This window comes from Diprion similis, chromosome 12 (assembly GCF_021155765.1).
Source record: "Diprion similis isolate iyDipSimi1 chromosome 12, iyDipSimi1.1, whole genome shotgun sequence".
Classification (NCBI taxonomy): domain Eukaryota; kingdom Metazoa; phylum Arthropoda; class Insecta; order Hymenoptera; family Diprionidae; genus Diprion; species Diprion similis.
In genome coordinates, this window is record NC_060116.1 from 9,807,855 (window position 1) to 9,947,686 (window position 139,832).

The following is a 139,832-nucleotide window of genomic DNA, read 5'->3' on the forward strand; positions in this document are numbered from 1 at the left end:
AACAAACAAACAAAGCAAACTTTATATCCGTTTCCCTGTATCTATATTTCGGAATGTTTATTTTGGTTCATTTTGAAAATTTTCATTGCCAAGATCAATTGAAAATCATTTATATTCAAACAGTGCTTTTCCTTGAGTCTTGTACAGTCTGCAAACTCCCATAAAGTTTTCAACATATGGGTGACACACTGCAATGGGGTCTATCTGTGTTAGTATAAAACTATCATCAGTGTGAACGTTGGACCACGACACTTTGGACGTGGACCGAAAGAGTATTAGCACTCTAGGACTTCCAAAAATGTATGTCGGTTTTGTGAGAATCAGTATTGGATCGGAAACAATTAATTGTATTGGTTGACAGGCTTCTATTGTACATTCCTATAATGTGAATATGGACAGCTTTTTCTTTAATTTAATATTTAAAGTGACACGCAACCTACAAATAAAACGTACATATTTTATGCATGACAGTAAGCTCCAGCCACATATATTGATATTTCTCGGTCATTAAGTCATGATAAACAATATTTAATTATCAATTTTCGCTTTGTAAAAAGTTGTGTCTGTTTTGTTCTTCATCTGCTTACTTCAAAAATTAGTTTCTACTGTGCACAATATTTGATCATTATTTTCATCTTTTTGAATCATTAAAAATTCCTTATCATAGTTAATTTTCTTAGTTTTTCTATGGATTATGGTATAAAGCTCTTCTTGTTACTTTCTATGCCTGGACAGATGGATCCATTTGCTGTGTGGCTGTAATTATATTGACGTATTTTAATTTAATGTTACTGACATATAGCACAACAGCTTAGACATTTCTTAAGCTTATGTTTTATGTTGAAACAAGTCTTATTGAATTTGGCAACATGATTTTGTTATTATTTGTGCTCATTTTTTCTACAAATACTTTTACTTCCTATTTTCGGGACTTTGGAATATAGTAATGATAGATAATACCCATGCCATTTCTGACGCACCAAGTCGGCAAGAAACTAGCTAGATCTTGGATACTTGTAATGAAAAGTTATATCCTAATCAAAGTAGTATAAAGAAGGTAGTAAATTTAGTTTTCAGATGTTAAAGGAAAGCGATTTATTTTTTAACAGTGAACATCATTTGAGTATACTTCTTATTGAAAATATCATATCCACAGTAACAAACTGAGACTCCTGGCATTATCAGGATTTCATTCGTTTCTATTCGTCATTATTCATGTACCTATTTTTAGTGCTTGAAGTATGGATTCTGAACATTCGCCCAGCTAAGTTGCAAAATTTAGCCTAGTTTCAATTACAAAATGCAATTTCCTAAAGTTGGCGTTACAATTACAAAAGAAACAGAATTCTAACAGCCAAGCAAAAAGTACACATCTGGCTAGAAAAGAAACGAGATGTCGAACTACTAGTGATCAGATTGTACTTTGACATTCATCAGATAAGGTAATTATATTTGTGGCAAAAATAATATTTTCAAGTTTCCATTTATTGTCCAATTTATATATGCGCAAATGATGATTTGAATAGTTGACGTGTGCAAAATTCCTTAATTTTCATTGGATAGTTATACAGGAAAGTATCATTTGTTGAGTAAACTGGGAATCTGGTCTTTCCTGTATAACTGTGTGTCAATGCGTGATCACCCTCTAGATATAGAAATAGGCTTCGTATGCCGTGTTATGTGTATGATATGATATTAATTCTTGTATTATTCTATGACCCAAGTAAATATGAAAAAGAGTGCTGGCTGCCCTGCGTGCGGTAGGATATAATCTGTGGAAAAAAATCCAATTTTTTTTTTTTATATGGATGCTGTTGTGTTTTTGTTGTTATTATTATTATTAATATTATTACTATCGTCATTATTATTACTATTATCGCGATCATTTTCATTATGTCTCAACAACATTCTGTCATCTTTACATATATTATAATTACTACAAAGTTTTAGGTCCATGTGCTTTCGAAATATCACTGTAGTAACAGGTTGATCAACATTAAAGCCAATCTTGGTCATTTTATTGTATAGCTGTTTGTTACAAAAATTTAGGTATAAAACAATTATGAATAACTGAATTGGTTTATCTTTATCATCCCTGCCCAGCACTCTAGTTAGCACTCTTCGTAATAGATTATGTTAATTATTATTTAGAAGAACGCTATAAAAAATAAAGATTTTAATAAAACATGTTATTTCTGCTCTTTCATCACTAAAATTTTTATCGCAATGACACAATTAATAGTTGGAACATATTGTACATACGAAAGTTTATGCCTAATACGTGAACTTGTTCTTTCTTTTGGGGCAAGTGCTAATCTGCCAGTGTTTGTGTAGAGTTGCCTAAAGGTAAGCTCTTTTTCATTTCGCTACTCGGTTTCAGGCGCGCAGCCGCCAGTGCCAAGGGTGCTTATTCGAAACCAAGGGTCGCAAAATAAAATATATGTATGCAATAATATCAAGTTAGTGGTATTTTAAATATGACAAGCTTTGAACAAGCTCAACGAAATTCAAAAATACGTGGTATCTTTCGCCCATGTACGATACTTTTACGCCATTGGTACGATTGGTATGTATGTATGTATGTATGTATGTATGTATGTATGTATGTATGTATGTATGTATGTATGTACATACACAATCGTCAATCTTATGAGTTGGGAACACTCGATACACATATAGTTACACGGTCACACAGTTTGCGCGATGGTCGTGCACGTTACTATTAATTGTTTTTTGTGATTACTAGTATATGATAGTAATTGTTATTTCTTTATTGAAGCAAGGTAAGTGTCTAACAATTAATTACTATACACACTTTTTTTACCATACATAATGTAGTCCCAATTCTCGTTCAAACCTTAACATAACATAACCTACTCGTATTCAGTCTAGTATTAATGTTATTGATACCAATAAGCATTAACTACATTCTTTAGCAATCGTGAATAGAAATGTTATACAACATAAGTTTTCCGTGACATTCACTTTTGGTGCTTGATATCTATTACAGTCATTTATGATCTGGTCACTTGGCATGATATTTAAAAAATTCAATCATTACAGAATGACTGAGCATAATTTTCCGCCTCTACAAAACGACCGGCTGCTCAAAGCTGCTCGAGGAGAACCGGTCGACAAGGTTCCTGTTTGGATTATGCGACAAGCTGGAAGACATTTACCCGAATTCAGGGAAATTCGTTTGAAACATGATTTTTTTACCATCTGTCGAACACCTGAGCTTGCATGTGAAGTCACTCTGCAACCCATAAGAAGATTTGACTATGACGCTAGTATAATATTTTCTGACATCTTAGTTATCCCACAGGCTATGGGAATGGAAGTGCAAATGAAAACTGGAGTTGTAAGTCATCACATTTTAAATAGTAAAACGATGTTGTCTGTTGAAAAATTAGATCAGTAAGTTCATTATTATGTGCATGATAATATATGCATATAAATTATTATGTGGATCTTATAGGGTCCAGTTTTACCAGAACCCCTGACAGACCCGTCTCATTTATCAAGATTGATAACACCCGATGTCGAGAAAACTTTGGGTTACGTTGGCGATGCTATAACGCTAACACGACAACGTTTACAAGGAAAAGTACCCCTCATAGGTTTCACTGGGGCACCGGTCAGTATGTTACTCAGTCAAAAATACCTTTTCCTTGGTTCAATAACTATATCCAATCCTTTACTTCTTGTTTATGTTTTACTCTAACATTTTACATCAGAAGTACAGAGGTCATTGTGCCATTAAACATTATGTTCAAATTGTAGTGGACATTAATGGGCTACATGGTACAAGGCGGTGGTAGTTCAACAATGGCCCAAGCCAGGTCTTGGCTTTATCATTATCCGGAAGCTTCGCATCAGCTGCTACAACAGATTACTAATGTTGTCATTGATTACTTGGTGATGCAAGTAAAATCTGGTGCTCAGCTCCTACAAGTATTTGAGAGTTCGGGTGACTTTTTAAACGACGAATTATTTCAAAAATTTTCTCTGAAATATCTTAAGCAAATCAACGAAGGAGTGAGAAAAAAACTGGATGAGCTTAACATTCCCCAAGTTCCAATGGTATTGAGATTGTCTTGTTCACAATTTTTCGTCATTACAAGATTTGTAAATAATTAAGACTTATTTATTGGATAATGCAATTGATATGTTACAGACTGCGTTTCCTAAGGGTGCTACCTTAAATTCTCTTGAAATGCTCTCCAAGGAAAGTGGATATGATGTGATTGGATTGGATTGGACGGTAGATCCTGCAGAAGCAAGGGCTCGATTAGGACCAAATGTTACTCTGCAAGGGAATATGGATCCTTGTGCACTATATGCATCAGAGGTACTTTGTTTAGCTGACACTATTGAACTTTGAGTATAAATATCGCGAAATACTAATTTCTTGTATGATATTATTTCCGTATTTGCATTTAGGCTGAAGTATTCCAACGTGCTGCAAATATGGTCGAAAAATTCGGCAAGGAGCGATACATTGCAAATTTGGGTCATGGTATTTTACCGGATGCACCGATTGCGTCTGTTCAGGCTTTTGTCACGGGCGTTCACTCGGTTTGATAGATACAATATCACACGAAATCACTGTGATAGTGAAGTCTGCAGCATTGAATGTTTCTTACAGATATAAATCTGCATTTTCGCAGTATCAATGACTTGACAATTCACAACTATTTTTTTATACAGTTATTTGAATTATTAATCACAAGTTTTATTGATATCAATAGGACTGGAAATACAACACTGAGAAACTTAATGTGAATTACTAGGCCTGCTTTATTCTTCAATAATTCAGCCTGCCAACTGGAATGTCTAGATTCATTTTGTTACTTGCAATTTACAATGTCATATACTATTGGATGCTATATACAATGAATTAGATTTTTTTCTTTTTATACATTATGAGCTTAATCATCGTTGTTGAAAATAAAAAAGTTAAACAAAATTACTGTATCTACTACGAATAACTTGAGAAATAGGAATCTGTCAGTATTTAATGTTGACAAAATTGAGGCATCAGAAATGGAAATGTGTGTATATTGAATAATTTATGGTGGCCAACTAGTCAGACAAAACCGCGAAGTCAGAGAACAATCAAGGAATTTTGTGGCGGTATGGAGAGCGAAAAGAAGCTTTCCTCTTCAGAAAGCAAAAATTTTAGAGCAATTTTCTCCGTGTGCTCGGTTAGTATCCCAGTTAAATAGGTCATAAACGAATATTTGAATATCGATTGATTCAGAGCTCCATTTATTAGATACTGAAATTGGCACTTAAATTTGGATTTCAGTAGGCATCACTAATTTAGCAATTTGTCGAAAACCTTTACTTCGAAGTTTTTTTTTAAATTTTATTAGTTGAGAACAACGTTGAGAACCATCGGTGGGCCCGTGTATAAGTATTGGCCTACCCCTCTCACAGACTGCCTTAGAGAAGCGCTCACCAACCTCATTAAGTTTGAATCTACTCACTACTTAAAATTTCTTTAGTATGTTCAGACATTTGAACCATGTTTACATAATCAGGGTGGCGAAACACCAAGGAAACCGGGAATAGTCAGAGAATTTCGTCTATCGGGGAAAAGTCAGGGAATTATGATGAACTACAGAGAAAAACGTATTTTCTTTAAATTATTTTCAAACTGCAGCTATGCTTCGTAAAGTCAGGTAAGCTAACTTGCGAAAATGGTATTGTTCAATTTCTAATTATTTCTGTGAAACGAAGCAATACTATGGGTTTTGGGATCCAAATTTGTATATTGAAGGTGCACAATTTCGGGAACTCTTGGTCATAAAAGCTGCCTGACGTTATAGGGAATTCTGAAGTTTTTTACGGGAAAAGTCGCAGATTTTTATTGGCGCAAAATTGTCGCCATCCTGATAATGATGATTATTGTAACGTTCTCAAAACATAAGGAATTGATCAACACAGTCTTTTTTAGCGAATGGTCTATTTGATATCTGTATAGCTGCATCAAAACATGTAAAAACTTAATGATTGAGGTTAGTACAGAAACATTTACAAGAATATTACAAAATAGTACTCTTATTTTGATTTCTTCAGTGTTCATCTTAAATATTATTATTCGATTGGCCTGGATAACGTAACATCTATTAATGCGCAAAGCTTATCAGTGAAATTGAACAAATGTCTAGCTTTGGAATATTATGTAGAGATTCACTTTCACATCACGCTCGGTTTTCGAATATATCGAGTTTTCTATTCTTGTGCAAAGTTGTAGACGGGATACCTTGGCGCAAATTGATTTCTCGCACCTAGTACATGTTCAGATTCGCCACGCTCACGAATACTACGTGCTCCGTAACGCGATTCTGCGTATGATGGTGGGGCTGTTGAACAAATGGAATGCAAAACAATTAAAAAATCTTATAAAATCAATTCTGGTTAAAGCATCATTCGGTAAGAATTCACTCACGAAGATTGGGGTACATGTCCATCGCTGGTGGCAACGGCGGTGGTACTACTGGCATCGTGAATCCAGGTTGATCTGGCACCATAAAACCAGGTGCAGTTGCTGCTGGTGCAGTAGCAGATGGATTAAAGGCTGGATAGCCGCTCGGATATCCGCCGTATGTTGGATCTGCCGGCTTAGCAGAATATTCATCAGGCTTGAGGCCGTTACCAGGTGGTAGAGCGATTGGAGGCTGGTAACTCGTGAGAGGAACCGTACCCACGTATACCGGGATATTTTTCTTCAGATTGCGATGGTACCTAGAAACGCTCGTGGGAATTTACGAACTGCAAGCAAACGATACGCTTATAGCAGGAATACTTTCCAACTTACCATCCCGAAACGCAGGCCTCTACTTTGATGCAATACTCAAGTTTGATGATACCGCAATTCGCGAGGTTTGATGGCGGAAGTGGAGGAACGGTGAGCCTTTCCTCCCAATGTACGGTAGCGTTGGCTTCCACGGGTCCTTTTCCGATTTCCGAAACTACGATCTTCACCTTCTTCGTTGCATGAGACGGTAAGCTTGCCGTGAAAGTTACTACCTACAACCAAACACGATGTATTACGATTTACAATTGCCGTAAATATAAATACGACCAAGATTGGACAGAGTTCATTGTCACCGTACTTTTCTCAGCACGAACTTGACTGTGTCGACTGTTACATTACTGAGATTCTCAACGTTGACCCTAATCGGAATAACTTGACCCGGGACGTAGCCTCGAACTGGTAGAATCACGTTTACGTTCAGAGGTGCGGACCCACAGCACAGGCAGCAAAAGGTCTTGGTTAATTCCTCATTGACAGGTTCCTGAAACGAGTATTACCGAAAAATGATTTTTTTTTTAATTTTCGCACCTTCCACATCTCATTCAATTGCATCAGGGAAAGAAAATTATTACCGCGGCTCCTCGTTCCTGGTTAAGATCGAGCGGCGATATGACCGTAAATGCTGTTTTCACTTCTTGATCAAACTTCCACGGTCGATCCAAGGTTGCCTTTACAGTGTACCGAACGTGACCTAGGTCCGATTCAAAACTACTCGGCAAATTCGGCGGCAGGACACAGCTGAAGGGATAAGTGTGTTCGCCGGGAGGTAGCTGAATCTCAACACCTATTCACGTATATTTATATATTTGTGTTTACACATGTACTGTATGGGTACTAGAATCTACAGGCAAGAAAACGTGACATTCCTACGTTACTTGTAAATATGCCTCGATACCTTGACTGTTACGTCATCTACTAATGAGTGACCATCGCGCGAAATGTTTCAGATTTTATTCAAGGTCTCTTGATCTATGCTCTGTGCTTTTCTACAGACCCTACAATCACTACAACATTACCACGTACGATTGTTGTCTTCCTACACTATCATGGGAAGTGTTTAACAATGGGGCTCAGATGAACAAGCTTTAAATAAGTTTTTTTGATAGCACATCAAGTATTTTAGAGTTTGAATGGTGGGTAACTCGCTATTGATATATCGATTAACTTATGGTTAGGACAATTTGTGATCCAGGTGAATAATTTTTCGGTTGATTATCATCTTTAACCCAACTGTGATGCATATATTCGAAACTGTACGACGTTTATATAAGTAACTACACGTAAAGCGCATAGAATATGTCAGTTGACAAACATTATCGATATAGTTTGAAAGAATTGATTAATCTTCGCAGTAAATACTCAGACTCACATTATGAATCTTACCTGAAGCTCCACCAAGGAGATAGTACTGTATATTGAAATATTGTTCATGGCCGGTAACCATTTGGTTTTCGTCGTTGTATTTTCCATCGTTGTTCAGCTCGGATTTACTCTCTGTCCAGGCAGTATTCGCCTCGCCTTTTATCCTTATATTTATACCTGAGAAGGTAATAAGATACGGATAAAAATATCTATATAATGCGGTATTCTAAACTTCGTTCTGAATTATTATTTCATAAGTATCCGAATGTACTAAAATAGAAATGATTTGACAGCTCCGCCAGCTCCCCGTGAGTTGTATCTAGACTTTTGACAATCTCCTTTCCGCATTTTCGAATCTGCCTATTAGCCGTATTCTTCCGTTACCTGGTATTCTTGATACCCGTTCGACCGTTTCACGCTATAATTATACGTTCAAAAATGTGGCTGAACGCCCCCATGCAGCATCGTGATTCGAATAAATAGTAGCCATAATATGTTAAGAGACCTCTGTTCTCATTCTCGTGATAATACCAACCCAACCCACTTGGACTGCCCGTTTTCCCACTATTTTCTATTTTTATGTTATTGCAGAGTATATACAACTATGTTTTTCACCGTTCTGATCTAATTAACGGAATGTGGCACATCTTATACGTATCGTGCGTAAAGTGATGAATCTTGTTCGAATGTTTCTATATAGGTTTTCGTTTTTACTGTACCTTATTGTAATTAATCACTTTGCTGAAATTGCATTGAGAATTATAGCGAGAAAGAAGGATGTAGTACTTCTAAATCGTCGGTACTGCTCGTAATTCGATATAGAAAAAGGTGCGGTCGCCAATCTCCCGCTTCGGTTAAAAAACTCTAATTGTAAGGCGTGGACATCGGCCAAGCCACGACTATCTTACCGCGAATCTTCTTCGTCGAGTCAATGACGACGAGAACCCGTCCAGTCACTGTCTGTCCCCCATAGAAAGTATTCCACGGATTGTCAAACAGTATCTGAAAGTTCCTGAGTACCATTTCAACTTATTGTGCGCCGCAACTCCTGCGCCTCTGACAATAAAATAGTATTTATACTGTGTATCACACAGCTGATTCGTCTTTTCTATATGGAAATTTTACAATTTCGGTATGCGACGTATGCACGAATGATTTCCGTCGCCAACAATCTCTAGTCGATCCTCAACGACTAAAGCGCGAGAGCACACTGCTTTGCGAATACACCGCCGTTTATTTTATCTCTCCTGTACGAAAGGATCGCGTGCTATATTGAGCCCGCAGAGGCTACGTGTCGTCGCGGCGGCCTGTCGCGCCGATTATGACGTCATCGACAGCACCGAGTGTGATGTCACTTGGAACGCGGATTTGAACCATACATCGTATAATGTACAGCCACGGAATAGTAGGATGTAGATTTGACATGACTGCACCACAGACTGCACCATCTGGAAGTGCTCTTATTAATTGGAACAATAATGTCAGATTCTTAAAATTTTGAAATTTTCGTTTTAAATTCAATCATAGTTTTACTTATTTTTCGTGGTAGATTATTTCGTAAGGTGTCTATTGTGATCTGTTACTAATCACTGTACTATAATAATGAGAGTCTTGCAAGGGACCTTGTTACTTACAATTAGCAAGAGATACAAATTTAGAAACCTGCCCTCGCGCTTACGGTAGAGACGGGTCTGAGAGGATGACTCCTGAGATAGCTTCCCAGGTAGCATTTCCTGTCGCATCTGATCATGCAAGGCCGTATTGTAATGCTTTACAAGAAAAACCCCAATATTTTGTCTTGTATTTTCAACTTGAACCTTGAATAACTTTTACAAGAGTCAAGTTATAGAAAAATTATAACAGACCTTTTTTGTAAAGCATTAAATTCCTTACAAAGATATGGATTGGAAATTTATTTACATTTCCTCATTACTGAGCTACAAAGTTAAAAAATAACTTAAATTATTTTCACTGTTAATTAAATGTAAAATGGCAGATTGCGTTCAGGAACCACAAATATTAACATTAAAGGATCAAATTATAACAGGCGTCTTATTTTCTATTCTTACAACTATCAAACATGTGACTTCAAAAAAGGCGTTTTTTTTTGGACCAGTCTGTCACACATAGTGTTATACACATGCATTACTGATAATATTATTTCAGCAGTTTCAATCGTGTGTGCATACATTGAGAAGAGAAAAGATTAGCTATTTTTTTCCTCGTTATTCATCTATTTTTACGCGTATTCTGTTTGACCGAAAGTCGTTAAAGAATTCAAATTCACGCCTGACGCCGCGTACTGCGGAAAACCTCTACACATCTGATCGTGTTGCGCGCAGCTCACCCGGCGATTCCAACCGGTCAAGACTCTCTTCCGAGCGGTGCGCAACTTCAGTCGCTTTTGCGCAGCTGTAGCGAAAGCGTCCGCACCACCAGTCTATAATTGAGTACGCGTTGTTCGAGCTGTGTCAGTTTATGCGATCAGTCTCTTCCCACCAAACTTATGTGTAAATAATGTACAAACCGCAGCGTGTAATCGAAGTTTAAACCCGAGAAAAAACGATTTACTGAAATAAAAATGGCCCGCGAATATTGAAGGTAAGTTTCGTGTCACTAGTTTTATTTGGTTTCTGAAAATTCAGCTTTTAACTATCAGACGAGGACTAGTCTGTATCCGCTTCGGGTGATGTTTTCATTATTATTTTTTTCTGATTTTCCGTAAATGCGTTGTTTCATTGTTAACTAGTTTATTAATAGTCGGTTCACGCAGCCAGTTATACTACAAAAAGCAAGAGTGAGCGTGGAATCCAGTGTTATTACGGTGGAGGCTCTCGGATTAGGTATAGCTTTGTAAAATTTTCTAGATGGATTATTATCGACAGATTGGGATTGCTCTTGGGCAGACCTTTCACAATAGTTAGAAGCGTTTTGTGACAAAATACTGCCTCAATAATCTGCTGTTGTGGTTTTCTTTCTTATGTTCTGATAAAAAGGACCTTACGAAACGTGAGCTTTGTTTGAGTTCGTATCTCGGATTCAGATCACGGATCGCGTCTCTCAACTGAACACACGTTTGTAAAATACAATTGCAACATATTTATTATTGCTGGTTCGTTTTGGCGTTGTTCCTTATACATGAAAAGCGACTTACAAGAACATTGGCTAAATGGAAGAGTCGGTCGTTCTCAAGAGTGCATTTTGCTTACATGTAGTTGCGTTACTACGATGCATGGCGTGGCGAGGCGCGCAACGTAACATATTTTCAAAACAATACCAAGTCTTGGTTTGTTTATCAGTGCGAAAATTTATTAAAATTTAAATCCACGATTTCATATTATTCAGAGTTTCTTTCTGGGGATCCATATTGGGTAATCGTTTATTGCCATGTTACAAAAATTAATGCATTAAACATCGTTACTAATTCTTTTAAAATTTTGAGTAAATGTAAAACTTTAATCGTTGTTTATTTCTCATACCTATTATGCTTTTGAATAACTATGGTAAACTTTGCATACCGTTTGAATCGATTTCGAAGTTATACTACCAACAAATTATGATTTATCTTACCTGATTACAGGAACAAACTGCACCAACGTTGTCTGGCGGTAGTGATTATCTGGATTGGAACATCCTGTCAATAAACCTTGAGAGAAACCATTCGCTTGCGGAACTAATAAATATATTGCAGAATAGTAACAGGTATGGAACAATCTAACTCATTTCTCACTTCGTTACATAATTGATAACATTTTTCAAGGCTTGGTATAATACTTACCACACTAAAATTTTAAACCATCAATCAAATGTAGTCGTCTTCTACCAACTGATTACAGAATTAAAGTGCAGCAATATTAATCTCGGTTAGTGAACATCTAAGTTAAGTGGCTTTTTTAGCAATAGATGTTGGGAAATAAAATGTAAACGCTAAACAGGTCACAATGGACCGCATTTAGGAATGATCAGAATGAAGTAACTTGATCAATTGATTACTGGATACAAAATGAAAACTAAATCAACCACCACAGTGAATAATATTTTTTCCATTTTTATTTTATTTTTATTTTTACTTTTTGGCAACTGATTTTATCAGTCAGACCATCTCGACTGATATTGAATGCTAGGTACTGATTTTATTGCTTTATTCAATACTTATACTCATTATGTTGATTTTCTATTGTTCATTTCTGCAGTTTATTTTACATTACATCAAAAACCACTGCAATATTATGGGAAACAAATTATTTTGACAGAGACAGTCTGTAGGGACATGAAATGTGATCTAAGTATGTTGTGTGATTACAATTCCGCTATATTCTTATTGCAGTGTGAAAAGAGCGTCGCTTCACCATGCAATCTAAGGTGCTACGAGAACTACACTACATATAAAGTGCAAAGTAATATGGAGGAGGTAAGAAATAGTAATTTTAGTAATCGTTTCATTATAATTCAAGGTAGTGCATTGGTGTAACAAGTGGTGGATATACATGGATGTAGGCACAGTAATAATTGATTTGAAAACAAAATCCAGTTTGCTAAATTAATTCAACTTTTATTTTTTGTTTTCTCCAGAGTTAAGCAGAGACACCCGAGCTACTTCTCCATTACTTGGCAACGTTGGTGAGTTTGCATGTGTTCAGGTTACGGGTACTTTCCTAGGATTACTCTGTAATTACGTGGCATGGCGGTAACAATTGTTACATAAATCCTTGATTTCTTAGATTACTGTGCCTTCGGTTCCGCAGTCAATTTTTTTTTAAGAATAATCAAGTTTGGCCACGCCTTTTGCGCGTCGACTTGATACTTTTCGGTTCTGAGAGAAAGCGCGACATTGCAAGGCAGCGCTCAACGCGCGGGACAAATATCATGAGTTTATAGTGATAGTGAAGAATCTTTGCATAAGTATTGCTGAAACATATCAAAGTTGTTCAAAAGTATTTGTTTTACTGATCATATTATTTTCTCCTTCTGGGCAACGAACCAATTTTTTTTACACGTACACTTAGAAAAAAAAATATTTACTCCTATAATTCTTGGTAGAAAATTGATATTGATACCAAAAATATAAAACTATTTTTTGAATAATAAAAATAATCAAGTTAAAGAGCGAATGTCGTGTTTGGCTCGACGTAGTTTTCATCAGTGTACGCATTTTTGTCATCGTGCTAATCGAACCTTCGCCTGTTTCAGCTGGTCAAATTTTTTATCTGTTTCAGCTAATCTGTTTTTCCATTTATTTTGATAATTGTAGTTTTTTCGTCTCCAAGCTAATTACTTTTCGACCGTTTTGACACTGTCACTTATTCATATATTCTCATCGGTTGCGGATTAATAAGTTTCATTGGCTTCATTGAAAAGTCAACATTTCCCTATTTATAAGGTTCAGGTCAGAAGTCGTTTATTAGGTCAGGTTTCTTGTTTCCATCATTGCATAGATTTAGCGATGAAGTTCACAATCATCATTATTACATTGTGTATTTATTCAGCCGTATTTTTTTATGGTATTGTTTTTTTCAACCCTGTTGATGGCGAAGTTTCTTCTCGAGTTCCCGATGGTCTGTTATATGAATATTCTTTTAATTTCACTCTTCGTTCAGGTATTTTGAAGTATTCGGCAAGTTCTCTTTTCTGGTGATTAGCTTATGCCTTGTAAAACCTGCGCACGAACATTCCAAGAGAACAGCTGTTCGCCTGTGAAAATAACAATCATCTTTCACCCATCATTGAAACAATCACACTACATCTATAATAAACACGAAAAATCGCGAACAAACAACGTATACACAGGAGTGGAAATGAGTTGGTCAAAATTATTCACCAGATTTCATTGGTCGGATCTAACAGACTAAGCCAATGGAATCACTTACATTGGTGTCGTGTTGTGTCAGGAAATTGACGTGAAAGGATAGCGGCTATTATCTGAAACGCTATCTTGCAGAGCATTAAAGAATCGGACAGCAAGTTGCATACGATTAGGCGCCTAGCTGCTGATTTGAAACGTTAAACGTTATGTAGTCTCAAACGTAAATGCAAATAAATGTATTGTTGTAGGTATGTGAGTTTCACTCCGTAATCAGATATTGAAGACATAAATAATATTCATTCAAAATATAATTATTTCTACCTTCTGATGACCTGTCTGTGCCAAACGTAGTTTTGCGGATTGCAGTTGATCTTGAATTTAACCTACCGCAGGCGGGAAAACTAAAAACTGAAGCATGTATTGCAGCCTGATTATCAAATTGTGCTAAAAATGGGTCTAGAATACACTCGAGTATGAATGCTTGCGAACACCGCTCTTCAAACTCCTTTAGGTACCGTTATGACCAATTAAGTGAGAATCGAATTGTTTAGAAACGTTTTCATTGATTGCATCTTACTTGCCACCTTTCGGAAACGAAAAGTTTGAAAAAAGCTACCGATTGGCTGATTTTTTAATATTGATCAATCCAATTGCGTCTTTCAGCTCTTTCATTTTCGAAAGGTGGTAAATAAAACATATTACATAGCAAGTAGTCGACTTTGAAAGAGATCAACGCATCCTGATTTACGATTATCACTAATCAATAGAAAAGTACCCAGATGAGAGACAAAGATTTAATTTGTTGCTCAGTCATTTACGATAATAACTCATGGGAAATCTGATACTGTCTGGGATATATTATAACCCACTACTTCGTGATGACCTGCAGCATCAATTGAAAACTCTAGCATACACTAATGACGATTTTACGTTTCACTGCTTTTCTTATATGCATCGCGCGACATTTCAAACGGAATACACTTTACAATGAAGTCTCTTCGCATTGTTCTTTGACGGTATTTCGACGCTCGACGAGAAGTAACGGAGCGACGGGATAAGGTATGGTGGGCTATAGCTCCGTCCTGTAGCGAATCGCCATCCCCTGGAGATGGTCGGATTTGGGATCCTTTCGCGTCACTCGGCTCGGGTCGAAATTATTCTCGCGCACGCCCAGGTCTATTGATCGACGCACGATCGTGCCAGTCACAGAGTCGGGAGACCGCGACGTGGAAAATAGCAAGTGCACTGAGCATCAAAACGGGTTTTTGGATAAGCGTTTTTACTCTAAAGAACGACCAACATGGTCGGAGGAGTTCTCGAGGATGGTCCGCTGATACGGCCGGTTGATTCTGGTAAGTCTCCATTGACACGAGAAACCTGTAGAATCACAAAGGTATCTGACATCGTTTTGCTTTACCCTTTTACAAATTGGGAGTCGACCATAAACGCTGTACTTGTATATCTGTACATATAACTACACGTACAACCCTACCGCATCGATCTTTCCAAATGTGGGCATTTTATTCTAAAATTCATAAAATTTGGTTAAATCATTTACACCGCTGGTTTAATATTTCTGCTGTCAGTATTTTTGTGCAAAAAGCATAATACATTAGCGATTCCCTTGTTGTGTCTGTCAAATTTGCGTCAACAATATGGTGCACATTATATCATCCGATAATGAATGTTGTCCAGCCTTAATATTCAGAGTAAACGCAAAGAAATGTTAAACATAGCAGATATCCAATGAAAAATACACCACGAGGAATAGATTTTTGTTTTGAAAAACTTTCGACTGCAGTATTCAATCTACGCGTTGCGTAATATTTAAATCTAGCGATTAACTTCATGTATACGGGATGCGAAACTACGACGTACTGACATACATGTTGGCAGAGACGCGTTATCAATGCAAGGTTGTTTTTTCAAACAAATAGAATTTAACCCGCAATCTGGCAATTGCGTGGTGTTATTTGTCACGCAAAGAAGTGAGTCACCCCTACGGCCTACACAATCAACGCCCGTAATCAGATCTACAATTAAGCCGACGGTTTGCCCCCCTTGCGTTTCAGTTTCGACCGCCACCCTCGTAGCGTTATGCATTGGTGCAACTCTGCTTGTATGCGTGGCTGTCGCGACATGGTGGCTGTGCCGTCGACGCAGAGGTCACACCAAGCTGGGTCCAGACAAATCTTTGGCCTTTCGACCGCCCCACCGAAAGCCGACGGCGGTAAAGAGTCCCGGGAGCACCAGCCATTATCTTAAAAAAAGTCCGAGCCCAACTGGTCCGGCTAAAAGTCCTCCAGGTTCTGGAAGTCATACACCAAGTCCCATCGGGACACAGCCTACACAACAGGCAAACAACCAACCGACGCAGCCGCGATCGCCTCAGGGTGCTGGCACCCCCGTGCAAACACCATCCGGAGAAATAACTCTCACTATTGAAAACGAGAGAGACAAAGCTGAGCTTGAGAATAACGAGAAGACCGATAACGTAAACGTGAATCGGGATAGCAACAAAGATGGTCTGGGTCAGCTGGAGTTCAAATTACGATATCGGAGCGAGCAGAACGCGCTCGCTGTTACTGTGGTTAAATGCAAAGACCTTCCGGCTCGAGGGACAAATGCTACCAGCGATCCTTATGTCAAACTACAACTCCTACCCGACAAACAACACCGAGTGAAGACCAGGGTTCTTCGAAACACCAAAGATCCCGTGTACGACGAAGATTTCACCTTCTACGGTATATCCCAGAACCAACTACAGGTTCGTAGTCCGCAAAAGCGAGATGTAGACGTGTCATCAAGTAGTGAAACAATATTACAGGTTTAAATAGGAATTGTTTCGAAGACCCATGTAGCGCCCTTACGAAAAAATGCTATTATTGTCTTACCGAAGTGCGGGAGTAGGCAGTCTTCACTACTGGAAACCGGTGCTGCTCAATTACTGGATATTAACAGTCGGTTTTCGAAAGGGTCGGCTGTGTTAATTTGAGATTACTATCCCGTATCAAATTAAATAGCTATTGGACTTGCTTACTTATGAAATATAGACTCCGTCGAATAGATGAATAATGTCTAGTTTTCCTTTCAGTGCTTAGAATGAATCAATTGGATATTTATGAGAAATTTTCTCTTTGTAGAAAATGACACTTCACTTCGTGGTCCTCAGCTTCGACAGGTATTCACGCGACGACATGATCGGTGAGGTTGTCTGTGCATTGTCATCTGTCCCTGGTTTGGAGCAGGTTGACAATCAGCAATTGGCATTGTGTCGTGAAATTTGTCCTCGGAGTTTGAAGGTATCCCCGATACCCACTGCACGCAGTGCAGTGCAGTGCAGTCGCATGATGATATTTCGAGATGATCATATGAATTTCAAGATGAAATCAAATATTGGTTTCCAGATCCAATCGCAAGGAAGAGGCGAGCTTTTGGTCTCACTTTGTTGGCAACCTGGTGCCAGCCGCTTAACGGTAGTGGTTCTGAAAGCTCGCAACCTTCCAAAGATGGACGTGACTGGGCTGGCAGATCCCTACGTGAAGATGTACCTCCTCTATAATTCTCAACGCATTGCAAAGAAAAAGACACACGTCAAGAAGCGTACTCTTAGTCCTGTCTTTAATGAATCTTTCGTATTTGACATACCCAGCGGTGGTGACGGCCTCGGAAGTGTCAGCTTAGAATTTCTGCTACTTGATTGGGATCGCGTAACCAAAAACGAGGTGAGATCTAGATTGGGAATTGTATAGGGTAGAGTGGGGTGAAGTCAGGCAGAGCTCAAATTTTAACAATTACGGTAAGAAAATTTGATGAAAAATCCTGCTCCACTTTGACCCCTATCTTTGGTAAGTTTAACTTCCCGTCACTTTAATCGGAAATCTGTTTAAGGTGATCGGCCGGCTCGAGTTAGGGAGCGCGAAGAGTCAGGGGTCGGCTCTGAACCATTGGAACGAAGTGCGCAGTTCTCCGCGACGACAAATTGCTGATTGGCACAAACTGAGGGAGTAACCCGTCCTCGCAATCCCGATTTCAATCCCCATATTCCCTATTTCCCGTTTTTCTATCTTTTCTGAATCCCTTATTACCCTTCGCCGACAGCCCTACACTTTAGCGCATCCACTCTGTAAAGTTGTAAAATGTATGTTTTTTTTAACTATAACCTACTCAACATAACTTATAATATGGGCTTGAAGTGAATGTTTTATGGAAGAGCAGTCAGTGATTATGGTATTAGTATTATGAGAGAACATGGAAGAGAGTAAGTCGTACTATTCGCAGTTATGATAATAATAACATGGGGACCCATCGGATTAAGAGAACGAAATATTGAAATTCAATACTCAATAAAAGCAATGGGTGTATGGCAATCTACTATAAAAATTGAGAAAACTGAATTTTAATTCGACTGCAGCAGTGCTGCAATCGAACTTGAAAGCTCTTTCAAAGAAATTGTTATCATATAGAATATATGGTTGACCGACCTAATCCCCCGAATGTTTTATTGACCGATAATTAAGTCATTTCATATACGTTATACCTTATACGTTTGAGAGAATTGCTTTTGCACGTATTATTCACCTTCATTGTATAGGCCCGAAGATTTTTTAACTTAGAATATGATAACGTGATTCTTATAATTCAATTCCCGCATACACGTATTCTATAGTGTGTGTTTCACGTCTTATACAAACTGACGCCCTGTTTAAAAATATATAGAGAGTATTAAGAGCATAATATTCTCCAAATGCTTCCTGTGTAGAAGATCTGCACGAAACTTGGCATCAATCAAATTTAATGAAATGTTCAATTCTGTACTGCGCAAGGAGAAATATAATGGGTTAATGTTTTAGCTCATGCTAAGATGTACAAGTACAATATACTTGTGGTGATGAAAAATTTTATGTAAAAATTATGGAGCATGTTAAAAAATAGAGACTTATAATCGAGAATAAATACTAGAGAATTGATTGCAGACTTCGTTGGAAATAGAGGTAGAGAGAGAATTTTAATCTAGTACTTAAAATTCGAGGTACAGGATTGAGCGAATTTTCCATAAATTCTTTTGATGTTAGTTATCATTGTATTGTGACCAAACAAAATGAATGTATCGAAATTAAAATACAATTTAGGCATAATATTTAAGACGTCAGCCAGCAGTGATCATTAAGTTTGACGATAAATGCTCATGCATTTTGAGACAAGTGTGTGGAACCAGAGTCACCACTATTATAAAAACTTTGGTGACATATGCGATTTGAATTATTTAAAAGAAAAAGCTCAAGCAATTCTATAATACTTAACTGGCGATCGGATATTTCGTAAAGCCTAGATGACGATTGACGTCGTTCGTCTGATATTTTAGCTAGAAGCTTTCTGTTTTATTAACATATAGCTGTATATATTTAATATCAAAAGGATATAGAAACTATGTGCTGAATTTATAATTTATCATTTACAAATTCTGAATAACTTTGTTTGATTTGGATCAATAAAAACGAGTCAGGCATCGTATTTTATTTGACATGCATACGTACACATGTAATTCAAATGAACTATCGCACGCCCGCCCGCCCTGCGTGATATTTTACTTCTCAGCGAGAATTCACTATATGTGAAATTGTATACCATTTTTATCTTTTATCTTATGTTCATATAATATCCAGAAAAAGAAAAACTGTACATTCTATTTGTTCCACGCGTATGCAGGATATAAGCTGTTCCAGCATTTGATTGAATCATTGAATTTTCAAAGAGTTAACGATACAACAGTATAAATTACTAAATAAAAAAAAAAATAATAATAATAGTCTGCTAACGAAATTCGTAGAAAATAATCAAATCAGATAATCAGAATAATTACATTATTTGCACTATTGAAAATCAATGCTCGAATAATATGCAAATGATCGGCTAAAATTAGCTACACAAACCAACGATAAACTTGAAACCAAGAAAGTCAGAATATTTGCTTCACTAAAGTATGGGTGAAATGATAGTGACGGTTAAGTAGACTTACAATTAATAATTAGTTTTGTTTTTACGAAATTTGTCATTGGATGTTGTTTGATCAAAAATAGAAACAGTAATCGGAACTCACTCTATAAGTCCAGTGTTTCAAGCTTTCCAGCTATCAAGTCTGGTAAAAACAAAACCAACTAGCTGTAACATAATTGCCACAGTTTAATGCTCAAGATATTCGAGAGAAAATTGCATCACATTCAAGAAGATGCTTTTCCTTGATGTATTTTGACACTAAACTGGGCATATTTCACGATGAAAAATGTCAAATGACGTACTGTGCGGACAGATTTTAAGGGTGTGCCATCAATAAACCATTGAAAAACACTCGTGATATTATGTGTTCGGTTAATCCCTTCCAGAATAAACAGACTCACGGTCCAACTTTTAGAGAAAAGCATAGTTTGATTTTCGAAGAACGAAAGCCGGAAGAATTTCGTAAGTAATTAATATTGAAACCATCCCCATGAAAGATGACTTCAAGCAACAAAAAATCTTTGAATGACATTTTGATTTTCGATGGATTCTCGACAGGATAACTTCGTTGATGGAATAGAATCATACATGGTGTCACGTAGAAAAATATTTTATTTCTGTTATTCTGTAAAAAACGGTATATTATTACATATCAAGTAATTTAAAAAAAGAGCGTAATTCTGGAAATGCAAATGGGTATCTCAGAAATATAAAACACATTTCAATGCCTTAACGCAACATTCATCATAGTTATGGATTAAACATATTCACGACAGTGATAACCAAACGTAACAACACTTAGAATAATATTATATCTATAATTAGATACTGAATTGGATACTTGTGCATTGAAAAACCTGGCACAAATGTATAACTGTCATCCGTAACGATAAAAACTATAAATTTTTGGAATTCGGAATAATGGACAACTTCGAAATGACAAAAAAAAAAGATGACTGGCTAGATTTATATTATTTCATTCGACTAATCAGAATTAGTCGTTACTAGGTCAGACATGTCGAGTTTTTCTGTAGGAGATAATTTGATAAAATCATAAAGAAACTTTAATATTTACATACTTATGACTTTGCAATAATTTCCTATGTGCCAACAGCTTATTGGTATTAGATGTTAATTCAAAAATGAGGGAATTAATTACAAATAGTCTCGTATTTGTGAACATCCCTTCGCTAAGTGTTGATCGTACCTGGAAATTTGGAGTGTTCGAACGAAATACTAAATGATTGTCACAATTAAGTTCAAAATCATTCATAGCTGTTCTTAAACAATAAACGCGAGATAGGTCAGAATCGGCAATACCAAATTATCCACTTGATCTGTCCATGCTTCGACAAACGAAACTGCAATCACAGCCAGTGTGGCACGTAATAACAGCCAGAAATCACCAAAAAAACCTGAAATCAAAATTATTGCAACTTATTTAATAATCCACCAGACGAATAAGAACACACGTATTTACAGGTACTTTAAAGTATGTTAATCTGTATACTCAGAGCAAAAGAAATTACAAAAAAAATGTCCTGGGCATATGTCTGTATAAGTGAAATAACTTACCAAATGATGCAAGACTATACATGACAAAGAGTTGGCTACAAATACAAGCAATTGTTCCTTCCACGGATTTTAATGAACCTGACCATTTGTGTTTGCCATACTTGCTGCCAATAACACTGGCTGCTGTATCACCAATGCCTATACTCAATACTCCGCTCAGTAGAGACAGTAAAGTCAGATTGCTGGTTGGTGACCACAGAGGAAATGAAAGTCCTGCTAGCAAGTATAACGGTGTCAAAGATATGAGTGTATCTTTTTCATCTCCAAATACATAAAAGCCCCGTTGTAGAACTTCACTCAGCGGTGGTAGATTACAAAGTCTCATTAGCTGAAAGATGTGCTAGGTATAAATTGACCATCCACACAACACATGATCATTGAAACTAATGATCATTTTACACTTTTTTACACACCTCTAGCATTAGAAATAAGGCCATTATCAAACCACTGGCCACATAAAGTAGGGTTGGTTCGCTGATCAATCCAGGAATGTATACCATCACAGCTAACACGTGAAATGATTTTCTGGCTGAAGTTGTAGCTTTGGAATTGCACAAAATTTGATAGGATATCACTCCCATCCCCAGTACCAAACAGAGTAGCCAGTATAACACCATGAATACCTGAAAAATAATGGATAAAGAACCAGTTGCAGTTACCTGTTCTCCAAAAATGGGTTGAACACACTTCACTGGAGATATTGTAAAGCTAATTTTTTACCCTGTCAATTTTTTCGAAGATAAAACCCAACAACCACAAAAGTGGACTTTGATCAAGCAACAAGTGTAAAAGTGGAACAGCTCCCAGCAGGAGAATACCAAAACTTATTGCATAAAATGGTCCAGGTGAGCGTAACGACGGGAATGCCTTACATAAGATAGCAACTGTTGCTACAAACAAAACGGCTACCTATAATGTAGGAAATAGTTAGGGTTATATCACAAATGATGTAATGTGACTGAAATATTATTCTTGGTTCATGGAAAGAGATTGGGTACACACTTGTAATATGACAGTGGCGATATCTTGATTATGTATTGGAGGCAGATGATATCTCAGAGGTAGATTGGCAGCTGTGGAAAGTAGAAAGACAGTAGCAGCTTGCATCACTGCTGATGCTTCACCAATTGTGAAACAACCAGGAAAATGAGACATCAGTTGTAAGATTCCCCATGTGCCAAATGTTCCAACACCTAAGCCCCACGTCACACTCACAAGCAATCCTGCTCTTAAGTAATCAAAATAACAAATTTTAATAATGACATATTCACTAATTGCACTTTTACAAGTATCTTTCCGCCATACGAGTAGTAATTGTAGATTGCAAATAGTTTAACAGGATGTTCAGTGTGTTGCAACTCTCCAATTCCGAAAGATTGAGATAATTGATAGTGTGCATGAAAATGTACATTTACCTTTCTCTCCAAAGAGTAGAAATAATACAGATGTCAACATTGCTGGTAGGAAATATAAAACTTGAAAATCTTTAACAGCCGTTGTTTCTGTGGATAAACGTAGAATAAGGCAAAGGCAACTCATCACGAGGCCTATTCCAGTTATTCCTGTAAGTAAACATATCTCCGAATAGCTGCTGTCTTCCCTCAGAATTGTGATTGCGGCGCTGAGCCCAACCAATGGTGTAAGCCATAGTCCAAGTCCGCCGTTTTTTCTGTAATTATGACATCTTGGTAAATACGTTTCGAAAATCTGAAACTAAGACAAGAGTGCACTCTATTTAGAGGAGAAGACTATCTTTTTCGTGCTAAAACAGAAGTTTATTGATACCGGATGAATTAGATTCAAGCATGTACAGATCAGGATACATCCGGATCTACAAAGTGGATTAAATTCGCTTTCATGTGTTTTCATTGTCTATATCAAACATTTTAACAAGTAATACTGGCTTTGATTCCAGCACTCTTGATGTGCCATACATACTAATTGGAAGAATTGTTTATCATAAGTATAGTTGGCGTGAGGTCATGGCCTTGGGTTTGAGTCTTGTCTCGGTAGGGCCTTACTTCTTCCATTACATTGTTCATTATTGGGGGTCAACATGCAAACCTGCGATTCGATTTTGTTTACATGCCGCTTATACTAGACAATAATAGTATAAACAATACTTCTTTGTATCCGCATTTTGTACGTAACAATGTATGTTTGTCTAATGGACATAATTAATAGATTTCCATGAAAATTCCGAGAACGTAAAAACAATCTTCGTAAATTAAAGTACAACATTTAAAAAATGTGCATCATTAAGATATTTATTACTATATCTTAAACGAAAAACTATACTAGATTTATAACTCATGCTTCTTAAAATATAATTATTATCTTACAATTCCTCAAGGGAAAAGCGAATTGGGATATTTTAACCTTTACAACAACTGAGTAAAAAGCAACTATTATCATGCTAAATCGGGATTCTCGCAAACATGAAAGAGCCATTGTTAGATCTACTATTATTGTGGCTATTGTTTAGATGACACTGTAAATTTAGACAGACTGAAAATACATGAAAGAGATGCGGTTTTGGTACGTAGATATTCTTCATTTGTTCATTTAATACTAATTGCGTGCTATCGAAATAGTCTTTGATCATGAAAGAATTTTCTCACTTCAGCGCGTTATCAAGATATGATCAGGTCAAATTTTGTGTATAACAATGATGATGAGTAGATTTTGTGGCGGGTTAGGTTATGTTGTGTTATCTCTGAATTGTTAAAGTAAACAAGAAAGTACAATCAACTTACCTCTGCTGTATATTGTTATCGGTCAAGCTTCGAAACACCTTGTCATTGAAATTGTTGTAACTTTTGAGGAAAGCTTCCATTTTATATTCGTGAAGAGAAAATTACGAGATTCAGTTCAAACGGATGTAACACCACACCTCATAACTGATTAATAAACGAGCAGTATGTCAGGATTAGTTTTAAAGTATGTTCGCGTTTATCATAATTTTTCTCCCACTCCAATGATAGTGTGGATATCACATGGTATACGTCTTCCAAACAACAGCCCTATTCTACAAAATTCTATGCATAAGAGGATTCGTGCGTTTGTTCAAAATTAAGTAAACATTTCTGCGTAAAATATAACTAAATTCAATCGTGCTTGGCGAGAACTTTTCGTACGCGGAAATTCCAGACGCGGCGGAAGTATTTAACTACGCTTTACAACTACGCAGAAGCAATTATAATTTGAATTGAGAAAACAAAAAGAAGTAAAAAAAAAAGAAAGAAAAAAACAATCCGAGCTTACGAACCGTTGATAATTTTAGTTGCGAAATAAATCAATAAAATTTACGTAGGAAAATTAATGATGTAACGCGAATTGAACTTGAAATTACTACGTAGTATCCTGGCAAAAATAAAGATGAATCTTTTCTTATTAATGGTTCTCATTTTAACGCAAGTACGCCGGCAACAAATACTCTTTGACGTCACGGGCGTCAGAAAACAGCTACGCTTGTGGGCATTATCGGATTTAATAGAACTCTGATGATCGATATAAATTTAGTATGCCTAAGCGTTAGGAAAAATTTTCCAGATTATAAGTAGAAGGAAAAAGTAACTCTACTTATTAACGGGAATTAGTTATACCTACCCAAAACATGGAATCACGAGAAGTATCGGTTTCTCACCCTTTTGAATTCAAAGTAGTTTCCCTGCATAACTGTGTTTGCATGTTCTTCTGAATGACAATGTATTACATAAAATTTTAATGACTTCTATTCATCAACCCGTGGCCCAAGAGGTCAATTAATGCTCCAAGTTTCAATTTTATTTCGTTAATACACTTATATGACTTTTCTTATACAGTAAATTTCTTGTCAAGCATCACATATAAGAGTCTAGCAATACTGAAGCTTACTTAAAATAGAGTTCACACGACAACACTACCTTTCTAATGTATCTAAATATCTATACCCACCTCACACCTGACGCTCACCAAGAAATATCTATAGTATATTGTCTAATGATATTCTATTGAAGTGTGTTGACGACGTACAAGTTATGCTAATATGTACAAAATATTTGCTAGATGCCATTGAGAATGGAGTCACTATGTGTAGTAAATCATTGGTCATATCGATAACACATTGCAGAAAAGTGTATATACACATGTGAAGAAAGCGGTTAACAAGCGTACCAAAGCTGGCTTTAAGAGAAACTATTTAACTCAAATTAGAATGCAAATCACAGAATAACACTGTGCCAAGATCTTTCTTCGGTTTTACCTGATACTGCATTTGATATGAAAATGACAAGACTCTCTAAAAAATGTATGTATTTTACAAGTTTTTTTACTGCATGCGTACGCCTCAGCTGATTTTGTTTATCAATTAACCGAATAATATATTTGGGAATAAGCAATTTACTCTTTAATTAAACAACATAATGTATTTTATGCGGATACGACATCAAATGTATGCCGCCTCCCACCTGCCACTCATCTATTATTGCAAAATAAAGAAATAAAGTAATCATGGATGTGGCAGACATATTTTTTATATAGTATAGTATTTGTTAATAACTATACACATTTGTTCAAAATACAAGTTGGTTTTTATTCTTATTAATTATATTGTACTGACTTGATTTAGAATTGAATATTTTTTCCAAAGTCTGAACCAATCTATCAGTACGTATAGACTACTAGGTACTTCTTATTATCACTATTAGTGATATTCAATGTTTTTTGCATCCAGTTTTAGTTCGATTGATTTTTTCTTACAGATTATAGTATTGTATATATTACGTAAATACAAATCATAGATACATACGTATGTATTGATGGCTTAAAATATGCGCGTGAGTTGAAAGGCATTCTCCTCACGATAAAAATGTTCAACGATAACTTTGGTGTCCTGACATTAATTATAGCAGTTACTACATTATTCAAATGAAACGTTCTACTTAGTGTGAAATATAATTTCATATGACAAACATATAATACTTATTAACATACATCACACCATGTAATAGACATGGTAGTTTCAATTAAAAATATATGTGACTCAAAGTAATGTACATACCAGAATTAATAAAAGTCTGTTTGAAGACATCCTCTTTAGGGTAAAACCTGACTTTGTTTTTGTGCTTTCAAATTGAAAGTGATTAAGTTTCAAAATATTTTGAAGGTCTAATTTTTTGTAGAAGTCTCATATAGTAGAACCTCGATTATTGGACTCATTGTGGACCCGCCTCAAGTGAAAGTTTCATTGAACCCGGATAATGCGAATTAAAGATACGAATGCACATTTTTTAATTGAAATGTATATTAATGCATGTTAAGACAAAGTTGGAAGCGGACTTGAATAATCAAGGCTCTACTGTAATTAGATATAATAACAAAAAAAATATATAATGATATTAGTTCAGATGAAATTCAATTTAAGGTAAACATTTGTTCAAAGATGAATGGTACCTCAATAATTGGAACTTGAGATTTCTGTTCAATTTGGCTTAAACATATTTTATATATAAGTGTGTGTGTGTGTGTCTACCGGGGAAAAAAAGTGGGATAGAGTCTATAATAACACCAAACACGTCACTATATAATATTAGGATCACAGAACATAATTAGCAGTATTTCACTGAGCCAATTCCAACTGTCTTACATTTACAAAATAAAACTAACTGGATTGTGAAAATAAAGTAGATCACGAACAAAAAAAATTCAGAGCTGATCAAATACTCCTTCATTGATTGACTGTTCATTGTTGAACAAGATTTGCCTATAATAATTTCACTTTATTTGAACTCTTACTAGTTATGTTCTGTACCGCTTCATTCTTACAACGTATTCTTAAAGGTAAAAAATCCAACGAATAGTCCTCGTATGTAATGTGAAGCTACAATGATATATCTTGTTTTGCCATTTACTCATCGCACTGATGGTACGTTGCACTGCAAAGAAATGTTTGTCAATCGTTACCTGTAGATCACCCAACAGATGGGATTTATTAATCATTCACCACTTTCATTAACCAAGTATAACATTTCATCGTACGTGTTTTTATTCTTCTACTAGGTTGCTTACTTTTCAAGAGAATATTTCTGTAAATTCTAAAGAACAGTCGCAAATGTTCTATTTTCATTTTACTGATGTCATATAGGGTTAGTAATAACAGTGTGCTTGTGGATGTTCAATTATCCACAATTCTCAAAAATGATTTCATAAACAGTTATTAATCAATCACCATAACAATGTAATTTCAATAGGTTAAGAAGTTTTAATATGATTTATTAGTACAGAGGAAGTGTAGAGTCACAGCTTAGTTTTTTAATAATAATCTTGATCTACATTGCTATTGCAAATCACAGAAATATGCGCAAGCCCTTGTGCCACATATTTCCGCATAAAATGGGCACAGAAGGTATTATGCAATGTGGGCTCCAATAAAAGGAAACAAATCATGTAAATCATGTTATACACAATAGTTTGCTTACTTTTATAACACATACTCCTAATACCTTAAAATTAGAAAGAAAAAATCAAGTCTGAGCAATGTGTTAAAAGGGTTAAAGTAAAAACTATAAGTATCATGTGCATGAGCAATAGTGAAGTGATTAGTTTTGTGTAAGTCATTGGATGAGAAGCAATTGCTGTAACTCAGTTTTCTACACATTTACCACAACACAGCATGCATCAGCATATGAAAGTAATTTACATTTTACTCATTACATACAATAAGGAGCTAATTGTGTCATTCCTTAAAACTTCCCCAGAATTATGGATCCACTCAATATGTTGTTATACTTCAAATAGTGAATTACTTGTTAAAGGCATAGGGAAAGACTAATTAAGAATGAGTAAAGAAAAATTCAAAGCATTTTTCGAAACGCAAAAATTACCCTGTACAAGTGTAAAGTATAATTTCATTTTGGAAACACGAAGTTTAGAAGATCAAATATACAGAACAGATGTGCTAAAATACCGATTATGTAGGTAAAGTCAATAGTTACATTTCAGTTTAACTTGACTGTATCTAAGACTTTTAAGCTTATGAAAAAAATTGCATTGTCATGAATGTATTCGATGTTAATGTCGCAAGTATCTTTTCTTTCTTTCTGCTTAATTCTCCATCATCATTTTATTAAAGTGAAGATACTTGAACATAATCACACGTAAATATTATTTTGGGTAATTCATAGATAGCCAGGCAACATTAGTAGTGAGTGTAGAAACCAGAAATGTGATAGTTTTTCAGTGTTTGTATGTTGTATACACTTGGCGAAACATTTCAGTCAACAATAAAATAAAAATAGTGAAGATGTTCAGTACGGGTACGTTTGGTATGGTATACTTGTCAAATGTAGTAAAGCAGCAAAAACTGCATTATGATACCATCCATTACTGTAGGAGGTTTTCAATGATTTTTTAAATGGTCCAACTCACCGTTGTTTGTTGATATTGCGACGCGAGAGTCTTCGCCCAGGTTCAGTTGACATTAGAGTATACCGCTTTGTATGGGCTGGATTTGTTCGTAGTTCACGAATTTCAGTCTTTTTTGCGACTTCCACCTTGTCCATGAACCTTGATATTAGTTCTGGACAATTTAGATTCTCTTCAGGCTCCCAGGTGTCTTCAGCTGAACTGAATCCTTTCCATCGAATTAAAAATTCACGTGTATTATTTTTTTTGTGAAAGTATACTTCCAAAATTTTTTCAACTTCAAATTCTTTAGTATCTTCACTGGCTTTTGCACCATCTTCATTGCTAGTTTTGTTAGTATCTTCTCTGTGATTTTGTTCAGCTTCAGCATCTACGAGAAACACACTTTTTCAAACCTAAACCACATGAATTGTGATGTGGCATTTTGACACCATATTCTTACAGAATAGAATTTTTTTTAACAAACAATTTGGAAATATATAAGAATTCTGACTATTAATAAAGAAAACTTCTCACGGGTATTGGATTTCTTTTTGCCTCCAGATTTTACTGTTTTGGACTTAGCAGCATCTCTACTCTCTTTGGGTGTTCTGGGAGTTTTTTGGCTTTTCTCAACAATACTGTTATCTGCAACATCTGCAAGATATTCCTCAATCAGCTGTGGACAATTTAGATTCTTCTCCTGCTCCCACGAATCTTCATCATATCCTTTCCAACGTACCAGGAATTGACGGCGTCCCTTGATTGTACGTTGTCCAACTATTTTTAAAACCTGAATTTACAGAGAAAATTTTGTTGAATCATAACACACTGAAATTTCAACTCTTAGCATCATTTTATAAAATAATTCACAGTCTAATGAAAATTTGTTCATGACACACATGCGAGGAATTTGAACAGTAACAAGAAGTTTTTGATAGTTAGAAGGGAAAAAGTGTAAACATCTCAAAATGTACCATCATCAAATAATTCGGATTGAAGAAGTCTTTTGTGAAAGCTGAGTTTAAAAACCTATGATCTGATTCTGTTGTTACTTCAACTAATTACGGGAATAATTTAATTACAAATTTTGATAACCAAGTGTAATGATCCACTCTATTTTTCAACGAAAATACTGAATTTACTCAATGAAGCTCCAGCAAGTAGTAGTAGGGCAACAGAAAATAGTAGCGTAAAGTAACGAGGAGGTTGAAAAAAGTATGTAACCATTTACAAGCTGTTTAAGAGCCAGAAGTTTATTGGTATCTAACATGCTGTGATTTTCAAAAAATTACCTCATACTCTTCGTCGGTTAACTTGTTTACGGAGGTAGAAGCCTTGTCTTCGGATGTGGAGGCGGCGGAGACCTTCTGTGCGTCTTTTTTACGTCTTTTTACAGGAGACCCGTTCTCCTGTTCATCTGTCGGATTCTCCATACCTTCAGTCTGTTTATTAGATTCAGTTTGAGACCTACGACCCCTTTTTGGGGTTTTCTTAATTTTCGAAGCTTCATGTTCGGAGGATTCGTCGTCGCCGACAGCTCTGACGCCGGCGCCATTTTCTTCGGAATCACCCTCACTACACGTTCCAGATCTACCACGTTTACTTTTCATGCTCAATTTTCGCATAATAGTTTGCTGCCAAAAAATATTTATCCAGTAAACTGCGAAGGGTTAATGTCGATAATCGACCTCGTCGTGATGTATTTATAGCGGGAAAACCGCACGTAGATCTCACGGTCGAATCGTAAACAACGCGGAATTCAACGCCTCCAGTAAACCACCGAATATTTGGACGTACGATGATGTGTGTTCATGGAACACACCCATACGCACAAAAGCCTCGTATATGTGAACGATGTACGGGTACCCGTGGCAAGAAGCGCGGGAGCGGCAACGAGAGACGACACAACCCGCGGTGTAAGAAAAATAAGAGGTGGTCCGACTCACGCTGGATGCCTGATTATTTCACTAAGGTTCGCTAAGGTCGCAAGCGTCGAAAAGCCATCACCCACGGAAATTTGAAGCGTTTTTCAGAACAATTTGTATCCGCCCAAAAATCAACGTCCTCGTACAGTACAGTCCGTCAAGTCCACTTTCTGAATAAATTATGATCCTTGGGAGTGCTCAACTACGATACTTTCGAATACTGATACATTTCAATGATGGATACCTGTGCTGGCAGTCGGGTACACTGCACTACTTTCCAATTTTATCATATTGTAACAACGGGACAATTGAGAATTGCACCTGAACAAATAAACGGATTTGTGAGCAGAAATAATGTGATTAAACAGGTATGAAATAAAAATAGAGGAAAAATGCGTTTTCACAATTCAGCAAAACGACGCCATTATTATATATATTCTGGCTTATCGTCACGTGAGATACCTGGCGATGAGTCAGGGAACTTGAGTGAAATAATCACAGAGCTTTACATAGGGAGTGTAGGGGAGTTGGACCACCTCTTTTTCCTACACCGTGGCACAACCCGAAGTCAAACAAGGAACTGTTAAGTCCGGTGGCCACTGCACAAAAATAGTTGTCAGAGTTAATTGCGTTACTTGGAATCGTGATTCAACAGAATAAATATTTTCTTTCGTCTGACAACCGGAGATATCATACTGTTGTCGAAAATTAGTCAACAGCATTTTCAATTGGCTGCACAAGATTACATGTTATATTAGTATTATTTGTAAATGCATACAGACATGAAATGCTTGCACCGATAAGCGACGCATTGAGTATGCGTTCGTATGTATGTATATCAATTACCTTAATAATAAAAACTCAAATAGAGGGTATTTTTTGGGATTGCATAGTTACTTAAAAAATACTTAAAGGTCACCCTCTAAAGTTCGAGACAGGCAAGTCTGATCATTTAGTCAACGTCATTTACTTGTTAGTCATACCTTTCACAAACGTTCTCGGGTAATTTGAAAATTACAATATCATACGTACTGAAAACATTGAAAACACTCAATGAAAAGTACCACCGTGAATAAAGTGGTGCTACTTGTGTAACATCAATATGGCCAGTCAAATTAGAAATTTCAGAACAAAAAATAATGTGTTGTTAATGAACCAAGATCACAATCATGTTGTTGTTACGCTTGGATATAATTGAGCATTTTGCGAAAGCGAACCCATTATCATGAAACATGATCGAATCACGTGATTAATTCGTTAAGGAAGTGATTAATTCGTCATGTGTGGTGTGTGTGGTCAAGGCGCATATTGTAAAGGTAACACGCGACCATATTGCCGTGAGCACATTTCGCCGTGCGGCCTGTTGGGTACTTTAGTTTGGCGCTTTCATGAGCGGAGCGCTGCGGCGCAATTTTCGCGCATAAGATCAGCCGGTTGGGAGCGCTCGTGCTGCGCCTGCGTGGCGGCGAGTAAGCACGCGGCGCGCGGCTCGTTGGGCGGCGAGAAGCGAGCGGCGAGCAGTCTGCGACCAGCAGCCACAGCTGCGACCAGCTCCGAAAGAAAAAGAGAAACAAGGGATCACTGTCCTCCACTTAGGCCACACGAAAAATTTACAAAACGCAGTTTGTTAGACGTCACCTTTGTATTCATATCTTGAATTTCGGATCACGTATTGGGTTATCAAAAAATTTAAATGCAATGTATTTTTTCGCGTTGTTTACTGAAAGCGAACAAGTGTCAGTAGAATGAGCATTGCTACAAGTAACCAACGCATATTCGGCATTCGCGAGAACAAATTGTATTTAGCGACTAGTTATATTACAATTTTTGTCTAAATTTCTCATTATTGTCATTTACGCGTGAATTCAACTGAAGTTTAATTATATTCACGCACAAATATTCAACCGTCAGATTGGAAGGGTTGGAAAGTAGACCAAGCATGTTTGAAATACGTCGGATGCTCTACCGCTTGCAATGATGTGAGTGAACATATCGGCTACTGGCAAGGAGAAGAGTCTGTTTTAGAAAATACCAGAACAACCGTCCAACTTCCGAAATGCGTAACGAACGGGCTATCTCGCAAAACGTGTGGAAGATGATCTTTTTCGTCCGATACGTGAAGAACGCGCTATTTCACGCACATTGACTACAATAACTGTGATATTAATGATAGTAACCATGACATAACTGAAATAGTCTATTCTTCATGCATTTTGTGAGATAGACCGTTCTTAACGCATTTATCTGGATTGTCAAAGGCAGCAAAATGCTGCCGCAGTACTTTGCTACGTGATTCTTTTGGCCAATGGAAATGCCAATAAAACAGTTAATTCGTATGCAGCGTGCACCTTGATAACGTTTATCTAGTTTATTGGCATTCCTGTTGGTCAAGAACTCTGTAGTAAAATACTGTGGCAGCATTCGAACGTCCATGAAAATCCGCCATTCCACGAAAATAGACCGTTCGATCACTGATCTCTGTACAATAGAAATTGAATCGAACGCACTGATCTCTACTGTATAGAATAAAAATATTGTATAGAATAAAATACTGCGACAGGATTTGACTGCCCGTGAAACGGTCTGTTTTATTTTATACAATATTTTTATTCTACACAATTTTTACTCTATACAATTTTTATTTTATTTAATAGAGATCAGTACGTTCGATTTGAATTATTTGAAGTAACACCTTTTTGTGATCAGTAGACGATTAATGATCTACTTAATTTCAATAAATGAAATATTGTATACATTACGGCAGTGCAAAGTTCTTTCTAACTGTACGAGTCGGGTTTATTTTTCCAGTTGCTCTACGGCTGACGCATTACATGGAGCAAACATGCGGAGGTGTACGGAGGTATACAGATGCAGGAACCAATTTGATATGGATATACAGAATTGTGGTCATACATGGATCCGAACTACCTGGATATTCTGATATCTGAATTATCTGGATTCCTTATTTCCAAAACCTCGATTTTGGAATGATCGAGTATACAAATTAATAGTTGAGCCTCCCTCAGGTAATAATGATAAGGTTTCAGAACAGCTCAGAAAATCATCAACAGCCACGAATTATAAAAGTAGTTACATAAATGTATAATCCTGATTATTTTTTTTCAAATGCATATTAGACTCTTTAATCAATTCGGATGGTGCAGATAATTCGGATAGTTCGTATAGTCAAGATATTTTTTATTCGAGTCCTAAAAAGATCGTAATCCTGACTAGTGAGTTCAGTCACGCTTTCAAATTAGGCTAGTGGTCATAAAAGCCTCCAACTGACATGACATTTAGTATCATTTCATGGACAGCAATTAAAAAAAATTTAATTTTCAAATCTGGTTATCTGTTCGCGCCAATAGGAATTTCAAGATTTCGTTCGTTACTAGAGGCATAAAAAAGATTGAAAAAAAAAAGATCTACTCAAATTTGAATACGATGCAAAAGCTGGGCCATCTAACAATAAGGTACAATTTCATTAGTTGATTATCTTCAACAGGACTCCCCGTAACATATAGGTCGACACAATTCGATACTATCGTTAGTTCTGTTAGATCCCACATCGACTCAACCAATAGGAGGATCACTTTGTGCAGATTTCCATTGGAAAATAACTCTGACAGAAAGAACAGGCGTCATTGGCCATCATAACGACCACTAATGAAACTGTTGCCCGGAGCCAATGGTAGGCAGCGACGCCGCTGTTACAGGATTGCAGCTGTAATAGATTCAGGCGATTCAGGCTTGATGATTCACGAGCTTCACCACAAGGAAATAGCGGTACGCGCTTAGGTGGCGCATGCCTTTTTACTTCTCACTTTAGGGCAGTGCAGTGTACTGATTGACGCAGGGCTGACGTTTCACTGCGGTATTCGCATGGCCGATGCGTGTAGTATAAAATTTATTTTAATGTGGCATCCTCTGTTTTACCAGTTTCATCATTAGACGCATCAACAATTGACAAATATTTGAGTGAGTGTAACGTAACAAACTGGATAATACGTTGCTATGTCCGAGCACAATGCCATTCACATTTCAGTCTCCGACAAACCGGTATAATCTGGATTCGGGTAGTTTCGTCGATAAACAGGCTGGCCATTTGTTTTAGTCGGATAGAGAACTCTCATCAAATTTTCATCAACTCGTACCTGGCCGTAAAACGGCTATTTATTTTTTCTTCTACTGTCAGCAGACTCCCAGGCACTAATTTACAACCGAGGATAGTTACGAGATAACCGAGCACTAAAAAATTCCAACCATGTCGAACGAGGAAACTTCGGCCGATCGCAATGTAGAGATCTGGAAAATCAAGAAGCTGATTAAAAGTTTGGAAATGGCACGTGGGTGAGTTATATCAGAATTCAATTATTTTATCATTTTTTCCCTTCGCGTGCAATAAAATATATTGCGTCAAGCCCCAGCTGTAACCAAGTTTTCGAATACTACCATATGTAATCTCATGGTCTGATCTTGCCATGTGTTTCTCACACCATGCATCAATGCTTTTTTACTTTGGCTTCCACACTTTTTCTCATCAACGAATGATAGCCATACAATTTTAGTGCACTCAACCCTGAATTTTAGCTTCTCATTGCATCTGAACCTTCCGAATAGCAGTGCCGATCTATAATCGTGCATGAGTGCAGGTTGCGAAAACGGACAATGGTATCAAGCTCATGTTGAATTGTAAATTTTATTTTTAGAGAATCAAAGATAAAACTACTAACAGTCACTTTAAGAGCAATGTGGAAAAAATAATTGCTTTTGTCTTTCATGGTTGGTATCGCGAATGCAATTACGCCAACCCGTGACATTTTGTGTACTGTCCGTTTAAAGTTAAAGGTACTCGGTCATTAGTACCTACATGTAATAAGAGTATTTTGATGGATGTAGGATTAGTAAAAAATTACAACCGCCATTTATTTAATTTTTAAAGGTAGTAGATTGTGCCTCAAGTAGGCAAAGTAAGTCTTTTTACAACGATAATAGGTTTGTGTTTTGAATATAAACGTGTGTCCGAGCCGAAGATGAATATCGCAAATACGCCGAGTGCAAAGAGGCTCCACCTCCATGGTACATGCGATACTTTAACTAACAGAAGTATGGTTTACAAGGTTTCTCTTATCAGGAAGTACAAAAAAGACCACTTTTTAGTACTATGCAGTAAAATTGCTCTTTTTTATAGTCAACCAAGTATTTTTTGTATTGTAGCAAAATGATAACTTCAAGTATGGAGCATAGACAAAAAAAGATATGAAAACCATACTTGCATTATATAAATAGTATTTGAGATGGAATATATTAAATCCAATTATAAGTCCTATTAGACAATAAATTTTGAGCACTTTTTTTTACACAATAATCGTTGTTGTGTTTATGCAAATGATTCAGAATTTTCTCATTGAAACTTGTTGTTTCGAATCGATGGAAACAAGTTTTATTTTTCAGCTACCGTTCCCATATGTTATTGCTAATATTTCTGATTTATTATAAAAACACATTCAAAACAGCCTGGTGAATTGGAAGCTTGTGATACAAGTATGTTTTTATCTTTTGCAGAAATGGTACAAGTATGATTTCGTTAATTATACCACCAAAGGATCAAATATCCAGAGTAAGTAAGATGTTGGCTGATGAATTTGGTACAGCATCCAACATCAAATCGCGTGTGAATAGATTATCCGTACTGGGTGCAATTACGTCCGTTCAACACAGACTGAAGCTATATACTAAAGGTGAGAAATCACTATTTACTTTGCAATGTATTTTGTTTTATAACATTGACATTTAAATCTTTTTGCCTCTTACCTTTCTATAATAATAACCACTCGTTCTATTTTCTGCAAATAAGTACAGCGGTAGAAATGTAAGAAAATTACCTATCTCAAGAACAATATTCAATCGAAAATTCGTTCCAAAGAGTGATCAACTCGCGATTGCATTAGCTTGTTAACTTTAGTTTTCAAATCTACTTTAATCATAACATATTTACAAACGCCAGTTTAAAATTTGTTTTTTTACTTGTAGATGACATTTAGAACAAATTCTTTATTTAGCATAAATTCTGACACTGATAAAAAAAATTTCAATTTCAGTACCACCAAATGGATTAGTAATATACTGTGGTACTATTGTAACAGAGGAAGGCAAGGAAAAGAAAGTAAACATCGATTTTGAACCATTCAAGCCCATCAACACATCCCTTTATCTGTGCGATAATAAGGTAATTGGAATATTGGTTTATTCTCGTTTTAATTGTTACGTTCAATATTTTGTTCCTAAGCAGTAAACACTGACATTTAATACTATATTTCCTATAGCGTTATTCAATTTAATTTTGCAATATCGCAATGCTTAAATAACAGTTTGTTCATCAAATATTGCTTGTTTTGTCTACAGTTTCATACTGAGGCTTTAACAGCTCTCTTGGCCGATGATAACAAATTTGGATTTATAGTTATGGATGGTAATGGAGCGTTATTTGGTACACTGCAAGGGAACACGCGTGAAGTTCTCCACAAGTTTACTGTTGATTTACCGAAAAAGCATGGTAAGTGATAAGAATTGAAATGAAAAAGATTTTACAATAAAACTTAATAAGACATGATCAATGTCTATATATCAAAGTAATGTGTAAGACAATATTTTTGGTGATATCTGATCTGTTTTTGCAGCACATGCCTATATAATCAGTGAAATTGTTTATAATATGAATTGAAATTATAATCTCTACATGAAATGAATGATAATTCCAGGTAGAGGTGGACAGTCAGCCCTACGTTTTGCAAGATTGCGTATGGAGAAGCGACATAACTATGTCCGCAAAGTGGCTGAAGTTGCAACCCAACTTTACATTACTAATGACAAACCTAATATAGCTGGTCTGATTTTGGCTGGAAGTGCTGATTTCAAGACAGAACTGAGTCAGTCCGACATGTTTGATCCTGTTAGTAACTTTTTCTTGATTTGATTTAGATCAAATTTGGTATGTCATAAACGTTTATAGCACATGTGCTATATAACTCCCATAGGTGGTCTACAGTTCAAACAATTACAATGAGTGAACCCTTTTGCGAAATATGAGAAATACTGAGATCACTAGATCAAGGTTGTTTCTTTAGTTCAGTGCTCTTTTAGTTATATATTACATTTGGATTACTAATGCATAAAACTTGATCCCACATTTGTTTTATGACTGATTAGTTGTTAATATCTATGAAGACTTATTCTACAGTCGTTTAGAGTTGTTGTTAACAAAAAATGTTTATTTTTCAGAGATTACAAGCAAAAGTAATCAAACTAGTTGATGTGTCATATGGTGGTGAAAACGGATTCAATCAAGCAATTGAATTAGCTGCCGAATCTTTACAAAACGTGAAATTTATCCAGGAAAAAAAGCTCATAGGTAATATTAGTTAATCCTTAACTTATATTTCCTCACTTTCATGTAGGTTTGTTAAATAACTTAAACTCTGGTCCAGATTTATTTCTTTGGGGGTTAATAATGCAATAATTTCTAGGCCGATATTTTGACGAGATATCACAAGATACGGGGAAGTATTGCTTTGGTGTAGAAGATACATTGAGAGCATTGGAATTAGGAAGCGTTGAAACGTTGATATGTTGGGAAAATTTAGATATTCAGAGATACGTACTGAAAAATCATACTAATGCTGAAGAAAAAGTGTTGCACCTAACGCCAGAGCAAGAAAAGGACAAATCACACTTTACCGATAAAGAGGTAATGATAATTTTCAAAATATATACTAATTATTTTGATATTTGATCAACTTGTATTACATTTCACAAGTTCAATCTTTGCAATAATTATTTATTATTACAATAATTTTTCACGTACAGTAATCCTTTGTCGAATTTTTACTATACTAATATTCACTGTTTACAGAGCGGTGTGGAACTTGAATTAGTTGAGTGTCAGCCACTTTTGGAATGGCTTGCAAACAATTACAAGAGTTTTGGTGCTACTTTGGAAATTATCACAGACAAGTCGCAAGAAGGTTCCCAATTCGTTAGAGGGTTTGGTGGAATAGGAGGTAAGTTATCTGTTTCTTCTTCCTATACTTTCTTAGTGCAACTGATTGCAACAAATAGTTCTGTCATTAAGTATGGATTTTATTCCATTGTTGAATTGAGTCAATATGAAATGCAAATGTTCAATACGTGCGAATAAAAGTGCATAAATATACTAATCACTAATCAACGTATTGCGTATTGACTAATCGTACACAGGTCAGGGAATGGAAAGTATTTGGTAAAAATGGACTCATTAACATGTTAACATCAAAACACTGTCAACATTCAGAAGATACCGTTATTTGTAATAATCACAATATTATTCGGTAAAGCTTCAAATAACTACAGGATGACTATAGTATTAATTCACCCTTTGTAACAATATTTACATAGAATATCTATGGAACATATTTGTTTACCTGACAATATGGTGCACTAATTTTTTTTAAACTTGATGCTATGTAGAAAAATTATTTCACATAACTGACTTTCAAAAGTCGTTGACCGGAACCATTTGCGTTTGGGCATTTCATAATAAAGCAAATAGCTTGACTAAAAAATTTTTTTCGAATAATGTAATAACTGCAGAGTATATGTTGGCGTGTAGGAATCCTGCGCTACAAAGTTGATTTCCAATCACTGCAGGCTGATGAGCCACTTGACGATGTTGACCTCGATGATTACTAATTTCATCTGTCAAGTACTCAGAGTCAACCAGGTAGTTAATTTACTGTATTGAGTGCTCTCACTTATAATTTGTGTAACACAGCGTAGAATGCCATTTTCCTTTTTTCTTCTGTAGAGATTTTTGTGGTATAGAATTAGTTGATTACAGTTTAATTTTTAATTTTCATAATATTGACGCTGAATAGTTACATTTTATTTATGCTCATACACATCTACCAGTGCACTCACAGTATCTAGTGAAATGTTATTCTTGTGAATAATTAAAAAAATTAATCAATGAAAAGTTTAGGAGGTGCAGAGAATAATTTTTTGTCGATATGCTTCGATGTATTTATAGACTGTTGTTGTAGGGTTGTTTGGTGTTTACATTTAAATCAAAAGTTTTCGTCTCCTTCAAAATTTGATGGATATTAAAATAAAATTTAATCATGACTTGGAGCCGACTTCTCTTAAACGTGTTCAACAAGAGATGAGGAAAATTCGAATTTTCTTTTCTGTTTCATTTTCACCTCATTTCCATTAGATTATGTTCGTACTCGTCTCTGAAAAATTCTCAGTATTCTGTGAAGAAAGTGTATGTGCAAGTAATGTATGAAACTTTTTTGAAGTATAGGTTGTCAACCTTTCTTGCGCCTACAGTTTCAACGTAGAAAGTTAGAAATTTTTTTGACGGTACACAGCAGCATAAACCGATCATGTGTAGATAGATCTCTTGATACGATGTTTTTTGATATAAAGATACGAGTAGAACTAGAAAAATTAGCAGTTTCACCAAATCTCCCTTAAATTATATTTTAAACGTATCACTCTTAGATATACTTGTTCTAATTTGCTACAAATATTTATGAGGTCTGAGAATCAGTTTATTATTTTTAATATTGAATACATTCTCATTTTTACTTCGCATGCTTTAAAATGGTAAAGAAAATTGTGTCAATGACAAGATTTATTCATAAGAATTTTATGAAATGTGGTTGATTGGGCAAATACCAATAATTATTACGTGATTTTCAATTCATTGTCGAGTATTCTGGTGACACTAGTTTTATTCCTGAAATTTATAATAGAGTATGAAGATAGTTCGGAAATATTTTGGTCAAATTGAATGGTGTACTTACAATACAGTTGATGCGCTGCACGAAATCTGTACTTTATCGTGACCCGTTAGGTACTTTTACATTCGGTGCTAAGAAACCCACATGTAAAATATGTGAGGACAAAAAATTGTTTCCATGCGTACCCCGCATTTGTCTATAAGTGAGAAGCCAATGCAATTAAGACTAGTGTCCTCAGAGCCATAGTGTCACAGCTTCAGTCTAGCTCTATAAGCACACATTTTTCATTCTTTGTATAACATGCATGATTAATAATTTGTATTATACAAAATCGCATCAATCGAAAACAAAAACTGGCATTTAATCAATTTTGTTCACTTTAGGCTGGAGTTGAAAAAACTCGTTTTTATTTCCAAAAATCTGTGGACGTATGCATGGGTATTTTTAAAAATAGAATACAATAAAATCTTCAATTTTTCGTAACGTGAGTGTCAATTTTTTTTTTTTTTTTTTTTTTTTTTTTTTTTTTTTTTTTTTACAAATCTTCCCAAAATTGTGCAAAATGTGACTAAACGGATAATTGTTAGATGTTATGCAAAATATTTGTTCAAAATATAGCAGGTAGCTTAGCCCTAGCATTTCCGAAAATATGAATATTAATGCAAATCTGATTTCTATTAGCTTGCAATCTGGGAAAGGTATAGTACAAGCTCTTCAGTAAGAATATCAAAACAATTTCACAATACCACATGCACCCAACGCTGTGTTCATGTTTCAATTTAATGATGCTGCGACTGTACAATATTTGGAGTGCATATGGAAATACCAGCTGAAATTGAACCAAATACTTCTCAATATGTTTGTGGCACTAGTAATCTTCTGCATGTCATTAGATCACCGGAATTTTTGAAGAAATTTTTTTTGCCTCTATTGGTGGTGATACTCATTGTTGAACTGGAGTAGTTCAAGTAAAGTCAGGCTTGAGAAGAAAAATAGTGTTGTGCCACAGTTACCATAAACTAAATATTTTTTGGTTATCTTAATACAATCTTTGATATTGCTCAGCTTTTGATTTAAAATATATGTGTGCAATCAGGCATAGATGTTAATTCTTTCAAGCGTTAAGCATATGTGAATACATAATTAGTTTTCACTCTCACTGGGAATATTCTTTCATGGTGGTGTGTGCTGTATGTAGGATTTAAATTAATACAAAACAAAATTGAGCAAGTTAATTCGTTTCATCTAAAAATTTTATTTAAACTGCGTGAACTGCTGGAGAATCATTTTGTTCTGTACAATTATCGTTGTTGTACAAATCCTAACATTATAATTGAATAATTGCAACACTCAAAGTAATTCAACGGATTTGTATCATCAAAATTGTTCCCGAAATTTGCGAATCAGTATAAAATCATAAAATACAAACTGATTTTTCAATGAATAGTTGTTAGCTAATAAGTATTTTGAGCGTGAATGTGATCGAATTAAACTCTCAAGTAAACCCTGTAAACGTTATGTGCAAATTGAATTCTTCTGTGATACTAAACGATTTTTCAGACCACTTGTAAATCGGTTACCAGTGGTCTGTTAATATTATTTAATTAAGGTATCTCGTATTGTCCAAATTACTTCAATGAAAATTTCCTCTCACTAAATATTTGGATTTATGTATTTTACAGGTGTTTTACGGTACAAAGTGGATTTCCAAAGTATGCAGTTGGAAGATACTGAAGTTGAAAGTTTTGATCTAGATGACTATTAAACTACCAACAAAGACTCGGTTCTCTTAGCTTCCAGGCTCACACGATTACATTACGATCACTTTTTTCAACGTGAAGACAGTGGTGACAAATCTCATCAATAGTTACAAGATCGATTGGAACAACCACTAATACACATTATATTAAAATCAACGATCATTTTCATAGGTTTTTAAAAAGCAGCATAGAGAACAGTTGCAAAGATAAATATGTGACCCATTTGGAATCGTATTATCATCTAGAGATTAGGAAACGTCAAGCAGTTGTAGTTGGTATATAAAACTGATAGAAAAAAATGCAGTTTATGCCAACAGTCCAAGACTAAAAATGGCCAGCCAGCTTGATGCCTGCCTATTGAACTAATAATACGTTGTCTTATTATACTAGCTTCTTTGATTATTCAAATGAATTTGATTTAAATTTTCTGCAATTTTACGGACGCTATTTATGATTGTACAGTACATAATTTGGGACATAATAATCTTGTACCAAATTGATGTTGCAGCACTGTATTGTAACAATTCTTGTTATCGAATCGGTAACTGACTTATGTATGTATGATTGTAGCGTTATTCTTGTTTATATAAAATTTTGGTGAAGTGTAATAAATTGATTATTATAAATACAATTTGTGTATCGTACATTTTGTACCATCGGTTAAATTCATCTGAATAATAAGTAGTTCTGTACATAAATGAAGATGTTCAATAGTGTTATAGCATAACTTTGATTGATAGACGTTTGAATGTCTTCTAAGTTTGATTATTATTGTTATAATCATTGCGGCGGAAACGTGAGTCTTATTCGTTAATCTGTTCTCATCAAATCATTCTTGAATCCTGTGAAATGGCAATAAAAACTGATGGGCATGTTTTACAAAAAATAATGGACGGGTGTGCGTATGAACTTCATGGGAGCGGTGAATTGGATAGTCATAGTTGATTACTAGTTACAAATTTATAATTTTGATCACGTTCGGCATGTGGATTAATTGATTTGGGGTGAATTTACTTACCGTAAGATCGAGAAATAATATAAGGTAAATGTATGCATTTCAAATATAGAAGCGTTGACTGAAGATTCTTCAGTCAACGATAGAAGGTACGTTGTCAATATTGTAAAATTTATAAACGTCATAAGCCTTCTAATGAACTAAGAAATGTATTTTTTAATGAACTGCGTATCAATGCAAGTCACATACAAGGATCTTGAAAACGTGCTGCCTTGTGAAATATTGTAAATACAAGCAGTGGCAGTTTTCACGCAGATTTACGATAATTCCACACTATTTTTGATAGCACAGCTGAAGAACATCAATATATTTCCCTGGCTACAAATTGTTCATTAAAAATTTATTCGGGAGTAGATTTGATTTAAACTTTTTTAAAGAACGTACAAATTGTTCATTAAAAATTTATTCGGGAGTAGATTTGATTTAAACTTTTTTAAAGAACGTGGGTGTGCTTTTACAAAAGTTGTATGCAGTATTTTTGGGAGTACTACTACTTTTTTAGCATTTGGCTAATATAATTAAATGTGCCTATATTATGAAAGGAAAAAATATTATGCTTCATTATACTTGTATAAACATTGTGAGAAACACCATACTCACCAAAATTTGAGTACATACATGTACAGGCATCCATTTTTGCAGTATCAATAGTACTTTAGTACTTCTTACCGTGCATTTATGGTTTTAACAAAGGTTGGAAATGTGAAATTACTCAAAGCATAGGTACTTGTAAAAATTCAATAAAACTAGAGGAGCACAAGAATATTGATAGACTGTACACTTTCAATTATACTCATCACTTTGTGATTGAAGTTGGCACTATTTCTTAGTGAACAAAAGTAACATATGCGGAATAAATTTTGGTTTTACTTTACTGACTTAAGTTTTTTTTTTTTTTTTTTTTACATAATGCGAAATGATATTGCAATTAAAACACGACTTTGAAAAATTTTAACCATTAAATATATTTCAATTTTTAAGTTATTTGATATAATACTAACATCATTCAAGTGAAAATTTTTATAATGTGTAAATCATCAACTCACAATACAGTAAAGTTTTCAGTCTACATAAAATCCTATGACTTATTTATTATTATAAGTTATGTAAACATAATAATGCGCTCATATAGTGCATTGCATAATATTTGTGTTATTTATAAAACAATATTTAAATAAGGAAAAAGGGCTCATGTACGTGTTTATAGACTACATTATAAAAATTTCATACCTATATACATGATTTCAGTCGCACTCAGGAACCAAGAGATTCAAAGAACCGTTTGTCACAACTGATCCTATAAACTTCTCCTCTCCTCCACGGATACTTAAGGTATTCCCACTGATTTCAACTTTTCTTTCATCCATCATTGCAGCTCTAATCCAGTTCGAACTTTGACAATTTTTACAACTGTGAGAAGGTAATCTATCTAACGTGACTGTTCTATTTTTGCAGTCTCCACATTTGAAAAATCTCTTGACAGCATCAGTAACTCGCAACGGGTGCTTTTGATCTTTACACATATCCGAAGCTGAAAATGCAGTGTATTTGCAGGTGAGACATTTGACAGCCTTGCAGTCTATTGAATATGTACTCATCATTTTGTCTTCCATTTTTTCTTTAATTTCTAATTTGTTGAAATATTTTTCTTTCTCTTGTTCATCAGACTTTTCAATTAGGTCGGTGTGCCTGGATGTTGCCGCCATCATCTCTTGAAATCTGTTCATTACTAATGTTGGTTTTTTGGAAGCTTGATCAGTGTCTTCAGTAATTTCTCTTTGTCGCTTAGTGCCCCTTAACTCAATCTTCTCATCCAAAGTTTTTCGAACTTTGTTCGGATTATTTTTTTTTAGAGCTCCATTTCTCTGAATCCATTTGATGGCGTTCATCTTAGCTATATCTGTATTTTTCTTGGTTATTGGTTCAGAAAGATCGATCATTCCCCCCATCAGTCCAACTCCCAATTGCGGAACAGCCATTACATGTGAATTTTTATTTAAACTTAATTGTGGTTTGATTTGAGGGGGAGAACTAGCCATAGTAGTTTTGCTGTTTGAAATAATCGATGATGAAGATATGGAAGTTCCAAGTAAAGATTGCTGATTTTCAGGTAGTGATCCCCTTAGCTTAGCTAATCTATTTGCATCCTTCTTCATCTGATTACTTGTCAATTCAACCAAACTTGCTTTCTTTTTCATTTCTATGTTATTACTTGACAATTGCAAGTTGGTTCTGGTTAGGGTAGGATTTTGGAGAAGTTCCAATCGAGCCCTATCTTTTTCCACCATTTTAAAATTTCGCTTAGCCGGAACTGCTGTAAAGCTACGTCCACCATATATGGTCTCACCTTTACCCAATACCTTGTTCTGCAGAGCGGTTTTTGTAGTCACACCTCTGCTATTACTGGACGATTGTAAATCGGATCTTCGTGCGCATTTATTATATTCTTGTTGAACGTGGTATATGCAATATTCACATCTATGTAAGTTTACTATACTTGTACAGGGTTCTCCATTTTTCTTTTTTGATTTACAAACTCCCATGTCTTTAGACACTCCCAATATCATTATTCTTTGTCCATTATCAACAGATAAAGTTGCCTCATTTATATTTTCATCTTTGTTATCCAGTACTCCCGGGTTTAAAACTCCAATCACCATGCCAGTATTAGTTTTCCAAAATGATTTGTAGGCATCACCGAATAAAAATAAAGATACAGACTTTATACCATCCGAAAGGTCGCTTATTTTCCAGATACAGTACTGGTTTCCTTTTTGTGAACTACGTGTACCAGATTTATTGATAAGTACTCCAGCAATTACCCAGTCATTTTGAAGATCTGCAGTGTTCAAGTGATATTTGATTTTAGAAACTGTGACTGGTGTTCTACCAGTCATTCTTTCCTTTAGAGAGGCTGAAGATACAACAGGATTTATAATTCTTAATCCAAATATTGGGTCGCAATATATGTCTTTTGATTCAGTCTTGATGGGATCAGGTGGACAACATAACTCGGTACTATGATTTTTAGTAAAAGATCTTGATGTATTTTTAAATGTTTTTGGATATGAGGTGTTTGTTTCGGATGCATTATTCTTTAAAATGTGCTTTATCTCTCGACCAGAGCTGGAGTAATTTTGATTTTCAAAATCGCGTTTATCCTCATCGTCAGATGAATCTGTATCACCATTATGGATTATAGTCTTTTTACAAATGGGTGTAGAAAATCTATGAGGATTAGGAATATTAGTTTCCTGTTCTAAAAAATTCAGGCTTGATTCTGTTAGCTTTGAATTTTTGATGGATGAATCTGCATCTTCTGTTTCATCATTTGCTAATAGATCTTCTAGCAAATCTCCAACGTCAGAATCATTGTCACTTGCCATGGTCAGAACAGGTTTTTTACCTAAATAAAAAAGGAAAAAATTCATTAAAATAAAATGCACTTTTATATTATTTTTTAGTATTAGACATGGTAGATAATTAACATCATTCTTCCGTTACCTTTGTTTTATTGCCAAACATTAATTTTTAGAGAAAGAAATTTATGAATCTATGACAAACGTCAAGGAAGTTGTATATTTATGTGGACATTATTACGTATAAAATATATTAATATATTTGACGCATCACAAGTTGCACTTATCACTACGGTGGATTTCTGTCAAAAATGATCACACAAAACCACCTATATAAATTTGCTGACACGTGTCTGTCTTTACATTCGTCTTACGCCATACTTTTTGGCGGGTAAGTCACAAATAACAGTCATGAACTATATGGAGAGACTGGAACGAGCAGAAAACCCGTGCATAGTAATGAGTAGACCGTCGCTGCGCCTCTAGCGGAAATAATTGACACACTTGTCGCTAATTCCAGTCTTCACAATATTTGTGCGGGCGCTCTGAAATTACTGATTCGTGTGTGTATTGCGTGGTCAGAGGTTTGTCTGCTGTCGCCTGCTGCCGCTTGTCTCTAGTGTCAATTTGGATTACCGTCAAATTAACAAAGTTCTTTCTAAATTATGCCCTAACAAAGTATCTGGAATGCGGTTCATATAATGCGATTTTATAGCTGCCAATATTCATCACCTCTTACCGTTCAGGTATCAAGCAATCGTCGTTGAAGTTTTTAATTTTCCGATACCATGAATGGTTATGTTTCAAGTGCTGTTTAACAATAATGGCGGCAATGTCCCCGTCCGAGGTGAGTCGGTGTTAAATTTTTTGCAAAATGCAGGTGAATGTCAGATTATTCTGATTGCTATTATGCTTGTAAGTAGTATAGACATTTTTTTTTTACTGGGTAGCTAAAATTTAGTCAGTGAACTGTATTGATTGGATATCTAATCCAATAACTACGTGCGTGCATTGTCCTCTTGGGTTAATGTGACGTTTTACTCTATCTGTTTATTTATTCCATTTGTCAATTTCAGTTTTCGTCGCTTAGTCACGTGCCAATGCAATTTGTATCAAATCTTTTAATCATGTGACTCACGAAAAATGAATTTCTGTGCCTAACTGAAAGCGATAACATATTCTTGTCCTATTTTTTGATTTGTAAACCAGAGAAAAACTCAGTCATAAAATAAAAAATTATGGCTGGTCTATAATGTGCATGACTGGATTGTGTTTGATACTTCGAAAACTTGCTTATTATTATTAAATTTGATGTGGTCCAAGCACGTTTGTTCATTTATGACAGATGGTTCAGATTTTACATACTGCTTCTGCAACAGAAAAATGGAAGATCGAAATTCTACTTCAAATTATTGTAGCCAGGAAAACTGGTGAAATGGGAAAAACTCAGAGAAAACCACATGACCCAGGGAAATCTGATTAAAACTCCCTAATGTAGAATATAGTTTTTGATTAGCTATTTGAAGATTGCTCAGCTACTGTTACGAGAATTCCATTCCAAGGCAGTGCTCCTTGATAAATTTTATTCATTTTATGATACATAGATACTTTCAGATTTTGCTATGTTATCTACAGCAGCATTCAAAACATAAGTATGTAATTAACTGTGGGTTTTACCCTCAGCAGATTCTATGGTATAGTTTACAAATATTGTGAGTTATTCATGACCCTCATGTGAATTTCTTATTTCGACGGAGAATCAATTGCATTGGATTTTAGCGGAGACTACAGAAGGAGTTGATGTCACTGATGCGTGAACCACCTCCTGGTGTTCATGTAGATGGGGATCAGGCTGGTCAGAATCTGACACAATGGATAATCCATATGGAAGGAGCAAAGGGCACGCTATACGAGGGTGAAAGATTTCAGTTGCAATTTAAGTTCAGTTCCAAATACCCATTTGATTCACCCGAAGTTACATTTATTGGAGGCAACATTCCTGTTCACCCACATGTCTATAGCAATGGTCATATCTGCCTGTCCATACTGACTGACGATTGGTCACCTGCTCTGAGTGTCCAAAGTGTCTGTTTAAGTATAGTTTCTATGCTGAGCAGTTGCAAAGAAAAGGTAAGGCTGTGAGATTTTTTACATGGTTGCTTTTTTCATGTGATTTTTCTTTTGTCCTATATCCTTTTCCGATTGTCTTGATCGATTAATTGAGCCGTTCAAAGCGTTTTAAATACTTGGTTTCTTAGTTGACGTAATCGACTTATGGAAAATACATTTGACTGAAAATGAAATAATGAAGTCTTAGTTCATTAAACCTTCTGAGTTATAGTTTGAAAGTTTGGATCTAGGTTTTGTTCATTAGTAGGAATGGTCTGTCAACAAAAAATTCGAACATTGGAAGATGATCACGTTTATAGTAATTTTTATTATTTTATACAAAAGACAGATTTACTATAATCTTCAATTCCTTCTTGTTCATATCAAAGTCATTATTAAGTATTTAACAGTGTTATGCTATAGGTGAATCTTTACAATTTTAATTGTTTTTTTTTTTCGGTTCACAGAAAAGGCCACCTGATAATTCCTTTTATGTGAAGACATGTAATAAGAATCCAAAGAAAACGAAATGGTGGTACCACGGTACGTTACATACACTGTATTGCTTGAAATTCAATCATTAATATTAAAGTATTAAAATTGTCATACATGTTGAAAAAATTACCAAATTAAAAGTAATGGTTGGATAATTGGAATAAAAAATTTATTTCCTTGCAATTATATGGTTGCAGATGTTAGCTTGATTTTTGTAGTAATATATATTATATACATGTGTAATATATTCTATTTCTATGCCAACAGATGATAGTGTTTAATTCTTGGACATTGTCAATCCTGGACTGGCGTGCGCTGACAACTGGTGCAATTTGGACCGAACTATTGATCATGATCAGTTGATTTACGCGATCTGCGTATTGAAAGAATTCGAACAAAGGAAGATAAAAGAGAAACGCGTTTGGAATCGTAGAAACGTTCTTATTGTGGCGATAGTAAATTAAGTAAATATAATAAAATATGAAATCCTAAAATAATACTAATAAAAATAAAAATCCGAGAACAGGAAAGAAAAATTTGCGATTGATTCTGTTGTGGAAACGAGGGCTTATACAGCATTAGTATTTATCTCGAAGTGAAGAAAAGAGAAAAGAAATTCATGACATATTCTTATCCATGTCAGAAATCATATGATCGAAAAACTAAATCGCGTATTAAAAATTTTATCACAGTAAATTATCACCCATTAGGTAGCATTAGAAAATCAATTTCTTTATTTTTTTAAGTATCAAAATCGCACGAGTCAATAATTATTGTAAAAAATACGGGATTGTGAAAATGGTGTACAATTTTTATTTAAAAAAAAAAAAAAAAAAAAAAAAACGATGGCCTACTTTATCACACGTTGAATATATTTTCATATTGATTTCATACGCATTTTAGAGTTTGGAGAAGTGCCACCAAATCGGGAAGTTTTTTTAATCAAGGAACTAAAATTTAGATTGAAAATACGAAGGATCATTTTTTGGATTATCAAGTCCTGATTTGTGATAAAAGTAATTTTATTATCAATATTATTTTTTCTCTTACCTCTCATGTATTTACATAAACAACTGACCTAGTACGAGTATAATAATTATTTGTTTACAACAGATCTTAGTCACAATTCTTACAAGATTAGAAAATCAAGAAAAGTATTTAATATCCCGTGGCACTATTAAAGAGCGCTGAATAAATATTATCCCTGAATTTTTAATGCTGCATCTTTCTCATTTCGTTAAGATCTACAACTGTGTTTGGCTCGTCAAAAAAGAATTCTCTAAAGTTGTTTCACTTTTAAACGGACCATGCATATCTGACAAACTAAAGGTCAAATTATTACCTACTGCACTTCCAGTGATGATAACAAAGTTTCTATCAGTGGGGTATAAATTTCACGATAACTACCTGCACACATGCTCCAAGGTGGGAGTCTGCACTTGAGAATGGTGTAGAAAAGAACTACTGTCTCTGTAAACACAGTATTTTTTCTTCATTTTATTGAATAGCTTGATTATATTAATTCAGTGCAGTGTTATTTAGTTCTTGAAATGTTGCTGGTGTGGAGTGTCTGGCGCATTTTTGGCAGTGCGCTACTAGGATATTATGCCGTGTGTTCTTTTGAAATCCCTCACCCAACCGTCCGACGCTTTGAAATCGAAATTTCCATCGAGATATTGCATAGCAGCAGCCATTGCCCATTCTTTCAGCACGCCGGTAGTGACTGTAACTTTTCTGTGATTTTTTGCCTCGACAAAACGATCGTAAACATTCTTATTTATGACTGCTAATTTATCGTATCGCGTCCCACCTCTTTCAATGTGTATTTTCCATCGCGCCAATTGTGATCTATCCTTCAATAGACGTGTCGATCGTTTGCGCAACGTGTTGATAGACCATCTTGGATGCAACTGCGCCAATTCGACAGCTCTTGCTTTCACGTCGAATGGTATTTTATTGCGCGTTACTTTTTCTTCGGTGTTACCTGCCAAAGGAGCATTAATATTTTGCATAATTTTCGGCTTCGTTTCAACGCTGTCTTCCTCGAATTCCATTACTTCTTGATCCTCGATGTCCCCGAACATGTCCATGAATCGTTTAAACATTTCTCTCCCTATCAGTACCGAGCGTTTGCTTATCTTTACGCTCACCGTATCGGTTATGAATTTTGCATCAAGCATCAATTGCCTTAGGTGAAACATTCCGTCCGCCAATTCTTGCCTTTCCTCGTTGGTACTCGGACACCGCAACAGGTTGATATTGTCATCTTCTGTCGATCTTTTGTCGTCATTATGTATCATTTTCGAACCTTCCAAACTGCTTATAGCGTACTCCATGATGTTTCATGTCAGAGTTCCACAATCCACAGCAAATAAAACATGCGTCGTCCAAGCTTAAAATGTTTGTTAAAAAGAGGTAGAAATGCCAGTTTAATACAATGGATACAGTTTGGAATGGGATCGACGGGGTTCCTAGTTGGCCGACGGTATCTTCCTTCAAAGTAGTAAATACACTGAACGCTGGCTGTTTCGCTCGCGATTCTTTGATGTTTATGGGTACCTCCGGTCCATCGGCAAAGTAGCTTTCTTCAAATTTTTTATCCTTAATGAAATATACTGTACTTTGCGTTTTATCCACATATGCACAGCGCTGATGTTGAACTAGTTTCAATTTTCGGTACGCTACCCGCATACATACGTGGTCCCTGATTTGCCGTCATTCCGATCCGTGCATTGGTCAGCGGCATCAAGCAGCATTGACTGGTAGCTCATGATTAGCTGTCAACTGAAAGAGGTTTTTCTGTTGTCTCCAGTGATGTGATAACCCTTTTCGATATTTTAAGAGGCATTTGGAAATTCGTGTTGACGGCCCAGAGTCCGCGAATTTCCAGCTTTTCATTCGGTAAGCTCATTAGCTATTCTGCATATAAATCGTGATAAAATCATTCAACAGCCTAACCGCATTGGCCGCACCCAATTCACCTTATGATTCATTTTGTGATAACTCGTAATCAGAAATCTCTTGTGAATTTTATTTTCAGGACGATATTGCATTACTTCAACTATCGTTAAACTGAATACAATTGTAATTTTTTATTCAACATGACGGAGACGCACAGTTTTGGTGTCAGCCCCATAACCTGCCATGCGTGGAACAAAGATAGAACGCGTAAGTTGTCAAACTTAAAGCATGTACTTCATTCCGGTAAATTCCTTCGATTCATTACTTTCATCATTTTACAAAAATATTCGCCTTAAATAACAGTTAGAACTTAAACAAAATACTGCTATATTATTATCAGTTGTAACGTCATTCATCTGCATATCGAATTACAATTATCTTGAATTCTAAATAATCAATCACATTGTCTACAGAGTTGGCATTATCACCGAACAACAATGAAGTTCATATATATCAGCGATCTTCTAATGGATGGAAATTATTGGATATTTTGAACCAACATGATCTACGGGTTATGGGCATTGATTGGGCCCCAAATACTAACCGTATCGTAACTTGTGCAGTGGACAGAAATGCCTATGTTTGGACTCAGGGAGACGATGGAAAGTGGAAACCCACTTTGGTTTTACTCAGAATTAATAGAGCCGCTACTTGTGTCAAATGGTCACCACTAGGTAGGGATCCTAAGTTTGACTTGGAAATTTTTTTTTTAATAATCATCTTGGGGTTTAATTATATTAATGGTGCGGATCTAATTTAAAATTTTATATTTATTTAGAAAACAAGTTTGCTGTTGGTTCTGGTGCAAGATTGATCTCTGTGTGCTATTTTGAGGAAGAAAATGATTGGTGGGTGTCGAAGCATATCAAGAGACCGTTGAGATCAACGGTTACCGCGCTAGACTGGCATCCCAATAATTTGTTATTGGTTGCTGGATCAGCTGATTACAAAGTCCGGGTGTTTAGCGCTTACGTTAAAGATATTGAAGAAGCCCCACAACCTGGTCCTTGGGGAACAAAATCAAGTTTGGGAACTGCATTGGCCGAATTTCCAAACTCTCAAAATGGGGGTAAACTTGATTTCATTCACATTGTAAACTTTCTTCTTGGAATCACAATCCTTCACCTCTATAATCCTTAGAGCAATAACACCTAATATTCAAAGCAAATCATATTTCGGCCAATTTTGTTATTCACACATTGCTGCAGAAGTCGGAAGTTTCATAATTTAATTTCGCAGGTGGATGGGTCCACTCTGTTGCCTTTAGTCAATGTGGTAACAAAGTGTGTTGGATTGGTCATGATTCATCCGTTTGTGTCGCTGATGCTTCCAAAGGCAACACAGTTACACGCTTACCCACAGAGCATCTTCCATTTCTAAGCTGCATTTGGGTCGGGCCGAATTCTATTGTGGCTGCAGTAAGAACTCTGATAGGTTTTTTTAATGCTCATATTAATCAAATTTTCACCAGACTCGAACCCTATTTACTTCTGTTCCAAGTGCTTACTTGTTACTTTGTAATGCATCGTTTTAGAACTGAATTAAATCTAGAAATAGAAATTTTTTTTTTCGTATTTGGATTTTCAAAATTCATACGCATTTCCATTACAGTGGACATGTAAATGTTTTTCAAGTTTAAAACCTTGCATTAATAGGTGCCGAGCTTATTAATATATAATTCCTTAAATGAAGGGACAGTCTTCAATGTATTTTTTTTTTTAGATAGGTATTGAAACTGTTGACAAAAACCCATTCCTTAAAAAAAATCTGATTAGTGAAATTTGTAACATGAATTTTTTAAATCTATCCCCACTGAGACATCAGTTATGAAAGTGTTAATAGAGAACAGTCAGTAACTTAAGTTTCTCAGACAAATAGATAGTAAAATAATGATATTTATTTTTCAGGGACATAGTTGTTCTCCTATGCTCTACGCATTGGATGATAATGGCCAATTATATTTTGCATCAAAACTGGACAATACTCAAAGAAAAGAAGCAGGTGGACTTTCGGCTATGCGAAAATTTCAATCACTTGATCGCCAAGCACGCATAGAAACAACAGACACTGCCCTGGATAGTATTCACCAGAATGCAATTACTTGTGTAAGAAAACTGCGAGAAGACAAATTTAGTACAAGTGGGTTAGACGGACAGCTGGTCATTTGGGATCTCAAGGTATTATATCACTTTCAATTTATGATCCTAAATCTGAAATATTTAAAAACAGTATCAGTTGGTAAAGTATTTTTTTGTTTATGTTTTAGACACTGGAGAATTCCATTGCCGGTCTCAAAATTGTCTGAGTTACTGGAATTCAATGAGCTGGTAACATCAATTTGGTGTATAATTTTAAAATAAAATGTTCTTTAATTCAGACTTTCGAATAGCGTGATGTTGATGATAGTTCGAGTCTTCAACGCAAATTGAATTTCTTACATACTTTCACTGCGTAATTATTAATAGTTGTATCAAACAAATGTTTATGCTGAGTTATCATTAATTGTTGTTTTGTGTAGAGTACACCTACTACTGGTTTTACGTTACTATCCTAAATGCACAGCAGATATGGATGACAAGCATCCAAACGTAGGTGGCAATATTCAATCTGAAGATTATACCTACATAAGGAAACTTTCTTTTTTATTTCGTATCACCAGTCTGGTAACAAATTTTGTAATAATGATTTAAGTTACAAAATATTGACTCCATTGAAAATTGAACATACAGATACAAATATTTTCTACTGGTCCCGAAAAAATCAGATTATCAAACTAAAGTCATGAATTTTTGGTTCAGTAAGTTATTACAATATCTACAAACGCAAAGCTATATTCTTCCTCGGTTTCACAGCTTCGAAGAATGTAAGAATTAGCTATGAATTATAATTTAATAATATGTGAAAGTTCTTGAACTTCCTTGAATATTTGCAACACAAACCGGGCGAATTGGAATAGTTTTTAGTATGTAATGTATCACATAGACATAGTATCTTTTATAGCTAGAATTGTAGTCTCTTCGCTAGTGATGCTCCGTCCATGGATTCCAACAATTTTCTCTTGAGACTAGGTTTTTCCTCTGGTTCTTTCCTGATTGTCATTGGAAGAGGTAATTTTGATCCAATCGTTGGTGGTGGTTTATTACTAAAATAAGGCATCTGTAGAGCTTGATCACAAGTACAGCGCTCTAGCGGATTAATGTTTAACAGACTTGTGATTAAATCTAACAGATCGTCTCCAGCCGCAGTGAAGATGTGCTTCAATGGAGTGCCAGGGAATGGCTTGAACTGTATAAAATCTGGCAAATCTGTCATTCCAGGCCACGTTTCATCACTTGGTGTACCCAGCGTCTGCAAAAAATATTTCAACAAGAAAAATTGTACCATAAACTGTTTTGGGTTGTATTTTTAACTGCAGCATGTGATATATTCTTTAGATCAAAACGTCCTATTTTTCAACTGAACTTGAATAACAATATTGACCTGGAATATTCTCGTTAGTTGGTCCAAATCTGACTCTCCAGGAAGAAATGGAACGCGTAACAGTAACTCAGCCAGTATGCAACCAATTGCCCACATGTCAACGCCAGTGCCATATAATCTAGCACCGTAAAGCAATTCTGGTGCTCGGTACCACCTGGTAACAACTTGATGAGTGTATATTCTGTTTGGTGATCCAAAGAACTTGGCAAGACCAAAATCTCCTATTTTTAATACGCCGCTACTATTCACAAGCAGATTGTTGGGTTTTAGGTCTCTGTGAAGTATCCAATTGAAGTGGAGATACTCAAGTCCCTGGAGGGTTTGGATCATGTAAGATTTCACATTTGCTGATGTTAATACAATATTATTATCTTTTATTATAACTTCCAAGTCGGTATCCATGAAATCAAACACCAAGGACACATTGGATTTATGACCAAAGACATCTGAAAATTTGTTATAATAAAAATTAGATAAGTGCTATTCACTGTTTGACAAAAACATTATTTGAACAAACAAGTACTTGCCTAATAATCCAATGATATTATCGTGTTTAAGCTCCTGCAAGAGTTTTATTTCTCGCAAGGCAGTACGATTAATGCCGTCCTTTGCTTCGGCTCGGCTTCCGACTTTGATCTGGAGAATAACGACGGGTGATTATTTATTGTATATGTTTACCTATTCAATGGAAGTAATTTTTTTTGCTAAATTACCTTTTTTACTGCTACTATGCTCTCGGTCTCAGTATCTCGAGCTTTATACACAGTTGCGAACTGAAATTTGATAAAAAAAATCAAATAACGTGTCACTACTGATGCAACTAAAACGAGATAAATTGTGTCATACGGTATAAACTAACCTGTCCTTCCCCCAAGAAATCAATTTTCTCATATCTCCTCAATTTTTCCGTCATCATTTAATTGAATTAATATTGCAGTTAAATCATTTATATTCAATCAGGTTAAATGACTAGTATTCATTTTGTGCCAACCGACTTGAGCTGTCAAATATGCTTCCGCTGTTCCGCTTACTTTCTGAGTATACGACTGTTCAATTCGAAAGATGGCTTTGGAGTTTTTAAATTTTCGCATGCATCATGCATGTCGCATTCAGTCGCATTGTCAGAGATTTGTAATCTCGAATAGATACGCGTCCCTACTTAAATATGAATTCGCAGATGATCCGCGTCGACTGGATAGTTAGATGCACGACAGCCGACAGTTCAGCCGTTGACGTTCAGCTTCTTGCACTAGTCATTCATGCTCGTACACCAGATGGGAGGTCGTTAGCTCTTCTTCCATAGAATTTATCCTATGACTGAAACGATACCCACGTTTCTTCTAGAACAGTTCGACTCACGCGAGATTCTTGAGCTGAACGCCCGCTTTCAATATATATCGGCAAGTTCGAACAGTGTGTGCAGTGAAAAATGTTCGGTCCAGGGTCAGCGCCTATTGTGGTTTTGAGTGAGTGTAAAAACAATGAAATTGTTATTATACTGTTAGAAAAATTTGCCGAAGCTATCATTCGCATAATGCCGTCTCTTCTAATTGCAGGCCAAAACACAAAGCGAGATGCGGGCAAGAAAGTTCAGCGTGAAAACATCCAAGCCGGCAAGGTACAAACACACCCGCCACACACATGACCAGTAAATTCTCCTTATACGGTCCTGCTCCGTCGGCACACCCACGTGCATTCTCGTAATCAATTTTCAACATAAAATGGAGATCGAATAATTCCCAGCTACCTAACCTGGTCTAACAGTCAATATATATGACTGTTTTCTTGATTATACTGTTCAATACAGTTATACAAGTACATATTACACATATCAAATGAATATGTAGCAAGTGATCATTCCTCCTCAGGATCACAACAATTTCAAAAATTAGTCTCTAATTTCGGGCGTAACATTTAATTAAGAACAACAGTAATATTATGAGCATGTCACACCAGTGACTTCATAAATACATTTGAGAGGTTGATTCTGAAACGAATAGTTTGAGCAAGCTGCAAATATCCTTTCAGTATCAACTTCTGTACATATAAAGTCTTCTTTACAATTGTGATCATTTAAGACACGAATTCAATCATTTTTTTTTCACCAAAGGCTATCGCTGATGTTATCAGAACATGCCTTGGGCCTCAGGCTATGCTGAAAATGCTGATGGATCCCATGGGTGGGATCGTAATGACCAATGATGGAAATGCCATTCTTCGGGAAATCACTGTTCAACATCCAGCTGGTAAATCGATGATTGAAATTGCAAGAACCCAGGATGAAGAAGTCGGAGATGGTACAACATCGGTAATTGTATTAGCAGGAGAAATCTTAGCTACTGCTGAGCCGTTTTTAGAACAAGGAATGCATCCCACAGTAATAATCAGAGCATACAGGCAGGCATTAGAAGATATGATAACCATTTTGAATGATGAAGTTAGCACTGAATTGGATCGGAACGATAGAACAAAGCTGGCACAAGTAGTGAAATCATGTGTTGGGACTAAATTCATTGGTCGCTGGGCAGAACTTGCTTGCGACATTGCCTTGGATGCAGTCCACACTATTATGCTTGAAGAAAACGGCAGACGAGAGATAGACATCAAGCGGTATGCTAAAGTAGAGAAGATTTCAGGTGGTAGTATTGAAGATAGTACAGTATTGAAGGGTGTTATGGTTAACAAAGATGTAACTCACCCGAAAATGAAGCGCTACATTAAAAATCCAAGAATTGTATTGTTGGATTGTCCGTTGGAGTACAAAAAGGGTGAATCCCAAACAAACGTTGAGATTCTGAAGGACACAGACTTCACGAGGATATTGGAACTGGAAGAGGAACATGTGAAGAAAATTTGCGACGACATCATTGCTTTGAAACCAGATGTTGTCTTTACTGAAAAAGGTGTGTCAGACTTGGCTCAACACTATTTGTTGAAAGCTGGAATAACTGCTATTCGCAGGATGCGAAAATCTGATAACAATAGAGTTGCTAGGGCTTGTGGAGCAACTGTCGTCAATCGCACCGAAGAACTTCGCGAAGAAGACATAGGAACTGGTGCAGGGTTATTTGAGATAAAAAAACTTGGAGATGAGTATTTCTGCTTTGTCACGGAATGTGAGGATCCCAAAGCCTGCACCATTATTTTACGTGGTGCTAGTAAAGATGTTCTAAACGAAACTGAGAGAAATCTACAAGATGCTCTTCATGTTGCCAAAAATTTATTGGTAGAGCCAAAACTGGTTCCAGGTACTTTTTACGCTTATAATTTAGTGATCTTTATTTAGAACCATGAGATATGAGTCAAGTTATCTTTGCCTTACGAAAATACTGTATTTAATTTTAGGTGGTGGTGCAGTGGAAATGGCAGTGTCCCGCCGTCTTTCAGAAAAGGCTTCAGGCCTAGCTGGCGTTGAGCAGTGGCCTTACAAGGCTGTCGCACAGGCCTTGGAAATTATTCCACGAACTTTGGCGCAGAACTGTGGTGCAAATACCATTCGTACTCTGACAGCACTGCGTGCAAAGCATGCTACTGCAGGTTCTACTTGGGGAATTGATGGCGAGACAGGATTATTGGTTGATATGAAAGAACGCGGAATATGGGAACCGTTAGCTGTGAAGCTTCAGATCTACAAGACTGCGGTTGAGACAGCAATTTTATTATTGAGGATCGATGATATTGTGTCTGGTAGCAAAAAGAAGGCTGACGACAATGAGGCACCTAAACCGAGTCAACTTTCAGAGGAATCCATGAAAGATTAATTTGCTCCTTGAAATCAATCCTATTTCCTATTGCATCTTATTAATGCTTAGCTTTAAGAGATTACACCATCAGTGTTACTCAATTCTAATTACTTATTAATTCATTCAGTGTTTTTGAATTATACAATATCGTTCCACAGCATTGTAAGCATTTTCACATAACAAAATAAATATTTAAATACTGATGTTTGATTCCTATAGTTGTACGTTCTATGGCCAATGATTTATAACTTAATGTTTATAATGTAATGGCAAATGATTTTATTTATAGGTCATTGTCAACATTAGCGTATTAAATCACAGTATTCGAGGTATCTCATAATGTGATGACTATTTTTGCCAGAATGGTCCCGGCATCCATCAATATTTTGATTTCTCCGAAATTTATCGGTTGAATACCACATCCATTGAGTTGTCCACACCTATGCATATGTATAGTTCGGTATTGGTTACAAGCAACATACTATACATATACGTAATGAGTCGTAGTTTCTCATGTGCGGCAAACACAGAGATATTTTAAATCGTAATAAAGTTGATTTCAACTGTAGGAATGTTCGGTATTGTAATACGATATTTGACTGCGGCTAGCAAGTGGCGGAATTCGAAATGCAAAAATGCATAGCGTAAGCATAATTAATATTCGGTTCGTTACTTCACAGTCAACGCTTCAACGAACTTTATCGTCTGCTAGCAACAAGGTGGCGTCAAGATATCGATTGTGTACGTCGTGTATGGGGTGGCCGGTATGTCGACGAATGCCACAGTTTTTACAATTTTCTGTCAAACGGTCGGCAAAGTTGTTGGCTAAATATCGAAACATGGACCGGGGATGATGCCAGGCACCTCGCGTCAGATTGGAGCCTCCGCTAGTGGTATATTTTCTTTAATTATTTGAAATTCCATTCGTAATGTAGATGTCTTTTTGAATTACCAGATGTTTTCCTATTTTGACGTTTCCTAGCATTAGAACTGTACGTTAAATACCTAATTGTCCTCTCTCTGAGGGAAATAATTTTCTGTATTTATAGTTACATCGTATAAAGTGATATTTATTTTTTTACTAAAATTCATCATATCGTATCGAAAGAGTGGTTAGATGTAAATAACATTATTTTTTAAGTTCAAATCGTAGCTACAGGTGTGTTTGTAATTATTAAACTTGTTAGGCACAGATTAAGTCTTAACGGTAAAACAAGTATCTTACTGTGTTTTTTTTCCTACTCAATTATTTCATTCTGTGCGGTGAGAAGCTAAAACCTTTTTTTTTGTCTTTCAGGACCAGAATGGGACACATTAATGGAGGTTCATCATGAAAATATCGAAAAAAATTATGAACTCCATGAGGAGATTGGAAAGTAAGACTCTTAGCATTTTAGGTAGAATTAAGTTTAAAATTTTTATAGGCATCGCTTTCATTACAAATATAATTTTTTCTGTTGTTACGTATCAGTATAGTTTTTAAATGTCACTGGTAAAATTGATTTTTACCTTGGAACTATTGGCACTATGTTTCTTTGTCGTCATGATGAGGAGAGCAAATTTTTTTTTTTGTCTAGTTATAAGTTAATTTCAATTAAATTGGTGATCAATATACTACTCTTGTGTTACAGAGGTCAATTTGCTGTGGTCAGAAAATGCATAGAACTAAAGACTAATGCAGTATTCGCGGCCAAGATTATGAGGAAGCGGAGAGTTGCCAGGGGAGTAGCAACAGCTGATATTGGTACCTAATTCATATCTTTCCTAAAGTATATTTCTAAAATATTCCGATACTTCGAGTAGATTTTTTTTACACTTATAGTTTTGTCTAATGATAGAGGTCTCACCTTTTATTTTTGAAAATTGCAATTTGTAGTCGAGAATACACCAAAATGTAGGTAAAAAGATCTTCAGTTACATTACGCGGGAACAAATATTGATACAACATTGAAAGTTGATGAGCTTATCTCTGAAACTGCAAACATTTTAGATAGATTTATATTTTGTCTTATCAATTAATATTAGAATTCAATTCAATGTAATAAATACTAATTATAAACTTAAATTTCATCAAATTTTTATAATTTCAGCAAGAGAAGCAGGTCTTTTGGCGAGATTGAGGCATCCAAATATTGTGTCTTTACACAAAGTTATTGACACAGGTACAACCGTTGTTCTCCTATTAGAATTGATTACCGGTGGTGAATTGTTTCATTGGACACCATCCAACGAAGTTGAAGCTACGCACGTGGTTTGTCATAATATTATACCTCCTGCAGTTTCCTTATATTCAATATAATGATGTAAACTGTGAAACTCATAATTATGAAGTAATTGTGAAATTTATATATTGATATTAAGAATATTTTATTTCAGGTGCGTCAAGTTTTACTGGCCTTGAGTCACTTACATTCCCATCAAGTAGCACATTTGGATATTAAGCCTGAAAATATACTTTTGTCTACACCCCCACCCATGCCAAGCATTAAGCTAATCGGTTAGTTTAATTACATTAATGACTACTCCTCTTATCGACAAGGGTAATCTTTTAATTAACCTAAATACTGTATTCAATGCAATACTTTAGGTTTTACTAGCAGTTAGGTACAGAAACTGTTGATCATTACAATTTAGCTGGGTATGCTGAAAACATCTGTTTCTTCAATTCCATATACTTGAAATTAGAACCCAATTATTCTTACATGAAACTGGGACTAGTAAAGGGTTTGATTACTTTTATCTGTGAGTTTACGATAGATTAATTGATATTTCCTGAATGTAGACTTGGGACTTTCTCATCGTTTGACACCTGGTTCAGAACATCGAGCTCTCTTTGGAACACCGGAATTCGTGGCCCCAGAAATCGTCAATTACGAACCTCTTAGCCTTGGAACAGATCTATGGGCTGTTGGGGTCTTGACTTATATTCTTTTGAGTGGAGCTTCACCATTTTTGGGTGAAGATAAGCAAGAAACATATGCTAATGTCGCTTCCTGCCAATATCAATTTGACAATGAATACTTTGGCAATGTTTCTGCACTAGCCAAGGATTTTATTCAGTCTTTATTAATCAAAGATGCAAAGTAAGTTTACCATTTGCTCCAGTTATTCATTGATGTAATCACTTCAAACCTCTTAGTGTATGTTGGATTTATACATTCAATGGTTCACCTTGTTCTTGACCATACTGATACTCAATTTTATTTCTATCTTGTGAACCTTTCACTTTTAATATGCCATTTGGCAGAAGCATGTTAAAATTAATTAAATTTGGCTTATGTTCATTTTGTATGAATTGTATAAAATACATATTATGTTTTCAGGGAAAGAGGCAGTGCGGAATCGTGTCTGAAGCACCCATGGATAATGACGGTGTGTCCCAAAATTCAAGAAATTAGAAATTATCGTCATTAAGTCCTGTCTTGTGTCTTTCAGTCATCTAAATCATTTTTTCATAATTCGAATGACACACATCTCAACTTATTGAAAGATAATATATTATTATTAAAGATACTAAACACTCTTTAAAAGTCTTAGAGTATAGTATTTCATTTGATGAATTCCTGGAGTCAATAATATATTGGAATTAAATTTCTAAATATCAATTGCCTAAACCGTTAATACCTTTTCTTCTGTTATTACTTGGCTGATTATACCTTGTACCATTGTAGACACTGCCGGGTGTAACTTAGAGCATCTTGTGATACAAATAAATAATACGAGTATTTTATTCGTAACAGGGCTCTGATGGACCTCAGGGTCTCAGGGGAGCTATGGTGAGTGCTGTTAAACGTGGATGCATAGAAGCTGTATTACAATTACTGCAGCAAGGAGCACCACTCGATGTAACGGATTCGGTAATTTTCTCTCACTGTATGCACATATATTGCAACAAATGTGTAAAAAGTATATCTGTTTTGTCTAGAGTGGAGTTTATTAGCTTCAGTATTTCCTGCAAAGTTGATAATTATTTTTATTATCCCATTAAACCAAACAGTATTACAAATGTTATAAAAAATGAATATTTGTCATTCAGAAAGAAGACACGTTGTTGCACACAGCTTGTGAAACTGGCAACGAATCGATGGTATCATTGCTGATAGATAGTGGCGCAGAATTAGATGCTGCCAATAAAAAAGGTTTGACTCCACTGCATGTGGCGGCTCGGCATGGTCATATTAATTTGGTGCGATTATTGTGTCATGCCGGTTGTGACGTAGATAAAACTAATCGTGGGATTCGAGCTGATGTGACAGCAATTAAACATGGTCATCTTGAGATAGCAAGTTTGTTGGATAAATTGAGAAATGTAAGCAACTTTCACAATGGTGATTCAGCCACAAAATTATTGTGGTATTAATGATGCGTTGGTTGTATGTGCCTTAAATTCAAAAAGCAATCAAGTAATATCTGACATCTCATTCTTAATTTTTTTTTTTTTGTGTCTGATTTAGAAATGAGTTTCTTAGGTAAGAAAAAGTTTAGAATAACATTGACGTTTTGTATTACCTTAGCCAGTGCAGAGGGATAATTATATACGACAACTACAGCCAACCCAAAGACCAATAGAACGTCTTCATATCCGCCTTTTGGGTCATTGTGCATCAGGAAAATCATCTTTAGTACGTTCACTCAAGTCAGGTCTCTTCAGTTTTGGATTTTTCCGAAGATCCCGAAGTCAGAACTGTACTGCAAAAGTAGGCATTCCAATATGTAGTCAATTACCTTGTAATTAGAAACGACGGAAAGTAATCAGACGTGATATTGAATCTTTGATATTCATATTACTTTTAGAGAGAACCAAGTATTGAATTGGATGTAACCAGCAAACACGGCTCCTTGAGTTTCGAATATAGTGACAGTGAATATGAAGGTACTTTGGGAGTGGAATGGAGTCGTGGAAATGCAGGTAATAACATGTGTCTAGAGCTAGTTGTGATTCTCACAGATGTATGAAGAGTGGAAGTTGTATTTATATTTGGAGCTTCATTGAAAACTTATTTGTTCAGGAGGTGATTGTGTGTTTTGGGAGTTATGCGGCCGTGAGGAATATTTAACAGCATACCATCATATTTTGACAAATCAACAGCCTGCTGTTCACCTTATTACAATCAGTCTCAGAGAACCATTAACTGTTCAGGTACAGCAAGCAAGGTTTTGGCTGCGATATATTTTAGATCGTATTCAACCAACCAATATCGGTATGCATCATTTACTATAATTCAATATGTAAAATTTCATTATTTCTCACTAGGATCATATTTTACAGTATAATTTTATCAACACCCTTTTCATTACGTTATTAATTATTCGCAATGTACCGTATTTGGTAGCTGTATAACCAGGGATATGTAAAACTGCCTTTTGTGTGTCACAGGATTTGGGGGCAGATGTAGTGATGTGAAAGTGATATTAGTTGGAACTTATGCTCCTGAAACTCCAGTTCCTACTTCTAATGGAGTAAGCCTTTTAGCTCCACTCCTGCCCCTGTTAAGTGAATACATGTCAATTTTGGGAGATGAACCTCAGCTGGTTGCACTAGATGCAACGAATCCATCCAGCCCTGGACTTAAGCTTCTTAGAACCTATTTAAATTCCATCAGAGCACAATTCAATGAGGTGAAATAGTCGCTGCTTCATGTTTTATTTAGTTTTACAGTTTTATATTTTTTCTCAAATAATACGAAAGGACAAGGTTTGTTTGGGAAACTAACGTAATAAGTATGGGATTACTGTGTAAGTTTGTTACAAATTCTAACAATTATTGAGTAAACTTAACTATGAGTATCCTTATCCTTTCACCATTTATATTTTCTAGCTATACTTAATTATAATTTATTATGGACTTCTATTAACTTATATTGTGGTTTTAACCTTGAGATACACTATTTTATGCATGATTTCATGGCATGAGTTTTTGCTCATATATCATTGGTGAAGGAAGGAATTGCAACAAAATGAGATCCTTTTGTAACATCGCCTTTCTGTAAGTTTGTTCCATAATTGGCTTTTCATATATTGTTATGAGTAAAGTTACTTTTCGATGTCTGTCGCTACATAGCAAAAGAGTTGGAATTCTATAGTTGTATGCAGCGTATAGGAGGTATGCTCTTTTGCCATATAGCTGCAGAAGTATCGTCTACAAGTGTGTTAAAAATTGTTTGTTTCCAGCACACTTTATTTGATATTTTAAATTCAGACATCATAATATAAATTTGATTACCTCAGTAATTTTCAGCAAGATTGATTTCTTCACACCTATATTTACGTATATTGGAATACATCATGTACGATATATTTCTACTTGTGTAAGCTTTAACAAAATTCATCTTATGGAGATATGATTGCATTTGTACATATATTAATTACGTTTTGAAACTTTGATTCAAGTAATTGTTATCACCTGAGTTAAAGACCAATCTCACGTTCTCAGTTCCATCGCTACTCTACAAACTAAGTAAAATTATTCAATACTTGCATAATCTTTCAAAGCGCTCTTTCACAATATGAGTCCAAGCAAAGAAATATTTTCCTATTACTTTTCTCAGTGTGAAAGTTGATTAACTGCAGCTTTAATGCATGCAATGCATGGTGTAGGGCGGAGGGGGAGCTATGGAAACTTTGCATCAAAGTCACGAGTCGAGTGCTGCACCCAAGTACGCGCCGTTGGCAAACTTTGAATTGCAGGTTGATGATTTTTTATTTTGAGATGACAAATATACTTGTATTAGTTTGTGAAACATTATATGCTTGATACAGTGTTTTTTACATGTAGCATGTTTTGTGTAGTGTGCAATCTTTGAATATCAAGATGCTTACAGCTTGTGTGTATTTTGCTTAGTATATATTTATAGCCGTATATATTAACAAATTTAAAAAACCCAATTCCCAATTTCTTTTATAATTTTATAGGGAGCTTTGGTATGGACGGGCTTGGTAGAAGTATTAAGATCACATTTGCAGACCATGGAAGAAACACCAGTTTTGTTAACTCTTGAGGAGCTATTGGTAGTTGTGAGAAAAGTCAATCCTTTGACATCTTTAGATCATTGTAGACAACTCGGACAGCAGCTACAGGTGTGTATTGTACTATGGCATAATCTTCAAAGTTCAAGCAGTGAGATACGTTTTTTATTCTAAAATATAGTGAGAAACTTTATATTTGCCCGGTATAATAATCCATCAATGATGCAGGCCTTAGGAGAATGCGTACTTCTACCTGATGATTTGGTAGTACTCAATCCCGAGTGGCTTTGGCGAGATGTTGTAGGTTGGCAATTGAGTCCAGAACACAGAGGTCGTTTGGGAGGACGTACCACCGGGGTTTATACAATGGATGACTTTCAAGCTAGGTGTCCTTGTCCAGCTGCTCAAGCACTGCAAGCTCTCCAAGCTATGAATCTCTGTATACCAGTAAGTTCTTCGCTAATATTAGGAAATTCGAATTTTTTTGTAACTCTGCGATATGTTATAGCATGAAAAGTATAATCACTGATCTGAAAATGAATAACTTCAATATTGGAAAGCATATGCAATTCGTAACAATACTTAATCCACAGTGTGAAGTTGACGAAAATGAAGTGGAGTTTGAACTTCCCTGTTTGAATTTGATAGAACGATTGCCCGGCCTTTGGGAACCTTGGAAGCCTTGTCCTGCAACCTTGCCCCATGCAGGGTTGCGGTTTTGCCTAGGAGAGGCATCGTTATACCACTTGATGCCTATATTTCCTCATTTACAGGTGAGATATCTGGAAAAGATGAAAAACTGCGTCGTCATTCACATATGTTGTCAGTACCTGGAATTTCTTGAATCGTACTTGTTATTAATTTCTAAGGCTCAGTTGCGAAAAATCACACAGTCTTGGGACCCTCGTGATTCGGACTTATATCAGTGGTGGCGGGGATCGAAGTTATGCGTGGGAGCCTGTGAGAGTATAGTTACTTTAGAAGAAGAAGACCAAGGTTACATAGAAGTAAGAGTTCGTGGACCTCGAGGAACTAGCCGTCAATGTGCAGGACTATTCAATGTCATTCTTGATGCTCTGGATACCACTGTGGAAATTGTAGCTCCGGGTATGCTGCTAGAAAAGCATTGGTTAAGCCCCAGTCAGCTTCGAGACTATGATGAGGTTTGTTGAGGTTGGACTATGTTTATTTGTTCTATGCAACACATCTTAAATAATCACTTTTAACTACAATCTTCATTGATGCATATCGCCTCTTGTTACCTTCTGTACATCTATACAATGGAAATGTTCCCTTTTTAGGTGATACATAGCTGGGAACCAGCAATATTTCTTTCAGCACTGATTGATAGAAGCTTAGATGAAGCGATAATGAAGAATCCATTCAACGGGCAGCAAGAAAGTATTTGGGAAATCGTTGGATTTGGTTTATCATTAAACCATGAAACAATATCTGGTACACGATTACCAGTGAAGCAGATAAAGGCCAGTGTCCAAAGACGATTAGCCCAGATGCTGGATCCTCCAGAATCTCATGGTAGAGATTGGTGTCTACTTGCAGTTAGGCTTGGTCTTGGCGATCGAGTGGCACAGTTTGATAGTACAACGGATAGTCCAACCCTACGGTTAGTACAATACTTATATTTTCACTTGCAATAAGTTAGCAATCTATCAAACTAAACTATGTTACTTTAATTTCACATTTACATATTACATATGCATATATAAAGTCGTGTGGTTGATCCTGTTAATTGTTCGATATACAACAATAATTAGAATTTTACGAAACCCAAGCTACGGCCAAAGTTGTAGCTTTGCCATAAGTGATAAGTGATGTACACATAGGGTTATCAATGACTTTTCCTCAGACTGCTGAACTGCGCTGGAACTGACTCTACGGTAGGCTCTTTAGTCGAACAGCTTCAAGCGTTAGGACGTGAAGACGCTGCTCAACTTCTGCTGTCTCATACACCAACGCACTATATGTCAACATTAATCGATTCCGAAACTGGCTCTAACTTATCTAGATGACGACACAATGATTATTAATACCAAATGAGCATATTTTAAGGTTTAAGAATATCTCTTACTGAATCTCTATTCAATGAAATTTGCCAAAAATTCAACATTTCCGCCCATGCTTCGAATTGTACTTTTAGCTTAGATTAGCTATTGATGAATATTGTGTCGTACGGTGACAAATTTACAAGTATGAAATACGAATGGTTCTGAAGTCTGATTCACAAATTCATTCTGTTGATTTAAATTGTCTACTTATATTAGAAATAGAAATTTTTATGGTGTCAAGTGATTTAATTGCAAAACAAATATTGACCAAATTATATGTTCTGCAGTATGAGTTATCGCTTATAAAATTTACTTTACTGAAACTGTTCATCATTGTTAGTTCTGTTATAGAAATTTAAAATTGAAGTATTTTCAGTCTACTAGATTAAATTAATAGAGTGTTGTGTTTGCTTCTAGATAGGATCAAATCGTATACTTTCTAGCTTTGACACTTGTTCTAGTTATTTTGTCACTATTCTGTAGTGAGTATTGCTACTTAATAATAAGATATCTAAATTTTTTCATTCATTAATTCAGCAGTGAATTACGATTTTACGCATGAATTGCTGAGCAATTTACATACGTACTTAATGAACACCAGTTGTATCTCAGTTTAGCGTAGGTAGCTTTTACAACTCTGATGTATGTGTGATCTTAGTCGATATATAACAGAAAGAGTAATACCTATAATATTCAGACTGTTCCTTATTTATTCAATATCTTCTTAACTTGAGTTTCTTATGATAATAATGAATTCATCATGACGTTAAGATAGTAGAACGGAAATTCAAGTAGTGTATCTTGTTCATGACTTGACAATTTGCTCGATAATGATAAAAATAAAATCAAAAGGAATATTACAGACTGACTGGTACTTAAAACACTTCCGATTAATGAGCTTCGCATAATTGAGTTGCAATTTCTCAATTAAAATGTCTTTTACACGCTGTTCATTATCCTAGTTATTGGGTGAAAAATTATGGAAAACGCTCTATAAACTGCCACCTTAGTAACTTTGTTGAGATGGTAATTTGTTCTTGTGGAACAGCGTCCAAGATATCTTGAAATTTTACTTGAAAATCAATCGAATTCTGTCACCTTAGGCGATAGTATGTCAGTTTGACATATAGCCTTTCTTGTCTGGCAATGTGCCAAAAAATACGAAGGTTTATTTCCTGTGTGTGTACGGCATCTTTTTCGGCCCTATGATTGTAATTGTGTGTATGTGTCGTTGTACATATCAAATATAAGTAATATACGAACCGCTTACTGTGGTATGATTACTTATTGCAAAGTGTACTTTACATTTGAACTATTGTTGCTGATGCCTTTACTATGTGCCATGAACTCAGTCCACTCATAATAAGCACCATGTCTATAATTAATACTTGTTATATTTAATTCATTACAAACTTATGTAGGTAACATATAATTAAGTAATATCAAGTTGACGAAAATCGTTGAGATGATAAAAATATTCAATTTGTTGTGAATTTACTTTTTAAGACATTAATATTGAATTATATGACAGAATGTGCAGTGTTTCTTCTTTTTCTTGATACTTATCTCGGAGAATTTGGATGGTAGTTATTCTTTGTTTGTAACGTTTGTACTCGTCGTTACATGACGGTATGGATTTAAAGTAAAATATGATCAATTACTAGAATAAACTTACAATTTATTAAAAAGTGAATTCTGGAGTGAATAGGGATATGAGGTGTCGCAAACACGTGATTTATCAAAATGTTTTATACCGCTTTATAAGCCTAAACTTTTACTTGAAAGGTAACGAAAACGGCTTGACAAAAAATCACATGTAGTGATAGTAAATACAACTCGGGATAACAGAAAATCGTTACCACACTACTTGGAATACAATAATTGTAATTCACAGATAACTCACAATCAGTCAATAGCATCTTGAATATTAACAGCTTTGGGAATGAATAATTTTACTTACATAGGATATAATTAAACCATAACATTATGTGATATATAATACGCCATTCCGAAAGAAACATTGTACCTAACAAATGTAAATTGTATCTACATAAATGTAAATACGGAACTGTATACTGCGTATCACATAATAGAACGTTGAAAGCAAAACCCGGGTATTATTTGTTTAATTGACATGTCCCTAAAGTTAGTTTTTTGCGTTAATATTGAGGTACACGTAGATCGAACATGTGGTAGTGGTGGGACAAAGGCGATGTGAGCGATCTTGAACGTTAACTTTCTGTATATATTGCTATATAAGTTGAGACATATATACTCTCGGTAATATCTTATCTCATTGTCAGTTCTTATTTCGATTCTAAACCATTTGTCGCTGTTTACAATGAGATTCGACATCGTGTTTAAGGAGTACTAAGATTCCTTTGGCCTAAAATAGAATGGGGAGGTGGAGATCGCATTTCGGTTCTTTAGTGCAGCGACGAGGGTTGACCGGCAACGAGCCCAGAGGAAATCGGGATCACAGCCAAGACGCATAGCAATTATAGAATTGGATCGGATTGGTTTGGATCGCCTGAGGAGCCTTATGCCGTTGCTGCATCTTCGTATCGTTTAGTTTTATTTTAGCTTAGCATCGGAAGGCATCCGGGTGTGTTGCATTCTCCGTTGAGGACCAGCTCCTCGCGAAAAGTAAGTTTGTCATAAAATCGCATCTTTTTAAAAAACCATTTCCGGATTCTTTGTAGATACCAAACATTGTTTCCATCTGAACTTACGGTCATCGTAAAACCGGGTTAATGAACATAATAACGAGTGTGCTGGAAATTCGATTCTGTTCATTGGCTAATCAATTTTTCGCGAAAGTGTCTTCAGTAATATTTCAATAGTATCGTTTCCAACAACCGCAATATTATTCTGGTCAAGTGATTACCGTGCTTTCAGGCGTGTTTGAACATATCCTCGAGACGATTTTAGACCTGCAAACTTGAAACTACCGACTCTGGAAATAAAATAAGTAACATTTCCAGCGTCAGAGGAACAACACGGGTGTCAATTTCCGTAAACGCTAAGAGATTAGAAAGCAGGCACCACAATGGACGCGATCAAGAAGAAGATTGCGGCGCTGAAGCTGGAGATGGAGGCTGCTAGTGAAAAGGTGGAAACTAACGAGAACAAGGCAAAGGCGGAAAATCTACGTGCCGAAAAAACAAACGATGAGGTCCGAGACCTGGGCAAGCGTCTTGCACAGCTAGAGCGCGATTACACTATCAGCAAAGCCAACCTCGAGCAATCTACCAAGGCTCTGGAGCAGTGCGAAAAATCATTTTCGAAGGTAAGTACGCCTAAATGAATTCAGTGTAAATTCAACTGCGTGGTGTGAAGTTGAGTGCTTCTTTTTCACGTGTACAGTCGTAGGATCTTACTTTTTGTTTTAATAATTTTGCTCTATTAAAAGGCGGAGCAGGACCTGTCCGGATTGACGAGAAGGGTCCAGCAAATTGAACAGGATCTTCACAAAAGAGAGGAAACGCGTTTGACAGCCCAGACGAAACTGACGCGAGCATCCGAATTAGCGGATGATGCCAAACGGTAGGTAATTCTTGATCTCAAGTTTGTAGCTACAAAGCAATAAAGTACAAACTATGCGGGAATTCAGTCCCACTGATTGGCCTTTTCGTTTTCTTACAGTATGTGCAAAGTATTGGAGGACAGGAGTCGGCTGGACGAAGAGCGCATGGAGAAGTTGACGGCAGAGTTAAAAGATGCGCGACTACTGGCTGAAGATGCGGACCAAAAATCCGACGAGATTTCAAAGAAACTGCAGTTTGTTGAGGAAGAATTGGAAGCCGCCGAAGAGAGAGTGAAGACTAGTGAAGCGTTAGTATTGATTTTGAAGCATTCCGATACTCTAATAGAGAAATTAATGTTTATGATGTATTTAATCAGCATGACCTGTAAGACATAACTTGAATCTTTCTGCTGTAGAAAAATTGTAGAGAGAGAAGACGAGCTGTTCATTGTACAAAACATAGTAAAGTCACTCGAGGTCTCCGAGGAGAAGGTACGTTATACCGATATACTTTGCGTGCACTGATCAGACAATCGTACTAGTTTTTCGGCCCTCTGAATCGTGGATTTGGAATCTGACCAATGAAAAATATTTCAGGCAAATCAAAGAGTGGAGGAGTTGAAAATACAGTTGAAGCAACTGAAGGCAAAGTTTAAGGGAACTGAAAAGCGAGCGATCGGCGCAGAACGTACCGTAAAAATGCTGTTGAAGGATGTTGAAATGAAAGAAGGTATTTTCCGGAATGTTTTATCAAGCTCGCAAAAGTAATTCTGTATTAGTCCGATATTGGGAATTGCGTGTATGCAAAAATTTGGATGATGAGTTTTTAAACAATTGGTACGCAGCGATATTCAGTAATCCAATTTCTGCTTTCCAGACGAACTGAGAGGAGAGAAGGAAAAGTTCAAAGCCATCTGTGACGACTTAGACTCAACTTTCGCCGAGATGACAGGATATTAATCTTTTCTCTCTATATATCACGTTTATTGTTATTTTCTATGATGCAACACGCAACGCAATGCTTACGCCTGCTTAAACACAGCCTGTATTTTTTTTATCGCTTGACGATTTCGCTATCATTGGCTTCACTGCAGAATATCACCTACATCGGGCTTTCAGCTTTAAAAATAACCAACAGCTATGCTTTATTTAGTAGTTAATTCATTCATGAAGAATGCAACTACTATGCTTACTGCTGTGCGCTTGATTACTTAATGTCAACGTTAATGTCAAGCTATTTTCATTAAGAAAAGGTGTTACTCAACCGAATAGCGATACTCCACGATTTCGTTTATTTTTCAGCAATACGATCCCTTGGCTACACGAAAAAAACCTCAACATCTTCAAATTATTTTTCGTTGTATATTATCATTGATTATATTAAATATATAGATCTATAATATATATACACACTTAATAATCATCAAATCTAAATAAAGTTAAATATATAATTTGACTATTTTGCAAATTTATTTGCTGCTGTACGGAACGAAAATATTTCGAACATTTTTCTTGTACGTATTCCGCTATTTTACTTATTGTTGGTGAGTATAATTAAATGCGCATTATACCTGTGTGAATTATTATAAATTAAGTACGATAAAAGACATAGAATCTGCAGTTACTTTATGGGGTTTGCGTAAATTCGCTGCCAACACTTGTGAGTCCTACTGCGCCAGACGTATAATCATTACTGGTGGGTAAATTTATGATACTATTAATACATTATATTTGTCAATTAGCTTAGATAGGTGTATTATGATTTCACTGCCTGTCCAGGAACCATTGTAGAAGGCTTTTCTCGATGTTTTTAGTTACAACACTTTAACCACGTACGTATATGACGCAAGTGGTTATAAGTTAAGCCATGGCATTCAACTGCGTGTATGAGCAAAACGGCTATAGAACTGAAGCTGACCATATGAAACGGAAAATTTTATTGCGTCACGATGCTATCTCAGAAATTGAAAATTAATTATTATGGGTAGTATGTGGTGATCAGTGAAGAAATGAAATCTTGCAGTAGTTGATAATTATACATTTAAACGACGGAATATAATTTATCAATTTCTGAATAATGGTGAATTTTCCGAGATGCAAATGATTTTTCGCATCACGAGCGTCACGATTTACATTTCCGTGCGATCACACCGAGCACTCGGGGTGTTGATCCGTGTTTTACGCTCTATGTGGGAAAACTACTAATTGATTAATTTGGTAGAATTGCGGTGATATATGTACTTAGCTAAAGCATTTCAGAAAATTCAAAACTTATTTAATCATACTGTGCCGTCTCGAAAGCTTCTCTAAATAAGAGACATTTTCTACGCAGGCAAAATGTGCATGACAAAGCGCTCGAAGAAGTCTAAGAATCTCTTTGTTGTCTAAGTAAAGCACCGATTCTCTTTTTCCTTTTGCATTTGCGATACTCTATAAAGCATCGTTCGCTTTCGTCAGAGAGTGCAGTAATCCGTTCGTTGTCGTCTCGATCATTTGAATAAAAGGTTTATTCAGAATTCGATTAAATAATATCATATTTCTGCTTTATGTGTGGTATCGAAAATTACTGAAACGAAAGCAACAAAAGCAATCGACTTGGAATCGGTCAGTTTGTGACTGTCATGAGTTGATCGTTCTGCAAAATTTTCATTTCTTGTAATTACAGCTGTATAAATTGATAATAATGAGTATGTATTGAACTGTGCCTGTATTAAATATATTGTTTTATTTTTGAAGACGTACACCACCCTCTACTGTATCCGATTACCGAAAATAGCTCACAATTCGTGATGAATGCCATCAAGAAGAGGTTGCAAACTTTGAAGGTAGAGAAAGACTTGGCAATGGACAAAGCCGACACTTGTGAACAAAAAGTAAAAGAAGCGAACCGGAGGGAAGAAAAACTTCGAGATGAAGTACGGGATCTGGCTAAAAAACTTCTGCAGATGGAGCATGATTACGAGATCAGCACGGCGCAGCTGGCAAAGTCTAATGCAGACCTCGAGGAAACGGAGAAGGCATTTATCTTGGTTAGTTTAATTGATTCCTTCATTGTTGGACTAAACAATTAATGAGTTTGATCAATCGAGATACATTTTCACAGTTCACCATTAGAATTTGAAGATACTCCCGATAAATTCATCCAGGTGAGCGTATATTTGGTTTCAGACTCAATCAGAATTGGCAATACTGAATCGGAAAATGCAGCAATGTATGATGGACTTGGAAAAGACGGAAGAACGAAGACAGATAGCTCAAGCAAAGTTGACGCAGGCGACTGAAACCGCGGATGATGCCAAACGGTTAGTATGGTTCTTGGATTAAAGACTATTCGACATGGTTATTGGACTAGATATGGTTATTTCCTTGATCGAAGATGTCAAAATTCCGTAATTTTTCCGTAGAATCTGCAAGGTACTGGAGAACAGAAACAAGTTGGACGAAGAACGTATGGATCATTTGACAACCCAGCTAAAAGAAGCCAGATTGATTGCAGAGGATGCCGATGCCAAATCAGACGAAATTTCAAAAAAGTTAGCCCTGGTCGAAGATGAATTGGAAGCTGCCGAGGACAGAGTTAAATCAAGCGAAGCGTCAGTACCGTCCCAATATTCTGAATTTGATTGTTGAGTCTTTTAGAATCTAAATATTTCTTTCATCTCCACAGAAAGATAGCAGAGCGAGAAGACGAACTATTTATCGTGGGGAACATCTTGAAGTCATTGGAGGTTTCCGAAGTAAAGGTAATTTTTTAGCTAGCGCAGTGTCAATGAGAATCTACTGAGAGTTTATAAACAAAGTACAATGACGGAAAAACGTCGATGAATATGTTTTGGGTGACAGGCTAATCAACGGGTGGAAGAATTTAAAAGTCAGCTAAAGTCTTTGAAAGTTAAATTGAAGGAAGCTGAGAAACGAGCTATAGCAGCAGAAAAAACTGTGAGAGCTTTCTTGATGGAAATGGATATACGAGAAGGTCAGTTTTATGATGATAATAATTGACAAAATGAGCATCTTTGATGGATTAGTTTTTTGATAAGGGAATATATCCTGAGAATATAAGTGAAAATTCGTTTCTCTTTATACAGACAATTTGCACAAGGAGAAGGACAAATATAAATACATCTGTGACGACATGGACTCGACGTTTGCTGAACTTACTGGATTCTGAAATCTTGCAATATAGTTTGATGGCTAATTCATAAGCTGTGTGTGTATGTTTTCATATTTTTCTATCAACTCGTGTAGACAATCTATGTATTTTGACATTAAAGCCCGTTGAAATAGATATTATTTAGATGATGTATACTTCATCGGTCGCAAAATTTTGTACGTGATAACAGGAATTACAGCGTCGCTGTTGTTAATTTTATTTATAGTTGATTATATGATGAAATTTTGTAAATGATAGTGAAATATAATGAGACTTATCTGGCTATTTGACGCCTCAATTTCAACGCGGGTTAGAAGAACAAATTTTACTTTTCACCAAATGAGCTATACACCTGGAAAATAGTAATATAAAATGGAAAATAGTTTGTGCTCCTGTACATTTGTATCCCTATGAAGCACTAGATTTTGTTATGACTCCTGGAGATATGACCTACCAGTCCTGAGTCACTATGGCTGGCAACGTTAAATGTTTTTGAGAGTACTGAGATCGACTTGTAAAAATCATACGCTTTGCTGAGCATGCTCACTGAGAAAAAAAAGAGTAAAGGGTTGCAAATTACAGCCAAACGTTTCCTTCGTAATTTTTCTGCTGCTGGTCCTTTGGTATCTATGTGTCCATAGATGTCTATTTTGCGATCCTGAACGTTCGATTGGTCAAGTAGAGGTCATATCAATCGATTCCGGAACAAAAGACTTTTCGCTCAAGACCTAAGTGATGATAACCCCTTTGGATTTTTGTAAGAAATCTTAAATATCAAAAGAAATTGTTTTATGCGCTAGATAAACGTAATTTTAAAAGACGAGACGACTGCGCGCGGTAAACGCTGCGAGCAACGGATCGAAAGTTACAGCCCAAAAACTGCAGATTTTCATCGTCATTTCTCCGCTGTCGGTCCTACGCTCTTTTGTATGTGTTTTTTGAGTTTCTGGTGGTTGAATTACTCTAGAAAGCGTTATACTAATCGATTCCGAGACGAAACATTTTCGGCTCCGAAAATCGAAAAAAAACTAAGGCTAACCCCTTTGGATTTTTGGCGAAAATTTTGACGACTTTGGAAAGTGCTGCAATTAATTCTTTAGGGCACTATTCCAACGTAATTTTGCGAGTGAAATCGATTGAACGCAGTCCCAATACGCTGCGAGCAACACCTGTAAAGTTACAACCGAAAAATTCATGATTTTCGTCGTCATTTCTCTGCTGCTGGTCCTACGCTATTTTTGATGTGTTTTCTGAGTTCCTGGGCGTCGAATTAGTCTAGAAAACGTCATACGAATCGATTCCCAGACAAGAGATTTTTCGGCCAAAAAAAATCCAAGGCTAACCCCTTTGCATTTTTGGTGAAAATTTCGACGACTTTGAAAAGTGCTGCAATTAATTCTGTAGGGTACTATTCCGACGTAATTTTGCGAGAGAAATTTATTGAACGCAGTCTCAATACGCTGCGAGCAACACCTGTAAAGTTACAGCCGAAAAACTCATGATTTTCGTCGTCATTTCTCTGCTGCTGGTTCTACGCTATTTTTGATGTGTTTTCTGAGTTCCTGGGCGTCGATATAGTCTAGAAAACGTCATACGAATCGATTTCCAGACGAAAGATTTTTCGGCTAAAAAAAATCCAAGGCTAACCCCTTTGCATTTTTGGTAAAAATTTCGACGACTTTGAAAACTGCTGCAATTAATTCTGTAGGGCACTATTCCGACGTAATTTTGCGAGAGAAATCGATTGAACGCAGTCTCAATACGCTGCGAGCAACACCTGTAAAGTTACAGCCAAAAAACTCATGATTTTCGTCGTCATTTCTCTGCTGCTGGTCGTTCGCTATTTTTGATGTGTTTTCTGAGTTCCTGGGCGTCGAATTAGTCTAGAAAACGTCATACGAATCGATTCCCAGACAAAAGATTTTTCGGCCAAAAAAAATCCAAGGCTAACCCCTTTGCATTTTTGGTGAAAATTTCGACGACTTTGAGAATTGCTGCAATTAATTCTGTGGGGCACTATTCCGACGTAATTTTGCGAGAGAAATCGATTAAACGCAGTCCCAATACGCTGCGAGCAACACCTGTAAAGTTACAGCCGAAAAACTCATGATTTTCGTCGTCATTTCTCTGCTGCTGGTCCTACGCTATTTTTGATGTGTTTTCTGAGTTCCTGGGCGTCGAATTAGTCTAGAAAACGTCATACGAATCGATTCCCAGACAAAAGATTTTTCGGCCAAAAAAAATCCAAGGCTAACCCCTTTGCATTTTTGGTGAAAATTTCGACGACTTTGAAAAGTGCTGCAATTAATTCTGTAGGGCACTATTCCGACGTAATTTTGCGAGAGAAATCGATTAAACGCAGTCCGAATACGCTCCGAGCAACACCTGTAAAGTTACAGCCGAAAAACTCATGATTTTCGTCGTCATTTCTCTGCTGCTGGTCCTACGCTATTTTTGATGTGTTTTCTGAGTTCCTGGGCGTCGAATTAGTCTAGAAAACGTCATACGAATCGATTCCCAGACAAAAGATTTTTCGGCCAAAAAAAATCCAAGGCTAACCCCTTTGCATTTTTGGTGAAAATTTCGACGACTTTGAAAAGTGCTGCAATTAATTCTGTAGGGCACTATTCCGACGTAATTTTGCGAGAGAAATCGATTAAACGCAGTCCGAATACGCTGCGAGCAACACCTGTAAAGTTACAGCCGAAAAACTCATGATTTTCGTCGTCATTTCTCTGCTGCTGGTCCTACGCTATTTTTGATGTGTTTTCTGAGTTCCTTACCGCATACTTCCGAAAACTAAAACAACAATTGGGCACAGACAGGAAAGAGTTATTATAAACAAGCTGTATAATGAAATTCCATTAGAAATAAAGCAAAAATGTATACAGGGTTTCAAAAAAAGTATTAGTACTTGGATTTTACAGCAGGGAAGAATGTACTATGATAAACTGACTAACACCTAGAAAATAAGTGAATACCAAGACTCAATTAGGAATATAGAAGTTGTCTGAAGGTTTTGTCTGAATGTTTTCTTGTAACAAATGTAAGCAAATAAAAAAAGTATCACCAACTTATTAGGTATAGATTAGGAAATAAGTACATGTGTAGATTTAAATAACAACTCGGAATGATTGATCTGCGTAATATAGTGAACTATCAGGTGCGGATGAGAATATCTCAAATGCAAGCACACAATCACGCAAAAAAAAAAAAAAAAAAAAATTGTAATTTAGGAAATTAAGTGACAACTTGTCACTAAGTAGAAAAAAGCAACTCCAGCCACACAAGCATAATTAGATGCTCAGGCATGGAGAACTGAAAATTATATGTAAACACGAAAAATATGTTTGTCAATAAATCTAAATCTAAATCTAACCCCTTTCCATTTTTGGTGAAAATTTCGACGACTTTGAAAAGTGCTGCAATTAATTCTGTAGGGCACTATTCCGACGTAATTTTGCGAGAGAAATCGATTGAACGCAGTCCGAATACGCTGCGAGCAACACCTGTAAAGTTACAGCCGAAAAACTCATGATTTTCGTCGTCATTTCTCTGCTGCTGGTCCTACGCTATTTTTGATGTGTTTTCTGAGTTCCTGGGCGTCGAATTAGTCTAGAAAACGTCATACGAATCGATTCCCAGACAAAAGATTTCTCGGCCAAAAAAAATCCAAGGCTAACCCCTTTCCATTTTTGGTGAAAATTTCGACGACTTTGAAAAGTGCTGCAATTAATTCTGTAGGGCACTATTCCGACGTAATTTTGCGAGAGAAATCGATTAAACGCAGTCCGAATACGCTGCGAGCAACACCTGTAAAGTTACAGCCGAAAAACTCATGATTTTCGTCGTCATTTCTCTGCTGCTGGTCCTACGCTATTTTTGATGTGTTTTCTGAGTTCCTGGGCGTCGAATTAGTCTAGAAAACGTCATACGAATCGATTCCCAGACAAAAGATTTTTCGGCCAAAAAAAATCCAAGGCTAACCCCTTTGCATTTTTGGTGAAAATTTCGACGACTTTGAAAAGTGCTGCAATTAATTCTGTAGGGCACTATTCCGACGTAATTTTGCAAGAGAAATCGATTAAACGCAGTCCGAATACGCTGCGAGCAACACCTGTAAAGTTACAGCCGAAAAACTCATGATTTTCGTCGTCATTTCTCTGCTGCTGGTCCTACGCTATTTTTGATGTGTTTTCTGAGTTCCTGGGCGTCGAATTAGTCTAGAAAACGTCATACGAATCGATTCCCAGACAAAAGATTTTTCGGCCAAAAAAAATCCAAGGCTAACCCCTTTGCATTTTTGGTGAAAATTTCGACGACTTTGAAAAGTGCTGCAATTAATTCTGTAGGGCACTATTCCGACGTAATTTTGCGAGAGAAATCGATTAAACGCAGTCCGAATACGCTGCGAGCAACACCTGTAAAGTTACAGCCGAAAAACTCATGATTTTCGTCGTCATTTCTCTGCTGCTGGTCCTACGCTATTTTTGATGTGTTTTCTGAGTTCCTGGGCGTCGAATTAGTCTAGAAAACGTCATACGATTCGATTCCCAGACAAAAGATTTTTCGGCCAAAAAAAATCCAAGGCTAACCCCTTTGCATTTTTGGTGAAAATTTCGACGACTTTGAAAAGTGCTGCAATTAATTCTGTAGGGCACTATTCCGACGTAATTTTGCGAGAGAAATCGATTAAACGCAGTCCGAATACGCTGCGAGCAACACCTGTAAAGTTACAGCCGAAAAACTCATGATTTTCGTCGTCATTTCTCTGCTGCTGGTCCTACGCTATTTTTGATGTGTTTTCTGAGTTCCTGGGCGTCGAATTAGTCTAGAAAACGTCATACGAATCGATTCCCAGACAAAAGATTTTTCGGCCAAAAAAAATCCAAGGCTAACCCCTTTGCATTTTTGGTGAAAATTTCGACGACTTTGAAAAGTGCTGCAATTAATTCTGTAGGGCACTATTCCGACGTAATTTTGCGAGAGAAATCGATTAAACGCAGTCCGAATACGCTGCGAGCAACACCTGTAAAGTTACAGCCGAAAAACTCATGATTTTCGTCGTCATTTCTCTGCTGCTGGTCCTACGCTATTTTTGATGTGTTTTCTGAGTTCCTGGGCGTCGAATTAGTCTTGAAAACGTCATACGAATCGATTCCCAGACAAAAGATTTCTCGGCCAAAAAAAATCCAAGGCTAACCCCTTTCCATTTTTGGTGAAAATTTCGACGACTTTGAAAAGTGCTGCAATTAATTCTGTAGGGCACTATTCCGACGTAATTTTGCGAGAGAAATCGATTGAACGCAGTCCGAATACGCTGCGAGCAACACCTGTAAAGTTACAGCCGAAAAACTCATGATTTTCGTCGTCATTTCTCTGCTGCTGGTCCTACGCTATTTTTGATGTGTTTTCTGAGTTCCTGGGCGTCGAATTAGTCTAGAAAACGTCATACGAATCGATTCCCAGACAAAAGATTTCTCGGCCAAAAAAAATCCAAGGCTAACCCCTTTCCATTTTTGGTGAAAATTTCGACGACTTTGAAAAGTGCTGCAATTAATTCTGTAGGGCACTATTCCGACGTAATTTTGCGAGAGAAATCGATTAAACGCAGTCCGAATACGCTGCGAGCAACACCTGTGAAGTTACAGCCGAAAAACTCATGATTTTCGTCGTCATTTCTCTGCTGCTGGTCCTACGCTATTTTTGATGTGTTTTCTGAGTTCCTGGGCGTCGAATTAGTCTAGAAAACGTCATACGAATCGATTCCCAGACAAAAGATTTTTCGGCCAAAAAAAATCCAAGGCTAACCCCTTTGCATTTTTGGTGAAAATTTCGACGACTTTGAAAAGTGCTGCAATTAATTCTGTAGGGCACTATTCCGACGTAATTTTGCGAGAGAAATCGATTAAACGCAGTCCGAATACGCTGCGAGCAACACCTGTAAAGTTACAGCCGAAAAACTCATGATTTTCGTCGTCATTTCTCTGCTGCTGGTCCTACGCTATTTTTGATGTGTTTTCTGAGTTCCTGGGCGTCGAATTAGTCTAGAAAACGTCATACGAATCGATTCCCAGACAAAAGATTTTTCGGCCAAAAAAAATCCAAGGCTAACCCCTTTGCATTTTTGGTGAAAATTTCGACGACTTTGAAAAGTGCTGCAATTAATTCTGTAGGGCACTATTCCGACGTAATTTTGCGAGAGAAATCGATTAAACGCAGTCCGAATACGCTGCGAGCAACACCTGTAAAGTTACAGCCGAAAAACTCATGATTTTCGTCGTCATTTCTCTGCTGCTGGTCCTACGCTATTTTTGATGTGTTTTCTGAGTTCCTGGGCGTCGAATTAGTCTAGAAAACGTCATACGAATCGATTCCCAGACAAAAGATTTTTCGGCCAAAAAAAATCCAAGGCTAACCCCTTTGCATTTTTGGTGAAAATTTCGACGACTTTGAAAAGTGCTGCAATTAATTCTGTAGGGCACTATTCCGACGTAATTTTGCGAGAGAAATCGATTAAACGCAGTCCGAATACGCTGCGAGCAACACCTGTAAAGTTACAGCCGAAAAACTCATGATTTTCGTCGTCATTTCTCTGCTGCTGGTCCTACGCTATTTTTGATGTGTTTTCTGAGTTCCTGGGCGTCGAATTAGTCTAGAAAACGTCATACGAATCGATTCCCAGACAAAAGATTTTTCGGCCAAAAAAAATCCAAGGCTAACCCCTTTGCATTTTTGGTGAAAATTTCGACGACTTTGAAAAGTGCTGCAATTAATTCTGTAGGGCACTATTCCGACGTAATTTTGCGAGAGAAATCGATTAAACGCAGTCCGAATACGCTGCGAGCAACACCTGTAAAGTTACAGCCGAAAAACTCATGATTTTCGTCGTCATTTCTCTGCTGCTGGTCCTACGCTATTTTTGATGTGTTTTCTGAGTTCCTGGGCGTCGAATTAGTCTAGAAAACGTCATACGAATCGATTCCCAGACAAAGGATTTCTCGGCCAAAAAAAATCCAAGGCTAACCCCTTTCCATTTTTGGTGAAAATTTCGACGACTTTGAAAAGTGCTGCAATTAATTCTGTAGGGCACTATTCCGACGTAATTTTGCGAGAGAAATCGATTAAACGCAGTCCGAATACGCTGCGAGCAACACCTGTGAAGTTACAGCCGAAAAACTCATGATTTTCGTCGTCATTTCTCTGCTGCTGGTCCTACGCTATTTTTGATGTGTTTTCTGAGTTCCTGGGCGTCGAATTAGTCTAGAAAACGTCATACGAATCGATTCCCAGACAAAAGATTTTTCGGCCAAAAAAAATCCAAGGCTAACCCCTTTGCATTTTTGGTGAAAATTTCGACGACTTTGAAAAGTGCTGCAATTAATTCTGTAGGGCACTATTCCGACGTAATTTTGCGAGAGAAATCGATTAAACGCAGTCCGAATACGCTGCGAGCAACACCTGTAAAGTTACAGCCGAAAAACTCATGATTTTCGTCGTCATTTCTCTGCTGCTGGTCCTACGCTATTTTTGATGTGTTTTCTGAGTTCCTGGGCGTCGAATTAGTCTAGAAAACGTCATACGAATCGATGCCCAGACAAAAGATTTTTCGGCCAAAAAAAATCCAAGGCTAACCCCTTTGCATTTTTGGTGAAAATTTCGACGACTTTGAAAAGTGCTGCAATTGATTCTGTAGGGCACTATTCCGACGTAATTTTGCGAGAGAAATCGATTAAACGCAGTCCGAATACGCTGCGAGCAACACCTGTAAAGTTACAGCCGAAAAACTCATGATTTTCGTCGTCATTTCTCTGCTGCTGGTCCTACGCTATTTTTGATGTGTTTTCTGAGTTCCTGGGCGTCGAATTAGTCTAGAAAACGTCATACGAATCGATTCCCAGACAAAAGATTTTTCGGCCAAAAAAAATCCAAGGCTAACCCCTTTGCATTTTTGGTGAAAATTTCGACGACTTTGAAAAGTGCTGCAATTAATTCTGTAGGGCACTATTCCGACGTAATTTTGCGAGAGAAATCGATTAAACGCAGTCCGAATACGCTGCGAGCAACACCTGTAAAGTTACAGCCGAAAAACTCATGATTTTCGTCGTCATTTCTCTGCTGCTGGTCCTACGCTATTTTTGATGTGTTTTCTGAGTTCCTGGGCGTCGAATTAGTCTAGAAAACGTCATACGAATCGATTCCCAGACAAAAGATTTTTCGGCCAAAAAAAATCCAAGGCTAACCCCTTTGCATTTTTGGTGAAAATTTCGACGACTTTGAAAAGTGCTGCAATTAATTCTGTAGGGCACTATTCCGACGTAATTTTGCGAGAGAAATCGATTAAACGCAGTCCGAATACGCTGCGAGCAACACCTGTAAAGTTACAGCCGAAAAACTCATGATTTTCGTCGTCATTTCTCTGCTGCTGGTCCTACGCTATTTTTGATGTGTTTTCTGAGTTCCTGGGCGTCGAATTAGTCTAGAAAACGTCATACGAATCGATTCCCAGACAAAAGATTTTTCGGCCAAAAAAAATCCAAGGCTAACCCCTTTGCATTTTTGGTGAAAATTTCGACGACTTTGAAAAGTGCTGCAATTAATTCTGTAGGGCACTATTCCGACGTAATTTTGCGAGAGAAATCGATTAAACGCAGTCCGAATACGCTGCGAGCAACACCTGTAAAGTTACAGCCGAAAAACTCATGATTTTCGTCGTCATTTCTCTGCTGCTGGTCCTACGCTATTTTTGATGTGTTTTCTGAGTTCCTGGGCGTCGAATTAGTCTAGAAAACGTCATACGATTCGATTCCCAGACAAAAGATTTTTCGGCCAAAAAAAATCCAAGGCTAACCCCTTTGCATTTTTGGTGAGAATTTCGACGACTTTGAAAAGTGCTGCAATTAATTCTGTAGGGCACTATTCCGACGTAATTTTGCGAGAGAAATCGATTAAACGCAGTCCGAATACGCTGCGAGCAACACCTGTAAAGTTACAGCCGAAAAACTCATGATTTTGGTCGTCATTTCTCTGCTGCTGGTCCTACGCTATTTTTGATGTGTTTTCTGAGTTCCTGGGCGTCGAATTAGTCTAGAAAACGTCATACGAATCGATTCCCAGACAAAAGATTTTTCGGCCGAAAAAAATCCAAGGCTAACCCCTTTGCATTTTTGGTGAAAATTTCGACGACTTTGAAAAGTGCTGCAATTAATTCTGTAGGGCACTATTCCGACGTAATTTTGCGAGAGAAATCGATTAAACGCAGTCCGAATACGCTGCGAGCAACACCTGTAAAGTTACAGCCGAAAAACTCATGATTTTCGTCGTCATTTCTCTGCTGCTGGTCCTACGCTATTTTTGATGTGTTTTCTGAGTTCCTGGGCGTCGAATTAGTCTAGAAAACGTCATACGATTCGATTCCCAGACAAAAGATTTTTCGGCCAAAAAAAATCCAAGGCTAACCCCTTTGCATTTTTGGTGAAAATTTCGACGACTTTGAAAAGTGCTGCAATTAATTCTGTAGGGCACTATTCCGACGTAATTTTGCGAGAGAAATCGATTAAACGCAGTCCGAATACGCTGCGAGCAACACCTGTAAAGTTACAGCCGAAAAACTCATGATTTTCGTCGTCATTTCTCTGCTGCTGGTCCTACGCTATTTTTGATGTGTTTTCTGAGTTCCTGGGCGTCGAATTAGTCTAGAAAACGTCATACGAATCGATTCCCAGACAAAAGATTTTTCGGCCAAAAAAAATCCAAGGCTAACCCCTTTGCATTTTTGGTGAAAATTTCGACGACTTTGAAAAGTGCTGCAATTAATTCTGTAGGGCACTATTCCGACGTAATTTTGCGAGAGAAATCGATTAAACGCAGTCCGAATACGCTGCGAGCAACACCTGTAAAGTTACAGCCGAAAAACTCATGATTTTCGTCGTCATTTCTCTGCTGCTGGTCCTACGCTATTTTTGATGTGTTTTCTGAGTTCCTGGGCGTCGAATTAGTCTAGAAAACGTCATACGATTCGATTCCCAGACAAAAGATTTTTCGGCCAAAAAAAATCCAAGGCTAACCCCTTTGCATTTTTGGTGAAAATTTCGACGACTTTGAAAAGTGCTGCAATTAATTCTGTAGGGCACTATTCCGACGTAATTTTGCGAGAGAAATCGATTAAACGCAGTCCGAATACGCTGCGAGCAACACCTGTAAAGTTACAGCCGAAAAACTCATGATTTTCGTCGTCATTTCTCTGCTGCTGGTCCTACGCTATTTTTGATGTGTTTTCTGAGTTCCTGGGCGTCGAATTAGTCTAGAAAACGTCATACGATTCGATTCCCAGACAAAAGATTTTTCGGCCAAAAAAAATCCAAGGCTAACCCCTTTGCATTTTTGGTGAAAATTTCGACGACTTTGAAAAGTGCTGCAATTAATTCTGTAGGGCACTATTCCGACGTAATTTTGCGAGAGAAATCGATTAAACGCAGTCCGAATACGCTGCGAGCAACACCTGTAAAGTTACAGCCGAAAAACTCATGATTTTGGTCGTCATTTCTCTGCTGCTGGTCCTACGCTATTTTTGATGTGTTTTCTGAGTTCCTGGGCGTCGAATTAGTCTAGAAAACGTCATACGAATCGATTCCCAGACAAAAGATTTTTCGGCCGAAAAAAATCCAAGGCTAACCCCTTTGCATTTTTGGTGAAAATTTCGACGACTTTGAAAAGTGCTGCAATTAATTCTGTAGGGCACTATTCCGACGTAATTTTGCGAGAGAAATCGATTAAACGCAGTCCGAATACGCTGCGAGCAACACCTGTAAAGTTACAGCCGAAAAACTCATGATTTTCGTCGTCATTTCTCTGCTGCTGGTCCTACGCTATTTTTGATGTGTTTTCTGAGTTCCTGGGCGTCGAATGAGTCTAGAAAACGTCATACGAATCGATTCCCAGACAAAAGATTTTTCGGCCAAAAAAAATCCAAGGCTAACCCCTTTGCATTTTTGGTGAAAATTTCGACGACTTTGAAAAGTGCTGCAATTAATTCTGTAGGGCACTATTCCGACGTAATTTTGCGAGAGAGATCGATTGAACGCAGTCCGAATACGCTGCGAGCAACACCTGTAAAGTTACAGCCGAAAAACTCATGATTTTCGTCGTCATTTCTCTGCTGCTGGTCCTACGCTATTTTTGATGTGTTTTCTGAGTTCCTGGGCGTCGAATTAGTCTAGAAAACGTCATACGATTCGATTCCCAGACAAAAGATTTTTCGGCCAAAAAAAATCCAAGGCTAACCCCTTTGCATTTTTGGTGAAAATTTCGACGACTTTGAAAAGTGCTGCAATTAATTCTGTAGGGCACTATTCCGACGTAATTTTGCGAGAGAAATCGATTAAACGCAGTCCGAATACGCTGCGAGCAACACCTGTAAAGTTACAGCCGGAAAACTCATGATTTTCGTCGTCATTTCTCTGCTGCTGGTCCTACGCTATTTTTGATGTGTTTTCTGAGTTCCTGGGCGTCGAATTAGTCTAGAAAACGTCATACGAATCGATTCCCAGACAAAAGATTTTTCGGCCAAAAAAAATCCAAGGCTAACCCCTCTGCATTTTTGGTGAAAATTTCGACGACTTTGAAAAGTGCTGCAATCAATTCTGTAGGGCACTATTCCGACGTAATTTTGCGAGAGAAATCGATTAAACGCAGTCCGAATACGCTGCGAGCAACACCTGTAAAGTTACAGCCGAAAAACTCATGATTTTCGTCGTCATTTCTCTGCTGCTGGTCCTACGCTATTTTTGATGTGTTTTCTGAGTTCCTGGGCGTCGAATTAGTCTAGAAAACGTCATACGAATCGATGCCCAGACAAAAGATTTTTCGGCCAAAAAAAATCCAAGGCTAACCCCTTTGCATTTTTGGTGAAAATTTCGACGACTTTGAAAAGTGCTGCAATTAATTCTGTAGGGCACTATTCCGACGTAATTTTGCGAGAGAAATCGATTAAACGCAGTCCGAATACGCTGCGAGCAACACCTGTAAAGTTACAGCCGAAAAACTCATGATTTTCGTCGTCATTTCTCTGCTGCTGGTCCTACGCTATTTTTGATGTGTTTTCTGAGTTCCTGGGCGTCGAATTAGTCTAGAAAACGTCATACGAATCGATTCCCAGACAAAAGATTTTTCGGCCAAAAAAAATCCAAGGCTAACCCCTTTGCATTTTTGGTGAAAATTTCGACGACTTTGAAAAGTGCTGCAATTAATTCTGTAGGGCACTATTCCGACGTAATTTTGCGAGAGAAATCGATTAAACGCAGTCCGAATACGCTGCGAGCAACACCTGTAAAGTTACAGCCGAAAAACTCATGATTTTCGTCGTCATTTCTCTGCTGCTGGTCCTACGCTATTTTTGATGTGTTTTCTGAGTTCCTGGGCGTCGAATTAGTCTAGAAAACGTCATACGAATCGATTCCCAGACAAAAGATTTTTCGGCCAAAAAAAATCCAAGGCTAACCCCTTTGCATTTTTGGTGAAAATTTCGACGACTTTGAAAAGTGCTGCAATTAATTCTGTAGGGCACTATTCCGACGTAATTTTGCGAGAGAAATCGATTAAACGCAGTCCGAATACGCTGCGAGCAACACCTGTAAAGTTACAGCCGAAAAACTCATGATTTTCGTCGTCATTTCTCTGCTGCTGGTCCTACGCTATTTTTGATGTGTTTTCTGAGTTCCTGGGCGTCGAATTAGTCTAGAAAACGTCATACGAATCGATTCCCAGACAAAAGATTTTTCGGCCAAAAAAAATCCAAGGCTAACCCCTTTGCATTTTTGGTGAAAATTTCGACGACTTTGAAAAGTGCTGCAATTAATTCTGTAGGGCACTATTCCGACGTAATTTTGCGAGAGAAATCGATTAAACGCAGTCCGAATACGCTGCGAGCAACACCTGTAAAGTTACAGCCGAAAAACTCATGATTTTCGTCGTCATTTCTCTGCTGCTGGTCCTACGCTATTTTTGATGTGTTTTCTGAGTTCCTGGGCGTCGAATTAGTCTAGAAAACGTCATACGATTCGATTCCCAGACAAAAGATTTTTCGGCCAAAAAAAATCCAAGGCTAACCCCTTTGCATTTTTGGTGAGAATTTCGACGACTTTGAAAAGTGCTGCAATTAATTCTGTAGGGCACTATTCCGACGTAATTTTGCGAGAGAAATCGATTAAACGCAGTCCGAATACGCTGCGAGCAACACCTGTAAAGTTACAGCCGAAAAACTCATGATTTTGGTCGTCATTTCTCTGCTGCTGGTCCTACGCTATTTTTGATGTGTTTTCTGAGTTCCTGGGCGTCGAATTAGTCTAGAAAACGTCATACGAATCGATTCCCAGACAAAAGATTTTTCGGCCGAAAAAAATCCAAGGCTAACCCCTTTGCATTTTTGGTGAAAATTTCGACGACTTTGAAAAGTGCTGCAATTAATTCTGTAGGGCACTATTCCGACGTAATTTTGCGAGAGAAATCGATTAAACGCAGTCCGAATACGCTGCGAGCAACACCTGTAAAGTTACAGCCGAAAAACTCATGATTTTCGTCGTCATTTCTCTGCTGCTGGTCCTACGCTATTTTTGATGTGTTTTCTGAGTTCCTGGGCGTCGAATTAGTCTAGAAAACGTCATACGATTCGATTCCCAGACAAAAGATTTTTCGGCCAAAAAAAATCCAAGGCTAACCCCTTTGCATTTTTGGTGAAAATTTCGACGACTTTGAAAAGTGCTGCAATTAATTCTGTAGGGCACTATTCCGACGTAATTTTGCGAGAGAAATCGATTAAACGCAGTCCGAATACGCTGCGAGCAACACCTGTAAAGTTACAGCCGAAAAACTCATGATTTTCGTCGTCATTTCTCTGCTGCTGGTCCTACGCTATTTTTGATGTGTTTTCTGAGTTCCTGGGCGTCGAATTAGTCTAGAAAACGTCATACGAATCGATTCCCAGACGAAAGATTTTTCGGCCAAAAAAAATCCAAGGCTAACCCCTTTGCATTTTTGGTGAAAATTTCGACGACTTTGAAAAGTGCTGCAATTAATTCTGTAGGGCACTATTCCGACGTAATTTTGCGAGAGAAATCGATTAAACGCAGTCCGAATACGCTGCGAGCAACACCTGTAAAGTTACAGCCGAAAAACTCATGATTTTCGTCGTCATTTCTCTGCTGCTGGTCCTACGCTATTTTTGATGTGTTTTCTGAGTTCCTGGGCGTCGAATTAGTCTAGAAAACGTCATACGATTCGATTCCCAGACAAAAGATTTTTCGGCCAAAAAAAATCCAAGGCTAACCCCTTTGCATTTTTGGTGAAAATTTCGACGACTTTGAAAAGTGCTGCAATTAATTCTGTAGGGCACTATTCCGACGTAATTTTGCGAGAGAAATCGATTAAACGCAGTCCGAATACGCTGCGAGCAACACCTGTAAAGTTACAGCCGAAAAACTCATGATTTTCGTCGTCATTTCTCTGCTGCTGGTCCTACGCTATTTTTGATGTGTTTTCTGAGTTCCTGGGCGTCGAATTAGTCTGGAAAACGTCATACGATTCGATTCCCAGACAAAAGATTTTTCGGCCAAAAAAAATCCAAGGCTAACCCCTTTGCATTTTTGGTGAAAATTTCGACGACTTTGAAAAGTGCTGCAATTAATTCTGTAGGGCACTATTCCGACGTAATTTTGCGAGAGAAATCGATTAAACGCAGTCCGAATACGCTGCGAGCAACACCTGTAAAGTTACAGCCGAAAAACTCATGATTTTGGTCGTCATTTCTCTGCTGCTGGTCCTACGCTATTTTTGATGTGTTTTCTGAGTTCCTGGGCGTCGAATTAGTCTAGAAAACGTCATACGAATTGATTCCCAGACAAAAGATTTTTCGGCCGAAAAAAATCCACGGCTAACCCCTTTGCATTTTTGGTGAAAATTTCGACGACTTTGAAAAGTGCTGCAATTAATTCTGTAGGGCACTATTCCGACGTAATTTTGCGAGAGAAATCGATTAAACGCAGTCCGAATACGCTGCGAGCAACACCTGTAAAGTTACAGCCGAAAAACTCATGATTTTCGTCGTCATTTCTCTGCTGCTGGTCCTACGCTATTTTTGATGTGTTTTCTGAGTTCCTGGGCGTCGAATTAGTCTAGAAAACGTCATACGAATCGATTCCCAGACAAAAGATTTTTCGGCCAAAAAAAATCCAAGGCTAACCCCTCTGCATTTTTGGTGAAAATTTCGACGACTTTGAAAAGTGCTGCAATCAATTCTGTAGGGCACTATTCCGACGTAATTTTGCGAGAGAAATCGATTAAACGCAGTCCGAATACGCTGCGAGCAACACCTGTAAAGTTACAGCCGAAAAACTCATGATTTTCGTCGTCATTTCTCTGCTGCTGGTCCTACGCTATTTTTGATGTGTTTTCTGAGTTCCTGGGCGTCGAATTAGTCTAGAAAACGTCATACGAATCGATTCCCAGACAAAAGATTTTTCGGCCAAAAAAAATCCAAGGCTAACCCCTTTGCATTTTTGGTGAAAATTTCGACGACTTTGAAAAGTGCTGCAATTAATTCTGTAGGGCACTATTCCGACGTAATTTTGCGAGAGAAATCGATTAAACGCAGTCCGAATACGCTGCGAGCAACACCTGTGAAGTTACAGCCGAAAAACTCATGATTTTCGTCGTCATTTCTCTGCTGCTGGTCCTACGCTATTTTTGATGTGTTTTCTGAGTTCCTGGGCGTCGAATTAGTCTAGAAAACGTCATACGAATCGATTCCCAGACAAAAGATTTCTCGGCCAAAAAAAATCCAAGGCTAACCCCTTTCCATTTTTGGTGAAAATTTCGACGACTTTGAAAAGTGCTGCAATTAATTCTGTAGGGCACTATTCCGACGTAATTTTGCGAGAGAAATCGATTGAACGCAGTCCGAATACGCTGCGAGCAACACCTGTAAAGTTACAGCCGAAAAACTCATGATTTTCGTCGTCATTTCTCTGCTGCTGGTCCTACGCTATTTTTGATGTGTTTTCTGAGTTCCTGGGCGTCGAATTAGTCTAGAAAACGTCATACGAATCGATTCCCAGACAAAAGATTTCTCGGCCAAAAAAAATCCAAGGCTAACCCCTTTCCATTTTTGGTGAAAATTTCGACGACTTTGAAAAGTGCTGCAATTAATTCTGTAGGGCACTATTCCGACGTAATTTTGCGAGAGAAATCGATTAAACGCAGTCCGAATACGCTGCGAGCAACACCTGTGAAGTTACAGCCGAAAAACTCATGATTTTCGTCGTCATTTCTCTGCTGCTGGTCCTACGCTATTTTTGATGTGTTTTCTGAGTTCCTGGGCGTCGAATTAGTCTAGAAAACGTCATACGAATCGATTCCCAGACAAAAGATTTTTCGGCCAAAAAAAATCCAAGGCTAACCCCTTTGCATTTTTGGTGAAAATTTCGACGACTTTGAAAAGTGCTGCAATTAATTCTGTAGGGCACTATTCCGACGTAATTTTGCGAGAGAAATCGATTAAACGCAGTCCGAATACGCTGCGAGCAACACCTGTAAAGTTACAGCCGAAAAACTCATGATTTTCGTCGTCATTTCTCTGCTGCTGGTCCTACGCTATTTTTGATGTGTTTTCTGAGTTCCTGGGCGTCGAATTAGTCTAGAAAACGTCATACGAATCGATTCCCAGACAAAAGATTTTTCGGCCAAAAAAAATCCAAGGCTAACCCCTTTGCATTTTTGGTGAAAATTTCGACGACTTTGAAAAGTGCTGCAATTAATTCTGTAGGGCACTATTCCGACGTAATTTTGCGAGAGAAATCGATTAAACGCAGTCCGAATACGCTGCGAGCAACACCTGTAAAGTTACAGCCGAAAAACTCATGATTTTCGTCGTCATTTCTCTGCTGCTGGTCCTACGCTATTTTTGATGTGTTTTCTGAGTTCCTGGGCGTCGAATTAGTCTAGAAAACGTCATACGAATCGATTCCCAGACAAAGGATTTCTCGGCCAAAAAAAATCCAAGGCTAACCCCTTTCCATTTTTGGTGAAAATTTCGACGACTTTGAAAAGTGCTGCAATTAATTCTGTAGGGCACTATTCCGACGTAATTTTGCGAGAGAAATCGATTAAACGCAGTCCGAATACGCTGCGAGCAACACCTGTGAAGTTACAGCCGAAAAACTCATGATTTTCGTCGTCATTTCTCTGCTGCTGGTCCTACGCTATTTTTGATGTGTTTTCTGAGTTCCTGGGCGTCGAATTAGTCTAGAAAACGTCATACGAATCGATTCCCAGACAAAAGATTTTTCGGCCAAAAAAAATCCAAGGCTAACCCCTTTGCATTTTTGGTGAAAATTTCGACGACTTTGAAAAGTGCTGCAATTAATTCTGTAGGGCACTATTCCGACGTAATTTTGCGAGAGAAATCGATTAAACGCAGTCCGAATACGCTGCGAGCAACACCTGTAAAGTTACAGCCGAAAAACTCATGATTTTCGTCGTCATTTCTCTGCTGCTGGTCCTACGCTATTTTTGATGTGTTTTCTGAGTTCCTGGGCGTCGAATTAGTCTAGAAAACGTCATACGAATCGATGCCCAGACAAAAGATTTTTCGGCCAAAAAAAATCCAAGGCTAACCCCTTTGCATTTTTGGTGAAAATTTCGACGACTTTGAAAAGTGCTGCAATTAATTCTGTAGGGCACTATTCCGACGTAATTTTGCGAGAGAAATCGATTAAACGCAGTCCGAATACGCTGCGAGCAACACCTGTAAAGTTACAGCCGAAAAACTCATGATTTTCGTCGTCATTTCTCTGCTGCTGGTCCTACGCTATTTTTGATGTGTTTTCTGAGTTCCTGGGCGTCGAATTAGTCTAGAAAACGTCATACGAATCGATTCCCAGACAAAAGATTTTTCGGCCAAAAAAAATCCAAGGCTAACCCCTTTGCATTTTTGGTGAAAATTTCGACGACTTTGAAAAGTGCTGCAATTAATTCTGTAGGGCACTATTCCGACGTAATTTTGCGAGAGAAATCGATTAAACGCAGTCCGAATACGCTGCGAGCAACACCTGTAAAGTTACAGCCGAAAAACTCATGATTTTCGTCGTCATTTCTCTGCTGCTGGTCCTACGCTATTTTTGATGTGTTTTCTGAGTTCCTGGGCGTCGAATTAGTCTAGAAAACGTCATACGAATCGATTCCCAGACAAAAGATTTTTCGGCCAAAAAAAATCCAAGGCTAACCCCTTTGCATTTTTGGTGAAAATTTCGACGACTTTGAAAAGTGCTGCAATTAATTCTGTAGGGCACTATTCCGACGTAATTTTGCGAGAGAAATCGATTAAACGCAGTCCGAATACGCTGCGAGCAACACCTGTAAAGTTACAGCCGAAAAACTCATGATTTTCGTCGTCATTTCTCTGCTGCTGGTCCTACGCTATTTTTGATGTGTTTTCTGAGTTCCTGGGCGTCGAATTAGTCTAGAAAACGTCATACGAATCGATTCCCAGACAAAAGATTTTTCGGCCAAAAAAAATCCAAGGCTAACCCCTTTGCATTTTTGGTGAAAATTTCGACGACTTTGAAAAGTGCTGCAATTAATTCTGTAGGGCACTATTCCGACGTAATTTTGCGAGAGAAATCGATTAAACGCAGTCCGAATACGCTGCGAGCAACACCTGTAAAGTTACAGCCGAAAAACTCATGATTTTCGTCGTCATTTCTCTGCTGCTGGTCCTACGCTATTTTTGATGTGTTTTCTGAGTTCCTGGGCGTCGAATTAGTCTAGAAAACGTCATACGATTCGATTCCCAGACAAAAGATTTTTCGGCCAAAAAAAATCCAAGGCTAACCCCTTTGCATTTTTGGTGAGAATTTCGACGACTTTGAAAAGTGCTGCAATTAATTCTGTAGGGCACTATTCCGACGTAATTTTGCGAGAGAAATCGATTAAACGCAGTCCGAATACGCTGCGAGCAACACCTGTAAAGTTACAGCCGAAAAACTCATGATTTTGGTCGTCATTTCTCTGCTGCTGGTCCTACGCTATTTTTGATGTGTTTTCTGAGTTCCTGGGCGTCGAATTAGTCTAGAAAACGTCATACGAATCGATTCCCAGACAAAAGATTTTTCGGCCGAAAAAAATCCAAGGCTAACCCCTTTGCATTTTTGGTGAAAATTTCGACGACTTTGAAAAGTGCTGCAATTAATTCTGTAGGGCACTATTCCGACGTAATTTTGCGAGAGAAATCGATTAAACGCAGTCCGAATACGCTGCGAGCAACACCTGTAAAGTTACAGCCGAAAAACTCATGATTTTCGTCGTCATTTCTCTGCTGCTGGTCCTACGCTATTTTTGATGTGTTTTCTGAGTTCCTGGGCGTCGAATTAGTCTAGAAAACGTCATACGATTCGATTCCCAGACAAAAGATTTTTCGGCCAAAAAAAATCCAAGGCTAACCCCTTTGCATTTTTGGTGAAAATTTCGACGACTTTGAAAAGTGCTGCAATTAATTCTGTAGGGCACTATTCCGACGTAATTTTGCGAGAGAAATCGATTAAACGCAGTCCGAATACGCTGCGAGCAACACCTGTAAAGTTACAGCCGAAAAACTCATGATTTTCGTCGTCATTTCTCTGCTGCTGGTCCTACGCTATTTTTGATGTGTTTTCTGAGTTCCTGGGCGTCGAATTAGTCTAGAAAACGTCATACGAATCGATTCCCAGACAAAAGATTTTTCGGCCAAAAAAAATCCAAGGCTAACCCCTTTGCATTTTTGGTGAAAATTTCGACGACTTTGAAAAGTGCTGCAATTAATTCTGTAGGGCACTATTCCGACGTAATTTTGCGAGAGAAATCGATTAAACGCAGTCCGAATACGCTGCGAGCAACACCTGTAAAGTTACAGCCGAAAAACTCATGATTTTCGTCGTCATTTCTCTGCTGCTGGTCCTACGCTATTTTTGATGTGTTTTCTGAGTTCCTGGGCGTCGAATTAGTCTAGAAAACGTCATACGATTCGATTCCCAGACAAAAGATTTTTCGGCCAAAAAAAATCCAAGGCTAACCCCTTTGCATTTTTGGTGAAAATTTCGACGACTTTGAAAAGTGCTGCAATTAATTCTGTAGGGCACTATTCCGACGTAATTTTGCGAGAGAAATCGATTAAACGCAGTCCGAATACGCTGCGAGCAACACCTGTAAAGTTACAGCCGAAAAACTCATGATTTTCGTCGTCATTTCTCTGCTGCTGGTCCTACGCTATTTTTGATGTGTTTTCTGAGTTCCTGGGCGTCGAATTAGTCTAGAAAACGTCATACGATTCGATTCCCAGACAAAAGATTTTTCGGCCAAAAAAAATCCAAGGCTAACCCCTTTGCATTTTTGGTGAAAATTTCGACGACTTTGAAAAGTGCTGCAATTAATTCTGTAGGGCACTATTCCGACGTAATTTTGCGAGAGAAATCGATTAAACGCAGTCCGAATACGCTGCGAGCAACACCTGTAAAGTTACAGCCGAAAAACTCATGATTTTGGTCGTCATTTCTCTGCTGCTGGTCCTACGCTATTTTTGATGTGTTTTCTGAGTTCCTGGGCGTCGAATTAGTCTAGAAAACGTCATACGAATCGATTCCCAGACAAAAGATTTTTCGGCCGAAAAAAATCCAAGGCTAACCCCTTTGCATTTTTGGTGAAAATTTCGACGACTTTGAAAAGTGCTGCAATTAATTCTGTAGGGCACTATTCCGACGTAATTTTGCGAGAGAGATCGATTGAACGCAGTCCGAATACGCTGCGAGCAACACCTGTAAAGTTACAGCCGAAAAACTCATGATTTTCGTCGTCATTTCTCTGCTGCTGGTCCTACGCTATTTTTGATGTGTTTTCTGAGTTCCTGGGCGTCGAATTAGTCTAGAAAACGTCATACGAATCGATTCCCAGACAAAAGATTTTTCGGCCAAAAAAAATCCAAGGCTAACCCCTCTGCATTTTTGGTGAAAATTTCGACGACTTTGAAAAGTGCTGCAATCAATTCTGTAGGGCACTAATCCGACGTAATTTTGCGAGAGAAATCGATTAAACGCAGTCCGAATACGCTGCGAGCAACACCTGTAAAGTTACAGCCGAAAAACTCATGATTTTCGTCGTCATTTCTCTGCTGCTGGTCCTACGCTATTTTTGATGTGTTTTCTGAGTTCCTGGGCGTCGAATTAGTCTAGAAAACGTCATACGAATCGATGCCCAGACAAAAGATTTTTCGGCCAAAAAAAATCCAAGGCTAACCCCTTTGCATTTTTGGTGAAAATTTCGACGACTTTGAAAAGTGCTGCAATTAATTCTGTAGGGCACTATTCCGACGTAATTTTGCGAGAGAAATCGATTAAACGCAGTCCGAATACGCTGCGAGCAACACCTGTAAAGTTACAGCCGAAAAACTCATGATTTTCGTCGTCATTTCTCTGCTGCTGGTCCTACGCTATTTTTGATGTGTTTTCTGAGTTCCTGGGCGTCGAATTAGTCTAGAAAACGTCATACGAATCGATTCCCAGACAAAAGATTTTTCGGCCAAAAAAAATCCAAGGCTAACCCCTTTGCATTTTTGGTGAAAATTTCGACGACTTTGAAAAGTGCTGCAATTAATTCTGTAGGGCACTATTCCGACGTAATTTTGCGAGAGAAATCGATTAAACGCAGTCCGAATACGCTGCGAGCAACACCTGTAAAGTTACAGCCGAAAAACTCATGATTTTCGTCGTCATTTCTCTGCTGCTGGTCCTACGCTATTTTTGATGTGTTTTCTGAGTTCCTGGGCGTCGAATTAGTCTAGAAAACGTCATACGAATCGATTCCCAGACAAAAGATTTTTCGGCCAAAAAAAATCCAAGGCTAACCCCTTTGCATTTTTGGTGAAAATTTCGACGACTTTGAAAAGTGCTGCAATTAATTCTGTAGGGCACTATTCCGACGTAATTTTGCGAGAGAAATCGATTAAACGCAGTCCGAATACGCTGCGAGCAACACCTGTAAAGTTACAGCCGAAAAACTCATGATTTTCGTCGTCATTTCTCTGCTGCTGGTCCTACGCTATTTTTGATGTGTTTTCTGAGTTCCTGGGCGTCGAATTAGTCTAGAAAACGTCATACGAATCGATTCCCAGACAAAAGATTTTTCGGCCAAAAAAAATCCAAGGCTAACCCCTTTGCATTTTTGGTGAAAATTTCGACGACTTTGAAAAGTGCTGCAATTAATTCTGTAGGGCACTATTCCGACGTAATTTTGCGAGAGAAATCGATTAAACGCAGTCCGAATACGCTGCGAGCAACACCTGTAAAGTTACAGCCGAAAAACTCATGATTTTCGTCGTCATTTCTCTGCTGCTGGTCCTACGCTATTTTTGATGTGTTTTCTGAGTTCCTGGGCGTCGAATTAGTCTAGAAAACGTCATACGATTCGATTCCCAGACAAAAGATTTTTCGGCCAAAAAAAATCCAAGGCTAACCCCTTTGCATTTTTGGTGAGAATTTCGACGACTTTGAAAAGTGCTGCAATTAATTCTGTAGGGCACTATTCCGACGTAATTTTGCGAGAGAAATCGATTAAACGCAGTCCGAATACGCTGCGAGCAACACCTGTAAAGTTACAGCCGAAAAACTCATGATTTTGGTCGTCATTTCTCTGCTGCTGGTCCTACGCTATTTTTGATGTGTTTTCTGAGTTCCTGGGCGTCGAATTAGTCTAGAAAACGTCATACGAATCGATTCCCAGACAAAAGATTTTTCGGCCGAAAAAAATCCAAGGCTAACCCCTTTGCATTTTTGGTGAAAATTTCGACGACTTTGAAAAGTGCTGCAATTAATTCTGTAGGGCACTATTCCGACGTAATTTTGCGAGAGAAATCGATTAAACGCAGTCCGAATACGCTGCGAGCAACACCTGTAAAGTTACAGCCGAAAAACTCATGATTTTCGTCGTCATTTCTCTGCTGCTGGTCCTACGCTATTTTTGATGTGTTTTCTGAGTTCCTGGGCGTCGAATTAGTCTAGAAAACGTCATACGATTCGATTCCCAGACAAAAGATTTTTCGGCCAAAAAAAATCCAAGGCTAACCCCTTTGCATTTTTGGTGAAAATTTCGACGACTTTGAAAAGTGCTGCAATTAATTCTGTAGGGCACTATTCCGACGTAATTTTGCGAGAGAAATCGATTAAACGCAGTCCGAATACGCTGCGAGCAACACCTGTAAAGTTACAGCCGAAAAACTCATGATTTTCGTCGTCATTTCTCTGCTGCTGGTCCTACGCTATTTTTGATGTGTTTTCTGAGTTCCTGGGCGTCGAATTAGTCTAGAAAACGTCATACGAATCGATTCCCAGACAAAAGATTTTTCGGCCAAAAAAAATCCAAGGCTAACCCCTTTGCATTTTTGGTGAAAATTTCGACGACTTTGAAAAGTGCTGCAATTAATTCTGTAGGGCACTATTCCGACGTAATTTTGCGAGAGAAATCGATTAAACGCAGTCCGAATACGCTGCGAGCAACACCTGTAAAGTTACAGCCGAAAAACTCATGATTTTCGTCGTCATTTCTCTGCTGCTGGTCCTACGCTATTTTTGATGTGTTTTCTGAGTTCCTGGGCGTCGAATTAGTCTAGAAAACGTCATACGATTCGATTCCCAGACAAAAGATTTTTCGGCCAAAAAAAATCCAAGGCTAACCCCTTTGCATTTTTGGTGAAAATTTCGACGACTTTGAAAAGTGCTGCAATTAATTCTGTAGGGCACTATTCCGACGTAATTTTGCGAGAGAAATCGATTAAACGCAGTCCGAATACGCTGCGAGCAACACCTGTAAAGTTACAGCCGAAAAACTCATGATTTTCGTCGTCATTTCTCTGCTGCTGGTCCTACGCTATTTTTGATGTGTTTTCTGAGTTCCTGGGCGTCGAATTAGTCTAGAAAACGTCATACGATTCGATTCCCAGACAAAAGATTTTTCGGCCAAAAAAAATCCAAGGCTAACCCCTTTGCATTTTTGGTGAAAATTTCGACGACTTTGAAAAGTGCTGCAATTAATTCTGTAGGGCACTATTCCGACGTAATTTTGCGAGAGAAATCGATTAAACGCAGTCCGAATACGCTGCGAGCAACACCTGTAAAGTTACAGCCGAAAAACTCATGATTTTGGTCGTCATTTCTCTGCTGCTGGTCCTACGCTATTTTTGATGTGTTTTCTGAGTTCCTGGGCGTCGAATTAGTCTAGAAAACGTCATACGAATCGATTCCCAGACAAAAGATTTTTCGGCCGAAAAAAATCCAAGGCTAACCCCTTTGCATTTTTGGTGAAAATTTCGACGACTTTGAAAAGTTCTGCAATTAATTCTGTAGGGCACTATTCCGACGTAATTTTGCGAGAGAAATCGATTAAACGCAGTCCGAATACGCTGCGAGCAACACCTGTAAAGTTACAGCCGAAAAACTCATGATTTTCGTCGTCATTTCTCTGCTGCTGGTCCTACGCTATTTTTGATGTGTTTTCTGAGTTCCTGGGCGTCGAATTGGTCTAGAAAACGTCATACGAATCGATTCCCAGACAAAAGATTTTTCGGCCAAAAAAAATCCAAGGCTAACCCCTTTGCATTTTTGGTGAAAATTTCGACGACTTTGAAAAGTGCTGCAATTAATCCTGTAGGGCACTATTCCGACGTAATTTTGCGAGAGAAATCGATTAAACGCAGTCCGAATACGCTGCGAGCAACACCTGTGAAGTTACAGCCGAAAAACTCATGATTTTCGTCGTCATTTCTCTGCTGCTGGTCCTACGCTATTTTTGATGTGTTTTCTGAGTTCCTGGGCGTCGAATTAGTCTAGAAAACGTCATACGAATCGATTCCCAGACAAAAGATTTTTCGGCCAAAAAAAATCCAAGGCTAACCCCTTTGCATTTTTGGTGAAAATTTCGACGACTTTGAAAAGTGCTGCAATTAATTCTGTAGGGCACTATTCCGACGTAATTTTGCGAGAGAAATCGATTAAACGCAGTCCGATTACGCTGCGAGCAACACCTGTAAAGTTACAGCCGAAAAACTCATGATTTTCGTCGTCATTTCTCTGCTGCTGGTCCTACGCTATTTTTGATGTGTTTTCTGAGTTCCTGGGCGTCGAATTAGTCTAGAAAACGTCATACGAATCGATTCCCAGACAAAAGATTTTTCGGCCAAAAAAAATCCAAGGCTAACCCCTTTGCATTTTTGGTGAAAATTTCGACGACTTTGAAAAGTGCTGCAATTAATTCTGTAGGGCACTATTCCGACGTAATTTTGCGAGAGAAATCGATTAAACGCAGTCCGAATACGCTGCGAGCAACACCTGTAAAGTTACAGCCGAAAAACTCATGATTTTCGTCGTCATTTCTCTGCTGCTGGTCCTACGCTATTTTTGATGTGTTTTCTGAGTTCCTGGGCGTCGAATTAGTCTAGAAAACGTCATACGAATCGATTCCCAGACAAAAGATTTTTCGGCCAAAAAAAATCCAAGGCTAACCTTTTTTTTTTTTCTTTCTTTTCTTTTCTTTCTTTTCTTTTCTTTCTTTATTTTCTTTTCTTTCTTTATTTTTCTTCTTTCCTAGTTAGAATGGACACTACGGGCCTCTAGTTTCTGCTTTCATTTTCTTCAGGCGTCTCGTTCCGTATTGTGAAGATGTCTACGGGCCTCGTCCGTTTCTTTGATCTTGGTTCTTTTGCATTCCTTTTTGCATGCCTTTCTGAATGTACCGGTTCGAGATAGCTGTACTCGTATCTTTAGTTTTAGTTTTAGTTTTAGTTTTAGCCCTAGCCTTAATTCGGACTATAGTTTTAATGTAATCGTATAAGTTTCTGCTTATACTCTCTTTGTGATACTTTTTGCTTCTCCGTAAGTACGAGTTTTCCAATATTGTTATGGAAATATCAATAAATACCTTCAACCTTCAACCCCTTTGCATTTTTGGTGAAAATTTCGACGACTTTGAAAAGTGCTGCAATTAATTCTGTAGGGCACTATTCCGACGTAATTTTGCGAGAGAAATCGATTAAACGCAGTCCGAATACGCTGCGAGCAACACCTGTAAAGTTACAGCCGAAAAACTCATGATTTTCGTCGTCATTTCTCTGCTGCTGGTCCTACGCTATTTTTGATGTGTTTTCTGAGTTCCTGGGCGTCGAATTAGTCTAGAAAACGTCATACGAATCGATTCCCAGACAAAAGATTTTTCGGCCAAAAAAAATCCAAGGCTAACCCCTTTGCATTTTTGGTGAAAATTTCGACGACTTTGAAAAGTGCTGCAATTAATTCTGTAGGGCACTATTCCGACGTAATTTTGCGAGAGAAATCGATTAAACGCAGTCCGAATACGCTGCGAGCAACACCTGTAAAGTTACAGCCGAAAAACTCATGATTTTCGTCGTCATTTCTCTGCTGCTGGTCCTACGCTATTTTTGATGTGTTTTCTGAGTTCCTGGGCGTCGAATTAGTCTAGAAAACGTCATACGATTCGATTCCCAGACAAAAGATTTTTCGGCCAAAAAAAATCCAAGGCTAACCCCTTTGCATTTTTGGTGAAAATTTCGACGACTTTGAAAAGTGCTGCAATTAATTCTGTAGGGCACTATTCCGACGTAATTTTGCGAGAGAAATCGATTAAACGCAGTCCGAATACGCTGCGAGCAACACCTGTAAAGTTACAGCCGAAAAACTCATGATTTTCGTCGTCATTTCTCTGCTGCTGGTCCTACGCTATTTTTGATGTGTTTTCTGAGTTCCTGGGCGTCGAATTAGTCTAGAAAACGTCATACGAATCGATTCCCAGACAAAAGATTTTTCGGCCAAAAAAAATCCAAGGCTAACCCCTTTGCATTTTTGGTGAAAATTTCGACGACTTTGAAAAGTGCTGCAATTAATTCTGTAGGGCACTATTCCGACGTAATTTTGCGAGAGAAATCGATTAAACGCAGTCCGAATACGCTGCGAGCAACACCTGTAAAGTTACAGCCGAAAAACTCATGATTTTCGTCGTCATTTCTCTGCTGCTGGTCCTACGCTATTTTTGATGTGTTTTCTGAGTTCCTGGGCGTCGAATTAGTCTAGAAAACGTCATACGAATCGATTCCCAGACAAAAGATTTCTCGGCCAAAAAAAATCCAAGGCTAACCCCTTTCCATTTTTGGTGAAAATTTCGACGACTTTGAAAAGTGCTGCAATTAATTCTGTAGGGCACTATTCCGACGTAATTTTGCGAGAGAAATCGATTGAACGCAGTCCGAATACGCTGCGAGCAACACCTGTAAAGTTACAGCCGAAAAACTCATGATTTTCGTCGTCATTTCTCTGCTGCTGGTCCTACGCTATTTTTGATGTGTTTTCTGAGTTCCTGGGCGTCGAATTAGTCTAGAAAACGTCATACGAATCGATTCCCAGACAAAAGATTTCTCGGCCAAAAAAAATCCAAGGCTAACCCCTTTCCATTTTTGGTGAAAATTTCGACGACTTTGAAAAGTGCTGCAATTAATTCTGTAGGGCACTATTCCGACGTAATTTTGCGAGAGAAATCGATTAAACGCAGTCCGAATACGCTGCGAGCAACACCTGTGAAGTTACAGCCGAAAAACTCATGATTTTCGTCGTCATTTCTCTGCTGCTGGTCCTACGCTATTTTTGATGTGTTTTCTGAGTTCCTGGGCGTCGAATTAGTCTAGAAAACGTCATACGAATCGATTCCCAGACAAAAGATTTTTCGGCCAAAAAAAATCCAAGGCTAACCCCTTTGCATTTTTGGTGAAAATTTCGACGACTTTGAAAAGTGCTGCAATTAATTCTGTAGGGCACTATTCCGACGTAATTTTGCGAGAGAAATCGATTAAACGCAGTCCGAATACGCTGCGAGCAACACCTGTAAAGTTACAGCCGAAAAACTCATGATTTTCGTCGTCATTTCTCTGCTGCTGGTCCTACGCTATTTTTGATGTGTTTTCTGAGTTCCTGGGCGTCGAATTAGTCTAGAAAACGTCATACGAATCGATTCCCAGACAAAAGATTTTTCGGCCAAAAAAAATCCAAGGCTAACCCCTTTGCATTTTTGGTGAAAATTTCGACGACTTTGAAAAGTGCTGCAATTAATTCTGTAGGGCACTATTCCGACGTAATTTTGCGAGAGAAATCGATTAAACGCAGTCCGAATACGCTGCGAGCAACACCTGTAAAGTTACAGCCGAAAAACTCATGATTTTCGTCGTCATTTCTCTGCTGCTGGTCCTACGCTATTTTTGATGTGTTTTCTGAGTTCCTGGGCGTCGAATTAGTCTAGAAAACGTCATACGAATCGATTCCCAGACAAAAGATTTTTCGGCCAAAAAAAATCCAAGGCTAACCCCTTTGCATTTTTGGTGAAAATTTCGACGACTTTGAAAAGTGCTGCAATTAATTCTGTAGGGCACTATTCCGACGTAATTTTGCGAGAGAAATCGATTAAACGCAGTCCGAATACGCTGCGAGCAACACCTGTAAAGTTACAGCCGAAAAACTCATGATTTTCGTCGTCATTTCTCTGCTGCTGGTCCTACGCTATTTTTGATGTGTTTTCTGAGTTCCTGGGCGTCGAATTAGTCTAGAAAACGTCATACGAATCGATTCCCAGACAAAAGATTTTTCGGCCAAAAAAAATCCAAGGCTAACCCCTTTGCATTTTTGGTGAAAATTTCGACGACTTTGAAAAGTGCTGCAATTAATTCTGTAGGGCACTATTCCGACGTAATTTTGCGAGAGAAATCGATTAAACGCAGTCCGAATACGCTGCGAGCAACACCTGTAAAGTTACAGCCGAAAAACTCATGATTTTGGTCGTCATTTCTCTGCTGCTGGTCCTACGCTATTTTTGATGTGTTTTCTGAGTTCCTGGGCGTCGAATTAGTCTAGAAAACGTCATACGAATCGATTCCCAGACAAAGGATTTCTCGGCCAAAAAAAATCCAAGGCTAACCCCTTTCCATTTTTGGTGAAAATTTCGACGACTTTGAAAAGTGCTGCAATTAATTCTGTAGGGCACTATTCCGACGTAATTTTGCGAGAGAAATCGATTAAACGCAGTCCGAATACGCTGCGAGCAACACCTGTGAAGTTACAGCCGAAAAACTCATGATTTTCGTCGTCATTTCTCTGCTGCTGGTCCTACGCTATTTTTGATGTGTTTTCTGAGTTCCTGGGCGTCGAATTAGTCTAGAAAACGTCATACGAATCGATTCCCAGACAAAAGATTTTTCGGCCAAAAAAAATCCAAGGCTAACCCCTTTGCATTTTTGGTGAAAATTTCGACGACTTTGAAAAGTGCTGCAATTAATTCTGTAGGGCACTATTCCGACGTAATTTTGCGAGAGAAATCGATTAAACGCAGTCCGAATACGCTGCGAGCAACACCTGTAAAGTTACAGCCGAAAAACTCATGATTTTCGTCGTCATTTCTCTGCTGCTGGTCCTACGCTATTTTTGATGTGTTTTCTGAGTTCCTGGGCGTCGAATTAGTCTAGAAAACGTCATACGAATCGATGCCCAGACAAAAGATTTTTCGGCCAAAAAAAATCCAAGGCTAACCCCTTTGCATTTTTGGTGAAAATTTCGACGACTTTGAAAAGTGCTGCAATTAATTCTGTAGGGCACTATTCCGACGTAATTTTGCGAGAGAAATCGATTAAACGCAGTCCGAATACGCTGCGAGCAACACCTGTAAAGTTACAGCCGAAAAACTCATGATTTTCGTCGTCATTTCTCTGCTGCTGGTCCTACGCTATTTTTGATGTGTTTTCTGAGTTCCTGGGCGTCGAATTAGTCTAGAAAACGTCATACGAATCGATTCCCAGACAAAAGATTTTTCGGCCAAAAAAAATCCAAGGCTAACCCCTTTGCATTTTTGGTGAAAATTTCGACGACTTTGAAAAGTGCTGCAATTAATTCTGTAGGGCACTATTCCGACGTAATTTTGCGAGAGAAATCGATTAAACGCAGTCCGAATACGCTGCGAGCAACACCTGTAAAGTTACAGCCGAAAAACTCATGATTTTCGTCGTCATTTCTCTGCTGCTGGTCCTACGCTATTTTTGATGTGTTTTCTGAGTTCCTGGGCGTCGAATTAGTCTAGAAAACGTCATACGAATCGATTCCCAGACAAAAGATTTTTCGGCCAAAAAAAATCCAAGGCTAACCCCTTTGCATTTTTGGTGAAAATTTCGACGACTTTGAAAAGTGCTGCAATTAATTCTGTAGGGCACTATTCCGACGTAATTTTGCGAGAGAAATCGATTAAACGCAGTCCGAATACGCTGCGAGCAACACCTGTAAAGTTACAGCCGAAAAACTCATGATTTTCGTCGTCATTTCTCTGCTGCTGGTCCTACGCTATTTTTGATGTGTTTTCTGAGTTCCTGGGCGTCGAATTAGTCTAGAAAACGTCATACGAATCGATTCCCAGACAAAAGATTTTTCGGCCAAAAAAAATCCAAGGCTAACCCCTTTGCATTTTTGGTGAAAATTTCGACGACTTTGAAAAGTGCTGCAATTAATTCTGTAGGGCACTATTCCGACGTAATTTTGCGAGAGAAATCGATTAAACGCAGTCCGAATACGCTGCGAGCAACACCTGTAAAGTTACAGCCGAAAAACTCATGATTTTCGTCGTCATTTCTCTGCTGCTGGTCCTACGCTATTTTTGATGTGTTTTCTGAGTTCCTGGGCGTCGAATTAGTCTAGAAAACGTCATACGATTCGATTCCCAGACAAAAGATTTTTCGGCCAAAAAAAATCCAAGGCTAACCCCTTTGCATTTTTGGTGAGAATTTCGACGACTTTGAAAAGTGCTGCAATTAATTCTGTAGGGCACTATTCCGACGTAATTTTGCGAGAGAAATCGATTAAACGCAGTCCGAATACGCTGCGAGCAACACCTGTAAAGTTACAGCCGAAAAACTCATGATTTTGGTCGTCATTTCTCTGCTGCTGGTCCTACGCTATTTTTGATGTGTTTTCTGAGTTCCTGGGCGTCGAATTAGTCTAGAAAACGTCATACGAATCGATTCCCAGACAAAAGATTTTTCGGCCGAAAAAAATCCAAGGCTAACCCCTTTGCATTTTTGGTGAAAATTTCGACGACTTTGAAAAGTGCTGCAATTAATTCTGTAGGGCACTATTCCGACGTAATTTTGCGAGAGAAATCGATTAAACGCAGTCCGAATACGCTGCGAGCAACACCTGTAAAGTTACAGCCGAAAAACTCATGATTTTCGTCGTCATTTCTCTGCTGCTGGTCCTACGCTATTTTTGATGTGTTTTCTGAGTTCCTGGGCGTCGAATTAGTCTAGAAAACGTCATACGATTCGATTCCCAGACAAAAGATTTTTCGGCCAAAAAAAATCCAAGGCTAACCCCTTTGCATTTTTGGTGAAAATTTCGACGACTTTGAAAAGTGCTGCAATTAATTCTGTAGGGCACTATTCCGACGTAATTTTGCGAGAGAAATCGATTAAACGCAGTCCGAATACGCTGCGAGCAACACCTGTAAAGTTACAGCCGAAAAACTCATGATTTTCGTCGTCATTTCTCTGCTGCTGGTCCTACGCTATTTTTGATGTGTTTTCTGAGTTCCTGGGCGTCGAATTAGTCTAGAAAACGTCATACGAATCGATTCCCAGACAAAAGATTTTTCGGCCAAAAAAAATCCAAGGCTAACCCCTTTGCATTTTTGGTGAAAATTTCGACGACTTTGAAAAGTGCTGCAATTAATTCTGTAGGGCACTATTCCGACGTAATTTTGCCAGAGAAATCGATTAAACGCAGTCCGAATACGCTGCGAGCAACACCTGTGAAGTTACAGCCGAAAAACTCATGATTTTCGTCGTCATTTCTCTGCTGCTGGTCCTACGCTATTTTTGATGTGTTTTCTGAGTTCCTGGGCGTCGAATTAGTCTAGAAAACGTCATACGATTCGATTCCCAGACAAAAGATTTTTCGGCCAAAAAAAATCCAAGGCTAACCCCTTTGCATTTTTGGTGAAAATTTCGACGACTTTGAAAAGTGCTGCAATTAATTCTGTAGGGCACTATTCCGACGTAATTTTGCGAGAGAAATCGATTAAACGCAGTCCGAATACGCTGCGAGCAACACCTGTAAAGTTACAGCCGAAAAACTCATGATTTTCGTCGTCATTTCTCTGCTGCTGGTCCTACGCTATTTTTGATGTGTTTTCTGAGTTCCTGGGCGTCGAATTAGTCTAGAAAACGTCATACGATTCGATTCCCAGACAAAAGATTTTTCGGCCAAAAAAAATCCAAGGCTAACCCCTTTGCATTTTTGGTGAAAATTTCGACGACTTTGAAAAGTGCTGCAATTAATTCTGTAGGGCACTATTCCGACGTAATTTTGCGAGAGAAATCGATTAAACGCAGTCCGAATACGCTGCGAGCAACACCTGTAAAGTTACAGCCGAAAAACTCATGATTTTGGTCGTCATTTCTCTGCTGCTGGTCCTACGCTATTTTTGATGTGTTTTCTGAGTTCCTGGGCGTCGAATTAGTCTAGAAAACGTCATACGAATCGATTCCCAGACAAAAGATTTTTCGGCCGAAAAAAATCCAAGGCTAACCCCTTTGCATTTTTGGTGAAAATTTCGACGACTTTGAAAAGTGCTGCAATTAATTCTGTAGGGCACTATTCCGACGTAATTTTGCGAGAGAAATCGATTAAACGCAGTCCGAATACGCTGCGAGCAACACCTGTAAAGTTACAGCCGAAAAACTCATGATTTTCGTCGTCATTTCTCTGCTGCTGGTCCTACGCTATTTTTGATGTGTTTTCTGAGTTCCTGGGCGTCGAATGAGTCTAGAAAACGTCATACGAATCGATTCCCAGACAAAAGATTTTTCGGCCAAAAAAAATCCAAGGCTAACCCCTTTGCATTTTTGGTGAAAATTTCGACGACTTTGAAAAGTGCTGCAATTAATTCTGTAGGGCACTATTCCGACGTAATTTTGCGAGAGAGATCGATTGAACGCAGTCCGAATACGCTGCGAGCAACACCTGTAAAGTTACAGCCGAAAAACTCATGATTTTCGTCGTCATTTCTCTGCTGCTGGTCCTACGCTATTTTTGATGTGTTTTCTGAGTTCCTGGGCGTCGAATTAGTCTAGAAAACGTCATACGATTCGATTCCCAGACAAAAGATTTTTCGGCCAAAAAAAATCCAAGGCTAACCCCTTTGCATTTTTGGTGAAAATTTCGACGACTTTGAAAAGTGCTGCAATTAATTCTGTAGGGCACTATTCCGACGTAATTTTGCGAGAGAAATCGATTAAACGCAGTCCGAATACGCTGCGAGCAACACCTGTAAAGTTACAGCCGGAAAACTCATGATTTTCGTCGTCATTTCTCTGCTGCTGGTCCTACGCTATTTTTGATGTGTTTTCTGAGTTCCTGGGCGTCGAATTAGTCTAGAAAACGTCATACGAATCGATTCCCAGACAAAAGATTTTTCGGCCAAAAAAAATCCAAGGCTAACCCCTCTGCATTTTTGGTGAAAATTTCGACGACTTTGAAAAGTGCTGCAATCAATTCTGTAGGGCACTATTCCGACGTAATTTTGCGAGAGAAATCGATTAAACGCAGTCCGAATACGCTGCGAGCAACACCTGTAAAGTTACAGCCGAAAAACTCATGATTTTCGTCGTCATTTCTCTGCTGCTGGTCCTACGCTATTTTTGATGTGTTTTCTGAGTTCCTGGGCGTCGAATTAGTCTAGAAAACGTCATACGAATCGATGCCCAGACAAAAGATTTTTCGGCCAAAAAAAATCCAAGGCTAACCCCTTTGCATTTTTGGTGAAAATTTCGACGACTTTGAAAAGTGCTGCAATTAATTCTGTAGGGCACTATTCCGACGTAATTTTGCGAGAGAAATCGATTAAACGCAGTCCGAATACGCTGCGAGCAACACCTGTAAAGTTACAGCCGAAAAACTCATGATTTTCGTCGTCATTTCTCTGCTGCTGGTCCTACGCTATTTTTGATGTGTTTTCTGAGTTCCTGGGCGTCGAATTAGTCTAGAAAACGTCATACGAATCGATTCCCAGACAAAAGATTTTTCGGCCAAAAAAAATCCAAGGCTAACCCCTTTGCATTTTTGGTGAAAATTTCGACGACTTTGAAAAGTGCTGCAATTAATTCTGTAGGGCACTATTCCGACGTAATTTTGCGAGAGAAATCGATTAAACGCAGTCCGAATACGCTGCGAGCAACACCTGTAAAGTTACAGCCGAAAAACTCATGATTTTCGTCGTCATTTCTCTGCTGCTGGTCCTACGCTATTTTTGATGTGTTTTCTGAGTTCCTGGGCGTCGAATTAGTCTAGAAAACGTCATACGAATCGATTCCCAGACAAAAGATTTTTCGGCCAAAAAAAATCCAAGGCTAACCCCTTTGCATTTTTGGTGAAAATTTCGACGACTTTGAAAAGTGCTGCAATTAATTCTGTAGGGCACTATTCCGACGTAATTTTGCGAGAGAAATCGATTAAACGCAGTCCGAATACGCTGCGAGCAACACCTGTAAAGTTACAGCCGAAAAACTCATGATTTTCGTCGTCATTTCTCTGCTGCTGGTCCTACGCTATTTTTGATGTGTTTTCTGAGTTCCTGGGCGTCGAATTAGTCTAGAAAACGTCATACGATTCGATTCCCAGACAAAAGATTTTTCGGCCAAAAAAAATCCAAGGCTAACCCCTTTGCATTTTTGGTGAGAATTTCGACGACTTTGAAAAGTGCTGCAATTAATTCTGTAGGGCACTATTCCGACGTAATTTTGCGAGAGAAATCGATTGAACGCAGTCCGAATACGCTGCGAGCTACACCTGTAAAGTTACAGCCGAAAAACTCATGATTTTTGTCGTCATTTCTCTGCTGCTGGTCCTACGCTATTTTTGATGTGTTTTCTGAGTTCCTGGGCGTCGAATTAGTCTAGAAAACGTCATACGAATCGATTCCCAGACAAAAGATTTTTCGGCCAAAAAAAATCCAAGGCTAACTCCTTTGCATTTTTGGTGAAAATTTCGACGACTTTGAAAAGTGCTGCAATTAATTCTGTAGGGCACTATTCCGACGTAATTTTGCGAGAGAAATCGATTAAACGCAGTCCGAATACGCTGCGAGCAACACCTGTAAAGTTACAGCCGAAAAACTCATGATTTTCGTCGTCATTTCTCTGCTGCTGGTCCTACGCTATTTTTGATGTGTTTTCTGAGTTCCTGGGCGTCGAATTAGTCTAGAAAACGTCATACGAATCGATTCCCAGACAAAAGATTTTTCGGCCAAAAAAAATCCAAGGCTAACCCCTTTGCATTTTTGGTGAAAATTTCGACGACTTTGAAAAGTGCTGCAATTAATTCTGTAGGGCACTATTCCGACGTAATTTTGCGAGAGAAATCGATTGAACGCAGTCCGAATACGCTGCGAGCAACACCTGTAAAGTTACAGCCGAAAAACTCATGATTTTTGTCGTCATTTCTCTGCTGCTGGTCCTACGCTATTTTTGATGTGTTTTCTGAGTTCCTGGGCGTCGAATTAGTCTAGAAAACGTCATACGAATCGATTCCCAGACAAAAGATTTTTCGGCCAAAAAAAATCCAAGGCTAACCCCTTTGCATTTTTGGTGAAAATTTTGACGACTTTGAAAAGTGCTGCAATTAATTCTGTAGGGCACTATTTCGACGTAATTTTGCGAGAGAAATCAATTAAACGCAGTCCGAATACGCTGCGAGCAACACCTGTAAAGTTACAGCCGAAAAACTCATGATTTTCGTCGTCATTTCTCTGCTGCTGGTCCTACGCTATTTTTGATGTGTTTTCTGAGTTCCTGGGCGTCGAATTAGTCTAGAAAACGTCATACGAATCGATTCCCAGACAAAAGATTTTTCGGCCAAAAAAAATCCAAGGCTAACCCCTTTGCATTTTTGGTGAAAATTTCGACGACTTTGAAAAGTGCTGCAATTAATTCTGTAGGGCACTATTCCGACGTAATTTTGCGAGAGAAATCGATTAAACGCAGTCCGAATACGCTGCGAGCAACACCTGTAAAGTTACAGCCGAAAAACTCATGATTTTCGTCGTCATTTCTCTGCTGCTGGTCCTACGCTATTTTTGATGTGTTTTCTGAGTTCCTGGGCGTCGAATTAGTCTAGAAAACGTCATACGAATCGATTCCCAGACGAAAGATTTTTCGGCCAAAAAAAATCCAAGGCTAACCCCTTTGCATTTTTGGTGAAAATTTCGACGACTTCGAAAAGTGCTGCAATTAATTCTGTAGGGCACTATTCCGACGTAATTTTGCGAGAGAAATCGATTAAACGCAGTCCGATTACGCTGCGAGCAACACCTGTAAAGTTACAGCCGAAAAACTCATGATTTTCGTCGTCATTTCTCTGCTGCTGGTCCTACGCTATTTTTGATGTGTTTTCTGAGTTCCTGGGCGTCGAATTAGTCTAGAAAACGTCATACGAATCGATTCCCAGACAAAAGATTTTTCGGCCAAAAAAAATCCAAGGCTAACCCCTTTGCATTTTTGGTGAAAATTTCGACGACTTTGAAAAGTGCTGCAATTAATTCTGTAGGGCACCATTCCGACGTAATTTTGCGAGAGAAATCGATTAAACGCAGTCCGATTACGCTGCGAGCAACACCTGTAAAGTTACAGCCGAAAAACTCATGATTTTCGTCGTCATTTCTCTGCTGCTGGTCCTACGCTATTTTTGATGTGTTTTCTGAGTTCCTGGGCGTCGAATTAGTCTAGAAAACGTCATACGAATCGATTCCCAGACAAAACATTTTTCGGCCAAAAAAAATCCAAGGCTAACCCCTTTGCATTTTTGGTGAAAATTTCGACGACTTTGAAAAGTGCTGCAATTAATTCTGTAGGGCACTATTCCGACGTAATTTTGCGAGAGAAATCGATTAAACGCAGTCCGAATACGCTGCGAGCAACACCTGTAAAGTTACAGCCGAAAAACTCATGATTTTCGTCGTCATTTCTCTGCTGCTGGTCCTACGCTATTTTTGATGTGTTTTCTGAGTTCCTGGGCGTCGACTTAGTCTAGAAAACGTCATACGAATCGATTCCCAGACGAAAGATTTTTCGGCCAAAAAAAATCCAAGGCTAACCCCTTTGCATTTTTGGTGAAAATTTCGACGACTTTGAAAAGTGCTGCAAATAATTCTGTAGGGCACTATTCCGACGTAATTTTGCGAGAGAAATCGATTAAACGCAGTCCGATTACGCTGCGAGCAACACCTGTAAAGTTACAGCCGAAAAACTCATGATTTTCGTCGTCATTTCTCTGCTGCTGGTCCTACGCTATTTTTGATGTGTTTTCTGAGTTCCTGGGCGTCGAATTAGTCTAGAAAACGTCATACGAATCGATTCCCAGACAAAAGATTTTTCGGCCAAAAAAAATCCAAGACTAACCCCTTTGCATTTTTGGTGAAAATTTCGACGACTTTGAAAAGTGCTGCAATTAATTCTGTAGGGCACTATTCCGACGTAATTTTGCGAGAGAAATCGATTAAACGCAGTCCGATTACGCTGCGAGCAACACCTGTAAAGTTACAGCCGAAAAACTCATGATTTTCGTCGTCATTTCTCTGCTGCTGGTCCTACCCTATTTTTGATGTGTTTTCTGAGTTCCTGGGCGTCGAATTAGTCTAGAAAACGTCATACGAATCGATTCCCAGACAAAACATTTTTCGGCCAAAAAAAATCCAAGGCTAACCCCTTTGCATTTTTGGTGAAAATTTCGACGACTTTGAAAAGTGCTGCAATTAATTCTGTAGGGCACTATTCCGACGTAATTTTGCGAGAGAAATCGATTAAACGCAGTCCGAATACGCTGCGAGCAACACCTGTAAAGTTACAGCCGAAAAACTCATGATTTTCGTCGTCATTTCTCTGCTGCTGGTCCTACGCTATTTTTGATGTGTTTTCTGAGTTCCTGGGCGTCGAATTAGTCTAGAAAACGTCATACGAATCGATTCCCAGACAAAAGATTTTTCGGCCAAAAAAAATCCAAGGCTAACCCCTTTGCATTTTTGGTGAAAATTTCGACGACTTTGAAAAGTGCTGCAATGAATTCTGTAGGGCACTATTCCGACGTAATTTTGCGAGAGAAATCGATTAAACGCAGTCCGAATACGCTGCGAGCAACACCTGTAAAGTTACAGCCGAAAAACTCATGATTTTCGTCGTCATTTCTCTGCTGCTGGTCCTACGCTATTTTTGATGTGTTTTCTGAGTTCCTGGGCGTCGAATCAGTCTAGAAAACGTCATACGAATCGATTTCCAGACAAAAGATTTTTCGGCCAAAAAAAATCCAAGGCTAACCCCTTTGCATTTTTGGTGAAAATTTCGACGACTTTGAAAAGTGCTGCAATTAATTCTGTAGGGCACTATTCCGACGTAATTTTGCGAGAGAAATCGATTAAACGCAGTCCGAATACGCTGCGAGCAACACCTGTAAAGTTACAGCCGAAAAACTCATGATTTTCGTCGTCATTTCTCTGCTGCTGGTCCTACGCTATTTTTGATGTGTTTTCTGAGTTCCTGGGCGTCGAATTAGTCTAGAAAACGTCATACGAATCGATTCCCAGACAAAAGATTTTTCGGCCAAAAAAAATCCAAGGCTAAGCCCTTTGCATTTTTGGTGAAAATTTCGACGACTTTGAAAAGTGCTGCAATTAATTCTGTAGGGCACTATTCCGACGTAATTTTGCGAGAGAAATCGATTAAACGCAGTCCGAATACGCTGCGAGCAACACCTGTAAAGTTACAGCCGAAAAACTCATGATTTTCGTCGTCATTTCTCTGCTGCTGGTCCTACGCTATTTTTGATGTGTTTTCTGAGTTCCTGGGCGTCGAATTAGTCTAGAAAACGTCATACGAATCGATTCCCAGACAAAAGATTTTTCGGCCAAAAAAAATCCAAGGCTAACCCCTTTGCATTTTTGGTGAAAATTTCGACGACTTTGAAAGGTGCTGCAATTAATTCTGTAGGGCACTATTCCGACGTAATTTTGCGAGAGAAATCGATTGAACGCAGTCCGAATACGCTGCGAGCAACACCTGTAAAGTTACAGCCGAAAAACTCATGATTTTTGTCGTCATTTCTCTGCTGCTGGTCCTACGCTATTTTTGATGTGTTTTCTGAGTTCCTGGGCGTCGAATTAGTCTAGAAAACGTCATACGAATCGATTCACAGACAAAAGATTTTTCGGCCAAAAAAAATCCGAGGCTAACCCCTTTGCATTTTTGGTGAAAATTTCGACGACTTTGGAAAGTGCTGCAATTAATTCTGTAGGGCACTATTCCGACGTAATTTTGCGAGAGAAATCGATTAAACGCAGTCCGAATACGCTGCGAGCAACACCTGTAAAGTTACAGCCGAAAAACTCATGATTTTCGTCGTCATTTCTCTGCTGCTGGTCCTACGCTATTTTTGATGTGTTTTCTGAGTTCCTGGGCGTCGAATTAGTCTAGAAAACGTCATACGTATCGATTCCCAGACAAAAGATTTTTCGGCCAAAAAAAATCCAAGGCTAACCCCTTTGCATTTTTGGTGAAAATTTCGACGACTTTGGAAAGTGCTGCAATTAATTCTGTAGGGCACTATTCCGACGTAATTTTGCGAGAGAAATCGATTAAACGCAGTCCGAATACGCTGCGAGCAACACCTGTAAAGTTACAGCCGAAAAACTCATGATTTTCGTCGTCATTTCTCTGCTGCTGGTCCTACGCTATTTTTGATGTGTTTTCTGAGTTCCTGGGCGTCGAATCAGTCTAGAAAACGTCATACGAATCGATTTCCAGACAAAAGATTTTTCGGCCAAAAAAAATCCAAGGCTAACCCCTTTGCATTTTTGGTGAAAATTTCGACGACTTTGAAAAGTGCTGCAATTAATTCTGTAGGGCACTATTCCGACGTAATTTTGCGAGAGAAATCGATTAAACGCAGTCCGAATACGCTGCGAGCAACACCTGTAAAGTTACAGCCGAAAAACTCATGATTTTCGTCGTCATTTCTCTGCTGCTGGTCCTACGCTATTTTTGATGTGTTTTCTGAGTTCCTGGGCGTCGAATTAGTCTAGAAAACGTCATACGAATCGATTCCCAGACAAAAGATTTTTCGGCCAAAAAAAATCCAAGGCTAAGCCCTTTGCATTTTTGGTGAAAATTTCGACGACTTTGAAAAGTGCTGCAATTAATTCTGTAGGGCACTATTCCGACGTAATTTTGCGAGAGAAATCGATTAAACGCAGTCCGAATACGCTGCGAGCAACACCTGTAAAGTTACAGCCGAAAAACTCATGATTTTCGTCGTCATTTCTCTGCTGCTGGTCCTACGCTATTTTTGATGTGTTTTCTGAGTTCCTGGGCGTCGAATTAGTCTAGAAAACGTCATACGAATCGATTCCCAGACAAAAGATTTTTCGGCCAAAAAAAATCCAAGGCTAACCCCTTTGCATTTTTGGTGAAAATTTCGACGACTTTGAAAGGTGCTGCAATTAATTCTGTAGGGCACTATTCCGACGTAATTTTGCGAGAGAAATCGATTGAACGCAGTCCGAATACGCTGCGAGCAACACCTGTAAAGTTACAGCCGAAAAACTCATGATTTTTGTCGTCATTTCTCTGCTGCTGGTCCTACGCTATTTTTGATGTGTTTTCTGAGTTCCTGGGCGTCGAATTAGTCTAGAAAACGTCATACGAATCGATTCACAGACAAAAGATTTTTCGGCCAAAAAAAATCCGAGGCTAACCCCTTTGCATTTTTGGTGAAAATTTCGACGACTTTGGAAAGTGCTGCAATTAATTCTGTAGGGCACTATTCCGACGTAATTTTGCGAGAGAAATCGATTAAACGCAGTCCGAATACGCTGCGAGCAACACCTGTAAAGTTACAGCCGAAAAACTCATGATTTTCGTCGTCATTTCTCTGCTGCTGGTCCTACGCTATTTTTGATGTGTTTTCTGAGTTCCTGGGCGTCGAATTAGTCTAGAAAACGTCATACGTATCGATTCCCAGACAAAAGATTTTTCGGCCAAAAAAAATCCAAGGCTAACCCCTTTGCATTTTTGGTGAAAATTTCGACGACTTTGGAAAGTGCTGCAATTAATTCTGTAGGGCACTATTCCGACGTAATTTTGCGAGAGAAATCGATTAAACGCAGTCCGAATACGCTGCGAGCAACACCTGTAAAGTTACAGCCGAAAAACTCATGATTTTCGTCGTCATTTCTCTGCTGCTGGTCCTACGCTATTTTTGATGTGTTTTCTGAGTTCCTGGGCGTCGAATTAGTCTAGAAAACGTCATACGAATCGATTCCCAGACAAAAGATTTTTCGGCCAAAAAAAATCCAAGGCTAACCCCTTTGCATTTTTGGTGAAAATTTCGACGACTTTGAAAAGTGCTGCAATTAATTCTGTAGGGCACTATTCCGACGTAATTTTGCCAGAGAAATCGATTAAACGCAGTCCGAATACGCTGCGAGCAACACCTGTAAAGTTACAGCCGAAAAACTCATGATTTTCGTCGTCATTTCTCTGCTGCTGGTCCTACGCTATTTTTGATGTGTTTTCTGAGTTCCTGGGCGTCGAATTAGTCTAGAAAACGTCATACGAATCGATTCCCAGACAAAAGATTTTTCGGCCAAAAAAAATCCAAGGCTAACCCCTTTGCATTTTTGGTGAAAATTTCGACGACTTTGAAAAGTGCTGCAATTAATTCTTTAGGGCACTATTCCGACGTAATTTTGCGAGAGAAATCGATTAAACGCAGTCCGAATACGCTGCGAGCAACACCTGTAAAGTTACAGCCGAAAAACTCATGATTTTCGTCGTCATTTCTCTGCTGCTGGTCCTACGCTATTTTTGATGTGTTTTCTGAGTTCCTGGGCGTCGAATTAGTCTAGAAAACGTCATACGAATCGATTCCCAGACAAAAGATTTTTCGGCCAAAAAAAATCCAAGGCTAACCCCTTTGCATTTTTGGTGAAAATTTCGACGACTTTGAAAAGTGCTGCAATTAATTCTGTAGGGCACTATTCCGACGTAATTTTGCGAGAGAAATCGATTAAACGCAGTCCGAATACGCTGCGAGCAACACCTGTAAAGTTACAGCCGAAAAACTCATGATTTTCGTCGTCATTTCTCTGCTGCTGGTCCTACGCTATTTTTGATGTGTTTTCTGAGTTCCTGGGCGTCGAATTAGTCTAGAAAACGTCATACGAATCGATTCCCAGACAAAAGATTTTTCGGCCAAAAAAAATCCAAGGCTAACCCCTTTGCATTTTTGGTGAAAATTTCGACGACTTTGAAAAGTGCTGCAATTAATTCTGTAGGGCACTATTCCGACGTAATTTTGCGAGAGAAATCGATTAAACGCAGTCCGAATACGCTGCGAGCAACACCTGTAAAGTTACAGCCGAAAAACTCATGATTTTCGTCGTCATTTCTCTGCTGCTGGTCCTACGCTATTTTTGATGTGTTTTCTGAGTTCCTGGGCGTCGAATTAGTCTAGAAAACGTCATACGAATCGATTCCCAGACAAAAGATTTTTCGGCCAAAAAAAATCCAAGGCTAACCCCTTTGCATTTTTGGTGAAAATTTCGACGACTTTGAAAAGTGCTGCAATTAATTCTTTAGGGCACTATTCCGACGTAATTTTGCGAGAGAAATCGATTAAACGCAGTCCGAATACGCTGCGAGCAACACCTGTAAAGTTACAGCCGAAAAACTCATGATTTTCGTCGTCATTTCTCTGCTGCTGGTCCTACGCTATTTTTGATGTGTTTTCTGAGTTCCTGGGCGTCGAATTAGTCTAGAAAACGTCATACGAATCGATTCCCAGACAAAAGATTTTTCGGCCAAAAAAAATCCAAGGCTAACCCCTTTGCATTTTTGGTGAAAATTTCGACGACTTTGAAAAGTGCTGCAATTAATTCTGTAGGGCACTATTCCGACGTAATTTTGCGAGAGAAATCGATTAAACGCAGTCCGAATACGCTGCGAGCAACACCTGTAAAGTTACAGCCGAAAAACTCATGATTTTCGTCGTCATTTCTCTGCTGCTGGTCCTACGCTATTTTTGATGTGTTTTCTGAGTTCCTGGGCGTCGAATTAGTCTATAAAACGTCATACGAATCGATTCCCAGACAAAAGATTTTTCGGCCAAAAAAAATCCAAGGCTAACCCCTTTGCATTTTTGGTGAAAATTTCGACGACTTTGAAAAGTGCTGCAATTAATTCTGTAGGGCACTATTCCGACGTAATTTTGCGAGAGAAATCGATAAACGCAGTCCGATTACGCTGCGAGCAACACCTGTAAAGTTACAGCCGAAAAACTCATGATTTTCGTCGTCATTTCTCTGCTGCTGGTCCTACGCTATTTTTGATGTGTTTTCTGAGTTCCTGGGCGTCGAATTAGTCTAGAAAACGTCATACGAATCGATTCCCAGACGAAAGATTTTTCGGCCAAAAAAAATCCAAGGCTAACCCCTTTGCATTTTTGGTGAAAATTTCGACGACTTTAAAAAGTGCTGCAATTAATTCTGTAGGGCACTATTCCGACGTAATTTTGCGAGAGAAATCGATTAAACGCAGTCCGAATACGCTGCGAGCAACACCTGTGAAGTTACAGCCGAAAAACTCATGATTTTCGTCGTCATTTCTCTGCTGCTGGTCCTACGCTATTTTTGATGTGTTTTCTGAGTTCCTGGGCGTCGAATTAGTCTAGAAAACGTCATACGAATCGATTCCCAGAAAAAAGATTTTTCGGCCAAAAAAAATCCAAGGCTAACCCCTTTGCATTTTTGGTGAAAATTTCGACGACTTTGAAAAGTGCTGCAATTAATTCTGTAGGGCACTATTCCGACGTAATTTTGCGAGAGAAATCGATTAAACGCAGTCCGAATACGCTGCGAGCAACACCTGTAAAGTTACAGCCGAAAAACTCATGATTTTCGTCGTCATTTCTCTGCTGCGGGTCCTACGCTATTTTTGATGTGTTTTCTGAGTTCCTGGGCGTCGAATTAGTCTAGAAAACGTCATACGAATCGATTCCCAGACAAAAGATTTTTCGGCCAAAAAAAATCCAAGGCTAACCCCTTTGCATTTTTGGTGAAAATTTCGACGACTTTGAAAAGTGCTGCAATTAATTCTGTAGGGCACTATTCCGACGTAATTTTGCGAGAGGAATCGATTGAACGCAGTCCGAATACGCTGCGAGCAACACCTGTAAAGTTACAGCCGAAAAACTCATGATTTTCGTCGTCATTTCTCTGCTGCTGGTCCTACGCTATTTTTGATGTGTTTTCTGAGTTCCTGGGCGTCGAATTAGTCTAGAAAACGTCATACGATTCGATTCCCAGACAAAAGATTTTTCGGCCAAAAAAAATCCAAGGCTAACCCCTTTGCATTTTTGGTGAAAATTTCGACGACTTTGAAAAGTGCTGCAATTATTTCTTTAGGGCACTATTCCGACGTAATTTTGCGAGAGAAATCGATTAAACGCAGTCCGAATACGCTGCGAGCAACACCTGTAAAGTTACAGCCGAAAAACTCATGATTTTCGTCGTCATTTCTCTGCTGCTGGTCCTACGCTATTTTTGATGTGTTTTCTGAGTTCCTGGGCGTCGAATTAGTCTAGAAAACGTCATACGAATCGATTCCCAGACAAAAGATTTTTCGGACAAAAAAAATCCAAGGCTAACCCCTTTGCATTTTTGGTGAAAATTTCGACGACTTTGAAAAGTGCTGCAATTAATTCTGTAGGGCACTATTCCGACGTAATTTTGCGAGAGAAATCGATTAAACGCAGTCCGAATACGCTGCGAGCAACACCTGTAAAGTTACAGCCGAAAAACTCATGATTTTCGTCGTCATTTCTCTGCTGCTGGTCCTACGCTGTTTTTGATGTGTTTTCTGAGTTCCTGGGCGTCGAATTAGTCTAGAAAACGTCATACGAATCGATTCCCAGACAAAAGATTTTTCGGCCAAAAAAAATCCAAGGCTAACCCCTTTGCATTTTTGGTGAAAATTTCGACGACTTTGAAAAGTGCTGCAATTAATTCTGTAGGGCACTATTCCGACGTAATTTTGCGAGAGAAATCGATTAAACGCAGTCCGAATACGCTGCGAGCAACACCTGTAAAGTTACAGCCGAAAAACTCATGATTTTCGTCGTCATTTCTCTGCTGCTGGTCCTACGCTATTTTGGATGTGTTTTCTGAGTTCCTGGGCGTCGAATTAGTCTAGAAAACGTCATACGATTCGATTCCCAGACGAAAGATTTTTCGGCCAAAAAAAATCCAAGGCTAACCCCTTTGCATTTTTGGTGAAAATTTCGACGACTTTGAAAAGTGCTGCAATTAATTCTGTAGGGCACTATTCCGACGTAATTTTGCGAGAGAAATCGATTAAACGCAGTCCGAATACGCTGCGAGCAACACCTGTAAAGTTACAGCCGAAAAACTCATGATTTTCGTCGTCATTTCTCTGCTGCTGGTCCTACGCTATTTTTGATGTGTTTTCTGAGTTCCTGGGCGTCGAATTAGTCTAGAAAACGTCATACGAATCGATTCCCAGACAAAAGATTTTTCGGCCAAAAAAAATCCAAGGCTAACCCCTTTGCATTTTTGGTGAAAATTTCGACGACTTTGAAAAGTGCTGCAATTAATTCTGTAGGGCACTATTCCGACGTAATTTTGCGAGAGAAATCGATTAAACGCAGTCCGAATACGCTGCGAGCAACACCTGTAAAGTTACAGCCGAAAAACTCATGATTTTCGTCGTCATTTCTCTGCTGCTGGTCCTACGCTATTTTGGATGTGTTTTCTGAGTTCCTGGGCGTCGAATTAGTCTAGAAAACGTCATACGAATCGATTCCCAGACAAAAGATTTTTCGGCCAAAAAAAATCCAAGGCTAACCCCTTTGCATTTTTGGTGAAAATTTCGACGACTTTGAAAAGTGCTGCAATTAATTCTGTAGGGCACTATTCCGACGTAATTTTGCGAGAGAAATCGATTAAACGCAGTCCGAATACGCTGCGAGCAACACCTGTAAAGTTACAGCCGAAAAACTCATGATTTTCGTCGTCATTTCTCTGCTGCTGGTCCTACGCTATTTTGGATGTGTTTTCTGAGTTCCTGGGCGTCGAATCAGTCTAGAAAACGTCATACGAATCGATTCCCAGACAAAAGATTTTTCGGCCAAAAAAAATCCAAGGCTAACCCCTTTGCATTTTTGGTGAAAATTTCGACGACTTCGAAAAGTGCTGCAATTAATTCTGTAGGGCACTATTCCGACGTAATTTTGCGAGAGAAATCGATTAAACGCAGTCCGAATACGCTGCGAGCAACACCTGTAAAGTTACAGCCGAAAAACTCATGATTTTCGTCGTCATTTCTCTGCTGCTGGTCCTACGCTATTTTTGATGTGTTTTCTGAGTTCCTGGGCGTCGAATTAGTCTAGAAAACGTCATACGAATCGATTCCCAGACAAAAGATTTTTCGGCCAAAAAAAATCCAAGGCTAACCCCTTTGCATTTTTGGTGAAAATTTCGACGACTTTGAAAAGTGCTGCAATTAATTCTGTAGGGCACTATTCCGACGTAATTTTGCGAGAGAAATCGATTAAACGCAGTCCGAATACGCTGCGAGCAACTCCTGTAAAGTTACAGCCGAAAAACTCATGATTTTCGTCGTCATTTCTCTGCTGCTGGTCCTACGCTATTTTTGATGTGTTTTCTGAGTTCCTGGGCGTCGAATTAGTCTAGAAAACGTCATACGAATCGATTCCCAGACAAAAGATTTTTCGGCCAAAAAAAATCCAAGGCTAACCCCTTTGCATTTTTGGTGAAAATTTCGACGACTTTGAAAAGTGCTGCAATTAATTCTGTAGGGCACTATTCCGACGTAATTTTGCGAGAGAAATCGATTAAACGCAGTCCGAATACGCTGCGAGCAACACCTGTAAAGTTACAGCCGAAAAACTCATGATTTTCGTCGTCATTTCTCTGCTGCTGGTCCTACGCTATTTTTGATGTGTTTTCTGAGTTCCTGGGCGTCGAATTAGTCTAGAAAACGTCATACGAATCGATTCCCAGACAAAAGATTTTTCGGCCAAAAAAAATCCAAGGCTAACCCCTTTGCATTTTTGGTGAAAATTTCGACGACTTTGAAAAGTGCTGCAATTAATTCTGTAGGGCACTATTCCGACGTAATTTTGCGAGAGAAATCGATTAAACGCAGTCCGAATACGCTGCGAGCAACACCTGTAAAGTTACAGCCGAAAAACTCATGATTTTCGTCGTCATTTCTCTGCTGCTGGTCCTACGCTATTTTTGATGTGTTTTCTGAGTTCCTGGGCGTCGAATTAGTCTAGAAAACGTCATACGAATCGATTCCCAGACAAAAGATTTTTCGGCCAAAAAAAATCCAAGGCTAACCCCTTTGCATTTTTGGTGAAAATTTCGACGACTTTGAAAAGTGCTGCAATGAATTCTGTAGGGCACTATTCCGACGTAATTTTGCGAGAGAAATCGATTAAACGCAGTCCGAATACGCTGCGAGCAACACCTGTAAAGTTACAGCCGAAAAACTCATGATTTTCGTCGTCATTTCTCTGCTGCTGGTCCTACGCTATTTTTGATGTGTTTTCTGAGTTCCTGGGCGTCGAATTAGTCTAGAAAACGTCATACGAATCGATTTCCAGACAAAAGATTTTTCGGCCAAAAAAAATCCAAGGCTAACCCCTTTGCATTTTTGGTGAAAATTTCGACGACTTTGAAAAGTGCTGCAATTAATTCTGTAGGGCACTATTCCGACGTAATTTTGCGAGAGAAATCGATTAAACGCAGTCCGAATACGCTGCGAGCAACACCTGTAAAGTTACAGCCGAAAAACTCATGATTTTCGTCGTCATTTCTCTGCTGCTGGTCCTACGCTATTTTTGATGTGTTTTCTGAGTTCCTGGGCGTCGAATTAGTCTAGAAAACGTCATACGAATCGATTCCCAGACAAAAGATTTTTCGGCCAAAAAAAATCCAAGGCTAACCCCTTTGCATTTTTGGTGAAAATTTCGACGACTTTGAAAAGTGCTGCAATTAATTCTGTAGGGCACTATTCCGACGTAATTTTGCGAGAGAAATCGATTGAACGCAGTCCGAATACGCTGCGAGCAACACCTGTAAAGTTACAGCCGAAAAACTCATGATTTTCGTCGTCATTTCTCTGCTGCTGGTCCTACGCTATTTTTGATGTGTTTTCTGAGTTCCTGGGCGTCGAATTAGTCTAGAAAACGTCATACGAATCGATTCCCAGACAAAAGATTTTTCGGCCAAAAAAAATCCAAGGCTAACCCCTTTGCATTTTTGGTGAAAATTTCGACGACTTTGAAAAGTGCTGCAATTAATTCTGTAGGGCACTATTCCGACGTAATTTTGCGAGAGAAATCGATTAAACGCAGTCCGAATACGCTGCGAGCAACACCTGTAAAGTTACAGCCGAAAAACTCATGATTTTCGTCGTCATTTCTCTGCTGCTGGTCCTACGCTATTTTTGATGTGTTTTCTGAGTTCCTGGGCGTCGAATTAGTCTAGAAAACGTCATACGAATCGATTCCCAGACAAAAGATTTTTCGGCCAAAAAAAATCCAAGGCTAACCCCTTTGCATTTTTGGTGAAAATTTCGACGACTTTGAAAAGTGCTGCAATTAATTCTGTAGGGCACTATTCCGACGTAATTTTGCGAGAGAAATCGATTAAACGCAGTCCGAATACGCTGCGAGCAACACCTGTAAAGTTACAGCCGAAAAACTCATGATTTTCGTCGTCATTTCTCTGCTGCTGGTCCTACGCTATTTTTGATGTGTTTTCTGAGTTCCTGGGCGTCGAATTAGTCTAGAAAACGTCATACGAATCGATTCCTAGACAAAAGATTTTTCGGCCAAAAAAAATCCAAGGCTAACCCCTTTGCATTTTTGGTGAAAATTTCGACGACTTTGAAAAGTGCTGCAATTAATTCTGTAGGGCACTATTCCGACGTAATTTTGCGAGAGAAATCGATTAAACGCAGTCCGAATACGCTGCGAGCAACTCCTGTAAAGTTACAGCCGAAAAACTCATGATTTTCGTCGTCATTTCTCTGCTGCTGGTCCTACGCTATTTTTGATGTGTTTTCTGAGTTCCTGGGCGTCGAATTAGTCTAGAAAACGTCATACGAATCGATTCCCAGACAAAAGATTTTTCGGCCAAAAAAAATCCAAGGCTAACCCCTTTGCATTTTTGGTGAAAATTTCGACGACTTTGAAAAGTGCTGCAATTAATTCTGTAGGGCACTATTCCGACGTAATTTTGCGAGAGAAATCGATTAAACGCAGTCCGAATACGCTGCGAGCAACACCTGTAAAGTTACAGCCGAAAAACTCATGATTTTCGTCGTCATTTCTCTGCTGCTGGTCCTACGCTATTTTTGATGTGTTTTCTGAGTTCCTGGGCGTCGAATTAGTCTAGAAAACGTCATACGAATCGATTCCCAGACAAAAGATTTTTCGGCCAAAAAAAATCCAAGGCTAACCCCTTTGCATTTTTGGTGAAAATTTCGACGACTTTGAAAAGTGCTGCAATTAATTCTGTAGGGCACTATTCCGACGTAATTTTGCGAGAGAAATCGATTAAACGCAGTCCGAATACGCTGCGAGCAACACCTGTAAAGTTACAGCCGAAAAACTCATGATTTTCGTCGTCATTTCTCTGCTGCTGGTCCTACGCTATTTTTGATGTGTTTTCTGAGTTCCTGGGCGTCGAATTAGTCTAGAAAACGTCATACGAATCGATTCCCAAACAAAAGATTTTTCGGCCAAAAAAAATCCAAGGCTAACCCCTTTGCATTTTTGGTGAAAATTTCGACGACTTTGAAAAGTGCTGCAATTAATTCTGTAGGGCACTATTCCGACGTAATTTTGCGAGAGAAATCGATTAAACGCAGTCCGAATACGCTGCGAGCAACACCTGTAAAGTTACAGCCGAAAAACTCATGATTTTCGTCGTCATTTCTCTGCTGCTGGTCCTACGCTATTTTTGATGTGTTTTCTGAGTTCCTGGGCGTCGAATTAGTCTAGAAAACGTCATACGAATCGATTCCCAGACAAAAGATTTTTCGGCCAAAAAAAATCCAAGGCTAACCCCTTTGCATTTTTGGTGAAAATTTCGACGACTTTGAAAAGTGCTGCAATTAATTCTGTAGGGCACTATTCCGACGTAATTTTGCGAGAGAAATCGATTAAACGCAGTCCGAATACGCTGCGAGCAACACCTGTAAAGTTACAGCCGAAAAACTCATGATTTTCGTCGTCATTTCTCTGCTGCTGGTCCTACGCTATTTTTGATGTGTTTTCTGAGTTCCTGGGCGTCGAATTAGTCTAGAAAACGTCATACGAATCGATTCCCAGACAAAAGATTTTTCGGCCAAAAAAAATCCAAGGCTAACCCCTTTGCATTTTTGGTGAAAATTTCGACGACTTTGAAAAGTGCTGCAATTAATTCTGTAGGGCACTATTCCGACGTAATTTTGCGAGAGAAATCGATTAAACGCAGTCCGAATACGCTGCGAGCAACACCTGTAAAGTTACAGCCGAAAAACTCATGATTTTCGTCGTCATTTCTCTGCTGCTGGTCCTACGCTATTTTTGATGTGTTTTCTGAGTTCCTGGGCGTCGAATTAGTCTAGAAAACGTCATACGAATCGATTCCCAGACAAAAGATTTTTCGGCCAAAAAAAATCCAAGGCTAACTCCTTTGCATTTTTGGTGAAAATTTCGACGACTTCGAAAAGTGCTGCAATTAATTCTGTAGGGCACTATTCCGACGTAATTTTGCTAGAGAAATCGATTAAACGCAGTCCGAATACGCTGCGAGCAACACCTGTAAAGTTACAGCCGAAAAACTCATGATTTTCGTCGTCATTTCTCTGCTGCTGGTCCTACGCTATTTTTGATGTGTTTTCTGAGTTCCTGGGCGTCGAATTAGTCTAGAGAACGTCATACGAATCGATTCCCAGACAAAAGATTTTTCGGCCAAAAAAAATCCAAGGCTAACCCCTTTGCATTTTTGGTGAAAATTTCGACGACTTTGAAAAGTGCTGCAATTAATTCTGTAGGGCACTATTCCGACGTAATTTTGCGAGAGAAATCGATTAAACGCAGTCCGAATACGCTGCGAGCAACACCTGTAAAGTTACAGCCGAAAAACTCATGATTTTCGTCGTCATTTCTCTGCTGCTGGTCCTACGCTATTTTTGATGTGTTTTCTGAGTTCCTGGGCGTCGAATTAGTCTAGAAAACGTCATACGAATCGATTCCCAGACAAAAGATTTTTCGGCCAAAAAAAATCCAAGGCTAACCCCTTTGCATTTTTGGTGAAAATTTCGACGACTTTGAAAAGTGCTGCAATTAATTCTGTAGGGCACTATTCCGACGTAATTTTGCGAGAGAAATCGATTAAACGCAGTCCGAATACGCTGCGAGCAACACCTGTAAAGTTACAGCCGAAAAACTCATGATTTTCGTCGTCATTTCTCTGCTGCTGGTCCTACGCTATTTTTGATGTGTTTTCTGAGTTCCTGGGCGTCGAATTAGTCTAGAAAACGTCATACGATTCGATTCCCAGACAAAAGATTTTTCGGCCAAAAAAAATCCAAGGCTAACCTTGGCTATGCAGGCACAGATCGATGACAATGCCGCACGGATTAAAGAACTTCAGGCCAAAAATCGCCTGCTGCAGGAGGCAGTCACGGATCTGAGGAGGTTGCGAGAAGAGGATCGAGAAGAGCGTCTCCGCACTTCCGCTCGCCTATGCGAAGCGGAGATCATTATCTCGGGGATCCCTTGTTCCACTGCTGAGGGTATTCGCCCCGCTGTTACTGGGCTAGCTGCTGCGCTTGATGTGCCTATTGACAATGCGGACATTTCCGCCTGTCGGTTTCTGATCCCTCCCTCTAAGGCTCGCAAGGATAGCCCAATTCCACTTGTTGTGCGGCTTTCCTCCAAAGCAATGGCGCTTCGTTTTTTGGCTGCTAAAAAGCAGAGAGGGTCGTTGCGCACTCTTGACCTACCAGTAATTCCCCTGGGTACCATTTCCACTATCCACGTTCATGAGGCCCTTCCTCGCGAGACTCATAAGCTGTTAGTTTCAGCCAAGGCCGTCGCGAAGTCTCGTGGCTTCAAGTACGTCTGGCACAGAGAGGGTGCTATTCTGATCAGGAGGTCTGACGGTGCACATATCCACCGTATCTCTTCGCCGGAGGCACTTGCCGCCTTTGAGGCAAGATTTCCGGCTACTGTCTCCACGTCCGTTTCGGTTGCTCCGGCTATTTCAGCCGACACTCGCAGGACATCCGAAACTCCCTGACGGCTGCTTTCGCCACTCGCCACTAGAAGTTTCTCTGCCGGCTAATTTTCGTTTTCGTCTCCACTCTTGACAAGCTTGCTGCCTTCGAGCACACAATTCATAAGCATCTCTTTCGGACTGGAGAGCATCCTCTCTTTTTTTTTTTCTTTCTTTTCTTTCTTTTCTTTTCTTTCTTTTCTTTTCTTTCTTTATTTTCTTTTCTTTCTTTATTTTTCTTCTTTCCTAGTTAGAATGGAGACTACGGGCCTCTAGTTTCTGCTTTCATTTTCTTCAGGCGTCTCGTTCCGTATTGTGAAGATGTCTACGGGCCTCGTCCGTTTCTTTGATCTTGGTTCTTTTGCATTCCTTTTTGCATGCCTTTCTGAATGTACCGGTTCGAGATAGCTGTACTCGTATCTTTAGTTTTAGTTTTAGTTTTAGTTTTAGCCCTAGCCTTAATTCGGACTATAGTTTTAATGTAATCGTATAAGTTTCTGCTTATACTCTCTTTGTGATACTTTTTGCTTCTCCGTAAGTACGAGTTTTCCAATATTGTTATGGAAATATCAATAAATACCTTCAACCTTCAACCCCTTTGCATTTTTGGTGAAAATTTCGACGACTTTGAAAAGTGCTGCAATTAATTCTGTAGGGCACTATTCCGACGTAATTTTGCGAGAGGAATCGATTAAACGCAGTCCGAATACGCTGCGAGCAACACCTGTAAAGTTACAGCCGAAAAACTCATGATTTTCGTCGTCATTTCTCTGCTGCTGGTCCTACGCTATTTTTGATGTGTTTTCTGAGTTCCTGGGCGTCGAATTAGTCTAGAAAACGTCATACAAATCGATTCCCAGACAAAAGATTTTTCGGCCAAAAAAAATCCAAGGCTAACCCCTTTGCATTTTTGGTGAAAATTTCGACGACTTTGAAAAGTGCTGCAATTAATTCTGTAGGGCACTATTCCGACGTAATTTTGCGAGAGAAATCGATTAAACGCAGTCCGAATACGCTGCGAGCAACACCTGTAAAGTTACAGCCGAAAAACTCAAGATTTTCGTCGTCATTTCTCTGCTGCTGGTCCTACGCTATTTTTGATGTGTTTTCTGAGTTCCTGGGCGTCGAATTAGTCTAGAAAACGTCATACGAATCGATTCCCAGACAAAAGATTTTTCGGCCAAAAAAAATCCAAGGCTAACCCCTTTGCATTTTTGGTGAAAATTTCGACGACTTTGAAAAGTGCTGCAATTAATTCTGTAGGGCACTATTCCGACGTAATTTTGCGAGAGAAATCGATTAAACGCAGTCCGAATACGCTGCGAGCAACACCTGTAAAGTTACAGCCGAAAAACTCATGATTTTCGTCGTCATTTCTCTGCTGCTGGTCCTACGCTATTCTGATGTGTTTTCTGAGTTCCTGGGCGTCGAATTAGTCTAGAAAACGTCATACGAATCGATTCCCAGACAAAAGATTTTTCGGCCAAAAAAAATCCAAGGCTAACCCCTTTGCATTTTTGGTGAAAATTTCGACGACTTTGAAAAGTGCTGCAATCAATTCTGTAGGGCACTATTCCGACGTAATTTTGCGAGAGAAATCGATTAAACGCAGTCCGAATACGCTGCGAGCAACTCCTGTAAAGTTACAGATGAAAAACTCATGATTTTCGTCGTCATTTCTCTGCTGCTGGTCCTACGCTATTTTTGATGTGTTTTCTGAGTTCCTGGGCGTCGAATTAGTCTAGAAAACGTCATACGAATCGATTCCCAGACAAAAGATTTTTCGGCCAAAAAAAATCCAAGGCTAACCCCTTTGCATTTTTGGTGAAAATTTCGACGACTTTGAAAAGTGCTGCAATTAATTCTGTAGGGCACTATTCCGACGTAATTTTGCGAGAGAAATCGATTAAACGCAGTCCGAATACGCTGCGAGCAACACCTGTAAAGTTACAGCCGAAAAACTCATGATTTTCGTCGTCATTTCTCTGCTGCTGGTCCTACGCTATTTTTGATGTGTTTTCTGAGTTCCTGGGCGTCGAATTAGTCTAGAAAACGTCATACGATTCGATTCCCAGACAAAAGATTTTTCGGCCAAAAAAAATCCAAGGCTAACCCCTTTGCATTTTTGGTGAAAATTTCGACGACTCTGAAAAGTGCTGCAATTAATTCTTTAGGGCACTATTCCGACGTAATTTTGCGAGAGAAATCGATTGAACGCAGTCCGAATACGCTGCGAGCAACACCTGTAAAGTTACAGCCGAAAAACTCATGATTTTCGTCGTCATTTCTCTGCTGCTGGTCCTACGCTATTTTTGATGTGTTTTCTGAGTTCCTGGGCGTCGAATTAGTCTAGAAAACGTCATACGAATCGATTCCCAGACAAAAGATTTTTCGGCCAAAAAAAATCCAAGGCTAACCCCTCTGCATTTGTGGTGAAAATTTCGACGACTTTGAAAAGTGCTGCAATCAATTCTGTAGGGCACTATTCCGACGTAATTTTGCGAGAGAAATCGATTAAACGCAGTCCGAATACGCTGCGAGCAACACCTGTAGAGTTACAGCCGAAAAACTCATGATTTTCGTCGTCATTTCTCTGCTGCTGGTCCTACGCTATTTTTGATGTGTTTTCTGAGTTCCTGGGCGTCGAATTAGTCTAGAAAACGTCATACGAATCGATTTCCAGACAAAAGATTTTTCGGCCAAAAAAAATCCAAGGCTAACCCCTTTGCATTTTTGGTGAAAATTTCGACGACTTTGAAAAGTGCTGCAATTAATTCTGTAGGGCACTATTCCGACGTAATTTTGCGAGAGAAATCGATTAAACGCAGTCCGAATACGCTGCGAGCAACACCTGTAAAGTTACAGCCGAAAAACTCATGATTTTCGTCGTCATTTCTCTGCTGCTGGTCCTACGCTATTTTTGATGTGTTTTCTGAGTTCCTGGGCGTCGAATTAGTCTAGAAAACGTCATACGAAACGATTCCCAGACAAAAGATTTTTCGGCCAAAAAAAATCCAAGGCTAACCCCTGTGCATTTTTGGTGAAAATTTCGACGACTTTGAAAAGTGCTGCAATTAATTCTTTAGGGCACTATTCCGACGTAATTTTGCGAGAGAAATCGATTAAACGCAGTCCGAATACGCTGCGAGCAACACCTGTAAAGTTACAGCCGAAAAACTCATGATTTTCGTCGTCATTTCTCTGCTGCTGGTCCTACGCTATTTTTGATGTGTTTTCTGAGTTCCTGGGCGTCGAATTAGTCTAGAAAACGTCATACGAATCGATTCCCAGACAAAAGATTTTTCGGCCAAAAAAAATCCAAGGCTAACCCCTTTGCATTTTTGGTGAAAATTTCGACGACTTTGAAAAGTGCTGCAATCAATTCTGTAGGGCACTATTCCGACGTAATTTTGCGAGAGAAATCGATTAAACGCAGTCCGAATACGCTGCGAGCAACACCTGTAAAGTTACAGCCGAAAAACTCATGATTTTCGTCGTCATTTCTCTGCTGCTGGTCCTACGCTATTTTTGATGTGTTTTCTGAGTTTCTGGGCGTCGAATTAGTCTAGAAAACGTCATACGAATCGATTCCCAGACAAAAGATTTTTCGGCCAAAAAAAATCCAAGGCTAACCCCTTTGCATTTTTGGTGAAAATTTCGACGACTTTGAAAAGTGCTGCAATTAATTCTGTAGGGCACTATTCCGACGTAATTTTGCGAGAGAAATCGATTAAACGCAGTCCGAATACGCTGCGAGCAACACCTGTAAAGTTACAGCCGAAAAACTCATGATTTTCGTCGTCATTTCTCTGCTGCTGGTCCTACGCTATTTTTGATGTGTTTTCTGAGTTCCTGGGCGTCGAATTAGTCTAGAAAACGTCATACGAATCGATTTCCAGACAAAAGATTTTTCGGCCAAAAAAAATCCAAGGCTAACCCCTTTGCATTTTTGGTGAAAATTTCGACGACTTTGAAAAGTGCTGCAATTAATTCTGTAGGGCACTATTCCGACGTAATTTTGCGAGAGAAATCGATTAAACGCAGTCCGAATACGCTGCGAGCAACACCTGTAAAGTTACAGCCGAAAAACTCATGATTTTCGTCGTCATTTCTCTGCTGCTGGTCCTACGCTATTTTTGATGTGTTTTCTGAGTTCCTGGGCGTCGAATTAGTCTAGAAAACGTCATACGAATCGATTCCCAGACAAAAGATTTTTCGGCCAAAAAAAATCCAAGGCTAACCCCTTTGCATTTTTGGTGAAAATTTCGACGACTTTGAAAAGTGCTGCAATTAATTCTGTAGGGCACTATTCCGACGTAATTTTGCGAGAGAAATCGATTAAACGCAGTCCGAATACGCTGCGAGCAACACCTGTAAAGTTACAGCCGAAAAACTCATGATTTTCGTCGTCATTTCTCTGCTGCTGGTCCTACGCTATTTTTGATGTGTTTTCTGAGTTCCTGGGCGTCGAATTAGTCTAGAAAACGTCATACGAATCGATTCCCAGACAAAAGATTTTTCGGCCAAAAAAAATCCAAGGCTAACCCCTTTGCATTTTTGGTGAAAATTTCGACGACTTTGAAAAGTGCTGCAATGAATTCTGTAGGGCACTATTCCGACGTAATTTTGCGAGAGAAATCGATTAAACGCAGTCCGAATACGCTGCGAGCAACACCTGTAAAGTTACAGCCGAAAAACTCATGATTTTCGTCGTCATTTCTCTGCTGCTGGTCCTACGCTATTTTTGATGTGTTTTCTGAGTTCCTGGGCGTCGAATTAGTCTAGAAAACGTCATACGAATCGATTTCCAGACAAAAGATTTTTCGGCCAAAAAAAATCCAAGGCTAACCCCTTTGCATTTTTGGTGAAAATTTCGACGACTTTGAAAAGTGCTGCAATTAATTCTGTAGGGCACTATTCCGACGTAATTTTGCGAGAGAAATCGATTAAACGCAGTCCGAATACGCTGCGAGCAACACCTGTAAAGTTACAGCCGAAAAACTCATGATTTTCGTCGTCATTTCTCTGCTGCTGGTCCTACGCTATTTTTGATGTGTTTTCTGAGTTCCTGGGCGTCGAATTAGTCTAGAAAACGTCATACGAATCGATTCCCAGACAAAAGATTTTTCGGCCAAAAAAAATCCAAGGCTAACCCCTTTGCATTTTTGGTGAAAATTTCGACGACTTTGAAAAGTGCTGCAATTAATTCTGTAGGGCACTATTCCGACGTAATTTTGCGAGAGAAATCGATTGAACGCAGTCCGAATACGCTGCGAGCAACACCTGTAAAGTTACAGCCGAAAAACTCATGATTTTCGTCGTCATTTCTCTGCTGCTGGTCCTACGCTATTTTTGATGTGTTTTCTGAGTTCCTGGGCGTCGAATTAGTCTAGAAAACGTCATACGAATCGATTCCCAGACAAAAGATTTTTCGGCCAAAAAAAATCCAAGGCTAACTCCTTTGCATTTTTGGTGAAAATTTCGACGACTTCGAAAAGTGCTGCAATTAATTCTGTAGGGCACTATTCCGACGTAATTTTGCTAGAGAAATCGATTAAACGCAGTCCGAATACGCTGCGAGCAACACCTGTAAAGTTACAGCCGAAAAACTCATGATTTTCGTCGTCATTTCTCTGCTGCTGGTCCTACGCTATTTTTGATGTGTTTTCTGAGTTCCTGGGCGTCGAATTAGTCGAGAAAACGTCATACGAATCGATTCCCAGACAAAAGATTTTTCGGCCAAAAAAAATCCAAGGCTAACCCCTTTGCATTTTTGGTGAAAATTTCGACGACTTTGAAAAGTGCTGCAATTAATTCTGTAGGGCACTATTCCGACGTAATTTTGCGAGAGAAATCGATTAAACGCAGTCCGAATACGCTGCGAGCAACACCTGTAAAGTTACAGCCGAAAAACTCATGATTTTCGTCGTCATTTCTCTGCTGCTGGTCCTACGCTATTTTTGATGTGTTTTCTGAGTTCCTGGGCGTCGAATTAGTCTAGAAAACGTCATACGAATCGATTCCCAGACAAAAGATTTTTCGGCCAAAAAAAATCCAAGGCTAACCCCTCTGCATTTTTGGTGAAAATTTCGACGACTTTGAAAAGTGCTGCAATCAATTCTGTAGGGCACTATTCCGACGTAATTTTGCGAGAGAAATCGATTAAACGCAGTCCGAATACGCTGCGAGCAACACCTGTAAAGTTACAGCCGAAAAACTCATGATTTTCGTCGTCATTTCTCTGCTGCTGGTCCTACGCTATTTTTGATGTGTTTTCTGAGTTCCTGGGCGTCGAATTAGTCTAGAAAACGTCATACGAATCGATTCCCAGACAAAAGATTTTTCGGCCAAAAAAAATCCAAGGCTAACCCCTTTGCATTTTTGGTGAAAATTTCGACGACTTTGAAAAGTGCTGCAATTAATTCTGTAGGGCACTATTCCGACGTAATTTTGCGAGAGAAATCGATTAAACGCAGTCCGAATACGCTGCGAGCAACACCTGTAAAGTTACAGCCGAAAAACTCATGATTTTCGTCGTCATTTCTCTGCTGCTGGTCCTACGCTATTTTTGATGTGTTTTCTGAGTTCCTGGGCGTCGAATTAGTCTAGAAAACGTCATACGAATCGATTCCCAGACAAAAGATTTTTCGGCCAAAAAAAATCCAAGGCTAACCCCTTTGCATTTTTGGTGAAAATTTCGACGACTTTGAAAAGTGCTGCAATTAATTCTGTAGGGCACTATTCCGACGTAATTTTGCGAGAGAAATCGATTAAACGCAGTCCGAATACGCTGCGAGCAACACCTGTAAAGTTACAGCCGAAAAACTCATGATTTTCGTCGTCATTTCTCTGCTGCTGGTCCTACGCTATTTTTGATGTGTTTTCTGAGTTCCTGGGCGTCGAATTAGTCTAGAAAACGTCATACGAATCGATTCCCAGACAAAAGATTTTTCGGCCAAAAAAAATCCAAGGCTAACCCCTTTGCATTTTTGGTGAAAATTTCGACGACTTTGAAAAGTGCTGCAATCAATTCTGCAGGGCACTATTCCGACGTAATTTTGCGAGAGAAATCGATTAAACGCAGTCCGAATACGCTGCGAGCAACACCTGTAAAGTTACAGCCGAAAAACTCATGATTTTCGTCGTCATTTCTCTGCTGCTGGTCCTACGCTATTTTTGATGTGTTTTCTGAGTTCCTGGGCGTCGAATTAGTCTAGAAAACGTCATACGAATCGATTCCCAGACAAAAGATTTTTCGGCCAAAAAAAATCCAAGGCTAACCCCTTTGCATTTTTGGTGAAAATTTCGACGACTTTGAAAAGTGCTGCAATTAATTCTGTAGGGCACTATTCCGACGTAATTTTGCGAGAGAAATCGATTAAACGCAGTCCGAATACGCTGCGAGCAACACCTGTAAAGTTACAGCCGAAAAACTCATGATTTTCGTCGTCATTTCTCTGCTGCTGGTCCTACGCTATTTTTGATGTGTTTTCTGAGTTCCTGGGCGTCGAATTAGTCTAGAAAACGTCATACGAATCGATTCCCAGACAAAAGATTTTTCGGCCAAAAAAAATCCAAGGCTAACCCCTTTGCATTTTTGGTGAAAATTTCGACGACTTTGAAAAGTGCTGCAATTAATTCTGTAGGGCACTATTCCGACGTAATTTTGCGAGAGAAATCGATTAAACGCAGTCCGAATACGCTGCGAGCAACACCTGTAAAGTTACAGCCGAAAAACTCATGATTTTCGTCGTCATTTCTCTGCTGCTGGTCCTACGCTATTTTTGATGTGTTTTCTGAGTTCCTGGGCGTCGAATTAGTCTAGAAAACGTCATACGAATCGATTCCCAGACAAAAGATTTTTCGGCCAAAAAAAATCCAAGGCTAACCCCTTTGCATTTTTGGTGAAAATCTCGACGACTTTGAAAAGTGCTGCAATGAATTCTGTAGGGCACTATTCCGACGTAATTTTGCGAGAGAAATCGATTAAACGCAGTCCGAATACGCTGCGAGCAACACCTGTAAAGTTACAGCCGAAAAACTCATGATTTTCGTCGTCATTTCTCTGCTGCTGGTCCTACGCTATTTTTGATGTGTTTTCTGAGTTCCTGGGCGTCGAATTAGTCTAGAAAACGTCATACGAATCGATTTCCAGACAAAAGATTTTTCGGCCAAAAAAAATCCAAGGCTAACCCCTTTGCATTTTTGGTGAAAATTTCGACGACTTTGAAAAGTGCTGCAATTAATTCTGTAGGGCACTATTCCGACGTAATTTTGCGAGAGAAATCGATTAAACGCAGTCCGAATACGCTGCGAGCAACACCTGTAAAGTTACAGCCGAAAAACTCATGATTTTCGTCGTCATTTCTCTGCTGCTGGTCCTACGCTATTTTTGATGTGTTTTCTGAGTTCCTGGGCGTCGAATTAGTCTAGAAAACGTCATACGAATCGATTCCCAGACAAAAGATTTTTCGGCCAAAAAAAATCCAAGGCTAACCCCTTTGCATTTTTGGTGAAAATTTCGACGACTTTGAAAAGTGCTGCAATGAATTCTGTAGGGCACTATTCCGACGTAATTTTGCGAGAGAAATCGATTAAACGCAGTCCGAATACGCTGCGAGCAACACCTGTAAAGTTACAGCCGAAAAACTCATGATTTTCGTCGTCATTTCTCTGCTGCTGGTCCTACGCTATTTTTGATGTGTTTTCTGAGTTCCTGGGCGTCGAATTAGTCTAGAAAACGTCATACGAATCGATTCCCAGACAAAAGATTTTTCGGCCAAAAAAAATCCAAGGCTAACTCCTTTGCATTTTTGGTGAAAATTTCGACGACTTCGAAAAGTGCTGCAATTAATTCTGTAGGGCACTATTCCGACGTAATTTTGCTAGAGAAATCGATTAAACGCAGTCCGAATACGCTGCGAGCAACACCTGTAAAGTTACAGCCGAAAAACTCATGATTTTCGTCGTCATTTCTCTGCTGCTGGTCCTACGCTATTTTTGATGTGTTTTCTGAGTTCCTGGGCGTCGAATTAGTCTAGAAAACGTCATACGAATCGATTCCCAGACAAAAGATTTTTCGGCCAAAAAAAATCCAAGGCTAACCCCTTTGCATTTTTGGTGAAAATTTCGACGACTTTGAAAAGTGCTGCAATTAATTCTGTAGGGCACTATTCCGACGTAATTTTGCGAGAGAAATCGATTAAACGCAGTCCGAATACGCTGCGAGCAACACCTGTAAAGTTACAGCCGAAAAACTCATGATTTTCGTCGTCATTTCTCTGCTGCTGGTCCTACGCTATTTTTGATGTGTTTTCTGAGTTCCTGGGCGTCGAATTAGTCTAGAAAACGTCATACGAATCGATTCCCAGACAAAAGATTTTTCGGCCAAAAAAAATCCAAGGCTAACCGTTCGCTAACCTAACGTGAGTACGCTCTGCATGTCATCTCTTTCGCTCTCTTTGTTTTCTTGGTTTTTCTGCCGCTCTTTGCCTTCGGGCATTCTTTTCACAGAGATTCTTGCATGCGCCTTCCTGCAAGCCCGCTCGGGACTTGCAGTTGCTTCCGTCGCTACCTTACTGCTTGATTTATCCGGCTTTTCCTGAATCGCTCGGGTGAACATAACCTTCGCCTGTCAACGGTTTCCTCTGCGCTACGTTCCTGGCTTGATCATCTCGACCAATCAGAAGGCCCTTGCTTCATCCTTACCAGCGGCCTGGCGTTCCAACTTTATAGTCACCGTACTTGCCGCTCCACCTATCGAGCTGCTCATCTACTGCCGAACTGTTTATTTTGTGTCGGTCACTGTCCGACGGCCAACATCCCAACCCACTACACTAGGATCCATGGCGCCAATTCGTATCTGTCCGATCTGTTCGAAAAATGTAGTGAAGGAGGCGATTTTCTGCACCGGTTGCAAGTCCTACCATCATCCTGGCTGCTACCGGAAGAAAACTTTGCAGACCGGCTCCCAGCATTGCTGCCCTGACGTTGCTGTAGAACACGTACAGTCTGGCGCTTCGTTCACGTCCTGGTCATCTGAAGTGCCCGCCGTTGCTCAACCCACGGCCGCCGTCGTCGGCTCGGCCTCCATGGAGGCTCTCTTCCGTCAGCTGAAGGCGGACATGGATCGTCGATTCGACGCTCTGGAGAGTCGGTTTGATGCTCTACCGGCTATGCAGGCACAGATCGATGACAATGCCGCACGGATTAAAGAACTTCAGGCCCAAAATCGCCTGCTGCAGGAGGCAGTCACGGATCTGAGGAGGTTGCGAGAAGCGGATCGAGAAGAGCGTCTCCGCTCTTCCGCTCGCCTATGCGAAGCGGAGATCATTATCTCGGGGATCCCTTGTTCCACCGCTGAGGGTATTCGCCCCGCTGTAACTGGGCTAGCTGCTGCGCTTGATGTGCCTATTGACAATGCGGACATTTCCGCCTGTCGGTTTCTGATCCCTCCCTCTAAGGCTCGCAAGGATAGCCCAATTCCACTTGTTGTGCGGCTTTCCTCCAAAGCAATGGCGCTTCGTCTTTTTGGCTGCTAAAAAGCAGAGAGGGTCGTTGCGCACTCTTGACCTACCAGTAATTCCCCTGGGTACCATTTCCACTATCCACGTTCATGAGGCCCTTCCTCGCGAGACTCATAAGCTGTTAGTTTCAGCCAAGGCCGTCGCGAAGTCTCGTGGCTTTAAGTACGTCTGGCACAGAGAGGGTGCTATTCTGATCAGGAGGTCTGACGGTGCACATATCCACCGTATCTCTTCGCCGGAGGCACTTGCCGCCTTTGAGGCAAGATTTCCGGCTTCTGTTTCCACGTCCGTTTCGGTTGCTCCGGCTATTTCAGCCGACACTCGCAGGACATCCGAAACTCCCTGACGGCTGTATTCGCCACTCGCCACTAGAAGTTTCTCTCCCGGCTAATTTTCGTTTTCGTCTCCACTCTTGACAAGCTTGCTGCCTTCGAGCACACAATTCATAAGTATCTCTTTCGGACTGGTGATCCTCCTTTCTCTCTTTTGTTTTCTTTGA

The 139,832-nt window shown here is 38.5% G+C and overlaps 14 protein-coding genes across 19 annotated transcripts; 9 read left to right on the forward strand and 5 right to left on the reverse strand.

Annotated features, from left to right (window-relative positions):
• The first annotated feature begins 2,657 nt into the window (after positions 1–2,657).
• On the forward strand, positions 2,658–4,961 carry LOC124413552 (uroporphyrinogen decarboxylase). The gene is made up of 6 exons (XM_046894228.1): positions 2,658–2,783; positions 3,064–3,361; positions 3,479–3,637; positions 3,784–4,083; positions 4,178–4,351; positions 4,444–4,961. Exons 2-6 carry the CDS (start codon positions 3,065–3,067, stop codon positions 4,582–4,584), a joined length of 1,071 nt encoding a protein of 356 aa, XP_046750184.1. The 5' UTR covers positions 2,658–2,783; position 3,064; the 3' UTR covers positions 4,585–4,961.
• Positions 4,962–6,115: 1,154 nt separating this feature from the next.
• Positions 6,116–9,423, reverse strand: LOC124413549 (arrestin domain-containing protein 17). 2 transcript variants are annotated; one of them, XM_046894223.1, is made up of 7 exons: positions 9,097–9,422; positions 8,210–8,365; positions 7,399–7,610; positions 7,125–7,307; positions 6,827–7,038; positions 6,458–6,753; positions 6,116–6,371 (listed from the first exon to the last, which is right to left on the reverse strand). In XM_046894223.1, the coding sequence occupies exons 1-7, from the start codon at positions 9,209–9,211 to the stop codon at positions 6,241–6,243; spliced, it is 1,305 nt and encodes a 434-aa protein (XP_046750179.1). In that variant the 5' UTR covers positions 9,212–9,422; the 3' UTR covers positions 6,116–6,240. The 2 variants fall into 2 exon arrangements, with proteins under 2 accessions (XP_046750179.1, XP_046750180.1); XM_046894224.1 differs by lacking the exon at positions 8,210–8,365 and having other exon boundaries at positions 9,097–9,423.
• A 5,675-nt stretch (positions 9,424–15,098) lies between these two features.
• LOC124413545 (synaptotagmin-4) lies at positions 15,099–19,923 on the forward strand. Its single transcript, XM_046894217.1, has 5 exons — positions 15,099–15,343; positions 16,064–16,758; positions 17,135–17,293; positions 17,399–17,716; positions 17,883–19,923. The coding sequence occupies exons 1-5, from the start codon at positions 15,292–15,294 to the stop codon at positions 18,000–18,002; spliced, it is 1,344 nt and encodes a 447-aa protein (XP_046750173.1). The 5' UTR covers positions 15,099–15,291; the 3' UTR covers positions 18,003–19,923.
• Positions 19,924–20,602: 679 nt separating this feature from the next.
• LOC124413544 (dolichol kinase) lies at positions 20,603–24,760 on the reverse strand. Its single transcript, XM_046894216.1, has 7 exons — positions 24,320–24,760; positions 22,979–23,232; positions 22,566–22,786; positions 22,284–22,472; positions 21,977–22,186; positions 21,564–21,891; positions 20,603–21,403 (listed from the first exon to the last, which is right to left on the reverse strand). The coding sequence occupies exons 1-7, from the start codon at positions 24,397–24,399 to the stop codon at positions 21,270–21,272; spliced, it is 1,416 nt and encodes a 471-aa protein (XP_046750172.1). The 5' UTR covers positions 24,400–24,760; the 3' UTR covers positions 20,603–21,269.
• A 1,381-nt stretch (positions 24,761–26,141) lies between these two features.
• LOC124413554 (chromobox protein homolog 5-like) lies at positions 26,142–30,792 on the reverse strand. The gene is made up of 4 exons (XM_046894230.1): positions 30,242–30,792; positions 29,484–29,739; positions 28,971–29,337; positions 26,142–27,478 (listed from the first exon to the last, which is right to left on the reverse strand). The coding sequence occupies exons 1-4, from the start codon at positions 30,572–30,574 to the stop codon at positions 27,451–27,453; spliced, it is 984 nt and encodes a 327-aa protein (XP_046750186.1). The 5' UTR covers positions 30,575–30,792; the 3' UTR covers positions 26,142–27,450.
• A 3,888-nt stretch (positions 30,793–34,680) lies between these two features.
• On the forward strand, positions 34,681–43,074 carry LOC124413547 (eukaryotic peptide chain release factor subunit 1). 3 transcript variants are annotated; one of them, XM_046894222.1, is made up of 12 exons: positions 34,681–34,852; positions 35,073–35,224; positions 36,440–36,615; positions 36,976–37,103; positions 37,280–37,430; positions 37,636–37,826; positions 38,156–38,285; positions 38,401–38,621; positions 38,787–38,934; positions 39,522–39,632; positions 41,338–41,354; positions 42,339–43,074. In XM_046894222.1, the coding sequence occupies exons 2-10, from the start codon at positions 35,139–35,141 to the stop codon at positions 39,599–39,601; spliced, it is 1,311 nt and encodes a 436-aa protein (XP_046750178.1). In that variant the 5' UTR covers positions 34,681–34,852; positions 35,073–35,138; the 3' UTR covers positions 39,602–39,632; positions 41,338–41,354; positions 42,339–43,074. The 3 variants fall into 3 exon arrangements, with proteins under 3 accessions (XP_046750178.1, XP_046750177.1, XP_046750176.1); XM_046894221.1 differs by lacking the exons at positions 39,522–39,632; positions 41,338–41,354 and having other exon boundaries at positions 34,682–34,852; positions 35,070–35,224; XM_046894220.1 differs by lacking the exons at positions 39,522–39,632; positions 41,338–41,354 and having other exon boundaries at positions 34,682–34,852.
• Positions 43,075–44,464: 1,390 nt separating this feature from the next.
• On the reverse strand, positions 44,465–47,205 carry LOC124413537 (protein MCM10 homolog). Its single transcript, XM_046894197.1, has 2 exons — positions 46,936–47,205; positions 44,465–46,837 (listed from the first exon to the last, which is right to left on the reverse strand). The coding sequence occupies exon 2, from the start codon at positions 46,815–46,817 to the stop codon at positions 44,676–44,678; it is 2,142 nt and encodes a 713-aa protein (XP_046750153.1). The 5' UTR covers positions 46,818–46,837; positions 46,936–47,205; the 3' UTR covers positions 44,465–44,675.
• A 156-nt stretch (positions 47,206–47,361) lies between these two features.
• Positions 47,362–50,050, forward strand: LOC124413558 (ubiquitin-conjugating enzyme E2 W). The gene is made up of 4 exons (XM_046894235.1): positions 47,362–47,637; positions 48,570–48,920; positions 49,367–49,442; positions 49,662–50,050. Exons 1-4 carry the CDS (start codon positions 47,614–47,616, stop codon positions 49,673–49,675), a joined length of 465 nt encoding a protein of 154 aa, XP_046750191.1. The 5' UTR covers positions 47,362–47,613; the 3' UTR covers positions 49,676–50,050.
• A 333-nt stretch (positions 50,051–50,383) lies between these two features.
• Positions 50,384–51,945, reverse strand: LOC124413557. The gene has a single exon (XM_046894234.1). It carries the CDS (start codon positions 51,728–51,730, stop codon positions 50,990–50,992), a length of 741 nt encoding a protein of 246 aa, XP_046750190.1. The 5' UTR covers positions 51,731–51,945; the 3' UTR covers positions 50,384–50,989.
• A 156-nt stretch (positions 51,946–52,101) lies between these two features.
• On the forward strand, positions 52,102–56,322 carry LOC124413546 (actin-related protein 2/3 complex subunit 1A-B). Of its 2 annotated transcripts, none has more exons than XM_046894218.1 (7): positions 52,102–52,295; positions 52,435–52,562; positions 52,769–53,029; positions 53,134–53,424; positions 53,595–53,773; positions 54,263–54,532; positions 55,584–56,322. In XM_046894218.1, the coding sequence occupies exons 2-7, from the start codon at positions 52,496–52,498 to the stop codon at positions 55,851–55,853; spliced, it is 1,338 nt and encodes a 445-aa protein (XP_046750174.1). In that variant the 5' UTR covers positions 52,102–52,295; positions 52,435–52,495; the 3' UTR covers positions 55,854–56,322. The 2 variants fall into 2 exon arrangements, with proteins under 2 accessions (XP_046750174.1, XP_046750175.1); XM_046894219.1 differs by lacking the exon at positions 55,584–56,322 and adding an exon at positions 54,622–54,733 and having other exon boundaries at positions 52,105–52,295.
• Positions 56,323–57,141: 819 nt separating this feature from the next.
• On the forward strand, positions 57,142–59,781 carry LOC124413540 (T-complex protein 1 subunit gamma). The gene is made up of 4 exons (XM_046894207.1): positions 57,142–57,301; positions 57,392–57,453; positions 57,946–59,083; positions 59,181–59,781. The coding sequence occupies exons 1-4, from the start codon at positions 57,265–57,267 to the stop codon at positions 59,594–59,596; spliced, it is 1,653 nt and encodes a 550-aa protein (XP_046750163.1). The 5' UTR covers positions 57,142–57,264; the 3' UTR covers positions 59,597–59,781.
• A 387-nt stretch (positions 59,782–60,168) lies between these two features.
• LOC124413533 (death-associated protein kinase 1-like) lies at positions 60,169–69,013 on the forward strand. Of its 2 annotated transcripts, XM_046894187.1 has the most exons (20): positions 60,169–60,471; positions 60,876–60,954; positions 61,210–61,322; positions 61,669–61,829; positions 61,955–62,075; positions 62,361–62,661; positions 62,902–62,950; positions 63,319–63,435; positions 63,615–63,887; positions 64,093–64,275; positions 64,373–64,487; positions 64,588–64,779; positions 64,956–65,197; positions 66,176–66,265; positions 66,491–66,655; positions 66,773–66,991; positions 67,138–67,317; positions 67,414–67,707; positions 67,846–68,168; positions 68,412–69,013. In XM_046894187.1, the coding sequence occupies exons 1-20, from the start codon at positions 60,429–60,431 to the stop codon at positions 68,572–68,574; spliced, it is 3,423 nt and encodes a 1,140-aa protein (XP_046750143.1). In that variant the 5' UTR covers positions 60,169–60,428; the 3' UTR covers positions 68,575–69,013. The 2 variants fall into 2 exon arrangements, with proteins under 2 accessions (XP_046750143.1, XP_046750144.1); XM_046894188.1 differs by lacking the exon at positions 66,176–66,265 and having other exon boundaries at positions 60,170–60,471.
• A 2,041-nt stretch (positions 69,014–71,054) lies between these two features.
• LOC124413555 (tropomyosin-1-like) lies at positions 71,055–73,486 on the forward strand. The gene is made up of 7 exons (XM_046894231.1): positions 71,055–71,256; positions 71,595–71,899; positions 72,023–72,156; positions 72,256–72,444; positions 72,553–72,628; positions 72,734–72,866; positions 73,014–73,486. Exons 2-7 carry the CDS (start codon positions 71,660–71,662, stop codon positions 73,094–73,096), a joined length of 855 nt encoding a protein of 284 aa, XP_046750187.1. The 5' UTR covers positions 71,055–71,256; positions 71,595–71,659; the 3' UTR covers positions 73,097–73,486.
• A 1,118-nt stretch (positions 73,487–74,604) lies between these two features.
• On the forward strand, positions 74,605–76,323 carry LOC124413556 (tropomyosin-2-like). Its single transcript, XM_046894232.1, has 7 exons — positions 74,605–74,640; positions 74,873–75,165; positions 75,305–75,438; positions 75,541–75,729; positions 75,804–75,879; positions 75,980–76,112; positions 76,225–76,323. Exons 2-7 carry the CDS (start codon positions 74,926–74,928, stop codon positions 76,305–76,307), a joined length of 855 nt encoding a protein of 284 aa, XP_046750188.1. The 5' UTR covers positions 74,605–74,640; positions 74,873–74,925; the 3' UTR covers positions 76,308–76,323.
• The last annotated feature ends 63,509 nt before the right edge of the window (positions 76,324–139,832 follow it).

What these genes read in the sequence shown, in the direction of transcription:
- LOC124413533 (XM_046894187.1), top strand. Translation starts at nt 60,429, where the DNA reads ATGATGCCAGGCACCTCGCGTCAGATTGGAGCCTCCGCTAGTG. An exon ending in TGGCAAACTTTGAATTGCAG is followed by an intron (nt 66,266 to 66,490) that starts GTTGATGATTTT and finishes ATAATTTTATAG; the next exon opens with GGAGCTTTGGTATGGACGGG. An exon ending in CTATGAATCTCTGTATACCA is followed by an intron (nt 66,992 to 67,137) that starts GTAAGTTCTTCG and finishes CTTAATCCACAG; the next exon opens with TGTGAAGTTGACGAAAATGA.
- LOC124413558 (XM_046894235.1), top strand. Translation starts at nt 47,614, where the DNA reads ATGGCGGCAATGTCCCCGTCCGAG. An exon ending in CGGCAATGTCCCCGTCCGAG is followed by an intron (nt 47,638 to 48,569) that starts GTGAGTCGGTGT and finishes ATTGGATTTTAG; the next exon opens with CGGAGACTACAGAAGGAGTT. An exon ending in TGAGCAGTTGCAAAGAAAAG is followed by an intron (nt 48,921 to 49,366) that starts GTAAGGCTGTGA and finishes TTCGGTTCACAG; the next exon opens with AAAAGGCCACCTGATAATTC.
- LOC124413554 (XM_046894230.1), bottom strand. Translation starts at nt 30,574, where the DNA reads ATGCGAAAATTGAGCATGAAAAGTAAACGTGGTAGATCTGGAACGTGT. An exon ending in CAAAAAGAAATCCAATACCC is followed by an intron (nt 29,338 to 29,483) that starts GTGAGAAGTTTT and finishes TGTTTCTCGTAG; the next exon opens with ATGCTGAAGCTGAACAAAAT. An exon ending in CGCAATATCAACAAACAACG is followed by an intron (nt 27,479 to 28,970) that starts GTGAGTTGGACC and finishes ATTTCTTTGCAG; the next exon opens with TGCAACGTACCATCAGTGCG.
- LOC124413556 (XM_046894232.1), top strand. Translation starts at nt 74,926, where the DNA reads ATGAATGCCATCAAGAAGAGGTTGCAAACTTTGAAGGTAGAGAAAGAC. An exon ending in AGAGTTAAATCAAGCGAAGC is followed by an intron (nt 75,730 to 75,803) that starts GTCAGTACCGTC and finishes TCATCTCCACAG; the next exon opens with AAAGATAGCAGAGCGAGAAG. An exon ending in GGAAATGGATATACGAGAAG is followed by an intron (nt 76,113 to 76,224) that starts GTCAGTTTTATG and finishes CTCTTTATACAG; the next exon opens with ACAATTTGCACAAGGAGAAG.
- LOC124413537 (XM_046894197.1), bottom strand. Translation starts at nt 46,817, where the DNA reads ATGGCAAGTGACAATGATTCTGACGTTGGAGATTTGCTAGAAGATCTA.
- LOC124413555 (XM_046894231.1), top strand. Translation starts at nt 71,660, where the DNA reads ATGGACGCGATCAAGAAGAAGATTGCGGCGCTGAAGCTGGAGATGGAG. An exon ending in GCGAAAAATCATTTTCGAAG is followed by an intron (nt 71,900 to 72,022) that starts GTAAGTACGCCT and finishes CTCTATTAAAAG; the next exon opens with GCGGAGCAGGACCTGTCCGG. An exon ending in TCGAGGTCTCCGAGGAGAAG is followed by an intron (nt 72,629 to 72,733) that starts GTACGTTATACC and finishes AAAATATTTCAG; the next exon opens with GCAAATCAAAGAGTGGAGGA.
- LOC124413544 (XM_046894216.1), bottom strand. Translation starts at nt 24,399, where the DNA reads ATGGAAGCTTTCCTCAAAAGTTACAACAATTTCAATGACAAGGTGTTT. An exon ending in TCTACTCTTTGGAGAGAAAG is followed by an intron (nt 22,787 to 22,978) that starts GTAAATGTACAT and finishes ACTTAAGAGCAG; the next exon opens with GATTGCTTGTGAGTGTGACG. An exon ending in CCTTATTTCTAATGCTAGAG is followed by an intron (nt 21,892 to 21,976) that starts GTGTGTAAAAAA and finishes CACATCTTTCAG; the next exon opens with CTAATGAGACTTTGTAATCT.
- LOC124413546 (XM_046894218.1), top strand. Translation starts at nt 52,496, where the DNA reads ATGACGGAGACGCACAGTTTTGGTGTCAGCCCCATAACCTGCCATGCG. An exon ending in TGTCAAATGGTCACCACTAG is followed by an intron (nt 53,030 to 53,133) that starts GTAGGGATCCTA and finishes ATATTTATTTAG; the next exon opens with AAAACAAGTTTGCTGTTGGT. An exon ending in TCCAAACTCTCAAAATGGGG is followed by an intron (nt 53,425 to 53,594) that starts GTAAACTTGATT and finishes TTAATTTCGCAG; the next exon opens with GTGGATGGGTCCACTCTGTT.
- LOC124413557 (XM_046894234.1), bottom strand. Translation starts at nt 51,730, where the DNA reads ATGGAGTACGCTATAAGCAGTTTGGAAGGTTCGAAAATGATACATAAT.
- LOC124413552 (XM_046894228.1), top strand. Translation starts at nt 3,065, where the DNA reads ATGACTGAGCATAATTTTCCGCCTCTACAAAACGACCGGCTGCTCAAA. An exon ending in ACATTCCCCAAGTTCCAATG is followed by an intron (nt 4,084 to 4,177) that starts GTATTGAGATTG and finishes GATATGTTACAG; the next exon opens with ACTGCGTTTCCTAAGGGTGC. An exon ending in GTGCACTATATGCATCAGAG is followed by an intron (nt 4,352 to 4,443) that starts GTACTTTGTTTA and finishes ATTTGCATTTAG; the next exon opens with GCTGAAGTATTCCAACGTGC.
- LOC124413549 (XM_046894223.1), bottom strand. Translation starts at nt 9,211, where the DNA reads ATGGTACTCAGGAACTTTCAGATACTGTTTGACAATCCGTGGAATACT. An exon ending in CTCGACGAAGAAGATTCGCG is followed by an intron (nt 8,366 to 9,096) that starts GTAAGATAGTCG and finishes TTACCTTCTCAG; the next exon opens with GTATAAATATAAGGATAAAA. An exon ending in ACCAGGAACGAGGAGCCGCG is followed by an intron (nt 7,308 to 7,398) that starts GTAATAATTTTC and finishes TACTCGTTTCAG; the next exon opens with GAACCTGTCAATGAGGAATT.
- LOC124413540 (XM_046894207.1), top strand. Translation starts at nt 57,265, where the DNA reads ATGTTCGGTCCAGGGTCAGCGCCTATTGTGGTTTTGA. An exon ending in AGCGCCTATTGTGGTTTTGA is followed by an intron (nt 57,302 to 57,391) that starts GTGAGTGTAAAA and finishes TTCTAATTGCAG; the next exon opens with GCCAAAACACAAAGCGAGAT. An exon ending in AAAACATCCAAGCCGGCAAG is followed by an intron (nt 57,454 to 57,945) that starts GTACAAACACAC and finishes TTTTCACCAAAG; the next exon opens with GCTATCGCTGATGTTATCAG.
- LOC124413545 (XM_046894217.1), top strand. Translation starts at nt 15,292, where the DNA reads ATGGTCGGAGGAGTTCTCGAGGATGGTCCGCTGATACGGCCGGTTGAT. An exon ending in GATACGGCCGGTTGATTCTG is followed by an intron (nt 15,344 to 16,063) that starts GTAAGTCTCCAT and finishes CTTGCGTTTCAG; the next exon opens with TTTCGACCGCCACCCTCGTA. An exon ending in TTTGTCCTCGGAGTTTGAAG is followed by an intron (nt 17,294 to 17,398) that starts GTATCCCCGATA and finishes ATTGGTTTCCAG; the next exon opens with ATCCAATCGCAAGGAAGAGG.
- LOC124413547 (XM_046894221.1), top strand. Translation starts at nt 35,139, where the DNA reads ATGTCGAACGAGGAAACTTCGGCCGATCGCAATGTAGAGATCTGGAAA. An exon ending in ACTGAAGCTATATACTAAAG is followed by an intron (nt 36,616 to 36,975) that starts GTGAGAAATCAC and finishes TTTCAATTTCAG; the next exon opens with TACCACCAAATGGATTAGTA. An exon ending in AGTCCGACATGTTTGATCCT is followed by an intron (nt 37,827 to 38,155) that starts GTTAGTAACTTT and finishes TTTATTTTTCAG; the next exon opens with AGATTACAAGCAAAAGTAAT.